General features: G+C 49.8%; 7 protein-coding genes and 11 non-coding genes across 21 annotated transcripts; 6 read left to right on the forward strand and 12 right to left on the reverse strand.

The window, feature by feature from the left end:
• Positions 1-7,443: 7,443 nt before the first annotated feature.
• Positions 7,444-29,868, reverse strand: VAMP2 (vesicle associated membrane protein 2). The gene is made up of 5 exons (XM_048517285.1): positions 29,747-29,868; positions 17,537-17,657; positions 13,836-13,994; positions 12,042-12,093; positions 7,444-10,172 (listed from the first exon to the last, which is right to left on the reverse strand). Coding segments are annotated over exons 1-5 (351 nt in total). The 5' UTR covers positions 29,749-29,868; the 3' UTR covers positions 7,444-10,155.
• Positions 29,869-32,282: 2,414 nt separating this feature from the next.
• Positions 32,283-44,115, reverse strand: AURKB (aurora kinase B). Its single transcript, XM_048518346.1, has 9 exons — positions 43,563-44,115; positions 43,144-43,315; positions 40,649-40,784; positions 40,229-40,292; positions 39,587-39,778; positions 38,162-38,300; positions 35,651-35,799; positions 33,483-33,657; positions 32,283-32,891 (listed from the first exon to the last, which is right to left on the reverse strand). The coding sequence occupies exons 2-9, from the start codon at positions 43,189-43,191 to the stop codon at positions 32,709-32,711; spliced, it is 1,086 nt and encodes a 361-aa protein (XP_048374303.1). The 5' UTR covers positions 43,192-43,315; positions 43,563-44,115; the 3' UTR covers positions 32,283-32,708.
• A 966-nt stretch (positions 44,116-45,081) lies between these two features.
• LOC125445370 lies at positions 45,082-45,211 on the reverse strand. The gene has a single exon (XR_007246292.1). It is a non-coding gene; the product is annotated as a U8 small nucleolar RNA (small nucleolar RNA).
• Positions 45,212-46,920: 1,709 nt separating this feature from the next.
• TMEM107 (transmembrane protein 107) lies at positions 46,921-51,059 on the reverse strand. Of its 3 annotated transcripts, none has more exons than XM_048516413.1 (6): positions 50,999-51,059; positions 50,236-50,351; positions 49,940-50,007; positions 48,604-48,704; positions 47,716-47,812; positions 46,921-47,419 (listed from the first exon to the last, which is right to left on the reverse strand). In XM_048516413.1, the coding sequence occupies exons 2-6, from the start codon at positions 50,320-50,322 to the stop codon at positions 47,350-47,352; spliced, it is 423 nt and encodes a 140-aa protein (XP_048372370.1). In that variant the 5' UTR covers positions 50,323-50,351; positions 50,999-51,059; the 3' UTR covers positions 46,921-47,349. The 3 variants fall into 3 exon arrangements, with proteins under 3 accessions (XP_048372370.1, XP_048372369.1, XP_048372368.1); XM_048516412.1 differs by lacking the exons at positions 47,716-47,812; positions 50,999-51,059 and adding exons at positions 47,556-47,652; positions 50,881-50,994; XM_048516411.1 differs by lacking the exon at positions 50,999-51,059 and adding an exon at positions 50,881-50,994.
• A 419-nt stretch (positions 51,060-51,478) lies between these two features.
• Positions 51,479-51,560, forward strand: TRNAS-UGA. The gene has a single exon. It is a non-coding gene; the product is annotated as a tRNA-Ser (tRNA).
• A 519-nt stretch (positions 51,561-52,079) lies between these two features.
• TRNAA-CGC lies at positions 52,080-52,151 on the reverse strand. Its single transcript has one exon. It is a non-coding gene; the product is annotated as a tRNA-Ala (tRNA).
• Positions 52,152-52,988: 837 nt separating this feature from the next.
• Positions 52,989-53,062, forward strand: TRNAT-AGU. Its single transcript has one exon. It is a non-coding gene; the product is annotated as a tRNA-Thr (tRNA).
• Positions 53,063-53,694: 632 nt separating this feature from the next.
• Positions 53,695-53,765, reverse strand: TRNAG-GCC. Its single transcript has one exon. It is a non-coding gene; the product is annotated as a tRNA-Gly (tRNA).
• Positions 53,766-53,851: 86 nt separating this feature from the next.
• LOC125445072 (transcription factor HES-7.1-B-like) lies at positions 53,852-58,056 on the reverse strand. The gene is made up of 4 exons (XM_048517902.1): positions 57,922-58,056; positions 57,230-57,325; positions 57,010-57,088; positions 53,852-55,734 (listed from the first exon to the last, which is right to left on the reverse strand). The coding sequence occupies exons 1-4, from the start codon at positions 57,964-57,966 to the stop codon at positions 55,283-55,285; spliced, it is 672 nt and encodes a 223-aa protein (XP_048373859.1). The 5' UTR covers positions 57,967-58,056; the 3' UTR covers positions 53,852-55,282.
• A 9,610-nt stretch (positions 58,057-67,666) lies between these two features.
• TRNAS-CGA lies at positions 67,667-67,748 on the forward strand. The gene has a single exon. It is a non-coding gene; the product is annotated as a tRNA-Ser (tRNA).
• Positions 67,749-77,213: 9,465 nt separating this feature from the next.
• Positions 77,214-77,284, reverse strand: TRNAG-GCC. Its single transcript has one exon. It is a non-coding gene; the product is annotated as a tRNA-Gly (tRNA).
• Positions 77,285-77,872: 588 nt separating this feature from the next.
• TRNAG-GCC lies at positions 77,873-77,943 on the reverse strand. Its single transcript has one exon. It is a non-coding gene; the product is annotated as a tRNA-Gly (tRNA).
• A 2,305-nt stretch (positions 77,944-80,248) lies between these two features.
• On the reverse strand, positions 80,249-80,319 carry TRNAG-GCC. Its single transcript has one exon. It is a non-coding gene; the product is annotated as a tRNA-Gly (tRNA).
• A 2,872-nt stretch (positions 80,320-83,191) lies between these two features.
• Positions 83,192-83,262, reverse strand: TRNAG-GCC. Its single transcript has one exon. It is a non-coding gene; the product is annotated as a tRNA-Gly (tRNA).
• A 1,150-nt stretch (positions 83,263-84,412) lies between these two features.
• On the forward strand, positions 84,413-91,813 carry HES7 (hes family bHLH transcription factor 7). The gene is made up of 4 exons (XM_048516862.1): positions 84,413-84,525; positions 87,251-87,346; positions 88,844-88,931; positions 90,150-91,813. Exons 1-4 carry the CDS (start codon positions 84,484-84,486, stop codon positions 90,548-90,550), a joined length of 627 nt encoding a protein of 208 aa, XP_048372819.1. The 5' UTR covers positions 84,413-84,483; the 3' UTR covers positions 90,551-91,813.
• A 2,301-nt stretch (positions 91,814-94,114) lies between these two features.
• Positions 94,115-97,207, reverse strand: LOC125444457 (protein ANTAGONIST OF LIKE HETEROCHROMATIN PROTEIN 1-like). Of its 2 annotated transcripts, none has more exons than XM_048516865.1 (2): positions 96,932-97,207; positions 94,115-95,642 (listed from the first exon to the last, which is right to left on the reverse strand). In XM_048516865.1, the coding sequence occupies exon 2, from the start codon at positions 95,639-95,641 to the stop codon at positions 94,295-94,297; it is 1,347 nt and encodes a 448-aa protein (XP_048372822.1). In that variant the 5' UTR covers position 95,642; positions 96,932-97,207; the 3' UTR covers positions 94,115-94,294. The 2 variants fall into 2 exon arrangements, with proteins under 2 accessions (XP_048372822.1, XP_048372821.1); XM_048516864.1 differs by having other exon boundaries at positions 94,115-95,647.
• A 138-nt stretch (positions 97,208-97,345) lies between these two features.
• Positions 97,346-97,417, forward strand: TRNAQ-CUG. The gene has a single exon. It is a non-coding gene; the product is annotated as a tRNA-Gln (tRNA).
• A 14,521-nt stretch (positions 97,418-111,938) lies between these two features.
• Positions 111,939-138,179, forward strand: LOC125444782 (polyunsaturated fatty acid lipoxygenase ALOX15B-like). The gene is made up of 14 exons (XM_048517443.1): positions 111,939-112,350; positions 117,695-117,899; positions 118,862-118,943; positions 120,945-121,067; positions 121,184-121,287; positions 122,111-122,283; positions 123,420-123,563; positions 124,516-124,719; positions 130,036-130,122; positions 131,746-131,915; positions 133,272-133,393; positions 134,188-134,288; positions 135,345-135,515; positions 137,386-138,179. The coding sequence occupies exons 1-14, from the start codon at positions 112,057-112,059 to the stop codon at positions 137,563-137,565; spliced, it is 2,160 nt and encodes a 719-aa protein (XP_048373400.1). The 5' UTR covers positions 111,939-112,056; the 3' UTR covers positions 137,566-138,179.
• Positions 138,180-138,203: the final 24 nt, after the last annotated feature.

The raw sequence follows: 138,203 nt of genomic DNA on the forward strand, positions 1-138,203 counted from the left end.
GGCCTTCAGAAAAAAATACAACCTTATTGCAATAAGATTTATGGTTCCACCTACACCCCACCCCATACTAGTTTGAAGATGGAGTGGGGAGTTGGTGCAGTTTTAAAGGAAATATCTTGGGCAGCTGTTGAGATAGGAGAGATTAGGTCAGCTGAGAGGAGAAAGCGTGCCCTCAGTCTCCTAAACATTCATTCATAATATGAAGTGGTTGGAGTCTTGCGAGACCCTGGTTCGAAAACCCATGCTCCCATAGAGGCGCACTGTGCGGGACCTTGGGTCAGTATTGCACATTCAGCCTCACCTACCTCGCTGGGTCGTTGTGTAAGGATAAAGCAGAGGAGAATGAAGCAACTCACTCTGGGCCCCACCACTGAGAAAGGCAAGGTACAAATTACATGCAGACATACTGAGCATAGGAGCAGCAGTGGCGTAGTGGCTAAGAGCAGTGGCTAAGAGCAGGTGCACTCTGATCTGGAGGAACCGGGTTTGATTCCCAGCTCTGCCGCTTGAGTTGTGGAGGCTTATCACAAAATTCAGATGGCCTGGGCACTCCACACATGCCAGCTGGGTGACCTGGGAGGGCTAGTCACAGCACAGACTCTCTCCAGCTCCACCCACCTCACAGGGTGTTTGTTGGGAGGAAGGGCAAGGAGATTGTAAGCCCCTTTGAGTCTCCTACAGGAGAGAAAGGAGGGATATAAATCCAAACTCTTCTTCTTGGCTGTTGATGCTTTGGGCCAGTCACACACTCTCAGCCTAGCCTACCTCGCAGGGTAGATGGGAAGAAAAAGTAGAAGAGGGGGAAACGATGTATGCCACTTTGGGCTCCCATTGGACAGGTGGGGTCTGCAGGAAACAAATAAATTATAAAGAATATGTATAGAAAATGCCACCAGACCAGAAAAAAGGCAGCTCATGGATTTGAAAAGAATAGGCAATATCAAAACGAGCCAGTATCTAGTAGCGTAAAGGGGCCTTCCTAAAATAGGCTAGAAGCAAACCATTAAAAGCAGCTTTAAAAAGAGAGAAGATCATCCCTCATTTCAAAGCCCGGGTAAAAATAAACTGTTTGGCTAGTTGCCTGGAGGACGGTAAGGAGGATGAGCCTGGAACTTATTTTCATGGACTTCACAAACACACCGTAAGCTCCGGAGGACTTCCTTCTGAGGAGACCTGCAGAGGACTGGAGTATTCCAAGTGATATTGTTGGGGAAAAAAATTCCCAACAATATCAGCCTGCCAAATCTTCTTCCCAGATTCTTTTACTTTTAGCAGCTGCGTGTCAGGCAAAAACGCAGCAGGTAGAGCTTTGCCCTGTGTTTGAAATAACTCTTGATGGGACGGCATAGCCTGCTCTATGTCTGGTCTGATCGATGCTTTCTCCTTTTTCCCCTTTGATGTTTAACGCCTTGATAACAAATGTAGATAACTAGGCAAGACGCTGTAAAATATTCTGGCTTTGGGCAACAGGATATGTCCCTTGCACCACAGCGGGAAGGTTTCACAGCTGGCATAACTTTCTCCCTTCTGCGTCCTTGGCTGTGAATCCTAAACAATTATTTTTCACACTTTTGCTGGGAGAAAGGGAGGGAATAAAAAAAGGCCTAGGAAAAGCCAGGTCTCCAGAATTGGCTTTCTCAAGCTAGGGACTACTGTCTACCTTTAAAAAAACCGCTTCTGATCAAGGGTTTGTTTATTGACTTAAGGGCTGAGACCTAACATTAAGTCAGTTTACGACTGGGAAATAAACAATCTCCGCAAAGTTTGTTCTGTTGCACATGTGAAAAGCAGTGTGACCTGGGAGTAAACAGGCATCCGGAAGAATTCTTAGGGAAACATCAAATAGATTTTGGGTAGCTCAGGTGGGAATTGCTCAAGATCAAAATCTGCCACTGTTATAATGCAGGAGGAGGGGATTTTTTTGAGATATTATGAAGTATTTTTCTTTGTTTTACCCAGGGGGAGGGGGCACATAATTTTGTGAAACACTTCTTCACACAACTTCTTCACAACACTTCTTCACACACAAGGAAACACTTCTTCACACAACGAATTATTGGTGTTTGGAATATGCTGCCACAGGAGGTGGTGATGGCCACTAACCTGGATAGCTTTAAAAGGGGCTTGGACAGATTTATGGAGGAAGAGAGGTTACGATCTATGGCTACCAATCGCCCAGTCCTCCTTGATCTCAAATTGCAAATGCCTTAGCAGACCAGTTAACTTTCGGGGCAGCAGCCGCTTGAAGAGCCTTGCTTTCACCTCCTGCATGTGAGCTCCCAAAGGCACCTGGTGGGCCACTGCGAGTAGCAGAGTGCTGGACTAGATGGACTCTGGTCTGATCCAGCAGGCTAGTTCTTATGTTCTTATGTGCATGTGTGTGTTTCCCCCAAGCTTTCTGTTTGCAAATATAAAGTTTGACTTCAGTAGGGAACCTGCGGCTCTCCAGATGTTCAGGAACTACAATTCCCATCAGCCTCTGTCAGCATGGCCAATTGGCCATGCTGGTAGGGGCTGATGGGAATTGTAGTTCCTGAACATCTGGAGAGCCGCAGGTTCCCTACCCCTGAGAGACCAATCGTTTGTCTGGAGATCTTGGTTTCCAACAAGAGTGGCAGCAGCCGTCCAGAGTCACAAGGCGCGCTCTTTCACCTCCCCTTCTGCTGGGTCCTTTTAACTGAGGATGCCCGGGTCTGAACTTGGGAAGTTCTGCATGCAAAGTAGGAACTCTGCCACTGAGCTGCAGCTAATCCCTAAAACCTTGGGCCCGCCTTCCGAGACACCTTCTTCCGGCAGAGCTGATCACCTCCCTCTCTCAGCCCCACAGTCCGCCCCACGGCTTCCCAAGGCACGTTTGACTCCTCCCACTCCCCCATGGCTCACATCCTTGCTGTGTACAGGCTATTTCCAATTCAGGGACAGGAACCCGCCTGCCAGAGGCAATGCCCTTCCTGCTCCAGCTTGCACCAAATCACAGCCTAGAAAGCTGGGTCAGGAGGTGAGGACATTTTGTTCCTGTCTGACTGGAATTATTAATAGACAAGCTCCAGGGCCTGGCTGTTCTCTCTTCCTCCCACACCGACTGGAAAAGCAGTTCTCCAGACCCTGCGATTGGCTGAAGCCACAACTACGCTTCCTTGTGCTTCTGCCACACTTCGCACCTAGATTTTAGGGAGCCGAAAGAAAGAAAGAAGGAAGGAAGAAAGGAAGGAAGGAAGGAAGGAAGAGAGGAAGGAAGGAAGGAAGGAAGGAAGAGAGGAAGGGAGGAAGAGAGGAAGAGAGAAAGGAAGGAAGGAAGGAAGGAAGGAAGGAAGGAAGGAAGGAAGGAAGGAAGGAAGGAAGGAAGAGAAAAAAGAAAGAAAGAAAGAAAGAAAGAAAGAAGAAAGGAAGGAAGGAAGGAAGAAAGGAAGGAAAGAAGAAAAAAGGAAGGAAGGGAGGAAGAAAGAAAGAAAGAAAGAAAGAAAGAAAGAAAGAAAGAAAGAAAGAAAGAAAGAAAGAAAGAAAGAAAGAAAGAAAGAAAGAAAGAAAAGGCTCTCTAGATCCTTCCATGAAAAAGAATGGGCTGATTGCACCCACTGGCCTGATGCTCCCTTCCAAGCCACATCCCTTGCGACCTTCACCCCACACACCACGAGCCGGGAAACACCTCTGGAATTCTGACAGGGGGTCACGGGCACCACCAGCGGTGGGATTCAGCCAGTTCGCACCACTTCGGCAGAACCGGTTGTTAAAATGGTGCTTGTAAACAACCGGTTGTTAAATTATTTGAATCCCACCACTGGGCACAACTGATACCCGCAATAAAAATCAAAGAAGCACACTTTCATTTTATTAATCTTATATTTACTTTTACTACTATTATTATTCTTGATACAAAAACAGTAATACACAGCAAACAAGATCAATATGCTGGATTTTGTATTACATCACACGTCGGACACTTCCCAAGCATCTAGGACTGTGTGATGTATCGGCGAATAATGCGTGCAGAGCCGAGTAGGGTGGCCTTTTGCAGCTGACATATGGTGATTTTGTCAGCGCCGATTGTTTTTAAGTGCCCTCCAAGGTCTTTAGGCACTGCACCCCGTGGGCCGATCACCACTGGGACCACCTTTACTATTATTATTATTAAGCCATATTTGCTTAGGTAGTGTACTTAGGGTTTTTTTTTTAATTCCTTAAGGCCCCCATTGTGTACGTGACTATGGAGGCATCCAAGCTTGGCTCATGGAGCTACACCCTCTGCTTCAATGGCCCCGCAGTTTGAACACAAAAGACTCATGAAACATCACAAAAGGGGGCAGGGCTTGTGACTGCTTTTACCAACCGCACCCAGGAAGAACACCTTTAGCAGCGGCTATCACCTTTTGTCTCCTGATGGAACCAAACCGATGAGGTCCAAAGCAGGAGACTTGGGCCACCTATGAGATCACCCACAGCAGAGAAGACCCTGCTCCGCCCCTTGGACTTGCCTTCCACCAATGAGAAAATAGGACCTTTTATTATTTACCCTCCTCCAGCAGTGGCGTCGGAGGTTAAGAGCTCGTGTATCTAATCTGGAGGAACTGGGTTTGATTCCCAGCTCTGCCGCCTGAGCTGTGGAGGCTTATCTGGGGAATTCAGATTAGCCTGGGCACTCCCACACATGCCAGCTGGGTGACCTTGGGCTAGTCCAGGGGTAGGGAACCTGCGGCTCGAGAGCCGCATGCGGCTCTTCTGCCCTTGCACTGTGGCTCCACGAGCCGAGCCACTGGCCCCATCCTTGCCCGCCCTGCAGGCAGCAGGGGGGGCGCACCAACTGCCTATGGTCGGCTGGGCCACACTGCGGGGTTCCCCTCTCGCCCGCCCCGTTGGAGCGGGGCGGGTGCTTTCCCGGCGGCCGGCAAGGCCGAGCCACCAGCTTCATCCTTGCCCACCAGGCAGGCAGCAGGGCAGGCACATCCATGCGCTTCTCAGAATGAGCGGAGTAAAAGGTTTTTAAAAAAACCCTATATATATATAGTGTTATCTTTATTTTAAATGTCAAAATTTTTTTGCGGCTCCAAGTGTTTTCTTTTCCCTGTGGAAAACGGGTCCAAATGGCTCTTTGAGTGTTAAAGATTCCCTACCCCTGGGCTAGTCACAGCTTCTCGGAGCTCTCTCAGCCCCACCTACCACACAGGGTGTTTGTTGTGAGGGGGGAAGGGCAAGGAGATTGTCAGCCCCTTTGAGTCTCCTGCAGGAGAGAAAGGGGGGATATAAATCCAAACTCTTCTTCTTCTTCTTTGTGTTTGAATTTCCCCCCTATAAATTGTGTTGCAAGCCCCTTGTTGGGCGCGTTGGTTTTTAATAAAGTGTTCCTGCTTCAAGATTCTTGTATCTGCCCTTACTTCCATTGGGAATCCCTCTCACCTTGCCGGGCCGGGTTTCGCGGCTGCCTGGTTGGTACTGCTTCAGCTCAGCAGCATTAATTGTTAGTCTGGCAGCCAATAGTAACACAGCCACAAACTCCCCACCACAGAAGGCGAAGCCAACTACCAAATGTCAGGGAGTCAGGTTAGATTTAACTCTGATAGGGTCTTTTCTGCCCAAAACATGGGAACTTTATTTAATAGGATGCATTTTCATCTGCACGGCCAATGTGAAACCCTGCTGAGCAAAAGCCCCACCTAGCTGTGTTCGAAGCCCTTGGGGGGCTCCCGGAAATGCATCGGCAGGAGCCAGGACATCTCGCTGGGAACCTCTGCCATAAGCAGACAACTGCGTTTTTATATTCCTCTTTTCTCCCCCCTTGGAATTTAAAGCAGCTTAGAGCATCATTCTTGCTTCCTACAGTTTCTCATAATTCTGGGGAATAAACCAGGCGGAGACGGGCCCAAAATCACTGGGCCAGCTTCCATGATAGGATTTGAGTAGGGATCACTCAGGGTTCTAGTCCATCACTACGCCAGAGGTGGGATCCAGCAGATTCTCACAGGTTCCCAAGAGTAGGTTACTAATTATTTGTGTGTGCCGAGAGGGGGTTACTCATTGGTGATTTTGCCACGTGATTTTGGCCTTAGTTACGCCCCTCCTCTCAGCAGTAGTGCCCAGAACTTGAAGCAGTCTAGCAGGAGGTGCCGCAGCGTGCGAGGCAGCCTGCGCCTGCGTGCATTCGTTTCCCACCCAAGGACCGGTGCAGCGGCTGCGTCCTTGCCACAGCCCCGCCCAGGAATGCCCCGCCCCCAGAATGCCCGGCCATGCCCCGCCCAGCCCCATTGGCGCTATGCCACAGTTTGAATCCCACCACCATGGGAACCTGTTACTAACATTTTTGGATCCCACCACTGACTACGACCATTACACCCCACTCATTGAAGGGGCATACAGACTGGTTATAATCAGGTCCACCAAGTGACTTGGAAGCCAGAAACCCCCTCCTCTTCATCCAAACTGAGCATTTTTATCAGAGGCTGTAGAATATAGAACAAAGGCAAATTGCACTTTGACGAAGGGAGTTTTGACTCTCAAAAATTTATACCCTGGAAATCTTGTTGGTCCTTAAAGTGTGAGCGGATTCAAATTTGTGCAGGCTTGGACACTGAGTAGCCATAACATTAGAGCTCCCAGATTTTATCATAATCTATGAATGAAGAGAAGAAGAGTTTGGATTTATATCCCCCCTTTCTCTCCTGTAGGAGACTCATCTCCTTGCCCTTCCCCCCTCACAACAAACACCCTGTGAGGCGGGTGGGGCTGAGAGAGCTCTGAAGAACTGTGACTAGCCCAAGGTCACCCAGCTGGCGTGTGTGGGGGTGCACAAGCTAATCTGAATTCCCCAGATAAGCCTCCACAGCTCAAGCGGCAGAGCGGGGAATCAAACCCGGTTCCTCCAGATAAGAGTGCACCTGCTCTTAGCCACTACGCCACTGCTGCTCCAGTTATAGTTTTGGAGCGGGTGGGGTGGGGGGGAGGGGACAAAACTTCTGAGATGTTTGCAGGGCAGACTTCCTCTCAAGTTCTGTGAACGACCCAAGCAAAACAGGGAACGTGAACCCTACCAATTTCAGCGAACTCAACGTAGGGTTAACTATCCCACTGGTTGCAAGCGGATGCAATCCTGGCTCCAACATGGATGCAGAGCACTCAAATTCCTCTGTGCGGGTTTTGCGGACTCCTCACAGGGAGACGCTATCAAGCCTGGTGTACAAAGAATTCTGCCTTGGAGTAAGAAGATGGGAGAAGGCAGGACGGCCTCCAGCGCAGGACAGTTTTAAAAAGCATGCACTGTGTGGTTATATACTTTTAATAAAACATCCTTATGTTGGGCAGTCGGTTAATTGTACCAACAGCTTACGTTTGCAAGCCGTACCTGAGTGCCTGCACACGATCCACTCACCCATTTGCCCCAGCGGCTGTCCCATTATTGGGGGGGGCGGGGGCTGAAACCACTTAAAATGCAAAGCAAAGACAAGTGACACAAAGTTTGGCGTTCTCCACAGGACATTTATTGTACTTTTTTTAAAATTTAATTTTTTTTTCACAGCATAGTCACCCCCGGTTCTGCCCACACTGGATCCAACCCCTTCCTGAATAAACCCAGGCCTGCTGAGGAAGAGAGAGGAGGAGGAAGGGCGAGCAGCAGAACAACAGAGCCTTACGCCTCAGCCGTAAACCTAGTGTACCTGCTTGCTGGGAACTCGGCACATGAATTAATTCTGCCCCTTCTTGGGTCTCTTATGTCTTGCCAGAGACTCTCTTTGGGGAGCTGGAGAGTAGCAGTGACACCTACTGTCCAGCTAAAGAATTGCAGCTCCTTCTCTCTTCCCTTCCCCATTAAATAAATGCATACACCTGTTTGACCTGAACAGGTACACTTTCCCTTCTGGACTGCGTATACAGGTGGGGACAAGCCAAGTGGTCTTAGCTACTGGATGCCCAAAGGAGTTTCCCTCTCCCATCGCTGCACCCCCCCTCCCACACATACCTTGAACTGTCCCCCCAGGCAGTCCGCAAAGCTAAACACTCACCCAAGAACACGCCAGCTCTACTCTGGACAAGAGGACAGAGAAGGAAAGGATGTTGGTCATGTAACCTCCTGGCTCCCATGTCCCTCCACAGTGGCAGCTAGGACATTAACAGACATATTCTTCCTCCTCTCTCTTCCCGCTCATACTCACACCCCTCCGGGGTGGGACACCCCGTGCCAATACTTCCCTCCAGTTTGGCCAGGGTGCCCCACCGCCATCACGCGATATCATGCCATGAAATAGCGAAGCCTGTCTTCTCGTTCCTCCTGCGATTCCTTGGCATCGGAGAGCGATCGGTACACAGAGAGAGTCGAAAGGGGAGAATTCTGTTTCTTCTCAGGGGGAAAGGGGGGGAGGTTGGGGGGGGGGAGGCGAGAAGGGAAAAAGGGAAAGATGTACCAAAAAATTAAAAAAGTCACAAGTCACCAACGCTATAAACGGGCCAAGAAAGATGGCAGTTTGTGCTCAACAGAGAATTGGAGAGAGTCACTCGCCACGATAATCACAATTATAACATTTGCAGGGCAGAATTGGCTGATCTGGGACAGGGGCGGAAAATGGGGAGGGGGTATTTCCCAACAAGCCAGTCGTCAGACTGACTCATCTCCCCCAGACTCGGGTCTCGCCCGCCCCACACACTCACATGCACGCATAACTAACCCCTTGGCTGCCAGTTCCAATCAGAAGTCAAAAGCGGAGACCCTAAGTGGAAACTTGGCTTTGGGGCAGAGGCAGGATCGGAGACACAAGGGGCATTTGGAGCCTACTTAAAATCGAAACAGGACTAGACAGAAAAGATATTTTCCCACTGGCCCGTGGATTACGTAGCCTTACTGTCCTCAGTTTCCGAAATCCCCATATTACTTGGTACCAAAACGGCTTTGTTGACGCCGCTTTCAAGAAACCTTCCCCAGCGCTTCCTGGAAGGAACTAAATCCCCCTTGTGCCCCCACCCCCACCCCACACATTCATGCTCACACACATATCAATTCCCTACTAATAGGCAGTGACAGCTAAACAGAAGGAATCATAGTTATTCTGGGAACAATAAGTCAAGATCCCTCCACATTTTCTTAAAATATCTCACCTCCTTTTCAGGAGAAGTGTGGAATGTACATTTTCTGTTTCTTTAAAGAAAACGAGGCAGTTTCCAGACAGGATAATTATGGCAGGAAAAGACACCAGCATCATTCTATTTCAGCAGGGAAGACTCCGGCAGGGTTCCCATACTCGCCCCCCCCCCCCTTGCTGAACGAGAGGGAGCTTTAAAGTGTAGTGTTGATTACTTGTCAAGACACAGCACACGGCACAACTCCAGGAATGTTACAGAAGATCACAAAAGGGGGTAAATATTTTGTTCTGCAGGGAAGGGGGCGGGCAGAGAAATTCACAACGAACCACCAGCACAGTCTGATCCGAGCCACTCGGAGCACAGAAATCCCAGGCAGGCAGTGACACGGCATGGGAAATCGCTGTGCTCCGGTTGCAGCCGTCGGTGAAGAATTTAGACATTTCTGAGGTGAAACGAAAAGGGGGGAAAAAAGCACAGAGGAGCCGCATTCAAAGGAACTCGAGTCGCCATTTGGGGGCGGGGGGATTTTATGTTGCAGCCCGCCCCGAAACCTTTGGGGACAGGACAGGGTTAAAAAAAAAGAAAACCCACAGAAATAAATAAATAGCAGCTAGAGGCGTCGAGGAATTTCTGAGCCCAACTAAGAAGGGAAAGGAAGGGAAATCCTTGGTCCTCCAAGATTGTAATTAAAAATCAAGACATTGAAAAAACACCGTCTGAGAGAGAGAGAAGTTGTGTGTGTGGGGGGGGGGGGGGGGGGGGGGGGTCGGCAGAAGAAGGAAAGGAGGAGGGAGATTCCATGACACATGGAAAGTCTAGTAATAAATCTACAAACAGACAAAATATAATTATTATTAATATTATATATATATATATGTATAAATAACAAATCAGGCTATTTACAGGACACCCACACGCAATGCAAACCCACACACACACACACACAGGGGGGACAGGGAGGGGCGGGGAGTATGTCAGGGGTTGGGGGGGCGGGGCTGGAAGATATGGCTGAGATCTAGAGGAGGGGGGATGTGTCGCCCCCTCGCGCCTCTCCCGGCCGCTGCTCCTGGGTGGGAAATGGCTCCGTAGATTCCACTAGGTGCTGAAGTAAACTGCGGAAGGAAGGAAAAGGGGCTGTTAATATGCTGCCACAGGAGGTGGCGACGGCCGCTAACCTGGATAGCTTTAAAAAGGGGCTTGGACAGATTTATGGAGGAGAAGTCGCTCTTTGGCTACCCATCTTGATCCTCCTTGATCTGAGATTGCAAATGCCTGAGGAGACCAGGTGCTCGGGAGCAGCAGCAGCAGAAGGCCATTGCTTTCACATCCTGCATGTCAGCTCTCAAAGGCACCTGGTGGGCCACTGCGAGTAGCAGAGTGCTGGACTAGATGGACTCTGGTCTGATCCAGCAGGCTCTTTCTTATGTTCTTAAGGCCATTGCTTTCACATCCTGCAGGTGAGCTCCCAAAGGCACCTGGTGGGCCACTGCGAGTAGCAGAGAGCTGGACTAGATGGACTCTGGTCTGATCCAGCAGGCTAGTTCTTATGTTCTTAAGGCCCTTGCTTTCTCCTCCTGAATGTGAGCTCCCAAAGCCACCTGCTGGGCCACTGCGAGTAGCAGAGTGCTGGACTAGATGGACTCTGGTCTGATCCAGCAGGCTCTTTCTTATGTTCTTAAGGCCATTGCTTTCACATCCTGCATGTGAGCTCCCAAAGGCACCTGGTGGGCCACTGCGAGTAGCAGAGAGCTGGACTAGATGGACTCTGGTCTGTTCCAGCAGGCTCGTTCCTATGTTCTTAATAGAAGGGGTCTAGAATTAAAACTAAGCTTTGCGATCTGGGGATTTCCACTTGACGACTTGACAACGCTATCAGAAAGATCCTTGGTGCCATCAAGAAAAGACTTTTCCATATGTGGATGTTGGATGCAGCTAGCAAATTTTGCTCCCCCGTCTTTTTGAATATTTCCTTTGATAGACTGGCTGTGGCCAGATACTTCTATTTACTGACTGAGGCTCAATGGCATAGAGCTCTTACACTTTCCAGATGCAATATCCTACCTTCTTCCCTTCCACAAAGACAGAAAATGTTTATGTGATCTGGATTGTGTAGAATCTGTATCCCATATGATGCTATACTGCCCCTTTTACGTGTTATCTAGGGAAAATATATGTAGTCCTGTGGTGGCGAACCTTTGGCACTCCAGATGTTATGGACTACAATTCCCATCAGCCCCTGCCAGCATGGCCAATTAGGGGCTGATGGGAATTGTAGTCCATAACATCTGGAGTGCCAAAGGTTCACCACCACAGGTCCCTCTTTTGTGGGAGCCATTTTCTGGCTCACGTTGGTAACTATTTTGTGGCATAACAAACGCCTCACAGGGCTTCAACTATTAAATGTAAGATAAAACGCAGAAAAACAAACCTGCATGTAATACATTGCACTGAAGATGAATTTCAACTTAGAAGAAGAGTTTGGATTTATACCCTTCCTTTATCTCCTGTAAGGAGACTCAAAGGGGCTGACAATCTCCTTTCCCTTCCCCTGCCCCACAACAAACACCCTGTGAGATGGTGGGGCTGAGAGAGCTCCAAAGAACTGTGACTAGTCTGAGTTCACCCAGCTGGCATGTGCTGGAGTGCACAGGCTTATCTGGTTCCCCAGATAAGCCTCCACAGCTCAAGTGGCAGAGCGAGGAATCAAACCCGGTTCTCCAGATTAGAGTGCACCTGCTCTTAACCACTACGCCGCTGCTGCTCTCTTATGAGAACTCCGTACAGCATTAGGAGGAAAGCAAGACCTTAACTAGAAGTGTATACAATATCTTAGTTGGGGGAACACCTTCCCTGCAATGTACTTGTGGCATTTAGAGATGAAACCTCTCACAGTTTTAAAGTACCATTTACAATGGGGATAACACCCCCGTGCAATATAGAAGTACAAACAGGGCAGACAGTCCCGCCCCTCCCCAACTCACCGATGATAATGATCAAGATAATGGTGCATATCACCCCCAGAATTATCATCATCTGCAAGAGGAAGAAAAAGAGAGAAGGTGAAAATAAGGACCATTATCTGGGGAGAGGAGATGAGGTGGGCCATTCCGTGGACACGCAGCGAAGATGAGCCCTTCCTGCGTAACGCAATACAGAAGAACTCTGAGCATGCAATATAGAAGCACCTTCACGGATAATATAGAACAGTGATGGCGAACCTTTTTGAGACTGAGTGCCCAAATTGCAACCCAAAACCCACTTATTTATCGCAAAGTGCCAACACGGCAATTTAACCTGAATACTGAGGTTTTAGTTTAGAAAAAACCAGTTGGCTCCGAGGTGTGCATTACTCGGGAGTAAGCTTCGTGGTAGTCAGTGGCTCTGTTTTGAAGCAACCATGCAACTCTTCAAACAGGTGAATCATGACCCTAGGAGGGTTTACTCAGAAGCAAGCCCCATTGCCAGCAACCGAGCTTGTTCCCAGGTAAAGGATCATGCTTTAGTTCTTTGCATGAAAATCAGTGGGGTTTAACAGTGCTTATCAGGGTCACCTACACTGCTTCCCCAAAACTAGGTCTTAGGTTTAATGCTAATAATCGACCCCAGCGGCCCAGGTTAGCCTAGATGTGGGGAGGGGGGAATCTCTTTGCACGTGCCCACAGAGACGGCTTTGAGTGCCACCTCTGGCACCAGTGCCATAGGTTCGCCACCACTGATATCGAAGCACCCTGTGTCATGAAATACAGAAGCACTCTGAGCATGCTCCCCACATCCACTACTCCCCACATCCACTACTCCATTTAGGTTTCCCAGGTTCAAGGCTGGATGGCTTTAAAAGGGGCTCAGACAGAGTCACATAGGATAGGTCTATCAATGGCTACTAGCTGTGGCAACTAAAGGGAACAATCGACTGGATATCAGAGGCAGGAGGCAACACCAGGGGAAGACTTCAGCTTCTACGCCCTGCTGTTGGACCTCTAAGAACTAGTGGGAGACAGGATGCCGGACCAGATGGATCCCTGGTCTAACCCAGCACGGCTCTCCCTATGGACTTAAAAACAGATTCTGGTGATGAGTTTTTGTCAGAGAACCCGCTGTCGAAATTATCCCTTGCAGAAGTGAACCACTGGCGGGACGGACTCAGAGGTGGGATCCAGCAGGTTCTCACCAGTTCCCGAGAGTGGGCTACTAATTATTTGTGTGTGCCGAGAGGGGGCTACTAATTGGGTCCGCTTTTCCGTTAGAAATTCCCTTAGGTCCAAAAATCATAAAGTCCTGTTGTTTCCTATGTGGCTGGTTAGCGAAGGTAGAAAACGGGATAATTCTCCCCGTTGGGCTGTTTTAAAAACATGTTTTAGAAATATGGTAAAGTTCCTTGTTTCAGGAAAGTATCCTTCTTTTGATTTCTAGAAACAAAATTAAGTATTTGAAAGTATTAAGTATTTGACAGGCAGTCAATTAGGGGAGAAGTAGTTGTTTCTGTTGGCAGCAGACGATAGGACTTGCTATAATGAGTTTGAATTATGGACAGAAAGATACCAGCTGGAAATTAGGAACTTTTTTTTTACAGTAAGTTTTTTACAGTAACAGAGAAATTATTAATGCCCCGCCCCCAGCATGCCCGGCCATGCCCCCGTCGTGCCCCGCCCAGCCCCATTGGTGCTACGCAGGGAACCTGTTACTAAAATTTTTGGATCCCACCACTGGACGGACTCCATCCCCGTAAACGAAAGGCAGCCTTTTATCAATGGTTTGGGGACTGCCCTTCACGTTACCTTTAGATTCTTCCACCAGTACTTGCGCTTGAGCTTTGCGGCACTGGTTTCGAACTGGGAGGCTCCAGCCTGCAGGGCGTCTGCGCGGTCATCCAATTCCGAAAGTTTCTGATCCCTCTCAAGTACCTTGTCCACATTCACCCGCATGATGTCCACCACCTGGAATGAGGAAAGGGGGGGGGGGAGGAGAGGGTGAAACACTCTGCTGCCACACAAGTACGGTCAAGGAAGATGCCTTGAAATCAATGTGTTGTCGAAGGCTTTGAAGGCCGGATTCAACTGGTTGTGGCGGGTTTTCCGGGACTGTGTGGCCGTGGTCTGGTGGATCTTGTTCCTAACGTTTCAGGTGAAACGTTAGGGACAAGACCTCCCAGACCACGGCCACACAGCCCGGAAAACCCACCACAGCCTTGAAATCAAGTTCCCACGACGACCCCTCCGCCTCGCTCAATGCGAAAGACTGCTGACTCTTCAAAGACTGCTGACTCTTCAAATATTGCAAGGGAACTTGAGAAAGAATGAACTTTATATTTGATTGTACTGGGAGAGAAACATCAACCCTACCCCTCTCTGTGGCAGAATATCTGTTTGACGTGCAGAGGGTCTCAAGTTAAATTCCTGGCCTCTTCAGTTAAATACAGATACCCTTACTGGCATATTATATAGATATAATATAGAGCCAGATATAATGAGAGCCGGTGTGGCGTAATGGTTAAGAGCAGGTGGATTCTAATCTGGAGAACTGGGTTTGATTCCCCATTCCTCCCCCTGAGTGGCAGAGGCTTATCTGGTGAACCAGATGTGTTTCCGCACTCCTGCATTCCTGCTGGGTGACCTTGGGCTAGTCTCTCGGAAAGGGACAGAAGTAATGTAGAGCCTGAAAGGTAATCAGTGTTTTCGGCGGCATTGTCTGTGCTCACTCGACAACAGCATCCAAGAACGTGCTTTTTCAACAGGGCATTTCGAGCCAAGTAGTACAAGCCGAGTTCCTTTCTCTGCCAGCATTCATGCACGGAGCTGGGTCAACCTTTCAGGGAGTGGGATATCTGAAATTCCTTGGGATAATTTAAGAACAAATGTTAGGCGCTGGTCCAACACAGAGACTGGCAGGAATCCCAAATTCAATTGCTGGCATCTCCAATTATGAAGATTTACAGCAGTTGGGCAGGGAAATACTGGCCTCGGCCAACCGACAGTGAGACCTCATACAGGGCAGCTATTATTATTATTATTTATTATTATGTATTTAATTTATTATACCGCCCTATCCCCGAAGGGCTCAGGGCGGTGAACAATATAACACCATATATAAAACATACAGTTGAATTAAAATAAGCATATTCTAAAAACAGTATCCCACAAAAACCCGCATACAACCCGCCCAGAAAGCACAGTGGGTCCCAAAGATGTTAGGGGCCCCTATATGGCAGGGGGGGAGGGGGGCCGTCTCAGCGGCTGGTCTCTCCAAAGGCCCGGTGGAACAATTCCAGTCTTACGGAGCCCTGCAGGAACTCTCCAAGGTCCCGCTTGGGGACCCGGACAACACAATGGTGAGTAAAGTGTTCCACCAAGGCTGGGGAGCAGAGAAACACCGTAAAGGCCCTGTGTAGCCTGAGTGGAGGCCAGCCACGTCATCTGGAGGGGCCAGGGATCTCCAGTAGGTTTGCCTCTGCAGGGCGCTTGAGAGGAGTGCGAATTTGGAAGGACATATGGGGTAATGCGGTCCCGAAGGTATGAGGGTCCCAGGCCGCGTAAGGCCTTAAAGGTCAATACCCACACCTTGAAGATGATTCGGAATTCTACCGGTAACCAGTGCAGGGGGCGCAACACAGGGTAGATATGTTCTTGGAAGGCGCCCCCTGTGAGCAAACGAACCGCCGCATGATGGACCAGCTTCAATTTCCGGATCAAACGCAAGCTAGAGTTACTTCAGAGGGCCACCTGCAGTGGCGGAGCTACAAGGGGACAGGGGGTGCCGTGCACCGGGCGCACGCCTGGGGGTGTGCTGAAAATCACTCCCAGGCCCCTCCGCGGCACCCCCACCCCCTTCCCACATTTACCTTAGTTCCTTCCCTTTTCCTAGAACTTTTTCAGGCTGGAAAAAAAGGCCTGTTCACAGCACAGGCTAAAAACGGCCTGAGGAACTACAGTTCCCAGGAGACCTTGGGGCGAAGATCTCCAAATACAGTAACCCTAAGAGGCTGGGACTGAGCAGGATGCATTTTCATGCCTTGTTTCCCTCTTCACCCCCACCCCCCCTCCCCACATTTACCTTAGTTCCTTCCCTTTTCCTAGAACTTTTTCAGGCTGGAAAAAAAGGCCACAGCACAGGCTAAAAACGGCCTGAGGAACTACAGTTCCCAGGAGACCTTGGGGCGAAGACCTCCAAATACAGTAACCCTAAGAGGCTGGGACTGAGCAGGATGCATTTTCATGCCTTGTTTCCCTCTTCACCCCCACCCCCCTCCCCACATTTACCTTAGTTCCTTCCCTTTTCCTAGAACTTTTTCAGGCTGGAAAAAAAAGGCCTGTTCACAGCACAGGCTAAAAACGGCCTGAGGAACTACAGTTCCCAGGAGACCTTGGGGCGAAGACCTCCAAATACAGTAACCCTAAGAGGCTGGGACTGAGCAGGATGCATTTTCATGCCTGCGTTTCACCCTTCACCCCCCCTCCCACATTTACCTTAGTTCCTTCCTAGAACTTTTTCAGGCTGGAAAAAAAAGGCCTGTTCACAGCACAGGCTAAAAACGGCCTGAGGAACTACAGTTCCCAGGAGACCTTGGGGCGAAGACCTCCAAATACAGTAACCCTAAGAGGCTGGGACTGAGCAGGATGCATTTTCATGCCTTGTTTCCCTCTTTTCCTCTCTCCTTGTGTTGAACTGTGAGCTCCTCAGGGCAGGGGCCTATCACTTGATGAAGGGCAACAGGGAAGAGGGGGGCCACAGAACTGCAATGCAAAGGGCTCCCAGCAGGTGGTGCAAGCGAGCCAGGTGCAAAACCCAGGGCTCAGGAGCAGAGGCATACCGTGTTTCCCCGAATATAAGACAGTGTCTTATATTAAATTTTGCTCCCAAAGATGCGCTATGTCTTATTTTCAGGGGATGTCTTATTTTTCTGTGTTCTGTTTGTCGGGCATGCTTCCAAACAAAAACTTTGCTATGTCTTACTTTCGGGGGATGCCTTATATTTTGCACTTCAGCAAAACCTCTACTATGTCTTATTTTGGGGGGATGTCTTAATTTCGGGGAAACAGGGTAGCGCCAACGGGGCGGGGCATGACGCCCTGGGTGGAGCTGTGGCGGAGACGTGGCCAGGCCACGGAGGGGGTGTTCAGGGGGCGTTCCGCACTGCGGCAGGGGTGTAGCGCGTGCGCCCCGGGCAGAGTTTGCCCTTGCTCCGCCTCTGCTCAGGAGCAAATCGGAACTGGGGGGGGGGGGCAGAGCAAAATGCACCAATCCAGGCCTTCTCTGAACACTTTTCCAGGACCGTAACTCCCTGCCACTGCAACACAGACCCAGATAACATAAGGTGGAGAAAGGAGCATGTTCTAATCCGGGAAGGGACTAGATCCAGGCGCTCATTTGCGCAGGGCGTGTCACGAACGCGCTTCCCCACCGCAGCACGGAGCCACCCCGAAGTTGCCCTTCGACTCTCCAAATTCCTCCCTGGAGCACAGCAGGAGCATTTGCTTCTCACCTCATCGACCTGTGCCTGCGTTTGCTGGAGTCTTCTGTTGCTGGTGAGGTTGGGGGGTGGGGGAGGAGGGCCACCCCCCTCTCCTCCAGCGGCAGGGGGGGCACCGGCAGCAGGAGCTGACCTGGGGGTGGTGGAAAAAAAAGGAGAATAAATTAATTCCTGCAACATTATTGCACAGCTTTCATTCAGAAAACCGAAAATACTTCCTCAAGAACTCAACACATCCGGAGGCCCTTTGGGACGACTGCCAATGTAATCTATCCATATTCATGAGATCAATCAGTCAAGACCGAGTCCAACCGGCACGGCAAGAGGTCAATAAATAATGCTGAACGTTCAAACCAACCTTGCAAACTTTCTCCAAAGTGACTGGCACGCACGTACACAACATTATTTATTTACTCCGGAGGAACCGGGTTAGATTCTCCGCTCTGCCACCTGAGCTGTGGAGGCTTCTCTGGGGAATTCAGATTAGCCTGGGCACTCCCACACACACCAGCTGGGTGACCTTGGGCTAGTCACGGCTTCTCGGAGCTCTCTCAGCCCCACCTACCCCACAGGGTGTTTGTTGTGAGGGGGGAAAGGCAAGGAGATTGTCAGCCCCTTTGAGTCTCCTGCAGGAGAGAAAGGGGGGATATAAATCCAAACTCTTCTTCTTCTTCTTCATTTATAACCCGCCTTTCTCCTCCGCGAGAACGCAGGGCGGCTTACTTTGTTCTCCTATCCTCCATTTTGCACCCACGACAACCCTACGAGGTAGGCTGTTGCGAGCGCGTGACCAGTCCAAGATCACCCTCTCCGTGGCAGTGAGGGGATTTGAACCGGGCGTTCCTAGATCCTACTTCAACACCTTCACATCAAAAAAAACATTCTTTCCATATAGAAAAGCAGTTCTGGCCTCGCCTGTTCCGTGAAACGAGAACCTCGGAGTCCTTTTTTGTGTCTGCTCCCACCTGCAGTTTGAAGCAGGCCTGCCTACGCACGAACTGACTCACCTCGGTGAGAGCCAGAACCTAAGAATCTAGGCTTCCGGTGGGCATGAAATGGAGGCTCTGCAAAATAATTTGCCCTCTGTCTGCCCAAAACAAGTTACCCCAAGTGCCCCCTAAATGGAACAGCCTCCACGATGCCTTTATCTCCCCGTTCCAAGGACAAGATGCTGAATTCACTAAACCTTAGAAAGAACTTGATAAACTCTGCAGCCAAAAAGACAGAACAGCCCAAAGGAGAAAATGAAGAAGATTTTGGAGTGGAGTGTGGTGGAGTTTTCGGACTGCGTGGCCGTGTTCTTGTAATATTTTCTCCTGATGTTTTGCCTGCATCTGTGGCTGGCATCTTCAGAGGATCAGCCACAAATTCAGCCACAGAGTATCAGCCACAGATGCAGGCAAAACGTCAGGAGAAGATGCTACCGGAACATGACCGTACAGCCCGGAAACCCCACAACACTCCAGTGATTCCGGCCGTGAAAGCCTTCGACAAGATTTTGGAGCCTTTGACATCCTGCGGTCCGCAGCTGTTTGTCCCTCGACAAAACCTCAACACAGTGGTTAGAAGTGGGTATGAAAGAGAGCCCTAGGGGAAACTCCAGGAAAAGAACAAGGCCACCAAATTGCCAACAGGAGATGCTGAGAGACTCAGAAGGCAGATCTCAAGTTCGGGGAGTTCTGGAAGGGCAAAATGATCGACGGGGAAGGATGGCAGCCCTACGATTTGGCCAGAACCGTGCAAGATTGGGCAGGGTGCTCCTGCAGCTGTCAGCCAATCGTCCCAGAAGCAGATTTTTCTGGGTACTGGGAACATCTCCTTGGCAACCACATGTGTCGACCACTGACAAGCGCAGAACACCCTACGTGGCCCTCAAAACCCAGTCACCGTAACAGCTCTTGCTCAACTCCTAAAGACTAACAGCACAATGCACCACCACTCAAGCAAAGCCCACCCTATACTGGGACCAGGGTATCTGAAGGACTGTCTTCTTCGATACATTCCTGCCCTGGGAATTAAGACCAGAGGAAGAGCCCCCCACCCCCCCATAGCTATCAAAGAAGCCTGCATGAAGAGCATGCCAAGAGAGGGACTTTTCGGTGGAGGCCCCTCAATTATGGGACAATCTCTTCAAATCAGAGCGGGTGCAAATGCAGATGAGTATGGCTTCCTTTCCCGAGCGCCGATATTTGTTCTGCAGCTGTTCTAAGACACTCTGCTTTCTTTCTGACTCTGTAGTCCTCATTATCATGTAGAAATTTCAAAGAGCTGATGTCTGTGAGATCAGTACAAACCACACCTACCCTGTCAAGAGCAGCGTAAACTGTTGGCAAAAGAAGCTACTGAATTATTTTTCTTTTTCTCTTTACCGGAAGTGAATGGGGAGTCAAACTGAAGGTGGTTCCCGGCTGCCTATTAAAAACTCCGCAGCCAAAATGAGCTTCAAGTCACCCCCGCCAACTCATACATATAGATAGTGGTTCTCAACCTGTGGGTCACGACCCCTTTGGGGGTCGAACGGCCCTTTCACAGGGGTCGCCTAAGACTCTCTGCATCAGTGTTCTACATCTGTAAAATGGATTAAATGTTAGGGTTGGGGGCAGTGGTGGGATCCAAAAATTTTAATAACAGGTTCTGATGGTGGTGGGATTCAAACAGTGGCACCGCCGCACACACGCACCTCCAGTCCCTATTGGGCAGGGAGGTTGCTTTAGTAACCCCTTCTCGGAACTCAGAAAAAATTAGTAACCACTTCTAGAGAAGTGGTGAGAACTGGTTGGATCCCACCTCTGGTTGGGGGTCACCACAACATGAGGAACTGTATTAAAGGGTCACGGCATTAGGAAGGTTGAGAACCACTGCTGTAGAGATGCCTCTCAAAAGATTAGGTTTTGTGCAGAGGATGCCAAAGTGAGGTGACCCCACAAATCCCACTAGATCGCTTTGAGGGGGAGAGCAAGGAATTTAAGAAGAAGAGTTTGGATTTATATCCCCCCTTTCTCTCCTGTAAGGAGACTCAAAGGGGCTGACAATCTCCTTTCCCTTCCCCTGCCCCCCACAACAAACACCCTGTGAGGTGGGTGGGGCTGAGAGAGTTCTGAGAGAACTGTGACTAGCCCAGGGTCACCCAGCTGGCATGTGTTGGAGTGCACAGGCTAATCTGGTTCATTAGATAAGCCTCCACAGCACAAGTGGCAGAGCGGGGAGTCAAACCCGGTTCACCAGATTATAGTGCACCTGCTTTGGATTTATATTTGTTATATAGTTTGGATTTATATCCCCCCTTTCTCTCCTGTAAGGAGACTCAAAGGGGCTGACAACCTCCTTTCCCTTCCCCTGCCTCCCACAACAAACACCCTGTGAGGTAGGTGGGGCTGAGAGAATTCCCAAGAACTGTGACTAGCCCAGGTTCACCCAGCTGGCATGGGTTGGAATGCACAGGCTAATCTGAATTCCCCAGATAAGCCTCCACAGCTCAAGCGGCAGAGCAGGGAATCAAACCGTTCACCAGATTACAGTGCACCTGTTCTTAATTACTACGTCACACTGGTTCTCCAGAATTGAGGGGCTGAACCCCAAAATCATCCAGGATTATCATGCAGAGGCAGGCAACGGAAGGCCATTTCTCTTGGCTGGAAAACCCTAAGAGGCCGGCATGGGTCACCTTGTGACTGGACGACACTCTCCACCACGCAAACGACTTCTTACTGTTTAATGTTTCATGCCATTTAATCATGTACGGTTTAATGTTTTACATGGCCCTAAGGCCCCCGCCTCCTGCTCATGTCTGGCTTTCCCCATTCATTATTCCCCAGCACGTAAGAGGCACAGCCACTGTCCTTGTGTCCACTACACCAGAGTAGACAAGACTGACCTTCAGGCTCCCAGGGAATCTGACTCAAGACAAGGCGGCTTCGTGAGCTCCCTACCGAGCAAAGCGCTCCTCGTCTCCAAAGTAGCGTAAGGAAATTTCTCATAGCAAGGCGAAGGGGGAGCATTGAAAACAGGGGCCGGGGAGGGGAAATCTTCAGGTCCAGTTTGCAAAGGGCCGTTCCCCTGGCCTATGATGATGATGAAGAAGAAGAGGAGGAGGAGGAGGAGGAGGAGGAGTAATTTGGATTTATACCCCACCTTTCTCTCCTGGAAGGAGGTTCAAGGTGGCTTGCAATCTCCTTTCCCTTCCCCCCAGCAAGCACCCTGAGGAGGAGGGAGCAGGGAGGGAGAGGAAACTCAAGAACTGTGACCTAGGAGAAAGGTCTACTTAGCTGGCATGTGTTGGAGGGAGGGAGGCTAAGGGAGTTCCCCAGATAAGCCTCCCACAGCTCAAAGCCCGGCCAGAAGGCCCGGGGGGGAATCAAAGCCTACCTACTTAGGGATGAAAGTCTTGAGGTGCAAGGGAATGGAGGATAGGAGGAGAGAGGAAAGAAGGAGGAGGAGGTTCTCTGGGATTCTCATGGGAGGAAAGTGGGTTAAGAAGGGAGGAGGGAGGAGAAGAGTTTGGATTTATATCCCCCTACTCCCCTGCAAAGGAGACTCAAAGGGGCGGCTGACAATGACTCACTTGTCCCAACAAACACCAGCTGTGCAGGTGGGTGGGGAGCTTGAAGAGGAGCTCTGAGAAGAAGCTGTGACTAGCCCAAGGTCACCCAGCTGGCGTGTGTGGGAGTGTACAGGCTAATCTGAATTCCCCAGATAAGCCTCCACAGCTCAGGCGGCAGAGCAGGGAATCAAACCCGGTTCCTCCAGATTAGAGTGCACCCGCTCTTACCCATTACACCACGCTGGCTCTCTAACAAACCTCATCCCAAGGCGACCAGGCAGGGAAGCCTGTACACAAATGGGTCCTCATTCCCCTCCATTGTCTGGGTGTATGTGTGTGTGTGTGGGGGGGGGTTAACCCACCCTTCCTCAGAGTCCTCTAGCAGAGTGAAGTGACCAGCCCCTGGAAAAGTGACTTCACACCAAATGAATGAGTGATGAATCATCTCCTGACTGGGCCTTTGTTTTAAACACAGCAAGGTCACACAAAGCAGGCTTCTGTTGTTTACCAGTCGCCTGGAACAATGGGATCTATCGGGGATCTCACATTAGGCCCCTTTTGAACAGATAAGATCAAGGATTCTGGAGAGGTTATGTGCGGGGGCTCCAAGCATACCTCACGCCCTGGGAGCAGAAACTGGCCTCCGGCAAATGAAGGGCTCGTTGCCTTTGCAAATGAAGCAGGCTTAGGGCACCTCCAACAAAGAGTGGGGGGGCCCTCCCCTCACTTCCGGGGAGGGGTGGGGCTCGCTTCCTCAAGTGAGATCTCCTACAGCAGTGATAGCGAACCTTTTCGAGACCCGAGTGCCCCAACTGCAACCCCAAACCCACTTGTTTATCGCAAAGTGCCAACGCGGCAATTTTGCCCGAATACTGAGGTTTCAGTTTACTCAGGAGTAAGCTTGGTGGTAGTCGGTGCCTTTGCTTTGAAGCAACTGTGCAACTCTTCCAATGGGCGAATCACGGACCCCAGGAGGGTTTACTCAAAAACAAACCCCATTGCCAGCAACCAAGCTTACTCCCAGGTAAAGGATCGCACTTTAGTTCTTCGCATGAAAATCAGTGGGGTTTAACAGGGTTACTGCTTCCCCAAAACTAGGTCTTAGGCTTAATTCTAATAATCGAGCCCAGTGGCCCAGACCAGCCTAGAAGGGGGTGGGGGGGGGCGCTCTATTTGCACGTGCCCGCATAGAGGGCTCTGAGTGCCACCTCTGACACCCGTGCCATAGGTTCGCCACCACTGTCCTATAGAAACGGAGCGGGCCACAGCGGGCCCCCAACGGGCACTAGTGGATGGGCGGGGGGAGCTGTCAAGAGGGGGTTCCCAGATAAGTATAACTGGGTAATGGGGGCATAGGGGGAGAGATCAGGCCTTAGCGATGTTTTGTGAAATTATGAAGCCCTGGTTGAATGCCACTGGACATAAATGTAATCTGATCCCACATTCTATATTTGCTGCAAGAACTGAATGGGAATGAAACCTGAAGGCGAGCAGGTTGTTCTAATACTGAGGTTAATGTGAAAACATGCTATACTTTAAAATTTACTAACCCCAACCTCAATCCTATACCCCAGTGGTGGCGAACCTTTGGCACTCCAGATGTTATGGACTACAATTCCCATCAGCCTCTGCCAGCATGGCCAATTGGCCATGCTAGCAAGGGCTGATGGGAATTGTAGTGCATAACATCTGGAGTGCCAAAGGTTCGCCACCACGGCTATACCCTAACCCACAGGTGTCACACTCGCACCCCTCCAGATGTTATGGACTACAGTTCCCATCATCCCCTGCCAGCATGATGCTGGCAGGGGATGATGGGAGATGTAGTTCATAACATCTGGAGGGCCGTGAGTTTGACACCTATGCCTAATCCACTCACCCCGGGGGGAAGGGGAGGGGGAAGAGGGCCCGGCATCGGGTCTTGGCCCACCCACCCTGGGGGAATGTAGAGAGATAACTAGACACACAGACTGTGAGGGGGGGGGGGCAGGATCGGTAAAGCTGAAAGAATCCAGAATGCAGCAGTCAAGTCTTGTTGAAACACAGAGATAGCTGCCCCCCACCACACCCCGAGGCCTTCACCCAAAATGCCCCCTCTTCCAAAATACCCGGCCACAGAGAAATGGTCCATTTCGAGCAGTGGCCATTCCCAGTGATTTAACGTAGAAATCCCAGCAAGAAATTTCTACATTAGAAGAAGAGTTTGGATTTATATCCCCCCTTTCTCTCCTGTAAAGAGACTCAAAGGGGCTTACAATTTCCTGTCCTTCCCCCCCCACCCCCGCAACAACAAACACCCTGAGAGGTGGGTGGGGCTGAGGGAGCTCCGAAGAACTGTGACTAGCCCAAAATCTAGTTTAAAGGATCAGACTTAAGGGGAGATGAAAGACCTGAGGGCAGCTGGAGGGCAGCTTCCAGTCTGAGTAGACAATACTAATTTTGATGGACCAAGAGTCTGGTTCAAGAGAAGGCAACTTTGTGTGCCTGAGCCTTTACAGAAAATATCTGGGTTGCTTTGTGCCAAAGGCTATGTAGAAGAAGAGTTTGGATTTATATCCCCCCTTTCTCTCCTGTAAGAAGACTCAAAGGGGTTTACACTTTCCGCCCCACACACACACACAACAAACACCCTGTGAGGTGGGTGGGGCTGAGGGAGCTCCGAAGAACTGTGACTAGCCCAAGGTCACCCAGCTGGCATGTGTGGGAGTGCACAGGCTAATCTCGTTCACCAGATAAGCCTCCACGGCTCAAGTGGCAGAGCGGGGAATCAGACCTGGTTCTCCAGATTAGAGTTCTTAACCACTACACCACAATGGCTCATTATGAAAGGAGTTTGGCCAAGACACACTGGGAAATGGCTGTCTAAATTCTTTGTTCAGGCCACCAGAGTCCGGGCAGCCTGTGACAAGACCTCTTGTTTGGTGTGGGCTAGCCTGCCCTCCCCCCACCCCCGTCTTGAATTCTTCCTTTATTCCTAGTTTGGATTTACAGATACTATTCAAGACCCAGCGCATTCTATGCTGCAGACAACACAGTGAAGAGCTACTGGAGGAAGGAAAAGAGGTAAATCACAAGGGAAGGTATTTGGATACAAGGTGTGGCAGGAAGAAATCTTAAATTGCATTATCTGGAGCAGGTAGCAAAAACAGGCCAGAGCGGGTGTGGACAAGTGACCCAAACATTCTGGAGCAGAGACTCAATATGTACCCCCTAATCCAGTGATGGCGAACCTTTTCGAGACCCAGTGCCCAAATTGCAACCCCAAACCCACTTATGTATTGCAACGTGCCAACATGGCAATTTAACCTGAATACTGAGGTTTTAGTTTAGAAAAACCGGTTGGCTCCGAGGCGCACGTTATTCAGGAGTAAGTTTGGTGGTAATCGGTGGCTTTGCTTCGAAGCAACCGTGCAGCTCTTCCAATGGGTGAATCACGACCCTAGGAGGGTTTACTCAGAAGCAAGCCCCATTGCCAGCAACCGAGCTTACTCCCAGGTAAAGGATCGCACTTTAGTTCTTGGCAAGAAAATCAGTAGGGTTTAACAGTGCTTAACAGGGTTACCTACACTGCTCCCCAAAACTAGGTCTTAGGTTTATTGCTAATAATCGACCCCAGCAGCCCAGGCCAGCCTAGATGTGTGTGGGGGGGGGGGGGCACTCTGTTTGCACGTGCCCACAGAGAGGGCTCTGAGTGCCACCTCTGGCACCTGTGCCATAGGTTCGCTACCACTGCCCTAATCTAATCCAAGTAGTTTAAACCAGTGGTGGCGAACCTATGGCACGCGTGCCAGAGGTGGCACTCAGAGCCCTCTCAGTGGGCACACGCGCACAGAGTTCGTCATGTGGGGGGAGCGGAAAATCCCCCCCCCCACACACACACCTAGGCTGGCCTTGCTTCTGAGTAAACCCCCCTAGGGTCATGATTCGAAGCGTTGCATGGTTGCTTCACCAAGCTTACTCCCAAGTAACGCGCGCCTCAGAGCAAACCATTTTTTCTAAACTAAAACCTCCGTATTGAGGTTAAATTGCCGTGTTGGCACTTTGCGATAAATAAGTGGGCTTTGGGTTGCAATTTGGGCACTCGGTCTTGAAAAGGTTCGCCATCACCGGTTTAAACAGTACCGAATCTGCCCACTTTCATCCAGCGCGTGGCGATCAGTGTCGAACTAGAACCTGGGAGAGCCAAATTCGAATCCCTGCCTGCTACGAAAGCTCGCAGGGTGACATAGGGCCAATCACACACTCTCAGTCTAAACCAGGGGTAGGGAACCTGCGGCTCTCCAGATGTTCAGGAACTACAATTCCCATCAGCCCCTTCCTGCATGGCCAATTGATGGGAATTGTAGTTCCCGAACATCTGGAGAGCCGCAGGTTCCCTACCCCTGGTCTAAACCTACCTCCGCAGGGTTGTTGTGAGGGGTAAAATGGTGGAGAGGAAAACATTGTAAGCCACACTGGGTCCCGATTGAGGAGAAAAAATGGGTTATAAATGAAGTAAATTTAAGAAAAAATAAAATTTAGGGAGGCATGTCAGATCAACAGGATTCCACTGTAAAACACCGATCATTCATGCTTGAAGATGTCAGGATTCGGAGCAATTTAAATGGATAAAATGTAACTGTACCGCTTTTGGTACATGAAGATGCCTTGCTACTGAATCGGATCCTTGGTCAGTCACAGTCAGTGTATTGTCGAAGGTTTTCACGAGCAGACTCAACTGGTTCTGGTGGGTTTTCCGGGCTGTGTGGCCGTGGTGTGAAAGAGTCTGCAGCTGCCAGCCTGGGTAGGCAATACTGACAGTGACAGGTTGTGGTGGGTTGTCCGGGCTATGTGGCCGTGGTCTGGTGGATCTCGTTCCTAACGTTTCGCCTGCATCTGTGGCCGGCATCTTCAGAGGTGTATCACAGACAGAAGTGTGTTACACATGGAGTATGCTATCACAGTGTGGACACAATGTGTAGCACACTTCCCTCTGTGATACACCTCTGAAGGTGCCAGCCACAGATGCAGGCGAAACGTTAGAAACAAGATCCACCAGACCACGGCCACATAGCCCGGACAACCCACCACAACCTGTCACTGTCAGTATTGCCTACCCAGGCTGGCAGCTGCAGACTCTTTCACACCACCTTCTCTCTGGCTCTTTGCCTTCCCCGTACAAAATTTTTTTTATCCCTAATCAAAACCCTTGAACATGGGGACGGCAGCACAATTACCAAACCACACTATTCTTCCCTAGAGTGAACAGCCTTAACTCTTTCTTTAAAAATAAAATGTTTGCTCAAAATAAACTGGGAATTTCACCACTGCAGCAATTGCTTGCAAGGAACTAAGGCAGAGGTCTTCAAACTATGGCCCTCCAGATGTTCATGGACTACAATTCCCATCAGCCTCTGCCAGCATGGCCAAGTGGCAGGGCTGATGGGAATTGTAGTTCCTGAACATCTGGAGGGCCATAGTTTGAAGACCCCTGAACTAAGGTCTTCCTAGCACAGTGGTGGCGAACCTTTGGCACTCCAGATGTTATGGACTACAATTCCCATCACCCCCTGCCAGCATGGCCAATGTAGCAGGATCGTTTGATAACAGTTGCTGGCCTCAGTGCCTTTGGTCGCCATTACACCCCTCCAGTCTTTCCCACCCAAAATCAGAGGGAACACTTCTGGCCGACGGGGACTTCTGAAAAGGGGCCGGGCACCCCCTCCCACCATTAAAACAAGAAAGAAAATGGAACCCCCAACAGGTCCCTGATGTGTCCTCTGCTACATCCCAGGTGACCTTTCATTTTTCTCTCCATCCACATAGAAAAAGCACGCCGTTTCCCAATGCTCTGAGCGTGCCCCATACCCACGCAATTTCAGGCGGTATGTGCCACACTACCGTTCCACGCACGCAAATCAAAAACATCCACGTCCGAGCTCTCAAACTTCTTTTGTTTGTTTGTTTGTTCCGCTACCCAACAAAAGTCACAATCCATCCACAAAGCAACACAAACGCACCCCGCCTCCAAACTCTCCTGCGGCTTTGACCTTTCTCTCTCCTCCAGAATGTATTTTTCTTTCCAGAATTAAACAGGAAAGGCCAACAGGCCCCTGATAAAACAGAAAACGGGCAACCCCCCCCCCCTCCAAATCTGATCAGGTTTTGCACCAAGATGCCAACAACCTCCGGAGGTTTGCTCATGAGAAAATGAGAACACCTTTCTCACCCTCCCCAAGGGAGCAAGCAAGAAACCATTAGGTGGCGAGGCAGGCAGTGGGACCGCCTTGTGCCAAAAGGGTATTTTTAGCTTCACCCATCTGCATTGCTTGCGTTGGCAAAACCTAAAAATATTCAAGGGGGGTGGGGGGGTGGAGCGAAGGAGCACCAGGTTTAAACCCCCTATTGCCCTCCCCCTTTCCAGTCCCTGTACTTCAGATGTGATCAGGATGGGAATCGTTTTGAGCAAGGAGAAAAACCTGATGCAAGAGGCGTGCAGATGCAGCCAGCAAACATCTGGTTGGGGGGGCGGGGAGTGCCTGGAAAGCCACGTCGCCCCCCCGGGCTCATCTCAATCACCAGGCAAATTTGACATTCATGAGCCAGGAAGGGAGCAGCAGATCCTTCCAGCCCCTCCCCCCCCCCTTTAAATCCAGACTCAAACCCGCACAAAGACCCAACACAGGAGCAAGATACAAATCCAGATCGAACGTGTCTCTTTTAGAGAACCCGTTTGATCGCTTGCAGGTATTTTTGGACGACGGTGGAAAAAGAGGGAAAGGAGGGAGGAGGCGAAAGAGAAGGAGGCGCAGGTGATGTTTTGGAAAAAACGACATCTTCCGACTGGACGCGGGTCTGATAGGTGTTCCGTTCCTTCGTGCAAACAGGCATTTAAGAAGCCTGCAAGGTGGGGAAGGCCGAGAGGGACTGTTGATGACTCCCCACCCCCGGAAAAAAAAAATTATCCCCAGACACAAATTGGTTAGATTTGCACATTTCCATCCAGGAATGGGGGACGATGGCATCACCGCTCCTTGCATTTAGGGGAAATCCAGCATTGCCTGCCAATGGCTGTCCCTTCCTCCGCTGGGAAAGCGGCGGTGCTTTGCACAGAAGGATGCGGGGCCCCGATCTCCCCCGATCCTTCAGGGGAGGAGGTGCCGCCGAGGAGGGTGACATTGCAACCAGTTGATCCCTCCTGGCTCCCACGCTCACCTGCCTGCACAGGGGTGAGGTCTAAAGGAATGCCCCCCCCGCTCCGCCTCGCTTCCACCACCTGCTGATCCTTGCCCTGATTCTCCGCGTCCAAATGGGGGGAGGGGGGTTCGGAGGGCGGACCCCCCTCCCCTGTAAGACTCGCAGCCGGGCGGCGTTGATTTCGTGCTTCACCTCCCACGCCCCGAAGCTCCTTTCGCAAAAGCCAAGCCTCGAGAAAAGGCTGGGGAGGGGGAGAGCCCTTTGCACGGCACGGAGCTCATGCAAACCCGGGCGCGGGGGCGGGGGGAGATTAACTGCAAGCCCTCGATTTCCGGGCAACGAAGCTCCCTTTTTTTTTTTTTCTCCCGACGGAGAGCGTGGGCGGGGGGAGCCCTCCCCGGCGAGGAGAGGCGCGGAGAAGGCTCGCGATCGGGCGTGCACCCGGCCCTCTGCACCCCCGGGAGCATTGCACGCCACCCCGCGCCTTGCAATGGCTCGAGACTTACATCTCCGCGGAGTGCAGACGAAGCGGCGGCAGCGGCGGCGGGGGACGGCTGGGCTCGCGCTCTCCGAACGGTGCGGGTCTTTCTGCCGAGGCTGCAAGATGGCGGCCGGGCTGTCACATCCGGGCACTCGGGGAGGGAGGGAGGGAGGTGGAGGAGGAGGCGCGGGGAGGCGGACGGCGCCCGCGGCCGCCATGTTGGGTGCCTTTCCTCGCCCTCCAGAGGGCCTCGAGCGCAGACCAGCCTTTGTGGGGGTCGTTTAAATCGTTTAAAAAGCACCAAATCGTTCAAAAAGCACCAAAGCACCCCAAAAACCCACCGATACGAATCCCAGCCCCGCTGTGAACCAGGGCTGAGGAGCTTCCATATAGGGGGCTAATTGGCCACCCTGGGAAACATGGAACTGTAGTCTGACCCAGCAGGGTCCATGCCAACTTACCCATCAATAAAGCTCCCCAAAGCAACCCCAGCAAGGGGACTCCTTGCAGGCAAAGGGGCATGTCAGAATGGTTGGCTGAAGGGGCAGACAGAGGAGGACACCCAGGCTAGGATGCATCCACCAGTTCCCTTCATTCGCTCCCCAAAAGGCGCCCCCAAGTCGCTTGAACGTTGCTATCTAATCTTCCCGTTTTATTTGCACAGCCACCCTGCGAGGTAGGCTAGGCTGAGAGTATCACAAGGCTGGCGTCACCCAGCGAGCTTCTTTGGGAGAGGGGGGGATTCGAATTTGGGCTGCTCCGATCCTAAATCCAGGGCCCGCCAACATGGTGCCATAAATCACCTGAGAACGGGGGTACTTTTCTCCCCCGCCTCCTCCACAACCCCTGTTCTGTTAGGGATAACTCAATTCATGGCCATCCTATCCTATACAGCACAGGTGTCAAACTCGCGGCCCTCCAGATGTTATGGACTACAGTTCCCATCACCCCCTGCCAGAATCATGCTGGCAGGGGATGATGGGAACTGTAGTCCATAACATCTGGAGGGCCGCGAGTTTGACACCTATGCTATACAGGGTTCTGGTCCCTTCCAAACCTCCCCCAGACCGCAATCCCAGAGAGGGAGACGGATTCCTTTGTCTATAACACCCAGCTCTTGTGAACACGTTGGCCTGTCTTTGCTGCACAGTTGGAAAAGTATTATTTTAAGCTGCCAGGCCAGTTAAAAATAAACCACGTGAACACCCTTCTAAAGAAACACAATGCAGAAAACATGAATGTTTTACCTAAACAATTTATCTTTTGTAGGCTCAACAGCTCTAACTGCATATGGGTAACAAAATACCTTGGACAGCAACCCGTGTTGTGAATGCTGAGACGATGGAGGCTCTTTCCACTTTTTGCTGGCAAAATACAGGAGGATGGGATGCACAATGGAGTTGAAGCAGACATGCAAAAGAATCTGGAGTGAAAATATAAACAAGCTGGAAGGGGAAAGGAAAGAGGCTAAACTATCCAAAAGCTGCGGCTGCAACGGCCCCAGCTTACGAGAAGCCCCTGCCCACCTGTTTACTTGGACTGTAGGTTCTCGTGAGATCCATTGGTTTAGCAACCAAACACAAATTCTAACTTGATCCATTATTAAAGCACTGCAAGCCGGGAGAGGGGTGTGCATGCACACCTTTTCTGTTTACAAGGACAAAGCCTGTATGGTTGTGCTATTTTAAAGGACGGGGGTGGGTGGGTGGGTGGGCTTCACATAGGTGGATGTTCCTCCATACAAAAGTAATTGAGAACTAGACTCTCAAGCAGAAAATGTAAACAGGAAACCAGATAGCTATGATTTCCCCACCTAGAGTGCTCAGTTTTTTGGTGAAGGGAATTTTTTTAATGTGTACCATGCAAGAAGTTTCACCCTTCACTGTAAAGCAGCGAATCTCAGAGGCCCCTTCCACACATGCAGAATAATGCACTTTCAATTCACTTTCACAATTGTTGGCTTGTGGATTTTGCCATTCCGCACAGCTGCAAAGTGCATTGAAAGTGGATTCAAAGAAGAAGAAGAGTTTGGATTTCTATCCCCCCTTTCTCTCCTGCAGGAGACTCAAAGGGGCTGACAATCTCCACAGAAGGCCATTGCCCTTCACATCCTGCGTGAGCTCACAACAAACACCCTGTGAAGTCAAGGTGGGGCTGAGAGTAGCTCAAGAAGCTGTGACTAGCAAGGTCACCCAGCTGGCTTGTTCTTGGGAGTGTACATGCTAATCTGAATTCCCCAGATAAGCCTCTACAGCTCATGCGGCTGAGCTGGGAATCAAACCCGGTTCCTCCAGATTAGATACACGAGCTCCTAACCTCCTACGCCACTGCTGCGTAGATACACAAGCTCTTAACCTCCTACTCCAGTGCGTAATTCTGCATGTGCGGAAGGGGCCAGAGAGAACTGGGAAACCCCAAGGTCTTTCACACGCTGGCTCTGCTCTCCTTTCTCGTTTCAGCCAATCCCACTGATCCATTTCATAGAGTACAGAGAGAGGATGCCAATATTTGCAAGCCCCCCCTCCCCCTACCTGGTATTAAGAAACACCCATCTGCAATTCTTTGAAAAACAATCATTAACATTTATTGGGAGAGAGACATGCGGAACAGGGATTAAAAAAAAATAAAACCAGAGGATAAATACTTCTCTCTCAGGAAAACACAACAGGATAACCAACGGTACTTTTTAAAGTGAAACATTTATCAATGTTTCAGTTATGAGCCCAGGTAAAAGCCGCTTTTAAAAGGAGAACCGAAGGGTCCACAGTCCATTAAGGCCAAGGAGGTGAATTTCATCATGAATTTCATCACTGTGAAGGCCAAGGAGGCAGACACAGCCAGCAGAAGATAGCCCCTGGAAAGTAAAAAAAACCCGTGTGTTACGCTCCCCTTCAGCTTTTCCAACAAGGGTTGTAGAGAGTAGAAGAGGTTTTGTGTGGCAACTCTTTTTCTCTCAGGTGGTGCCAGGGTCTCATTCATAAGTCCATTCACTGCTGGCTCAAGTGTGCAGAACTGAAGGCTGGCGGCAGCACCCGTCGAGAGTTGGCCTTCACCCAGGGGTGTTCCTTCACTCCCTGCAGCGAAAGCCGCTGATTAGGGACCCGGCGCAACAGCTTGGAGATCAGGTCCCGGGCCCCTTCTGACACAAATGAGGGGAACTTGAAATCCACCTGGGAGGAGAGGAAATCGTCGAAGTTAGCGCCTGCCCACATTCTGAGACTCGAGAGAGAAGCAATTACACAAGGAGCTTACACACTCCTTTCCCTTCCCCTCTCACAACAAACACCCTGTGAGGTAAGTGGGGGTGAGAGAACTCAAGAAAAAAAACTTCCTTGACTAAGAGCCAAGGTCCACTCAGCTGGCATATGTTGGAGTGCGCAGGCTAAGCCTCCACAGCTCAAGTGGCAGAGCAGGGAATTAAACCCGGTCCTCCAGCTAATCTGATTCTCCAGATAAGCCTCCGTGCTCAAGTGGCAGAGCAGGGAATCCAACCCGGTTCTCCAGATTAGATTGCACCTGCTCTTAGCCACTACACCACGCTGGCTCAAGCAGCCTTGAAGCCCACAAAACAGAAGAACGGAAGCCCCACTGCCCCTACCCATTCCTTCCACCTTGACGCTTCTTTTGTGGCGCCTGGCTGACCCCCTGAAGGGCAGAACTGGTCAAGCCACGAACCCGGACCAAGAGAGCCACGAATGGGCCTTGCACACAGAAATGCCGGCCGAGGGATTCAATACACAACCAGGAACGTGCCGGCTCACCGCTAAAATGCGACGGTATGTCTCGGGGTGAGTCTCGCTCTCGAAAGGCGGGGTCCCCACCAGGAATTCGTAGCAGAGTATCCCGATGCACCAGAGGTCGACCTTCTCGTCGTGCGGTCTGCCTTCGACCATCTCGGGAGGCAGGTAGTCCAGCGTTCCACACATGGTTTTCCTCCTGAAGCAGGGAGTGAGAATTAAACCTCAGGGAACCTAACACGCCAGCTGTCGGGAGCTTAGACCAGACAGTCAGAATCCCCATAGAACCGTGGTGGCGAACCTTTGGCACACCAGATGTTACGGACTACAATTCCCATCAGCCCCTGCCAGCATGGCCAATTGGCCATGCTGGCAGGGGCTGATGGGAATTGTAGTCCGTAACATCTGGAGTGCCAAAGGTTCGCCACCACTGCCATAGAAGAACGAAATCTTCACTGAAAGGCTTTATCCAAAGGCTTGCAAGCAATGAGATAAAATGTATCGTCGATGGCTTTCAGGGCTGGAATCTCTGGGGTGTTGCAGGGTTTCCAGGCTGTATGGCCGTGTTCTAGCAGCATTCTCTCCTGACGTGTCGCCTGCATCTGTGGCTGGCATCTTCAGAGGATCCTGGGTTTTCCCAAGCCGTAGTCTCACCACTTCCACAAGCATACAAACATAAGAACATAAGAACAAGCCAGCTGGATCAGACCAGAGTCCATCTAGTCCAGCACTCTGCTACTCGCAGTGGCCCACCAGATGCCTTTGGGAGCTCACCTGCAGGATGTGAAAGCAATGGCCTTCTGCGGCTGTTGCTCCCGAGCACTTGGACTGCTAAGGCCTTTGCAACCTCAGATCAAGGAGGATCAAGATTGGTAGCCATAGATCGACTTCTCCTCCATAAATCTGTCCAAGCCCTTTTTAAAGCTATCCAGGTTAGTGGCCATCACCACCTCCTGTGGCAGCATATTCCAAACACCAATCACATGTTGCGTGAAGAAGTGTTTCCTTTTATTAGTCCTAATTCTTCCCCCAAGTATTTTCAATGGATGCCCCCTGGTTCTAGTATTGTGGGAAAGAGAGAAAAATTTCTCTCTGTCAAAATTTTCTACCCCATGCATAATTTTATGGACTTCAATCATATCCCCTCTTCTATAATGAATCAGACCCTGGATCCATCAAAGCCAGTATTGTCTACTCAGACAGGCAGCCGCTCTTTGGGGTCCCAGCCAGAGGTCTTCTACATTTCCTAATGCCTGGTGCTTTTAACTGGAGATGCCGGGTATCGAACCTAGGACCTTTTGACTGCCATGCAAATGTTCTGCCACTCAGCCACAGCTTCTTCCAGCGGCAGCTACCGTGACAACCTATTTTGGACCTGTTTAGCCTGCTCTCCCCCACAAGGTCAGAACAGCTAACTTAGCATTACAATCACAGAATAAGGACTCAGATGAAAAACAGCCTCACCTGGTAAAAATATTAACACAACCAAACGCTTGTATTACACAGGTAACAGCATCCAGGAAGGTGTCGGGAAAAGGCCCTCAGATAAAGATCGAGGGATGTAATTGTACCTCTCTACTCTGCTTTGGTTAGACCTCGCCTGGAATACTGTGTACAGTTCTGGGCACCGCAATTCAAGAAGACTATTGACAAGATGGAACGGGTCCAGAGGAGGGCGACCAAAAGGGTCAAAGGTCTGGAATCCATGCCCTACGAACAGAGGCTTAGGGAGCAGGGGTTATTTAGCCTGGAGAAGCGAAGGTTAAGAGGTGACACGATAGCCCTGTTTAGATATTTAAAGGGATGTCGTGTTGGGGAGGGAGCAAGCTTGTTTTCTGCGGCTCCAGAGACTAGAACCAGGAGTCATGGGTTCAAGGTGAAGGAAAAGGGATTCCACCTAAACATCAGGAAAAACTTTCTGACTGTCAGGGCTGTTTGACAATGGAATGCACTGCCTTGGAGTGTGGTGGAGTCTCCTTTGAAGGTTTTTAAAAAGAGGCTGGATATGTCAGGATTGCTTTTATTGTGTGTTCCTGCATTGCAGGGGGTTGGACTTGGAGGCCTTTCTGGTCTCCTCCAACTCTATGATTCTGAAGCGGGAAGCCCAAAAGGGTTGTGATTTGGCAGATCTTCCCAGACAGAGAACACCTGCCAGGATTGGCACACAGCCCAGCGCGAGGGGCGCCACTCACCGGAGCGAGGGGGCATGTACCGACCAGCCGAAGTCTGCAATCTTGAGCTCCCCCTTCAGCCCCATCAGGAGATTCTCTGGCTTGATGTCGCGGTGGATGACCTTCTTCCCATGGCAGTAGAGGAGCGCGTCAGCCATCTCTTCCATATACTGAGGGGGTAAAGGCAAAGAGGCACTAATTGAGGACCAGGCAAGAGAGTTTCCTTGAGGCAGGGGTCTGCAATTGGCCATGCTGGCAGGGCCTGATGGGAATTGTAGTCCATGAACATAAGAACATAAGAACAAGCCAGCTGGATCAGACCAGAGTCCATCTAGTCCAGCACTCTGCTGCTCGCAGTGGCCCACCAGCCTTTGGGAGCTTACATGCAGGAGGTGGAAGCAATGGCCTTCTGCTGCTGCTCCCGAGCACCTGGTCTGCTCAGACATTTGCAATCTCAGATCAAGGTTGGTAGACAGAGATTGACTTCTCCTCCATAAATCTGTCCAAGCCCCTTTTAAAGCTATCCATGTTAGTGGCCATCACCACCTCCTGTGGCAGCATATTCCAAACACCAATCACACGTTGCGTGAAGAAGTGTTTCCTTTTATTAGTCCTAATTCTTCCCCCCAGCATTTTCAATTTATGCCCCCTGGTTCTAGTATTGTGAAAGCATCTGGAGTGCCGCAGGTTGCAGACCCCTGCCTTGAGGTATGGAGGAAAGAGAGATTAACAGAGCAAGCCTGGATTTGAGCCACTTGAAATCAGGAGCGCGGCTGTGGTTTAACAAATTTTCAGCAGGTTGATTTCACTATTCATTGAAGGTTTCAGTCCTGCTCACTGTATTGGCCTTAACATTATGCAATTCACCTTGGTCCCAGTGAGAAAGACACTTCCAATTAGCACAGTCAAACAAAAACTGGCAGCAAGCTGAAGCCAAGAGGCGGGCTACAGCTGAGGGAGCGGCAGCGGGGTGTAGTGGTTTAGAGCAGATGGACTCTAATCTGGAGAACTGAGTGACGGACTCTTATCTGGTGAACTGGATTTGGTTCCCCGCTCCTGCACATGAAGCCTGCTGGGTGATCGTGGGCTAGTCCCAGTTCTTCGGAACTCTCTGAACCCCACCTACCTCACAAAGTGTCTGTTGGGGGACAGGAAGGGAAAGGAGTTGGTAAGCCACTTTGAGACTCCTTGCAGGAGAGGGAAGCAGGGTTTAAATCCAAACTCTTATATTCTTCTTTTGAGTGGCAAAGCCTTTGCTGACACCTAACTTCAGTTCCAACATTTCTGGTTTAAAGGACCAGGCTTGAGGGGAGATGAAAGACCTGAGCGCAGCTGGAGGGCAGCTTCCAGTCTGAGTAGACAATACCAATTTTGATGGACCAAGAGTCTGGTTCAAGAGAAGGCAACTTTGTGTGCCTGAGCCTTTATAGAAAATATCTGGGTTGTTCTGTGTGTATGTAGAAGAAGAATTTGGATTTATATCCCCCCTTTCTCTCCTGTAAGGAGACTCAAAGGGGTTTACACTCTCCTCCCCCCATACACACAACAAACACCCTGTGAGGTGGATGGGGCTGAGAGAGCTCCAAAGAACAGTGACTAGCCCAAGGTCACCCAGCTGGTGTGTGTGGGAGTGCCCAGGCTAATCTGAATCCCCCAGATAAGCCTCCACAGCTCAAGTGGCAGAGCGAGGAATCAAACCCGGTTCTCCAGATTAGAGTGCACCTGCTCTTAACCACTACGCCGCTGCTGCTCTCTTATGAGAACTCCGTACAGCATTAGGAGGAAAACAAGACATTAACTAGAAGTGTATACAATATCTTAGTTGGGGGAACACCTTCCCTGCCATGTACTTGTGACATTTCGCAGTTTTAAAGTACCATTTACAATGGGGATAATACCCAGGGCAATATAGAAGAAGAAGATGAGTTTGGATTTATATCCCCCCTTTCTCTCCTGCAGGAGACTCAAAGGGGCTGACAATCTCCTTTCCCTCCCCCCCTCCCCACAACGAACACCCCGTGAGGTGGGTGGGGCTGAGAGAGCTCCGAAGAACTGTGACTAGCCCAAGGTCACCCAGCAGGCATGTGTTGGAGTGCACAGGCTAATCTAGTTCACCAGATAAGCCTCCACAGCTCAAGTGACAGAGTGGGGACTCAAACCCGTTTCCTCCAGATTAGAGTGCACCTGCTCTTAACCACTACACCACGCTGGCTCTGTGGGAGAAGAGGTGCTTGAAGCCACTCCTGTGCCCTGTCTGAGCACCTTCCCCATCCTGCAGGCAGCCTAGCCCAGGGGTAGGGAACCTGCGGCTCTCCAGATGTTCAGGAACTACAATTCCCATCAGCCCCTACCAGCATGGCCAATTGGCCATGCTGACAGAGGCTGATGGAAGTGCTGGATTCCTGAGCTATCTAAGGCACTAGAGTTCCCTAACTAACCCAGAGACTCCCTGCCTCATGCTCCAGACTCCTCCTTACAGAAGGACCCTCGGACCCCATTCTGGCCCTCCACCGCCCCGCCCCTCCATCTCACCGTGGCACTTGTGACCTCATCAAACCGCTGGCATTTCTGCAGCTCCTTGTAGACTTCCCCGCGAGGGGCGTACTCCAGGATCAGGTACACCCGCTTCTTGTCATCAAAGTAGTTGTACAGGCGCAGGATATTGGGGTGTCTGCAGAGAGGAAAGAAAGGACGGGATGGGATCCCCCAGCAGGGAGCAGCAGACACACACAAAACTAACCCCTAGGACAGTGGCGGCAAACCTATGGCACAGGTGCCAGAGATGGCACTCAGAGCCCTTTCTGTGGGCACACGTGCACAGAGTTCATCATGTGTGTCGGGGGTGGAAAATCACCCCCCCACACACACACACCTAGGCTGGCCTGGCCACAATCCTTTACCTGGGAGTAAGCTTGGTTGCTGGCAATGGGGCTTGCATCTGAGTAAACCCTCCTAGGGTCATGATTCACCCATTCAAATCACTGCACGGTTGCTTCGCCAAGCTTACTCCAGAGTAATGCGTGCCTCAGAGGCAACTGTGTTTTCTAAACTAAAACCTAAGTATTCAGGTTAAATTGCCATGTTGGCACTTTGCGATAAATAAGTGGGTTTGGGGTTGCAATTTGGACACTCAGTCTCGAAAAGGTTTGCTATCACTGCCCTAGGACTGTGGTCCCCAAACTGTGGGCTGAAACACAGTGGCAAATTTGGGTTTGGCCAACACAGAAGTGCAGATTGGCCATGCAAACAGCCTGTCGTTCTCTCAGTGCTCTGTGAGCAACATCGTGGCTCTGATTCTGCGGCATGGGCTCCCTGAGGAGGTGAAAGGGCCCCCACTCCTTGGAGATGTTCCGGGGACGCTGTAAGGGCTGCCTGTCTCCCAGAGCTTTTGATTTGAACAGCAGCAGGCAGCTTGTGAAAGGGGAGGGCAAAAGGGAGGACAGATTTGGAGTTTGTTCAATGTTTTAAACTATTATTGTCAGCCACCTTGGCTTGCAAGGGAAAGCAAGGTATAAATATATAAATTAATTCCAAATATGAAAAAAAAAACAGTAGGCTCGCTTGGTATTAAGGAGATGCTAAGTTGCTGCATTTCAGATTGGGGAGTAAGAAAGCAGTCTGGAATTTCCTTCCCAGCGAGTTGCAAAAACCTACAGCAGCTTTTGGTGCGAGACCCACTCCCGACCACCCAATATAGGAAACACTGCCAATGGTGTATAAAATTGATAAATATAAAAATGCCGGCCAAAAAGTCAGACCTGGACATCTAAAAAGCACAATCATGTTAGCCCAGTGGCTTGAACAGGAAACCAGGGCTAAACTCCCGTCACCTTCAGTCTTGCTTGAGCTCCAAGATGAATTCCCTTGCCCGAGAACTGTTTGTGAGCTGTTGAATGGAGAGCTCGCCCAGCCCCACTTAAAACCTTCTACAGGCCCAGCCCACCAAGCCCACCACACCTGAGGTGAGACTGGATCTCGATCTCCCGCCGGAGTTGATGCTCCAAGCTGTCCTTCTCCAGACTCGACTTGAACAGCACCTTGAGAGCCACAATAAACCTAGTTTCCTTGACTCGGGCCAGGTAGACGTTGCCAAACTTCCCTTTGCCGAGCGGCCGCCCGATCTCAAAATCATCGATGGTGAATATCCGACTGGAAGGATAAGGAGACCGACAGGAGCATCAGTCAAGGTAAGAACAAACCCAGTTGCCAGAGGGAGTGTGGAAGGACAACAGTGTGGCTGGTGACACTCCTCCACCCCCCTGTTCCAGAAGAAAGAAGAGTAGTAGGAGTAGTTTGGATTTATACCCTCCCCCCCCCATTCTCTCCTGTAAGGAGACTCAAAGGGGCTTACAATCTCCTTTCCCTCCCCACCCCACAACAAACACCCTGTGAGGTGGGTGGGGCTGAGAGAGCTCCAAAGAACTGTGACTAGCCCAAGGTCAGCCAGCTGGCATGTGTGGGAGTGCACAAGCTAATCTGGTTCACCAGATAAGCCTCCACAGCTCAGGCGGCAGAGCGGGGAATCAAACTGGGTTCTCCAGATTAGAGAATCCCTTCCCCCCCCCACTCTTTTCTGAAGTCCCCAAAACGAGAGCTCACCTGGCCGCTGTCTGTGCTGCTGGGGCAGAGGAGTTCGACTCAACCGGCACTCTGCCCGGGACACCTGTGGAGACAAATTGCAGAAGCGCCTGTCAGGTGCATCTCCAGAAAAAAAGGACCAGGTTGTATCTGGACGTGAAAACGCCTTCGAGCCTGAGACCCTGGAGAGCCATGCTGGACTGACGGCGGCTCTCCATGGTCTAAGACAGAGAAAGGTCTTTTGCGTCACTGACTGCCTAATGCTTTTAACAGGAGATGTCAGGAATCGAACCTGGGACTTTCAGAAAGCCAGCAGATTATCCTCCGCTGAGCCACAGCACCCCCCCCTTCCCAAAAGGTTTGGGACGTCTGGATACGTTTGGAAAAGTCCCACCCCCTCTCTCAGCAAAAGCCCCCAACTCCACCCAGACGCATTCCTACCCGACGGTTTCCGGCTGCTGTTCGCACTGTTGCTAATGGCTCTGTGCATCAAGAGAGATCCGGAGGGAGTGCTGGCCGAAGTGTAGCTGCTCTTGCTGAGAGCCCACTGGGAACCTGTCGTGCTGGCGACCCGGTACTGCAAGAAAGGGGCAGCAGAAAGGAAACGGGAGGTGCTTTCGGGCAAGAACGGGCTCTTTTAATAGGTCTTTGAAACACTTAGAGCCTCCCCCCCTTAAATTTTATTTTTTATTTATTTATCATTGAACTTATATACCGCCCTCCCCCAGAGCGCTCAGGGCGGTTTACCACAAAAATAAAAGCACACATCATACAATGGCGATAGTGTACATTAAAATACAGCGTCCAATCATAAAACATATCAAACAGCAACAGAACAGTAGATGGCGTCCAATAATTAAACTTCCCTAAGAGGGAACAGTAGGGCCCCAGTTGTTAAATAGAAAGGGGGGAGAGGAGAGGAAGGGGCATCAGCGGCTGGTCTCCCCAAAAGCCCGGCGGAATAGCTCGGTCTTACAGGCCCTGCGAAACTCATTAAGGTCCCGCAGGGCCTGGACAGCTGGAGGGAGAGCATTCCACCAGGCAGGGGCCAGGGCTGTAAAAGCCCTGGCCCGGGTGGAGTAAATAGGAAACGTGGGGCTACAGTCTTTTCAAGCAAGCTGCGGCAGCGGAAAGCACCATCAAGTCACAGCCAATTTATGGTGACTCTGTAGGGTTTTCAAAGGAAGAGGCAATCAGAGGTGGTTTGCCGTTGCCTGCCCCTGCGTAGCGACCCTGGGCTTTCATGGGGGTCTCCCATCCGAGCTCTACCCGGGGCTGATCCTGCTCAGCTTGAGACCTCACAAGATCAGTCCAAGTCAGGGGTCAAGAAAACTAGGAAGACCTAAAGCAGTGGTTCTCAACCTGTGGGTCGCGATCCCTTTGGGGGTCGAGTGACCCTTTCACAGGGGTCGCCTAAGACTCTCTGCATCAGTGTTCTCCATCTGTAAAATGGACAAATGTTAGGGTTGGGGGTCACCACAACATGAGGAACTGTATTAAAGGGTCGCGGCGTTAGGAAGGTTGAGAACCACTGATCTAAAGCAACACAGACCAGCGGCCGGGACCATGCAGAATGTCCAGGTGTTAAGAGTCGTGAGCGCCAGTGAGCACATCTGCACAGCCCATTCAGACCACAGAATTTCTGTTCTAGGCAGCTGGAACGTGCTTCTTGTCAAGCGCTGTTAACACCAGAACCTTTGACCAGGAATGGACAGGCCTCAGTTCTCCGGCACTAGAGCGCCCAGAGGGAACGATGAGCAAGGCTGTACGAACCACTCAGTGCCAAGTTTTGTCAAGACTGGTCATGATTAGTCTCCTACACACGAACAACTGGTTCTCCAGTTGCACAGTGGCAGATAGGAAGGCGCTCCAAAGGGTGATCACTACTGCACAAAGGATTATCGGCTGCCCTCTCCCCTCCTTGGAAGAACTCTATAATTCCCAAAGCCTAAAAAAAGCCCAAAATATTCTGAGAGACCCGTCTCATCCAGCACACTCTCTTTTTGAACTGTTACCATCTGGTAGACGATACAGGTCTATCAAAACTAGGACAAAGAGGCTTAGAGACAGCTTCTACTCTAGAGCTGTGGCTATGCTAAACTCCGCGGCTTCGTGTTGATGTGTTTGGGGCTGTGTAGGGATGGGTGGAGGAAGGGGAAAGTGAGGATGGGGTATGAGTCTGAAATTGTATGAGTATGATGTATTGTATGAAATTGTATGAGTATGATGTATGAGTCTGAATTTGTGTGCATTGAGGAATGCTGCTGTAAATTTCGTTGTGCGTGCACAATGACAATAAAAATGCTTATATGTTGCCTATTTTTGGCAGAGACCCCACTGATAGTCAGCGCACAAGAGCTACTGGTCCATTCCCAAGCCTAAATCAAGGCACTGGTTTTGACCTTTGAAGCCATAGATGACTTGGGACCAGGTTATCTGACAAGCCATCTTCTTCCAGACGTTCCTGCCTAGGAATTAAGATCGCAGAGAGAGGCCCCTCCCAAGTTCCCATCGAAGAAGCTCATCTGATGGGCACACGAGAGAGAGACTTTTCAGGGGGCAGCCTCACAAGAGTGGAACAACCCTTCAAAAGGCAGCTGAAGGATTACATTTCGGTTCAGTTTAGTAGCAGCCCTGGGTAGTAATTTTACATGCTTTTAATATACATTTAGTCTGCGTGTAATCTAAATTTGGAAGCCACCTTGAACTCAATGAAGGAGAAATGTGGTTAATAAACAACTCATTTATTTAAGTAAATTTAAATAAATGGCAAGACACAGCAAAACTCACCTAAGAGAGTGCAGCTGCCTCGCGAGGGCCCTTAGCCACTGGCATGCTTACTTTTCAGCTCCCACTTGTCACCCACCAATGGGGACACCACCCCCACCCCCCACACACCTGTTGCTGGCAAGTGTCAAACAAAGAGCTTGGCTTACTTTGGAAAGGCTGCTGAAGGTACTGGGTGTATTTTCCTTATTTGCCATCCTGAGTAACAGAGGATCTTTCCCTTTCTTCCCCAGGTGTGCCAGAGGACTTTGGAGGGGAGAGCCCTTTGGAGGGGAGAGCCCTTTGCTGATTTCAAACGTGATGCTGGGTGCAAGTCGAGACCTGGAAGATAAGACAACATGAATTGGGGCCATTTGGGCCAAAACTGGGGCCACTTGGGCCAATTTCCGAGTTGTAAGATTAAAAGCAGCAAGAATGACAGCAGCTTTGCTGGGGAGCTTCCTGCATTTCCGGGGAATCTGCCCCCCAGGAGCCTGCAATTGCAGCACGTGGGGTTCAAGCCAGGGGGGCCACTCAGGGCGACTTAAGAGAGCCCCCCTCCCCGCTATGGGATCCCCCTTCCGCTTACCCGGACAACGATCCACCCTGGCCGGCACCGCCGCTCCGACTGCTCGCCGCCGCCTTTCAAATCTGCCACCACGAACCCCATTGGCTGCCGCAACGTTCGGACAGAGCGCCTTTCCCGATTGGTGGCAAATCGGTGCCAATCCCAGCCCTCCCCGGGAGGCGGGGCGTAGCTTTGCTCTCTCATTGGCTCCTCCCTAGCGGGGCTGTTTCGCGCTCTCCTATTGGCCAGCGCGTTTCACGGTTCAAAATGTTTAAATTCCTTTTATCCTTTTAAGGGAGGCCGGGCACCGTCTGGGGAACAAAGGGACGGAGCGGGCCGTGGCGGAAAGAGCTCCGATTGAGGAAACCTCTCACCGGGATAAAACGTCATGATGTCATGGAGGCACCGGCGGGCTTCGATGTTATGTTGCAAGGGATTGGCCGGGTTCTCGGACGCTACACCGAGCTTTTGCGTGATTGGCTTGATCCACTGGGCCACGCGCGAGCTTTTTTTTTTTAAAGGGGTCCTGTGCGCCTGCGCAGATGAAGGCACTCGAAGGGCAAAGCGCTTAGCAGCCATTTTGTGAGCTGCTTAATAGAGGCATTATGGTGCATGTGGACTGTATGCATGAAAACGCTTTGAACATATCAGTCATTTAACATATATCTGTGCATATAAACACTCCCAATGGGTGCAATTAAAATAAATGCAAAATGAGGCAGGGAGGGTAATTTTGACAATCCAGGGCACGTTTAAATGTCTTAAGCATCATTGCTTACAGAATTGGACAGATATTACAGTTATTAATAATAATCTTCAAAACATTTAAATATCCCCTTAATTTAATTACTGGATTTATATCCCACTCTATCCCCGCAGGGTTCAAGGCGGATCACAACATAACATCAAGTATGCACCCATTAAAACTATTAAAATATAAGTATCTACAATGTTAAACCAACTAAAACAATAACACTTTCAGGCTGTCAATAGATGTCAAAAACCGACGGCAATGACTAATAATAATTGTTTTTATTAATAAGAACATAAGAACAAGCCAGCTGGATCAGACCGGAGTCCATCTAGTCCAGCTCTCTGCTACTCGCAGTGGCCCACCAGGTGCCTTTGGGAGATCACATAATAACAACTGTAATAATAACAGTGTTGTGATATTAAACAAAAACAGCCAGGAAAGGCCCCCCCAGGCTGATTCTGGCCAATGGGGAAAGGGCAGGTTGCGCAGGTATCGAAAGTCTCGAGGGTTCCAGCGCAACTACTGGAGACTGGATTGACAGCAGGGAACTTCAAAGAGGGAAACTTCAAAGGGAAGCCCCTCCCTGCTGCTGGGGAAACTGGTTTTTCTGTCTTTATGACCAATGTAAGAAGCCCACCGAGCCCAGCAAGGTAAGGGCAACACACCAAACCGACTAATTAAACAAATTTAAATAGATTTTTGTGAGAAGGGGGTACAAATATCTATTTAATAACGAACAGAACTGCAAACGCAGACATTAATTCCCCAAAAGGATCGCCAGTGGAAATCAGAAAGGAGCCGGCTGAGGTGTTGCTTGTCCTCAACCGGGAAGACCTTAATCATGTCTCATTCATCTCCATTCATCATCTTCTGTTCTCCCGGAGGAGGAACAGGTAAGGATATACCTCACTGACGATGCTGCGCTGAAGGCGGCGCCGGAAGTGGCCTTTAAGGAACCATCCTGCAAGTCACGGTGTGCCCGTGGGAACCCCGTGACGTGCACCCGAAGCCTCTGCCCTACTGAGATGCTTCCCCTCTACGGCTTCATTCCCGCACTAAAAAGCACCCGGGGATTTTCTGAGGCTCCGCACCTTAAGAAAGGCAACTGATTACCCAGAGAGCTTTGCGGCGAGTTATTTGCATAGAACATCTGCGTTGGTCGGAGAAGAAGCAAGAGGCGGGGAGAAGAGAAAACCTTACCGTATTTCGCAGGGAAAAGGGGCAGGAGAATGGACCACCGGTTGTTCAAAGGGAGACAGAGGCATAAACAATGATGCTTAAGAATGTTTTATTCCAGGAGAGGGAGTCCACGTTTTCAAAGGCTGTTGCTGGATCCTTGAAATGCATGAAGCCCCAAGTGAAATATCACAATGCTACCATTCAAATCTAATCAGAAATTAAAAGAACACAAAGATTGCTCATGTCTGCAGTAGTTGGGGGAGTCTTTGGTTTTGATGGGGGCAGGCTTTTGTGTCCCCCTTGATTTTTTTTTAAAGGATAGAATTTTCTGGTGTTCATTAGGGATTGGCAGACAGGTCACCAGGACAGTTTAATTGGTTGCCACAACATGGTACAAGATGAGGAGTTTGGATTTACATCCCTTATCTCCTGTAAGGAGACCCTAAGGGGCTGACAAACTCCTTTCCCTCCTCCCCCCCCCCCCACAACAAACACCCTGTGAAGTGGGTGGGGCTGAGAGAACTCCGAAGTACTGTGACTAGCCAAAGATCACCCAGCTGGCATGTGTTGGGAGTGCACAAGCTAATCTAGTTCACCAGATAAGCCTCCACAGCTCAAGTGGAAAAGCGGGGAATCAAACCTGGTTCTCTAGATTAGAGTGCACCTGCTCTTAGCCACTGCACCACACTGGCTCTCTGTGGCACCGCTCAGGGCATGGCTCTGTGGCAGAGCATCCACTTGGCATGCAGAGAAATCCCAGTCCACAGTCTCCAGTGATAGGAACGGGTAGCAGGGGACGCGAAAGACCTTTGAATTAGACTCTGAAGAGATGCCGACAGTCCAAGTAGGCAATACTGATTGTGATGAGGGTCTAATTCAGTACCAGACAGTCTCATCTGATGTCAGAGGCTACTTTTAACAATCAGAGCCTTCTCCTACCACCATCAGGCACCTGGTAATGGCTCTGAACCATAACAAATACCTGGTCTGGTCTGAACCAGAGTAGGATAGACCTGAATACCTTTATTGTAATGTAATCTGGGTCTCAGATGCTCTAGGTGGCACCCCTCAGCCTTAGCAAGCTTCAGGATTTCTCTCACAGGGCTATCCCCCCTTTATCCTCAAGCCTTTGGGGTAGCATACTTTGAAATATGACTAGGGTGCAGGGATTTGGGCCCAAATATCTGTGGTCACACCCCAAACCTTATAGCACAAACTCTCTCTTTACTAGCCACAGGTGAGCAAGCAGGAAGGGGCAAATGATGCAGACAGGAGCCAGACAGAACGAAGAGACAACATTGGAAGCTTGTGGTTCTTGGATGACACTGGAGTTTAACATATTATTAGTTTCAACTACAGATCTTTGACAGATGGCCTCCAGGTCAGGTAAATCCCACTCAATAGTGGTCCACAGAGACAACACAAACAGGAAGAGACCAGGCCTACTTATAAGAAATGTAGTGTTTTAATAAAGTTTTAAAAGTGTAGTTTTCTACACACAACCTGCCAAGAATATACACATTCATAGCAAGGCAATTTGTTGGTTCTATATGAAGAGTATACATGGGTCTGCCAGGGTGACTCATCCCAATGGGAGATTTTGGCCCTGCAGATACAAAAGTTAGACACTGCACAGGAATGTCTTGTTGGCGTGCAACAGGATGCAATACCAGGAGGCTGCCGCTCGAGGGGGCCAGCAGAACACACCAGATTTACAGAACTGGTCCCAGGGACATACAGCAAAGCCGGGGTGGGTCAGAAGTCATCCAACTGAGCCCAACAGGGCACACTCCTCACACTCTCTGATTGCAACTGGAATGCTTCTGTGCTTCCCTTTCTTCTGGGGGGCATGCCCCCTTTCAGAGCCACAATTCCTCACAAGGGCTTCTTCTTCAGCCCGAAGACCAAGATGAAAAGGAGGACCTCAATAGCAGCAGGTAAGGCACTGGAGAAGGAAAGAGAAGGGAATTAGTCCTGGGGACAGGCGTGGTCTCCAGTGCTTTCTCCTTTCCTTGAGAGAAAACAAGCCCCTTCTCTCTTGCATAGTTTGTGTGCTCACACACACACTCATGTGAATCTACCTGCAGAAGGCCATGATGTACCAGTAAGTGCCGGCCTCCCAGCGCTCAAAGACAAAAAAGGAGAGACAGATGGAGGCGCTGCAGTGAGCCGCCAAAGCTAGTAGGGAGCAAGTTAGGGAAACAGCCGCTGCCTCCAAAGGTCCCCATCCTCTCAACCAACCTGCAGAAAGCAAAGATCCACCAGTACTGGCTGCCATCCCACTGTTCAAAGAGGAAGAAGAGCAACGCGATGGCGGCAGACGCGTGCAATCCGGTTGCTGAAGCGGAGGTGGCACCCCGTCAGGGAGGAACAACAGTCAAAGGGCACCTGCCCACAAGAACCTGACGGGAGACAGCTGCTTGTTTTCAGAGCCTGCCTATATAGTCCAAATGTTTATGTCAACCTACCTGATGTCTGCAGTGACCTAGACAGCACAGCACAGCCTAGCCCAGTGGTGGCGAACCTATGGCACTCCAGATGTTCATGGACTACAATTCCCATCAGCCCCTGCCAACATGGCCAATTGGCCATGCTGGCAGGGGCTGAGGGGAATTATAGTCCATGAACATCTGGAGTGCCATAGGTTCGCCACCACTGGCCTAGCCTGATCTCATCAGATCTCAGTAGCTAAGCTGGGTTAGCCAATGGCAAACCACCTCTGAATGTCTCTTGAAAAGTCTAGAATCGCCACCGATCGGCTGCAACCTGGTGGCGCCCTCCATTCCCAGCATCTGATGTTAAAAGTGCCACTATCTTACAGAAGAAGGACCAGAACAGTAAAGGATGTTTCCACAGTTAACTGGAAAGCATATCCAGGTGCATGGCAATGCCACAGAGCTTCACTCCCTAGTATGTCTGCCTGCACAAGTGGCAAATAAAAACTAAACTGATCACAGGTACACCTATATACCTGCTCATAAGTACCTGCGTGTGGAAATTCACACAGCCAGAACTAGGCATCAGTGTTTACTCTTTCCTCCTGGTCACAGCTCTCTTAACTCACAAGCAAATAAATTACGATCCCCCACCCGCACTCCGTCTCACTTAGCCACTGCTTATGAAGGATACAGAGGAGGCTTTGAACGTTATTGAACATGGACACGCCAGAAAGGAAGCCGACCAGCTCCACAGCAAAGAGCCCCAGGGTCACGGATAAGGCCACCACCATCCTGGAAAGATGGAAACATAGAGAGGAGTCAAGACCCAACTCCCCCACCTGATGCTTAGGGAGGCAAATGCCTTCTTGACCACAATTACAGTGATCAGTCGTATTCACACAAACACTCTGCATCGTTTCAGTCGGTAACCGTGTTGGTCAGCAAAAGAACAACTAGGCTCGGGTCCAGCAGCATCTTAGAGGTTTTTGAGGTTTAAGCTTTTGAAGTGAGCTTTGACTTTGGAAAGCTCATACCCCTCCTCCCCCCAACAAATTGTTGGTTCCTAAGGTGTTCCTGGACTCAAATCTAACACACGGGTGTTTGAGGATTCTGCCTTTGTGTACTTGAAACAGAAATAATGGCTAGCAGAATCAATGTCCTGTGTCCAGCAGCATCTGATCCAATATAATTTTAAATTCACTCAAGACTCCTATTTCTATCCTAGTGACAGGCTGCCTCTTCAATCTATCAAACCACCAGTTTTTTTAAGCTATCAACGCAAGCATGGATCATAGCAGGACACTTTGGTGATTTCACTGTCTGGAATTCCCCACTGCCAAAAGAGAGACAGTCGGTTCCCTGCCTCGAGCTTCACAAAGAAAATTCTTGCAACTGTGTCCTTAATGAAAGGACCAGAGTCATAGTGACCTGCTGTCCAGAAGTACATACTTGTCATTTAATTAGCAGATGACAGAGGCCACATGAAAAGCTGGGCCCAGTCTCAAGGTCCCTCGTAAGGTGACTTAAGTTGGTGGGAGGCCAAATATGGTTTGGCACGTTTAGTCCTCCTCCCCTCCCTTCTTAAAGTCTGCCTGGGTTTATAACCAGTGTCTGCCAGGCTGAGACAAATGGTGGACAATGGGGCCCATCTGCTGGAAAAGAAGCACTTCCAATCACTCTTAGCAATGCAGAGGTGCCACCATTTAAGGTTAATTGTGCTAGATCATCCGAACAAAACAGAGGAGGAAAGAGAATAAGCTTTCCAATTAGATAGGGCTGCCATAACAGCAGCATCGCACAGCCCAATGGGAGACAGACACCTTTTATTTTTCTGTTTTACAGCTAGGAACATATGTTCATAAACAGACACTTTAAAAGGAGCTTAGGGGGAAAACCTAAAGATGAGAAAGATGGTATGGCAACACCCTCAAACATTTCTGTCTTCATCTATACTTTTTAAAGCAAAGAAGTCAGAGAAGGGCTGAACAGGTCACTGAAGCAGGCAGAGCCCCCAGAGTAAGACTCACTCGGTATCCTGTTTTTCATACTCTTGCTGGGTGCACTGCAAAGGTAGGGAAGCTCGGACGTTGTTTTCCTGCAACACAGAAGGCAGAGAGAGAGAGAGAGAGATTGGTCCTCTGGCCAGAAAGCAACAACCCCACTTTTCCTTTCCAACTACTTCATTCCAATTGGGGAGAAGTATTCCCTGCGCGCCACACCAAGGTTTCCTTTCAACGCACTGGAAGGACAATTGGAAGCAAGTCAGAAGGACTCCGGAAATCAGAAGGACTCTGCATTTTGTAGCCAGGAGAATGTTTCTCACCCTGGACCAGAAGAGTGTGATCACAATGACAAGGTGGGCTGTCAGGGTCAGGAATCGGGAAGGCACTAATCCACTGACCAAAGGCATTCTTCCAGCGCTCCACAGGCGATAAAATCCTAGAAGCAACAGAAAAAAAATCAGTGAAAAAGCACAACAGAAACACTGGTGGTAACTATTTCCTACTTCCATGGGATTCATGAATGCCAGCTGGCAAATACTGGGTGTTCACAACTGCAAACAACCAGTGCATGAAATATACTTGGCAAGGAGGTGGGGAAAAGGGGGAGGGGGGTGCCTTAATAAAATATGTCTGATTACTTTACACTATGGCACAAAGCGGGATTTCTCACAAAAGATGATCCACCACAACCCCTTGGTTATTTAGGGTTGCATCTTATTTAAACTATGAGCAATTGGGGAGGGAGGAGTAAATAATTTCCAGCTTGGGAAAACTAAGGGTTTTTTTTCGAGCAACGATCTAAAATTCCTTGAGGGCGACTGAGGATCAAATAATCCACAGACAACCACGTCAAAAACCCCTCCCGCCTCCCCCCCGCCATGCCGCCTCCCCAAGGGATCCACACGCATTATCCCTCCGCATTAACACATCTTGCAACCCTTCCAGTGACCCCTATTTCTTCCTACCCCAGCCGTCCTTTTCTCCAACAATAATTACTAATGGGGGCAGACCCTCCCCTCCCTTTTTGGGGACCCGGCCCCCATGTCCCAACTTTAGGCTTAAGGCCTCGTCGCTAGGCCTCACCGTTGCCCCTAGCAACCTCTCTGGCCCCGCGGCGGCCTCTTTTGTCCAACAGGACGCCAACTCGCGCGGTATCGCGAGATGGTGAGAAACGAAAGGGCAACCTCTTGGCCGCCATCTTGCTCGTGGGCAAGCTACCTTCTTCTTAACCCCTTCGCTACCGTGGTAGTGCTCGGCGCGAAGTCGCAAACTTTCCACGCACACCTGTCCTGAACACCTTTGTGGCATTCAAATTCTCACCGATTTTTTAAAAACATATGTTGTTCCCCTTTGCAATAAAGTAACGCAATGGCCAAGCAAAATGAGCAAATAAATTGTGACGACTGTGATGATTCCAGCTATTACGATGTCTCTTGAGGATGATTGTTATGGTCGTCGTTGGCCTACCTTACAGGGCTATGGTTATAATTCCCAAGGTTATTGGGAAGAGAAAACGCAGAGCAATGCACTTTTGAAAATGGTACGGAGATTGTTGGGTATCCAGCTGTGATGGCCGAGTGGTTAAGGCGTTGGACTTGAAATCCAATGGGGGCTCCCTGCGTAGGTTCGAATCCTGCTCACAGCGCATCTTTTGGCCGCGACGCATCTAATCTCATGGTTTCCAGATGTGAAGACCTCTGGGAGGCGGTGAATTTGCGGCAGCGCCGTGTGCATTGATCCCCTAGCGGCGCCCTTGATGGCGCGCATTTGCTCGTATACTTTAGATTTCGCAAAAATGGGAAAGACTGATGTTTGCGCATGCGCACTTCCCCAAAGAGGGGGTACAAAACGGGTTGCCAGAAAGTGCCCACCAGGCGACCTTTTGCTTTCCTGACTAGCCAGACTCTTATCTTTGGTTGCAAAAATCTCTTCCGGTTGATGGGTGTGCCTCGGATTAAGTGGATTAACTGCGGGGCTGGTTTCTTGAGGCCACATCACCCCCCTCCCCCCTGTCCCTCCCTCTCTCACTCACTCTCCGCGGAGAGCCTGCAAAATAACAACACGGAGGAGCTTTTTCCCCCTCCTGTGTTCGCTTTCCTCCTCTGCAAAAGGCCACGTGGAGCAGCAAGAGAGCAGAGCGGGAAGGGGCGACCAGCAAAATAGGTGGAGATGCCGGGGATTGAACCCGGGACCTCATACATGCGAAGCATGCGCTCTACCACTGAGCTACATCCCCCTGTGCGCTTTCAAACAGCTCAGGTGTCGCCCTTATACTTCACCTCCCACTTCCGTTCAATTTGCGAGGTTTGCACTTTCTTTTGTCTTCGCTTCTCAGTCGCAACCACAGGCGGAAAGAGCAGCGGTTGTAGGTCCAGGCAGAAAAGACCCCCTCCTCCCAGAGCGCCATGGCGAGGGCGGAAGGAGGCTGCGGGCCGTTTAAAAAAACTACCAAGTTTATTACGGCAGAAGTTCTCGGACTCCCTCGGCCTGATTGCATTGAGTCCCAGAGATTTGTGCCCTGAACGGCAAAAAACAAAAGGGGCGAGGGGGTCACTGTCAAATTCCAGGTTAGGAACATTCCCTGGAGATTCCTGCCGGCAAAACAAGAGGAACTGGGCATCGTCTGTGGCCTGGGGAACAGTTACACTTTGGGGATATCTCCAGTCCCCACCTGGAGGTTGGTAACGCAAATTGCAGAGGGGGGCACCCTATGAACCATTAAATTGCAGAACACAGATGGCAACAAGATCCGGTTCCCAAACAAAGGACCCTCTCCGTGGGGGCGTGACGGGCCACCCCAACTGCAAATACAGCAAATACACATGCCTCCCCCAATAAACATCCTGATTGCAATTCCAGCAACCCGGCAAAGGCAACGGGAATTGCAATCGGCAAGCCGGGGTGGGGGTGGGGGTGAGGGGGGGGACACACGTTTTCTTGCTCCCCCCTTTGCAGTTTGGGCACCGGCCAAACGTTTCCGCCTCCCCATCATGGAAAAAAAAGCTGCAACAAAGGGCGCGTTTCTGCCTGTATACATAGTGAGATGAAAATAGGTCTAACCAGGTTGCCAAGTGGCGCCGTGGCTTAGTTGGTTAAAGCGCCTGTCTAGTAAACAGGAGATCCTGGGTTCGAATCCCAGCGGTGCCTTCTTTTTATTCTCATTTTAATCCTCGAGCGTCGACCTTCGTTCTTTTGCTCTCCCCGTTTTAAATCGGTAGGACCTCAAGAAGCGTATTTGTTTTCTAGATAGAACCGCCCACCCCCTTCTGACTTCACTGCAAAGGGTAGCGGGGGGGGGGGGGGGGGGTTAAATCTCCGCGCGCCTTGTGATTAGGATTTGTGCCTTTATCAGGTTTTGTTTGCCTTTTTGCAAAACTGCACCTGGCCTTCACCACCAAGCCTGGGCTTCGAGAATCAGCTGCTTGGGAAGAGCAGAAAGTAGTAGATTTTTTTAAAATTTAAAAGACCCTGCCGTTTGCTCAGATGCACCGCGGGCAAACTCTGGCCAGAATGCATGCCCTTTCCCAGGCCCCGCAACTTTATGGGGGAGGGGGTAGCAAGTACCCTGAAGTCACCCTTCGCAACCCCTTGTAGGGTGTTCAAAGGAAAGAGCAATCACATCCGATCCTGGATTGCAAAATCGGAAGGAGAAAGTAGCGATTCCTGGGTATTAATGCATCAGTAAAAGGCTCTTTGGCAGGGGCTAGTCAGCAGCGATATGAAAAGACGAAAGAAAAAAGTAACATTTTAAGGGGGAAAGCAGAAATAAAAAACTGAGTTGCATTGGCCGGGAATCGAACCCGGGCCTCCCGCGTGGCAGGCGAGAATTCTACCACTGAACCACCAATGCCTTCACGTAGAGAAATGTTTTTTAGAAGAGTATGTAAGACTATCAAAGGTCTGGTCATGTTTCAAAATAAAGAGAACTACTCCACATTCTTTTTTTTTTAATTCCTGTTTATTACTGCAAATTTTTTTTGACAAACATAATTATTATTGGTCGAAGGCTTTATTTATTATTATTTTCCATCACTGGCTATCTGAGGCTATCAATTGCTTTCTACCTGATCTTCTGGGCATGTCTCTCTTTTTCTCTCTCTGGCACCTTAGGAGTCTCAGCTGTGGTTTTCTTACAAGGGACTAACCCCCACCCCCTGCAAAGGAAGATCAGATTGCAGTCCTTTTAGGACTGTAAATTATAAAGTTACCTAGCTTTTGCAAGTGGTCTGGAATGATGTCCACCCATGCAAACCCTCAGTACTGTAACTGCACAGATTGGCACATGGGGCAAGCCATAAGATGGCAGAGAAGGCTCACAGTTAGTTGCCATCCATGCACACGTTAGCAAAATGCACACTCCCTTGCAATGGTAGGATTATTCATCCCATGTGAGCAGAAACTATCATCACCCACAGGACCAAACTATGAAAGGATCCTGTTTAGCAACCCCTTATGTCCACCCAGTTCCCACACCATTCGGTTTCCTTCTACTTGAGAAGCATGAACAGAAAGTTACATACTGCACTTGCTTTGGACAGTATGTAAGGGCCATTCACACATGCACTTGATGTTTGCCGCCATCTAGCACCCATGTCTGAACAAACGCAGGACTGAGTCGGGTGTCAGCCACTCCTACAATGCATATTTTTTTTCAAAAAGTCTTTTTATAGTCTCTTTTTCAACCTATCCATCGCTTATTTCAAAGCGAGCCAGGATCCACGGCATGTTGCTTTTCCAAAACAGCCCCCACTCTAGAAAATATACACAAATTTGGAAGGAAAAAAAGATATCACAAGGAAAACAAACAAACCCCCTCGCTTATTTCTTACTATACATTATCAGGGCTGCCAATTTCAGGCTGCAAGATCCCTGGAGATTTGGGAGCCGGGAGTGGGTGGGGTTTGGGGGGAGACTTTAGCAGGATATAATGCCATACAATTGACCCTCCAAAGTTTCCATTTCTTCTGTCTGAAAATCTGTTGTAATTCCGGGAGTTCCCCAGGCTCCCTGTGAAAGATGGCAACCCTAACACACACATTCTCACGCACGCACGCACACACAAACACACACATATATACACACACATACACATTGTCGGTTCTCCTTGCTTCAGGGTTCTGTGTTTAAAGTCTAGGTTCATTTGACTGGCCCGCACTGCAAGATGTCAAGGGGAGATTTTTTTAAAAAATCAACTCTTTGGCTAATATGTACAAGAAAAAAACCAGGAACTTCCTCCACTTCTACCACCGCCTTCAAAAAAAATAACAAACAGGCCAACGCTTTGGCTTGATTTAAAAAACCCATAATATACAATATATAGAGAATCTCAATATACTATTTTAAAGGGGATTGCAAGGAAGGGTTCCTTCAAGGCCACGGTCTCCACACGTTCAGCGCCTGCGGAGTCTGTACCGTGGAGTTTCGCGCTTCCGAGAGTTTGTTCTGTTGCGATCGGCCGCAGCCGTCTTGCTGGGCCGGGCCAGAGCCCCGGGCTTGGTGTCCTTGATTGGCAGAGTAACTGGCAGGGGTTGGGTGCAGGACATACGCAGCACCCCCAAGGGGCGGGCTGCACCCAGCAAACACATCTGGGCTGTACCGCTCGTATCTGGGGTTGGCAGCTGCGGGCGGAGGCTGGTGCATCTCTCTCCGGGGGCTGGCAGTGATCTTTTCCATGCAGTGACAAATGTGCTCCATCAGGTAGGCCTTTTTGCCCGTGCAGACGCCCGGGCTGGCTCGGAGGAAGTGGCTCGCCTGGGTGAGGCACTCCCGGTAGCCACTGTGGTACTTCTGGAACAGGGCATCCTCTTTGAGCTTTGTCTCTGTGGTATATTCAACGACAATAAAGAAAGACAGCAACATTTTAGTTGGACCCTTGTCAACAAACCCCTCTCTCGGAAAGTCTCTGATCAGACGGACCGCCAAACACTCAAAACGGTTCTATGGCTGACTTCTTCCCCAATTTTGGGCCCTGTTTTTTTTACTGACTGGGATCCCCACTTGCCGTGGAAGCTGGCGGGTGATCTCGGGCCAGTCACAGGCTCTCACCCTAACCTACCTCACAACAGCCCTGTGAGGATAAAATGGAGGAGAGGAGAAGTATGTTAGTTCCTTTTCAGAGGCCCTCTGGGGGAGAAAGGTGGGGTATAAATAAAGTTAACAACAACACATTTCCCAGCATCGGCTCACATCCCACCCCACACAGCTGCACGAGAAGCAGAAATACAAGAAAGTCACCAGGTGCGATTCCGGGCTAGGCAAAGGTCTCCTGCTGAGTTTGGGGTCATTTAAGGCAACCCCCCATAGGATTGTCGAGGAGGCAAGAGACCGACCAAGGTGGACCAATCAAGGTGCCTCTGCATAGCAGCCCTGGACTTTGTTGATGCCTCCCACGAGCTACACCTCGGCCCTTCACAGCTGCAGGGAGATAAATTCAACAGGTGAAGTTTCACCGGCAGATTTCTGACCGCCCAGAAGGACGCTCTGCCAGGTTCAAGTGGGAATATGTATGCTCTCAGGATGAAAAGGGAGCTTCGGATAGGCCTCAGACTCCCCTCTGCCTACACGGGAACATTGGCTCAAAGCACTAGGAAATACTCCAGAAAATTGGGTGGGGAGGCCACCTCGCCCACCATGCGGCCATCCAGATGTTTTCAAGAAGCTCTCCTGCAGGGCGGGCAGGATTTCTCCAACCCTGCTGATTCCCAGGGGTTGACTGCCACTGAGCATGGAGGTTCCATTCAGACACTTCTTGACAGACTCCTCCATGAATTTGACTTAGCCAGTTGAAAACATCCTCTAAGCCTGTGACCATCACTACACCCTGGGGTTGCAAGAGTTCAACCAGTCTCCCTTAGGCTGCTTATGGTCACGGAGGTCCCCCAAACCTCACCCTCTCTGTGCCCCACCCCCCATGTCCAGGAACGTCCCAACCCAAAGTTGGCAACCAACAGCATATAGCAAACTCATGTACAAGGGAGTTAGTCTGTATTCTGTATTTCGGCTTCTTCACGTTCCCTGAAGGGCCTATGAATCTCCTTGATTATTATTTTATTATTATTATTAAAGAAAGAAAAAGGATACCAGAAACATTATACCTGATAGAGGCTGGGTCTTCAAAAACTGGACTGTCTTTTGCAAAATTTCTGCTTTCTCGACTTTGGGGTTCTTCAGTCTCTGCGAAGAAAAAAACAAAGACACAAGAAGAGGGAGGAGAGAAAAGAGAAGGGGAAGAGGAGGAATGAAAATAAAATCTTCTTTGTATGATTTGCTTTGCGGGGAGAAGTTCAGGGCAGGAGGGACGGGAGCGTCTCTTACCTCGTCCTGCGTGGCCTCAAAGAGCAGGACTCGCAGCCGGTCCAGGCTCTGGTTCATGCGGTCCCTCCGCCTTTTCTCCATCAAGGGCTTCAGCAGCTAGAGAAAGAGGGAGATGGCAGACAGGAAAGGCAAGAGCCGGGAGAAGCCACAGAGAAAGAGAGGGAGGTAGAGGCTTTGAAACAGAAAAACCCACAGTCCCCCCACCAAACCAAGCCTGGATTCTGCTCTTAGCTCCAATTGAGGGCGAAAGCCCAGCTCTCTCCCTCCAGTTGCCAACTGCCAGCTGGGGACTGGAGAACTCCTGGCGGCACGGTTGATGCCAGGTACGTTCCCCTGGGAAAAATGCACTCTACACTTCTGAGGGCCTTCCCCTCCCCAAAACTCTGTGTTCCTCAGGTTTTACCTCCAAATCTCCAAGAATTTTCCAACCTGGAATTGGCAACTTTACCTCCCACCCAAAAAAAGAAAAAAAGCAGAAGAAGAAAAAGAGTTTTGGATTTATCTCCCACCTTTCTCTCCTGCAAGGAGACTCAAGGTGGCTCACCAGCTCCTTTCCCTTCCTCTCCCCACCACAGACACCTGGGGAGGCAGGTGGGGGGCTGAGAGAGTTCAGAGAGAACTGTGACCGACCCCAAAAAGGAACTAAGAGCAGAATCCTCAGAGACCCTCAGCCAAACCAGCCAAACTGTTACCTTCTTGTCCTCTTTGCCTCCCCATTTCGGGCTTTTCATCTTCATAACTTTTGGACCCAGAGGACGGATGGACTGACGGACGGACGGATGGAAGGAAGGATGCGTGGACCCTCTCTGGCTTGCTCTGCCTGCAGACACAACTTGCCCCGTTCTCTCCCTTCAAAGGCACAAGGGGGCCTTTTTATAGGTTTTCCCCCTCCAATTCCTGCTCTCCCAGCGCCAACCGTCCCTACCCGCCCCCTCCCCTTCAACCACCTTAAGGAAATTTCTCACCTCCCTCCCCCTTGCTTTGATCTTCTTCCTCCATCCCGGGGACAGAGTGTGTCGCACACGCTTGTACTACAAAGGAGGAGGGCTGGATTTCCCACTCTAAAGCATCCCCCTCTTCTATGTCAGCTACAGCACATGCCAAAGGGGAAAGGGGGCATGATTTCATGTCTAGATCTTGCAACTTGTTGAATAGTTCCCAGCACAAATCTATCGCAGGGATCAGACAGGGCCCCTGGCAGGGAAAGTCTGTCCTTCCTGCCAACGTTTGCCAGGAAATCCACAAGGGAAAACAAGAGGTCCAGTGGGTTCTTTTTGGCACGTTTATTTTGAGCTTCCAGAGCGAGGGCTCACCTCTTCAGAAGGAAGCATCACTGGAAAGAAGCCACCATGGAATCAAATGTGGTTGGCCTTCAAAATGACACTGAATGTTTGCTTGATTTGGCTACACACAGAGGTGGGATCCAGCAGGTTCTCACCAGTTCCCGAGAGTGGGTTGCTAATTATTTGTGTGTGCCGAGAGGGGGTTATTCATTGGGTCTGCTTTTCCGTTAGAAATCCCATTAGGTCCAAAAACCATAAAGTCCTGTTGTTTCCTATGTGGCTGGTTAGCGAAGGTAGAAAACGGGATAATTCTCCCTGTTGGGCTGTTTTACAAACATGTTTTAGAAATATGGTAAAGTTCCTTGTTTAAGGAAAGTCTCCTTCTTTTGATTTCTAGAAACAAAAGTAAGTATTTGAAAGTATTAAGTATTTGACAGGCAGTCAACTAGAGGAGAAGTAGTTGTTTCTGTTGGCAGTAGACGATAGGACTTGCTATAATGAGTTTAAATGATGGACAGAAAGATACCAGCTGGAAATTAGGAACTTTTTTTTTACAGTAAGAGTTTTTTACAGTAACAGAGAAATTATTAATGCCCCGCCCCCAGAATGCCCGGCCACGCCCCCATCTTGCCCCGCCCAGCCCCATTGGCTGTGTTTGAATCCCACCACCATGGGAACCTGTTACTAAAATTTTTGGATCCCACCACTGGCTACACAGCTAACTCTTTGCAATGGCCAACCAAGGAAGACGAGAGGCAAACCACCTATGAAGCCCCTTCCGCACATGCAGAATAATGCACTTTCAATCCACTGTCACAATTGTTTGCAAGCGGATTCTGCTATTCCGCACATCTGCAAAGTGCACTGAAAATGGATTGAAAGTGCATTATTCTGCCTCTGGTCTCTTGAAAACCCTACAGGTTGCTGTGCGACAACTGTGACAGCATTTCCCCACAAAATCAGGTGCAGCTGATAGATCTTAGAAGGTGCTTTTGGAAGAGGAGGAATTTGAACTCGAGCCTCCCAGATCCCTAGGCCAAACAGCACCAAAATTGACTCTTTTACAATTCTTTTTGAATGGCAGCGGGGCCTGGCTGCAATCCAGTGGGATAGGTGGCAGGATTTGCTTCCAAGGGAATGAAAAAGGTAGATGATAAATAAAGACAAAAATCCTTTGTGGTGAAGGAGTTCAAGCATCAGACCAAGTTAAAATCCCTATCCTGCCATGGGAACACACTGGGTGACCGTGGGTCAGACACTCACTCTCAGTCTAACCTACTTCACAAGGTTGTTGTGAGAGGAAAATGGAGGAGTTATGTAAACCACCTTGTATCCTCATTGGTGGGAAAGGGGGAGTATAAATGAAGATGGAAAACGCCTAAGACTCCAACTGTGGAAGATTGGCTGAATAAAATATGGGCGTACATGGGATTAGACAAACTAACTAAAATGTTGAAAGGACGCCCATTAGAAAAATGTGAAAGAATGTGGTTAGAATTGATGAACGAACAATATGGCACGGATTTATTCTCAGCTGAGTTTAAGCTTTAGAATGGCATGCATCTATTAAGTTTCCTCTGTCTTTGGTTGACACTGTATTAGGGGTTTTTTCTCTCTTTGATTTTTATAATCTTCCCTGTTATACGAATTGGAGAAGCATGTGATATGTCATTTCTCAGATGGTTGTGAAGGTAGTAGTCAAATTGTCTGTACAATGCTAATGAAGTGTGATTTTTTTTAAAAGCCTATATGTATTCTTTTTTGAAAAAAAATCAATAAAGATGTATTGTTGAAAGCTTTTCATGCCGGAATCACTAGGGTGTTGTGGGTTTTCTGAGTTGCATGGCTGTGTTCCAGTGGCATTTTCTCCAGTAGCATCTTATGCCAGCCACAGATGCAGGCGAAACATCAGGAGAAAATGCTGCTGGCCATACACCCTGGAAAACCCACAACACCTTAATTTAATAAAGACTTTATATATTAAAAATTTACATGATGGATGGATGGATGGATGGATGGATGGATGGATGGATGGATGGATGGATGGATGGATGGATGGATGGATGGATGGATGGATGGATGGATGGATGGATGATGGATGGATGGATGGATGGATGGATGGATGGATGGATGGATGGATGGATGGATGGATGGATGGATGGATGGATGGATGGATGGGTGGGTGGGTGGGTGGGTGGATGGATGGATGGATGGATGGATGGATGGATGGATGGATGGATGGATGGATGGATGGATGGATGGATGGATGGATGGATGGATGGATGGATGGATGGATAACCAGGCTGATGCCCAGTTGGTTCAGTGCTGCCCAGTTGGTTCAGTGCAGCTAATAGCAGCTAATAATGCATCTCAACTTGCTGTGAAAAGCTTCATTTGGGTGACTGGTGTGGGAATTGCACTCTTCTGAGCTGTGAATCCTGGTGAGCCCCTGGACACCTCAGAGAACAACAAGATGTTCAGGGTCTACACTGTCGAGAGTCAAAGAGCCCTTTGTCAGATACGTCACAAGCCTCGTCAGGATGTGAAGGTTTCCTTTAGTCACCACAGGTAGTAGCCACCAATAGATCTCGAGGACGGGGGCGGGGCGGCAGAGAGTGCCCAGTTCAGTTTCCTGTTCAGGACCATCAGATAACACATATTAAGGAAGATCTTTACTAGCCAGAGACCTCATAGAGTGGCCGCAAATGAAATCATAGTTAACATAGGAGAGATCATAGGATGGATTTGGGCTCTGTTGGCAATCACTCAGTAGGACAGAAATGAGGGAAGGGTCGGTGTGGGCCAATGTTTTCAGCCGATAAAAGATGATTTTGCAGGGATCGGCTGGGATCAAAGTACCCTGAGCTGAGACCAAGCTCTCCCCTACCCCCATTTAATTTAGCTAACCTCCCAGGGAAATCCATTCACTTCCTAATGTGTCGGCCTCAATTACTGAAGAGGATTATGCACACCTCCCTCGGGCCTGCTCTCTGGGAGCTCCCCTCCTCCTCCTTTGGAGGACAATGGTTCCATCAAAGGCCCACACTCTTGCATATTTTATTCCCACCCACCCCCATCAACCCACAGAGAATCACTCATAGCTAAGTGCCACCATCAGAGCACAGCTGGGTTTAGGGAGAGAGCCATGTTCCTCTGTTCCAGAATCATAGAGCTGGAAAGGGCCAGAGAGGCCAACTAGTCCCCCCCCCCCCCCCCCCGCCACTGACGGATCAGCCTAGAGCAGTGATGGCGAACCTTTTTGAGACCGAGTGCCCAAATTGCAACCCAAAACCCACTTATTAAACACAAAGTGCCAACATGGCAATTTAACCTGAATACTGAGGTTTTAGTTTATTTATTTTATTTATTTATTTAGAGTTTTTTATACCGCCCTACCCCCAAAGGGCTCTGGGCGGTGAACAACAGTTTAAAACATACAATCAAGTCGATTTAAAATAGATACAGCGTTTAAACATATAAAACATATAAAACAGCGTCAGCAACAAAATCCAATTTTAAAAACCTCCGCAAAGGAGGGGGGAGGGGTCCCATAGATGGTGGAGGGACCCTAGAACAAGAACTAGAGTAGAAGGGGGGAGGGAGGGGGGCAAAACAGTTTAGGAAAAACAGTTGGCTCCGAGGCTTGCTTTACTCAGGAGTAAGCTTGGTGGTAGTAGGTGGCTTTGCTTTGAAGCAACCGTGCAACTCTTCCAACGGGTGAATTACGACCCTAGGAGGGTTTACTCAGAAGCAAATCCCATTGCCAGCAACCGAGCTTACTCCCAGGTAAGGGATTGAGCTTTAGTTCTTTGCAAGAAAATCAGTGGGGTTTAACAGCACTTAACAGGGTTACCTACACTGCTTCCCCAAAACTAGGTATTAGGTTTAATGCTAATAATCGAGCCCAGCGGCCAGCCTAGATGTTGGGGGGGCACTCTGTTTGCGCGTGCCCACAGAGAGGGCTGTGAGTGCCACCTCTGGCACCCGTGCCATAGGTTCGCCACCACTGGCCTAGAGCATCCCAAACAAGTGTTTGTCCAGCTGCTGCTTGAAGGCTGCAGGAGGGGGGGGGTTACCACCTCCCTGAGCAGCCGATCCCACTGTTGCACAGCCTTTAGGCCCCTTCCGCACATGCAGAATAATGCACTTTCAATCCACTTCCACAATTGTTTGCAAGTGGATTTTGCTAGTCCGCACAGTAAAATCCAGCTGCAAAGTGCATTGGAAGTGGATTAAAAGTACATTATTCTGCACGTGGGGAAGGGACCTAATTACTGTAAAAAAATTGTTCCCAATATCCATCCAAAACCATAATTTAAACCCATTATTTCAAGCCCTAGCCTCTGCTGCCAACAGGGAGCTCCCAAGAAGTGCACTGTGGCACCTAGAGGACAACCACATTATCTTGCCTGCTGAATTGACCAGTTGTTCTCCTCGTCTTCTGCTGGGTTTGAGTCTAGTAGCCCCTGAGAGACAAATGAGATTTTTTTTTGGGGGGGGGTATAAACTCTTGGGAGTCAAAGCTTCATATCTGAAGGAGGGATCTTCAACTCTCAAAATCTCATACTCAGAAATCTCACTGGTTTGTAAAAGGTTACTGGGCACGAACCTTGCTCTTTGCCTGCAAACCCTACAAAAACACGTTCCTCTGTTGAACATTGACTTGTAATCTCCTTGCGGGCAGGGACTCCTCTTATGCTATGCAAGTTCTGGTCGCCACATCTCAAAAAGGATATCGAAGAGATAGAAAAAGTGCAGAGAAGGGCAACGAGGATGATTGACGGATTGGAGCACCTTCCTTATGAGGAGAGGCTGTAGCGTTTGGAGAGGAGACGTCTGAGGGGGGATATGATTGAAGTCTATAAAATTATGCACAGGGTAGAAAATGTTGACAGAGAGAATTTTTTTCTCTCTTTCTCACAGTACTAGAACCAGGGGGCATCCATTGAAAATGCTGGGGGGAAGAATTAGGACTAATAAAAGGAAACACTTCTTCACGCAACGTGTGATTGGTGTTTGGAATATGCTGCCACAGGAGGTGGTGATGGCCACTAACCTGGATGGCTTTAAAAAGGGCTTGGACAGATTTATGGAGGAGAAGTCGATCTATGGCTACCAATCTTGATCCTCCTTGATCTCAGATTGCAAATGCCTTAGCAGACCAGGTGCTCAGGAGCAGCAGCAGCAGCAGCAGAAGGCCATTGCTTTCACCTCCTGCGTGTGAGCTCCCAAAGGCACCTGGTGGGCCACTGCGAGTAGCAGAGTGCTGGACTAGATGGACTCTGGTCTGATCCAGCAGGCCAGTTCTTATGTTCTTATAAGGGCCATGCGTATTAATTGCAAAAGACAGTGCGTGTTAATTTGAACAAAGCTGTCTGGTCTTTAAGAATGCCTCCTCCCTTGGTCTATGGGATCTCTCCCACTTGATTGCCCTTTCCTGCTTCCTGGGAGACAGCAGGCCTTTTATGGTCTTTTATTGGGGGCCGGGGTTTAGGAGGAATGGCCAACAGCTTGTGGGAACCTGCCGCCAGCAGAGATTCTCACTGCCATAAAAACCAAAGGTGTTAGAACTGACTGATAAGCCAGAAGGCAGGCGAAAAACTGAGAGTTTAAAAAAAAAAGTTTGAAAAGTTGCGAAATTTCCCAGAAGGAAGAAGACCAGGACCAAATCTCCCCCTCCCCCCCCCCAATACCTTCGAGAGTTTGATAGCTATGAACTGAGTCAAGAACGAAACCTTTTCGTCCAGCCTTTTATCATGCTGGAATTGGGGTTCCTCCAGTGAAACCTATTGGTGGGAGAAGTCTTTCTTTGCACAGGACAGGTTTCTCTTAGGGAATTCACAGCCGGAAGAAGACTCTTCGGGTCTTAGCGGTTTCAACGGAAGACTAAGAACATAAGAACATAAGAACTAGCCTGCTGGATCAGACCAGAGTCCATCTAGTCCAGCACTCTGCTACTCGCAGTGGCCCACCAGGTGCCTTTGGGAGCTCACATGCAGGAGGTGAAAGCAAGGGCCTTAAGAACATAAGAACTAGCCTGCTGGATCAGACCAGAGTCCATCTAGTCCAGCACTCTGCTACTGAGTAGCTGGCCACCAGGTGCGCTGGAGCTTCCATTGCAGGATGTGAAAACAAAGGGCCTTAAGAACATAAGAAAAGTGCAGGATGGGCCAGTCCATCCTAGTCCCAGCACTCCTTTCTTGCAGTGGCTCCAAATTCAGGGTGCCTTTGGGAGCTCACGTACAGGATGTGAAAGCAAGGGCCTTAAGAACATAAGAAAGAGCCTGCTGGATCAGACCAGAGTCCATCTAGTCCAGCACTCTGCTACTTGCAGTGGCCCACCGGGTGCCTTTGGGAGCTCACGTGCAGGATGTGAAAGCAATGGCCTTAAGAACATAAGAAAGAGCCTGCTGGATCAGACCAGAGTCCATCTAGTCCAGCACTCTGCTACTTGCAGTGGCCCACCGGGTGTCTTTGGGAGCTCACGTGCAGGATGTGAAAGCAATGGCCTTAAGAGACATAAGAAAGAGCCTGCTGGATCAGACCAGAGTCCATCTAGTCCAGCATTCTGCTACTCGCAGTGGCCCACCAGGTGCCTTTGGGAGCTCACATGCAGGATGTGAAAGCAATGGCCTTAAGAACATAAGAGAAAGAGCCTGCTGATCAGACCAGAGTCCATCTAGGTCCAGCATTCTGTTACCTCAAGTAGGGCTCACCAGGTGCCTTTTAAGCTCACAGGGAGGTGAAAGCAATGGCTCAAGAACATCATAAGAACTAGTCTGCTTGGATCAGTAACCAGAGTCCATCTAGTCCAGCATTCTGCTACTCGCAGTGGCCCACCAGGTGCCTTTGGGAGCTCACGTGCAGGATGTGAAAGCAAGGGCCTTCTGCTGCTGCTGCTCCGGAGCACTTGGTCTGCTAAGGCATTTGCAATCTGAGATCAAGGAGGATCAAGATTGGTAGCCATAGATCGACTTCTCCTCCATAAATCTGTCCAAGCCCTTTTTAAGGCTATCCAGGTTAGTGGCCATCACCACCTCCTATGGCAGCATATTCCAAACACCAATCACACGTTGCGTGAAGAAGTGTTTCCTTTTATTAGTCCTAATTCTTCCCCCCAGCATTTTCAATGGATGCCCCCTGGACTAGAAGACTCTTGAGGGGAAAGAGTCTGTCAGTGGCTATTTGACCCGGCCACAGCGTTGCCAACCTCAAGGCACTGCCTGGACATCTCCCAGAAATATAGCTCATGTCTTCACATTACAGAGTTCAGTTCCTCTGGAGAAAATCATAGAGTTGGAGGAGACCCCAAGGGCCATCAAGTCCAACCCCCTGCCATGCAGGAACACGCAATCAAAGCACTCCTGACAGATTGCCATCCAGCCTCTCTTTACAAACCTCCAAAGAAGGAGACTCCACCACCCTCCGAGGTAGTGCGTTCCGTGGACAGCCCTGACTGTCAGGAAGTTTTTCCTGATGTTTAGGTGGAATCTCTTTTCCTTCACTTTGAGCCCATTCCTCGTGGTCCTAGTCTCTGGAGCCGCAGAAAACAGGCTTGCTCCCTCCCCAACATGGCATCTCTTCAAATATCTAAACATGGCTATCATGTCACCTCTTAACTTTCACTTCTGCAGACAACCCCAGCTCCCTAAGTCTCTCCTTGTAGGGCATGGATTCCAGACCTTTTCCCATTTTAGTTGCCCTCCTATGGACCTGTTCCAGCTTGTCAGTATCTGTCAGGAGTGCTTTGATTGTGTGCTCCCATATGGCAGGGGGTTGGACTTGATGGCCCTTGGGGGTCTCTTCCAACTCTGAGTGCCTGATTCCACGATCTGTCTAGTGCAGTGTGCTAACCAGTGGCCAACCAGTTCCACAAAAGGGCACATAGGCCTTCCCCTGATGTTGCCTCCACGAATCCAATTCCCATTAAAAACCATCCATGCCGTCACCACATCCTCTGGCAGCAGATTCCACACATACACCCCCCCCACACACACACACTGTGTCATTTTATAAACCTCTTTCATGTTCACTCTTAAGACTTTTCAGTTGTAAAAAGAGAGGTTCAGTATTATGTGCCTTCCTATCCAAACACCTCTTAAGGAGTTCGGAACTCCATACTGGAAGGAACTCTATTTGATCATGGAAAGGGGATGGGTATAAACTTTAAGTCACTTCCTTTATGCATGTTTGATTCAACATCAGTTGGAGACAAAAGTAAGTTTTAAAATAAGTTTTAGTTGGTGGCAAATACCGAGATATGCCCCCGGCCCCGGGGGCAAAATGTTCTGCCTCTTGAAACTCTTGTCTTACTCTGTATGATCTGCCTTTAGTCCCAGTGACAATAGAGGACTAAAAAGTGAATGAATGAATGAATGAATGAATGAATGAATGAATGAATGAATGAACGAACGAACAAAGGAATGTCACCAACACTAAGCATTTTAAGTTTTTAAAAATGCTTTCTCCCCCCGCCCCCCCCCCAAATATATTTGGAATTAGGGAGTTAGGCTTTCTAGGCAGGTGCCAAACATCTGAACGGTTTGGAGAATTTGAAAACGTTTATTACTTTAACTACGTGGTGTCATAAGCAATTTTGTGTATTGTAATTCTAGGCGATATTGAATTGAGTAAATCAGAAACGTTTGGGGCAGGAAGAAAGGATAAACAACCAAGGGGTTAACCAACTATTCGTTGGATTGGTTCTGGTGGGTTTTTCAATCATTAGTTGGATGATTTTGGCAACATGGAACTTCCATGTTCTGAAGAAGTATACCTCTGGATGCCAGTAGCTTCCAGGCAGCAACTTGGGGCGGGGGTTCTTTGTGACCCTCCCTGCTTTGGGGGTTTCCTGGGGGCATGTGTTAGTGGCTGAAACAATATTAGATGCCCCCTTGATAGGATCCAGCAGGGCTCTTATGATCTGAGCTATTTTGTTCTTCGGTCTAATCCACCACAGTTTGCCTCTCTGTGCATAGAAATGCGGGTACCAAGGGAAAGGACTCTGGCCTGAATTTCTGCCTGACCTCCTAGCTTTCTGCCTTAGGGGATTTCTGCCTGAGTGATGCCACAGTCTGCCAAACCAGCCTCTGCCTGCAGCCCCCAAGCGTAGGTAGAGGGCTTGAGTGACGTGTTCAAATTCTACCAGCGGGTGGCTGTGGTGGCCGAGTGGTTAAGGCGTTGGACTCGAAATCCAATAGGGTTTCCCTGCGCAGGTTCGAATCCTGCTCACAGCGAGGAGCCGACCGTTTTTATGGCTCTTCGCGCAGCGCAAAAAACTCGCTGGGTGACCGCTGCGATCTCGCGGGGAAAAGACGCTCGGATGTGGCAGGGCTTTTTGTGGCTCACTTGCTAAGCCTAGGTCAGTTTCATTCCCTGCAAAGTCCCCGCCACGCGGGCGTTTCAAAGCGTGCCTCTGGGCACGAATTCCAGTCCTCCCGCAATTGCATCCTTGCGCATCGGATCCGTCTTTTGCAAATAATTCAAGAAGGGAATAATTGCAGGCGACATTGTATATATTTTACGCTGCCACCCATTGGGCTGTTTCCAACAGGGCAATATATGCACAATTGTATAATAAATATAATAAAACTATATATTCATCATGGGAGAAGGATTTATTATTTATCTATCTATCTATCTATCTATCTATCTATCTATCTACCTACCTACCTACCTACCTACCTACCTACCTACCTACCTACCTACCTACCTACCTACCTACCTATCTATCTATCTATCTATCTATCTATCTATCTATCTATCTATCTATCTATCTATCTATCTATCTATCTATCTATCTATCTATCTATCTATCTATCTATCTATCTATCTATCTATCTATCTATCTTGCAGTGCTCGGTTTCGAACATGAGAAAACGGTGAAAGGACAGACATCCCCTTCGGGGCCCAGCGCCAAGAAAGGATCGGGTCCAGCAAAGGAATCTAGCCACCATGCTGGGCTTGGGGGTGTTCAGGCAGGTGTGGGCCCCAGCATCCGTCCGCCCCCCCCCCGCCCTTTCCTCATTGAAGTCCCCAACCGACCCAGCTCCCAAGTAACACGAGAATCTGTTGCAGGCACTCTGCGCATGCTCTGCCTCTCTTTGCCTTGGCCTTCCCAGGGCCTGGGGCTAGGAGCGTGGATCGGGGCTTCTACCTGTAAGCCTCGTGGGACCGTTGACACTGGCAAATGTAGCTTTGATAAAAGGGAACAGGGGAGAGCAGCAATTTCACCCCCTCCTCCCAATCCAGCTGTTCCAGAGGCGTGGGGGGTTTTTTTGTTCCCTTGGGAAAATGCATCCTTTCCGACCCCGCCACGCCCCCACCCGATGGCAGAATTGCAAAACAGCCCTTTGATCCCGGACGGTTGGCACTTTGCAGGGTGTTTACAAATTCACCCCCCCCCTCCCCCTCCGCCTTCTGCTGTCCACGCGCCCGGGGTACCTGTCAGCGTGTGTGGGGAATCTGGTGAATTTCAAAGCAATCCCTGCCCCACCCCCAAAGGCAGGCTTGGCCAAAGTCATCCAGGCATCCAAAGCAAATCAGAAAATGGAAAGATTTTCGATCCCCCCCCCTTTCAGCCCGTTTTAGCAGACAGTCATTCGACAGGTGGAGCTTCCCCTGCCAGGGAAAGCCTTCCCTAGTGAATTTCCGTCTGCTCTGGGAAGCACTGAGGAAAAGAGACCATCTGAACCATCTGAAAAGAGACCATCAAAAAGGATATCGAAGAGATAGAAAAAGTGCAGAGAAGGGCAACGAGGATGATTGAAGGATTGGAGCACCTTCCTTATGAGGAGAGGCTGCAGCGTTTGGGGCTCTTTTGTTTGGAGAGGAGACGTCTGAGGGGGGATATGATTGAAGTCTATAAAATTATAGAAATCCCATAAATAAATAAATAAATAAATAAATAAATGAATGAATGAATGAATGAATGAATGAATGAATGAATGAATGAATGAATGAATGAATGAATAAATAAATAAATAAATAAATAAATAAAAATTATGCACAGGGTAGAAAATGTGGACAGAGAGAAATTTTTCTCTCTTTCTCACAATACTAGAACCAGGAGGTATTCATTGAAAATGCTGGGGGGAAGAATTTGGACTAATAAAAGGAAACACTTCTTCGCGCAACGTGTGATTGGTGTTTGGAATATGCTGCCACAGGAGGTGGTGATGGCCACTAACCTGGATAGCTTTAAAAGGGGCTTGGACAGATTTATGGAGGAGAAGTCATCTCTGGCTACCAATCTTGATCCTCCTTGATCTCAGATTGCAAATGCCTTAGCAGACCAGGTGCTCAGGAGCAACAGCAGCAGAAGGCCATTGCTTTCACCTCCTGCATGTGAGCTCCCAAAGGCACCTGGTGGGCCACTGCGAGTAGCAGAGAGCTGGACTAGATGGAATCCAGTCTGATCCAGCAGGCTAGTTCTTATGTTCTTTTGAAACCCCCCCCCCCTTATCCCTCCCTGTCCAAACAGACCTGTTTTGAGACCACATCTGGAGTCCAGCGGTTTCCCACTGGACAGGGTTGGGAGATCAGGGAGAGGGGGTTAGACAGGCGGTTGAATAGAAGGGGGGGGAGCTTTGTGAAGTGGATTAGGGCATTTGGAAAGGCAAATCCGTTGAGTAGGATTCTTTTTTGTGTGTGTCTCCCACAGATGCGGCCCTTCTGGTGGGGATTATCCAATTTGTGCTAAATTAAACACTCCGTCCCAACGCTTCCTTTATCCAGGGCTTGTTCAGCCAAGAGGCACAAGTTGCCCTTTCAAGTCACTTCTAGGGGTAGTAGGAAAGGGGGGTGGGGGGAATTCTATGATGGCTCCCAGATCTATTTTTTTTTAATTGAAGTTTATTACTTCAATTTAATTATCTAAATTGAAGTTTACCTAAGTTTATTACCTAAGTTGAAGTTTATTACAGATCTATTTTTTTAAAATTGAAGTTTATTACCTTAAAACAGTGGTGGCGAAACTTTTCGAAACCGAGTGCCCAAACTGCAACCCAAAACCCACTTATTTATCGCCAAGTGCCAACACAGCAATTTAACCTGAAGGCTGAGGTTTTAGTTTAGAAAAAAAGCGATTGGCTCCGAGGCGTGCGTTACTCGGGAGTAAGCTTGGTGGTAGTCGGTGGCTTTGCTTTGAAGCAACCGTGCAACTCTTCCAATGGGTGAATCACGACCCTAGGAGGGTTTACTCAGAAGCAAGCCTCATTGCCCACAATCAAGCTTACTCCCAGGGAAAGGATGGTGCTTTAGTTCTTCACATGAAAATCAGTGGGGTTTAACAGCGTCTAACAGGGTTACCTACACTGCTTCCCCAAAACTAGGTCTTAGGTTTAATGCTAACAATTGAGCCCAGCTACCCAAGCCAGCCTAGATGTGTTGGGGGTGGGACTCTGTTTGGCGTGCCCACAAAGAGAGCTCTGAGTGCCACCTCTGTGGCACATAGGTTCGCCATCACTGCCTTAAAAGCATATCAAACAATCATTGTTACATATGTCAAAATTTAAAAAATTCTTGTTACTAAACATTAAATCCACATTCAACATTGGAAGTAAATTTAACATACATCAATAATATTGAATTAGCTTTTCCCCCTCTTCCTACTGACTTTCACTTTAGAGGGAAAAGAAATACCACTCTATCTTCTGTATCCTAGTTCCTAGTATTTCTGTTTCTTATTTTTCTTTTTTATTGGACTTTTCAGCAAGTGAATATCTACACACATTCTACACAATATCTACACATATCTACACATATTCTCAAAGTTTACAGCAATATAACCATTTGTCAAAAATTGCCTTTTCTTTCATATAGTTCAATAATGGGGACAATTTTTTTGAAAAAAAAATTCCATTTCTGTATTCTTCATCAAAGATGTAAGTTTTTCGTTTCCTGCATATTCTATTAAGTTACTCAGCCAATCTTCTATATCTGGAGCATTCTTCCCATCACACGGATCTAGTCAACTGCCTGGAAATTCACAATTTCCAAAAAGTTGCAACCACCCTCCCCAATATGTCAAATTAAGTGTATTTTCAAATCTCTGGCCTGACAATTCCATCTCTGCTTCCAGGATTGGGGTCGCTGGCCAAGACTGTATGGGCTGAATCGTAGAGAAAGTCTGAAAGCTTGGCTCTCTCAGAATTTGGAAGACTGCTGAGATATATAAGCACTGTTTATGGAATCATAGAGGGCCCCTTCCGCACAGGCAAAATAATGCGTTTTCAAACCACTTTCACAACTGTTTGCAAGTGGATGTTGCCATTCCGCACAGCTTCAAAGAGCACTGAAAGCAGTTTGAAAGTGCATTATTCTGCATGTGCGGAATGAGGAGTTGGAAGAGACCCCAAGGGCCATCAAGTCTCCCTAAACCTCTCTTCGTAGGGGATGGATTCCAGACCTTTTACCAGTTTGGTTGCCCTCCTCTGGACCCGTTCCAGCTTGTCAATATCCTTCTGGAATTGCGGTGCCCAGAACTGTACACAATATTCCATGCGAGGTCTAGCCAATGCAGAATAGAGAGATACAATTTACATCCCTCAATGTAGACACTAGACTCCTACCGTGTTTCCCCGAATATAAGACAGTGTCTTATATTAATTTTTGCTCCCAAAGATGCGCTATGTCTTATTTTCAGGGGATGTCTTATTTTTCCACTCCACAGCTGCATGCTCTGGTGTTCTGTTCGACAGACATGCTTCCAAACAAAAACTTTGCTACGTCTTACTTTCAGGGGATGTTCTATATTTAGCACTTCAGCAAAACCTTTACTACGTCTTATTCTCAGGGGAGAATACTACGTCTTATTTTCGGGGAAACAAGGTATTACTACGTCTTATTTTTGGGGAAACAAGGTATTGATACAGCCCAGAATCGCATTGGCTTTCTTGGCCGCCGCATCACACTGCTCTGCTCACTGCTCTGACCTTCTTACATTCTTGGGCTCTTAAGCAGTGGGGATAGAAACTGGCTCTGGACATCTTGTGTTTCTCTTCTGCCAGAGGTGCAAATGGACGCTCATATCCCAGTGAGAAACCCAGGCATGGAGACTCTGCAAACGCAGGTGTGGCTATACCTGCTGCACAGTTCTTGTACAGCATGATGGGGTGTCTCTTCCCCTATAGTGTGCTTCGAGATTAGGAGACTGTGGTGGGGGGGCAGCCTTTTCAAAATGATGCCCCCCTCCCCGCGTTGCTTCCGTCCGCCAACAAAGGCCCCAGATGAGGAGATCGGCCAAGGGTGGCGAGTCACGGACACTGGGACAATTAGTGCTTGGTTTCCACCCCCCACTAAGGCCCCTGGGGAGGGGGACTTCATAGGTCTGCTCTCCCCCTTTAATTAAACCCCGCTCACGAAGTTCCTTGTACAAGGCCAGGCTTCGCTGCCAGCCCCCAGGAGCTTCAAGGGTTCGGGCAGGACGGTTCTTTGTTCAAGACCCTGGCAATATCGGAGGCAGCGGAGGCCGTCCACGGGGGCCTTTGTCCTGGGCGATTGCCCCTCCCCAGGATGTGCCACCCCCCTCCCCACCGTCTCCTCATTCTCATTAGCCACGTCTAGCTGCTTTGCTAATCCACCTCTGGACACTCCTGAAAAGCCACAGTGTTCGTTCTTTCTTGCTAGCAAGGAAAAATTTGCACTAGAGAATAGCACACGTGCGTGCATGCGTGCGTGCGTGCGTGCGTGCGTGCGTGCGTGCGTGCGTGCGTGAAAATGGCCCCTGGAGAGCGGAGGCAGACAAGTAGTATCCGTTCTGGATCATAGAATCATAGAGTTGGAAGAGACCCCCAAGGGCCATCGAGTCCAACCCCCGGCCATGCAGGAACACACCCAGTGGTGGGATCCAAAAAATTTAGTAACAGGTTCCCATGGGGGTGGGATTCAAACAGTGGCGTAGCGCCAATGGGGCTGGGCGGGGCATGACGCGGGTGTGACCGGGCATTCCAGGGGCGGGGCATTGCTGGGCGGGGCTGTGGCAAGGACGCAGCCGCTGCGCCGGTCCTTGGGTGGGAAACGAATGCACGCAGGCGCAGGCTGCCACGCACGCCGGTGCACCTCCCGCTGGACTGCTTCAAGTTCTGCGCGCTACTGCTGAGAGGAGGGGCGTAACTAAGGCAAGAATCACGTGGCAAAATCACCCATTAGTCACCCCCTCTCGGCACACACAAATGATTAGTAACCTACTCTCGGGAACCTGTGAGAACCGGCTGGATCCCATCTCTGAACACACCATCAAAGCACTCCTGACAGCTGGATATCCCAACAGTTCTTATTTATCAGGTAAAATGTCTGGCTTCTCTCCCGGCGGCGTGCTTGCCCGAACATGAGAAAGACCTGTTGGATCGATTGCCGCTCTAGGCCAGCATCTTGTCTCCCAGAGTGGCCAACCAATCCCTCTGGAGAGCCAACGTCAGGGCATAGAGGCTGAGACCTTCCCTGGATGAGAACATCAGAAGAGGCCTGCTGGATCAGACCAGCGAGGGTCCATCTAATCCAGCCTCCTGTCTCACACAGTGGCCAACCAAGTCCAGTAACAGGGCCCAGATCGGCGGACCACAGAGACCCGTGTCTCCCCTAGAGAAAACTGCAGCTTCAGAGGGGAAACTGTATGGGTCCCCCTAGGCTTTTGTGCCCCCACCCCAAACTCCACAGGCACTGCCCCCAAACATCCTGGACTTTCCCAGACAGAAGTTGGTGGCCCCTGATGAGACCTCGAAGAAAATGGGTAGGTGTCAGCACCCAAGACATCAATGAACATGATGTGGTTAATGTATTGTCGAAGGCTTTCACAGCCGGATTCAACTGGTTCTGGTGGGTTTTCCAGGCTGTGTGGCCGTGGTCTGGTGGATCTTGTTCCTAACGTTTCGCCTGCATCTGCGGCTGGCATCTTCAGAGGTGTATCACAGAGGGAAGTCTGTTACACACTGTGATACACCCAGAGGTGGGATCCAGCAGGTTCTCACCAGTTCCCGAGAGTGGGTGACTAATTATTTGTGTGTGCTGAGAGTGGGGTTACTAATTGGGTCTGCTTTTCCGTTAGAAATTCCATTAGGTCCAACAATCATAAAGTCCTGTTGTTAGCGAAGGTAGAAAACGGGATAATTCTCCCTGTTGGGCTGTTTTAAAAACATGTTTTAGAAATATGGTAAAGTTCCTTGTTTAAGGAAAGTATCCTTCTTTTGATTTGTAGAAACAAAATTAAGTATTTGAAAGTGTTAAGAATTTGACAGGCAGTCAATTAGTGGAGAAGTAGTTGTTTCTGTTGGCAGTAGACGATAGGACTTGCTAGAATGAGTTTAAATTATGGACAGAAAGATACCAGCTGGAAATTAGGAACTTTTTTTTTACAGTAAGAGTTTTTTACAGTAACAGAGAAATTATTAATGCCCCGCCCCCAGAATGCCCGGCCACGCCCCCATCTTGCCCCGCCCAGCCCCATTGGCGCTACGCCACTGTTTGAATCCCACCACCATGGGAACCTGTTACTAAAATTTTTGGATCCCACCACTGGATACACCTCTGAAGATGCCAGCCGCAGATGCAGGCGAAACGTTAGCAACAAGATCCACCAGACCACGGCCACGCAGCCCGGAAAACCCACCAGAACCATGATGTGGTCAAATGGCCAGTAAGATGACCTCTGGTTAGCAGAAGTCTCCTCCCAAGATGGGACTTGTTCCCCTTTCCCAGCAAGCACCGTTAAGTCAGGCCAGAGAGACTCACAGCGCCGTCTAGCTGACATCCCGCGCACCGCACGCCTCCCGGCACACCCAGTTTGCTTAACAGTGTGAACCAGTTTGGTGCACTTGTGCATTCGTGATGAGCTGCGAAATCTGCAGCCTTTGAAGCTGTATCTTTCCCTCACGGTTTGGCAGGGGAGGAGTCCATGGGAGGCGGCAGAAGGTGTGGAATGCGAATCCTACCGTCCCAGCCTCACTATTGCCTGAAAGTGGGAACCTAACCCCAATCCACCCACCCACCCACACACACACACTCACTGATTTTCTACATATTTATTTTGTACGATAGCCATGTTTAGATATTTGAAGGGGTGTCATGTTTGGTGAGGGAGCAAGCTTGTTTCCTGATGCTTCTGAGTCTAGGACAGTGATGGCACTCAGAGCCCTCTCTGTGGGCACACACAGAGTCCCCTCCCCCATCTAGGTTGGCCTGGGCCCCTGGGCTCGATTATTAGCATTAAACCTAAGACCTAGTTTTGGTGAGGCAGCGTAGGTAACCCTGTTAAGTGCTGTTAAACCCCACTGATTTTCATGCAAAGAACTAAAGCACAATCCTTTACCTGGGAGTAATCTCGGTTGCTGGCAATGGGGCTTGCTTCTGAGTAAACCCTCCTAGGGTCATGATTCGCCTGTTGGAAGAGTTGGACGGTTGCTTCAAAGCAAAGTCAGCCGCCTGGGAGCCAACCGTTTTTTCTAAACGAAAACCTCAGTATTCGGGTTAAATTGCTGTGTTGGCGCTTTGCGATACATAAGTGGGTTTTGGGTTGCAATTTGGGCACTCGGTCTTGAAAAGGTTCGCCATCAGTGGTCTAGGACCAAGAGTCATGGGTTCAAGGGGAAGGGAAAGAGATTCCACCTAAACATCAGAAAAAACTTCCTGACAATAAGGGCTGTTCAGCAGTGGAAGGCACTACCTCGGAGTGTGGTGGAGTCTCCTTCTTTGGAGGTTCTTAAAGAGAGGCTAGATGGCCATTTGTCGGGAGTACTTTGACTGTGTGTTCCTGCATGGCAGGGGGTTGGACTGGATGGCCCTTGGGGGTCTCTTCCAACTCTATGATTCTAGGATTCTATTAAATATTTAGAAATTGCAGACATTTCCCAGCATAAGAAATCTATGGATTTTTTTTTTTAAAAAAGAAGGTAAGTTCCAGAAATCTTTAAAATCCATTCTTGATTGAAATAACGAATGCAATGTTCTGCTTGTTCTCAGGGAACTAACGCAAAGAGATGTTTGTTGAATTTATTGGCCAGGCCGGAAATGGAACGGGTGACCCCCGCCTGGCAGGCTTGAGGCTTCTGCCACTGGACAACCCAGGCCAGGCCCAGGCAGAAAGGGGGCTAGTTCTCTTGAGCTCTGTCCCGAAACCGGGGGTCGCACTGGGCCACCTCGGAAGGGGCAGAGGCGTTTGCGGAGGGGGCTCGCCTGCCATCTGCTCCTGACAAATGTGGCCCATTCCAGACCCCCAGGGTGCCCCCTGCCCTGAATTGCTGGATGCCCAGCTCAACAGAAGGCCTCCTCCCCCCCTCGGCGGGGGTCTCAGGCAGGTGCCGGAGAGTGTGAAGGCTCGTGGGCTGCCGGGCCGGCAGGAGGTGCCAAGTTGACACCTCGGGGGCGGATCAAAGGGCAGGCGAGGCGCGGCAGGCAATTGACACCTGGGCGTGTGGACGGCTTTCCCAGGGCTGTAAACCCAGGGGGGAGGAGTCGGGCCGGGGGACCCCCGTGGTGGGAGCAGAAGGCAGATCAAGGGGGAGGGGTGCACAGAGCAGGCAGACCTGCCCATCCCTGATCAATTCCTGGTTTCCCTGATTTCAGTTGGAGGGGCTCTCCAAAAAGGAGTCACCCTGCCTGAACCGCAAATTGCCAAATGGGCAAAAGATTATATTTTATATTAATAAAGATGATATTTTTATAATATTTCGTATTACAGGATCTGTGTAGGGGAGGGAAAATGTAATTGCATTGGCCGGGAATCGAACCCGGGCCTCCCGCGTGGCAGGCGAGAATTCTACCACTGAACCACCAATGCATCTGTTCAAACTCTTTTCCACATACATATTTTCCCATCCTCCACAGCTGTTTCGAGTACCTCTTGAATTTTGTCAGCTTATATCATTTCCCCCTTCTTCCATTTTTCTCCTGACAACGACCCTGTGAGGTAGGTTCGGCGGCGAGCACTTGATTAGATGCATGTCTATGAAGATCTCTTCCGATGCAAATGCATTTGGGGCCTGAATGCTCTCGCCAGTCCTGCCATTGCCCTACTACTGCAGGGAGGTATCTTTTTAATTTTTTTTAATTTTGCATGATGCACATGTGCAACTACCCAGGTGTAGCTGATCGTACTGTGGGACAATCAGCATGGCAGCGGGATTCATTTCTGTGTGCCGGCGCAGTGTTGCTTGTGTTGCAGGACAAGAAGAGACTCTATGCTCTTCCCTAACCAATCCCTGGTTGGCAAATCAGACCCCTGGCTTCACTTGGAGGGGCTCTCCAAAAAGGAGTCATCCTTCCTATGTCCCAAATTGCCAAATGGGCAAAAGATTACTGCCCTCATATTGTAGGATCTGTGTGTGTCTGTGTGTGTGTGTGTAAGAGGGAGGAGGAAAATTGTAATTGCATTGGCCGGGAATCGAACCCGGGCCTCCCGCGTGGCAGGCGAGAATTCTACCACTGAACCACCAATGCATCTGTTTGCACTCTTTTCCATAAGCATATTTTCACATCTCCCACAGCTGTTCAGAGCACCTCTTGTGTATACTCAGGTTTATGTCATTCCGCCTTCTTCCAAGAATCATCTCGGATGCAAGGCTTTCCGGGACAAAAGGCTCTTGCAAGTCTAAAAGCAAGGGGCCCCAGCTGGAAGACAGCGTCTCTGAGACTGCGCAGAGTGCAAAGCAATCTGGGACAATTGGGGCAAGCCTCCGTTCTTGCAAAAGAAAGGAACAGGAGAGTCGCTGGAAGAGAGTGTCTCTGAGACTATGCAGAGCGTGCGCTCTGCTGCACCTGGCCCTTTCTTTTGCAAGCACAGACCGTCCCAGATTCCGGCGACCCTTCCTTGGAATCAGCCTCCCGCCATCCCTGTCAACGCCCCCCCCCCTTTTAATGGGCCTGTCATCCTCTGCAAAAGACCCCCCCCCCCAGCTGCTTCCCCCTCCCAAAGCAGCCCTGGGAAAGCCTTCCACACGCCCAGGCGTCAGCGCCCCCCCCCAACCGCCCCTCGCCTGCCCTTTGATCCGCCCCCTAACGTGCCAAATTAGCACCTCCGGGTGGGGGGTGGGGGTGCGGGGAGGGGGGGTCAGGTGTCAACAGCCCCTTTGGCCAAGCCCACGAGCCTTCACACCCCCCGGCGCCTGCCACCACTTCCTGCAGAGAGCCGCCACCCGGGTGGCTGGCGAGACAGAGAGAGCCCTTTGCAGGAATGTGCCCCACCCCCACCCCCCTCGGTGCAGCGAGCCTACCCGGGTTCAGGGTTCCCACGATCGAGGAGAAACCCTGGCATTTCCAGGAGAAGCGGCTCAAGCCAGCCTTACATGTTCAGAATTGGTAAAGCCGCTTTGGAAAGACGGGGGGGGGGGGGGGGGGGGCAGAATAATGCTTAAACCAACAGACTTGCACGTGGCTTGTCAGTTTCATCAATGGACCGTCAGCCAGCTGTTTTCCAGGAAGCGTTGGTAGTTTAGCGGTAGAATTCTCGCCTGCCACGCGGGAGGCACAAGTTCGATTACCGGTCAATGCAACTGTAGTTTTGCTCATTTTGCTTTTCTGCATGTCCATTTTCTTTGTATCCCCCCCCTTTTTTTGGGGGGGAGGAGTACTAGGTCCTTAGGATGGTCAATAATAATAATAATTTAACCACTGTTTTAAAAAGGGATTGGTAATTTATTTGTATGGATGTTTAATTGTTTAATCTTCGGGGATAGGGCGGTATATAAGATTAAACAATGAATAAATAAGATCCTCTGAAGATGCCAGCCACAGATGCAGGCGAAACGTCAGGAGAGAATGCTGCTAGAACACGGCCAGACAGCCCGGAAACCACACAGCACCCAAGTGATTCCGGCCGTGAAAGCCTTCGACAATACAATAAATAAGTAAGTAATAATAGTAATAGTAATAGTAATAGTAATAGTAATGGGTGCAGCGGCTAAAGACCTTGGACAGCACTTAAAAACAATCGGCGCTGACAAAATCACCATATGTCAGCTGCAAAAGGCCACCCTACTCGGCTCTGCACGCATTATTCGTCAATCACACAGTCCTAGACGCTTGGGAAGTGTCCGACGTGTGATGTAATACAAAATCCAGCATATTGATCTTGTTTCCTGTGTATTACTGTTTTTGTATCAATAATAATAATAATAATAAATCTTCGAACTGACAAAATTAACATCGGTCAAATTCAGAAGGCAGCCCTGCTGGGATCCCCATGAATACTACGCCGATACATCACAACTTCCTAGGCCTCTGGGTGAGGCTCGAATTGTAATGAAGGCCAACAACCAGCTAAAGATCTGGCAGCTGTGAAATCTACTACTACTACTACTACTACTACTACTACTACTACTACTACTACTACAAGAACAACAACAACAACAACAAGAACAACAATAATAATAATATCCAGAAACAAAACTCCAGATACATTTTATGAAAACCAAAATAGACAGCACAATCAAAATAGACAGCACAATCTATAAGCTTTCCCTATGTCCAGCGGTCTTCGTCAGTTTTGATAGTCAAAGGCTGGGACACTGTATTGTGTTATTTGGGACTGAACTTAATACAAAACATCATGTGAGAGTTTGCTTTGGCTTCTTTGTCTACTGCCCAGTTTATTCCCTGTTCCCCGTGCCTACGTTTGATGGAGAAAGGAAAGTGAACCAACCAAATTACAGCTGAAACAACCTGGAAGAATCGCGTTGTTCTCTGATGACGTGAAGTATTTTTCTTCTTCTTAGAGTTTATGATAGAAGAAGGAAAAAAATGTGACTGCATTGGCCGGGAATCGAACCCGGGCCTCCCGCGTGGCAGGCGAGAATTCTACCACTGAACCACCAATGCGCTCTTGAGAACCTCTGGCTGCCCATCGCCAGTTAAAATCGTTCCTCGCGATACTCTGCTGTTACCTTTATTGTCCGTGTCTTTGTTAAAATACTTTCCCCATTCATTTTTTAGTCTCGAATTCTGTTCTGCAAACATGGATTGCGAGAGGGGGGCTGCATTTATGGATCACGAGAGGGGGGCTGCATTTATTATTGTCTAAAGCATTAAATATTTGTAAATTATAATTAATAATAATGGCTATTTATTATTTGCCAAGTGCTGAAATTACAGCGTTCCCCTTTCCTTAGCCTGCAAAATGTAAACAGGTGAGAGAGGGGAACCTGGTCTGGAAGGCCCCCAGGTGCAGCCCAATTTGGACAAGGACCAATTTGTTTCCTGACCCCCAGAGCCTCCCATTTCTGGCGCGCCAGTTTCCCAAGGGGGTTTCTCCGGCCAATTGACCTGGGCCCCAAATGGCCCCTTTCACCACCAGGTGAGAATTCTGCTATTCCCCTCCCACGGCTGTGATGGCCCCCATAAACCCATGAAGCAGCCCCAGGGGGGAGGGCAGAGGGGATGAAAGGGAGACGGCAGGGCTGGCCTTTCATGGGATCTGCTCTGCTTACCCTTTGAGGGCTGCAAGAAGTCAGGCCTGCATGCCACGGGAGAGGCCCTCTTCAGACTGCTGGCACCTTAAGGAGTGTATTAAACAGATCAGCAAATATATACAGTCAAACCAATACTAAAAAATCTTTAGGCCAGCCAAGCCTAAGAAACATGGACTGTATATATAGTGATACAAGGCAATGAGCTAATTGGTATATGCTTATGACATCCTATACCAGTGGTGGCGAACCTATGGCACTGGTGCCAGAGATGGCACTCAGAGCTCTCTCTGTGGGCACGTATGCACAGAATTCATCATGTGGGGGAATGGAAAATCACCCCCCACACACACCCACACCCCTAAGCTAGCCTGGGCATGATCCTTTACCTGGGAGTAAGCTCAGTTGCTGGCAATGGGGCTTGCTTCTGAGTAAACCCTCCTAGGGTCGTGATTCACCCATTTGAAGCATTGCAAGGTTGCTTCACCAAGCTTACTCCCGAGTAACATACGCCTCAGAGCCAACTGTTTTTTTCTAAACTAAAACCTCAGTATTCAGGTTAAATTGCCGTGTTGGCACTTTGCGATAAATAAGTGGGTTTTGGGTTGCAATTTGGGCACTCGGTCTCGAAAAGGTTTGCCATCACTGTCCTATACAATGCCTTTGAGAATTTATTACTAAGTACAGTCCCATTGCGTTTCTTAAGTTGCCTGTGTGCCCTCATTATGTGTTTTGTTATTACCTTTATATCCAGTTGAATGTTACTTATCATATAAGCACAATATATCTTTATGAATAATCTTTATGAACGGTTTATGAATTATCTATTGAAGTTATACTCAAACTATGTGCATATACCAATTAGCTCATTGCCTTGCATCACTATATACACAGTCCATGTTTCTTAGGCTTGGCTGGCCTAAAAAATTTTAAGTATTACCTTGAGGAGTGTCCCAGGCAGTGGTGGGATTCAATTAATTTAACAACTGGTTGTTTACAAGCACCATTTTAACAAACGGTTCCTGCCGAAGTGGTGCGAACCGGCTGAATCCCACCACTGGTCCCAGGGGTCACTTTGGCGGACTGTAATGCCCCCCCTCCATTTTTGATGGTAGACCTCTACCCCCCCCCCCACACACACACACAGTTGCCCTGTTGAAGATGACCGCCAGAACCCTCCACGCAGGGCCATCTTAGCTGCATGATAGCCCCCCCAGGCAAAGCCATGCACTGGTACCCCCACTTGCACAACCGCTCACAGGAACAAAAATGTAAATGGCCAATAACATTCAACATATATTTATTGGTACTTCCAACAAAATCAGTGTTTAAACATTTTTTTTAAAAAAATATCATGGTGTACAGGAAAGATTAATCAACATAAACAGGAGTAGTGTCTAGATCGAGGGACGCGTGAAGCAAAAAAGGTAGATTGTAGCTTATCAGCTACATATCACTTTTACTGCCAGAATGGGGGCGTAATATGGCAAACTTCGGAGCCAGCGTGGTATAGTGGTTAAGAGCAGGTGGGTTCTAATCTGGAGAACCGGGTTTGGTTCCCCACTATTCCACCTGAGTGGCGGAGGCTTTTCTGGTGAACCAGATGTGTTTCAGCACTCCTACATTGGGCTAGTCCCAGTTCTTTGGAATTCTTTTAGCGCCACCTGCCTCACAAGGTGTCTGTTGTGGGGGGAGGGAGGGAAAGAAGAAGAAGAAGAGTTTGGATTTATATCCCCCCTTTCTCTCCTGCAGGAGACTCAAAGGGGCTTACAATCTCCTTTCCCTTCCCCCCTCACAACAAACACCCTGTGAGGTAGGTGGGGCTGAGAGAGCTTCGAGAAGCTGTGACTAGCCCAAGGTCACCCAGCTGGCGTGTGTGGGAGTGCCCAGGCTAATCTGAATTCCCCAGATAAGCCTCCACAGCTCAGGCGGCAGAGCTGGGAATCAAACCCGGTTCCTCCAGATTAGATACATGAGCTCTTAACCTCCTACGCCACTGCTGCTCCTTGTAAGCCACCTTGAGTCTCCTTACAGGAGAGAAAGGTGGGATATAAATCTGTGTGCCGGCGCAGCTATGCGTGTGTTGCAGGACAAGAAGAGACTTCATGCTCTTCCCTAACCAATCCCTGGTTGGCAGATCAGACCCCTGGCTTCACTTGGAGGGGCTCTCCAAAAAGAAGTCATCCTTCCTATGTCCCAAATTGCCTAATGGGCAAAAGATTACTGCCCTCATATTGAAGGATCTGTATGTGTTTGTGTGTAAGGGGGAGGAGGAAAATTGTAATTGCATTGGCCGGGAATCGAACCCGGGCCTCCCGCGTGGCAGGCGAGAATTCTACCACTGAACCACCAATGCATCTGTTCACACTCTTTTCCATGAGCATATTTTCACATCTTCCACAGCTGTTCAGAGTACCTCTTGTGTATACTCAGTTTTATGTCATTCCACCTTCTTCCAAGAATGATCTCGGATGCAATGCTTTCCGGGCCAAAAGGCTCTTGCAAGTCTAAAAGCAAGGGGCCCCAGCTGCAAGAGAGCGTCTCTGAGACTGTGCAGAGTGCAAGGCACTCTGGGACGGTTTGGGCAAGCCTCCGCTCTTGCAAAAGAAAGGACCAGGGAGAGTTGTTGGAAGAGTGTGCCCTGCCAATCGGCGGGCTTTCTCCCCTCAAAAAACTTTCAATCTATCTTATCTACGACCTCTTTTAAAATCTTAATTTCTCATATATAACACTGGAAAGGGGAAACAGCGAACACAAAAAGCAGAGAACTGCCTCGAGTCCCATCTTAAGGGCCCTTCCGCACATGCCGAATAATGCACTTTCAATCCACTTTGCAGCTGTGCGGAATAGGTAGCAAAATCCACTCGCAAACAGTTGTGAAGGTGGATTAAAAGTGCATTATTTTGCATGTGTGGAAGGGGTTTTGCCATTAGTTTTGTAGCTCGTAATAATAATAATAATAATAATAATAATAATAATAATAATAATAATAATAATAATAATAAGAAGAAGAAGAAGAAGAAGAAGAAGAAGAAGAAGAAGAAGGCTTGATAGACCGCCCAACCCCCGAAGAGCTTCCCCGGAACACGGGTTTGATTCCCCACTATTCCACCTGAGTGGTGGAGTGGATACAGCCCCCCCCCCCCCCCAATCCTCTTCTCAGGAATTGAGCCTTGCAAATGTACCACTTTCCCCCGCTCTGGCACCGAAGACGAACAGGGGCATCTTGCAAACCGAGCCAGGCTGCAAAATGCACACTTTTTTGAGCTGAGCTGTGCAATTTCCCCTTGCCAGGCGACGGCTCAACAAAGTCCGAGCTGGGGCCGATTTGCAACCCCTGACCCACTTTACAAAATCCAGCCACCCCACCCCCCCACCCCCCCTCGCAGTTGTGTGAGGTGGGGGGGCTGCCCCCGTACAAAGTCGTGCCGAGCCTGCTCTTCACACCTCTGGCAGGGGGGCAGCAAATGCAGAGCCGGAAGGGTCGTGAAAGGAGGGGGCGGGGCAGGGGGGGCTGGCCGCCCCTCCCCCCGGGGGCAAGGCATGGCCCGGCCAGGCGCTCGGGGCGGCAGAGGCGATGGTGACCACGGAGAGCGCGGAGCCCGGAGGGCTGAGAAAGGTAGATGGGTGCCCGCGGGGCAGCAGCCGTGCCTGGCCCCCAGCGAGCGCCGGCCGGGGGGAGTGGGAGTCCGGGGGGGGGGGGCTTGCAAGGAGCTTTCGGGAGAGATCGCAGGAGCTCGTGTTGGAACAAACACTGAAAGGGTCGCGGGACCTCGCATTGCTTAAATGTTGGGGGATCGCGGGATCTCGTGCAGCAGCGAGATAATGCTGGGGGGGGGGTCGCGGGTGCCACAAAAGCGGGGAGGGCGCGGGACTGTTGCAACGAATGCTGCTTGGGGGGTCTTTGAGGCGCCGCCAGACCCCGGGTTCTCTTTTGCAAGGGGGGGGAGCGGGGGAAGCGCCTTCAGGTGGCGACCCTGTAGGCGACCCTATAGTGGCACTGGTTTACCGCCGTCGCTTGTCTCTGAGTAGCTACTCTGGACTCTTTGGGGAGAGCCAAACCGGGGGGGGGGGGGGGGCAGTCCTAGATCGACACTAGTCTGGGTCAGGGCACAAGACTTGCGGGGGGGGGGGGGCCCGGGCATTACCTGCTTCATAGCCGAGATCTGAAGATGCTAACTACCTGCCCCCTTTGTAGAGGGATGCTAACCACCTGTTCCCCCCCCACCCCGTCCCCCCTCCCCCCCCCACCCCACATAGCCAGAGGAGAGGCGTTTTCCTTGCTATGCCTGGAGTTCAAATTGGGGGGGGGCGGACGCGCCAGGTTAAGGGGTGCAGACCTGGGGTCTCCCACCTGTGGCCTTCCAGATGTTCACGGGCTGCGATTCCCATCAGCGCTGCCAATGGGCCATGCTGGCAGGGGCTGATGGGGATCGTAGTCCACGAACATCTGGAGGGCCACAGGTGAGAGACTCCTGGCGTAGAGCACAGGTGTCAAACTCGCGGCCCTCCCGATGTTATGGACTACAGTTCCCATCATCCCCTGCCAGAACCATGATGGCAGGGGATGATGGGAACTGTAGTCCATAACATCTGGAGGGCCGCGAGTTTGACACCTACGGCGCAGAGGATTGGGAGAACATGGATCGCTCAGTGTTTTGGACCCCTGGCAATACCAGAGTCGCGCTCGGGTGCAGAGGAAACTCGAGAGATGTGGGGGGGTGGGGGAGTTTGGCTTCAGGAAACAGTTGAGCAGCTTTCCAGCCATTCTGTAATAACGCTGTTTGTTCTGTTTTCTTTTGATCAGGGGAAAAATATATATATATTTGCCTGCTGTCAGGTCAGCCCCTTCTCAAGCTAGAGGCTGCCCCCCACTGGGAGGGGGAGGGGTCTCCAAGATGAACTGGGCCGTCGCTCAAAGGGGTGGGAACAATTGGAGACAGCTGAAACCATTGGGAGGGACAAAGGGGACAAGTCTGGTTACCACCCTCCAGGTGGGGCCTTGAAGATCTTCTGGGACTACTAGGGATTTCTGGGCACCAGAGATCAGTCCCCTAGGTCAAAATGGAGTGGGGGGGGGGGCTGTAGGGGATACTATAGGCCAGTGATGGCGAACCTGTAGCACGCGTGCCAGAGGTGGCACTCAGAGCCCTCTCTGTGGGCACACGCAAACAGAGTGCCCCCGCCCCCATCTAGGACTCAATTATTAGCATCAAACCTAAGACCTAGTTTTGGGGAAGCAGTGTAGGTAACCCTATTAAGTGCTGTTAAACCCCACTGATTTTCATGTGAAGAACTAAAGCACGATCCTTTACCTGGGAGTAAGCTCAGTTGCTGGCAATGGGGTTTGCTTCTGAGTAAACCCTCCTAGGGTCATGAGTCACCCATTGGAAGAGTTGCACGGTTGCTTCAAAGCAAAGCCATTGACTACCACCAAGCTTACTCCTGAGTAACGCACGCCTCGGAGCCAACCTTTTTTTCTAAACGAAAACCTCAGTATGCAGGTTAAATTACCGTGTTGGCACTTTGCGATAAATCAGTGGGTTTTGGGTTGCAATTTGGGCACTCGGTCTTGAAAAGGTTCGCCATCGCTGCTATAGGCTGCTTCTAGTTATAATTTGGAGGGTGTCGAGCAGATTTCTCAGGTGTATGTGTTGCTAATTTCCCAAATGCAAAATGCTGGGTCCGGAACCCTTTGGGGAAGCCACAAAACCCCCGTCAGAAGCCCCCGGACGTCACACTTTTCAGATGGTGGTTCTGGAGTTTAGCAAGAGCAGCTGCCCAGTTTAGCTCCACGTTGTCACAAATGAATGAATTTCTTGACGGGGCTCCGAACAACCAATTCTTTGCCAACCTCCAGGTAGGGGCTGGGGGCCTCCTAGAATTTCAGCTGACCTCCAGACAGACATCCATTGCCCTGGGTTTTAAGCTGCAATTTTGATAGGTTTTAAGGGGTCTGTCATGGGAAAGACAGCTTAGAAATGCCATGAAATAAATAGTCAAATTGGCTGCTTGGGGGAGTGGGGTCTATGGCATTCTACCCTGCTGAAATCTCTCCCCATGGCCTCACCCAAATCTCCAGGAATGTCCCAACCTGGAGTTGGCAACCTGTTCCCAGTGCTAAATTTATTGCTGGACTTTTAAAACAAAAAAAACTGTTCTAAGAAATAAAATTGGTCGCATTTCCTGTGTTGCATTTTTAAAGAAATACCGTCCCGTCCCCCCGCCCCCCCAGGAGAAGATCCGCTCCCTGCTTTATAAGGCAGAACATTATTCTGCCCGTGTTTGTGCCAGGTTAGCCCCCCCATGCAGGGGTCAAACCCCCCCATTGTTTCTCTGTTCAGATGCTGAAGCCCTTAGTGGAGAAACGGCGGAGGGACCGTATCAATAGGAGCCTGGAAGAACTTCGCCTCCTCCTACTGCAGAGAACTCAGTGCCAGGTCAGTGAGGGGGGGCCCCCTGCAGCTTCCTTTAACCTTCCTGTCCCTCGCGAGCCCCACAGATACGACAAACAGGCACGCGGAACAGAGAACATATGCGCACACTGTCCTGGATTGCTTCCTAGAAGGGTTTAGAGTTGATTGAACCGCCTTGAAGGGCATTGAAGTGCGTTGTGCATTTGTTTCTTCAACGACCAGCAGGTGGCACTGTTGCTCTGCTTCGCTGTACCTTTAAAGACATGATGGCTGGGGTTCTTTAAAAGTCAGAGAAACGGGTGGCTCTGGGCACGGGATCTCATTTGTCCTCTCGTGGTTACACCAGGCCTGTCGCAGAATTGTTATCAAAAATAATATTTTGTACCGTTAAGGCTCAAGTACTGTGAAATACAGTTTCCTTAAATAATGCTTAACAAACACATAGGTATTACTCCCTTCACAATTATGTTTTTACTAGAGCAATAATTTTTATGCCCTTGCAATGATGTAACTCAAACAAAAAAGTCTCTTTCCATGGATATAATATAAGCGTACAATATTCAGGAAATTACATTTACGGGAACCAGCCGATCTTGTCCCCGCAGTACACACGTTTCCAAGTTATGCAGAACTCTCACGTTAAATAAATGCAAAAGAGGAGGGTGAAAAGACATCCGATGACTGCTTTGCTCAAATCGCACAATGACTTCATTTCCAAACACCGCAGCTGCCAGCGCACCGATTGACCTTCTCTCTGGGAGTTCTGGGTTCTAATCTCAGATATTTTGGGATTCCATGTTGGCAGCAAAGATTAAGTTCTAGCTGACGTGTGCCAAGGTTTGGTTGGGCCTGTTGGTTACGTGGTGGCGTAGAGTACTGTCAAGCCACAACAGACTTTGACAGCTATGTAGAGTTTAGGGTGTTGTGGGTTTTCCGGGTTGTATGGCCGTGTTCCAGTAGCATTTTCTCCTTAAGTTTCACCTGCATCTGTGGCTGGCATGTTCAGAGGATGATGCCAGCCACGTAGGCAGGTGAAATGTCTGGAGAAAAATGCTACTGGAACACAGCCATACAACCCGGAAAACCCACAACACCCTAGTGATTCTGGCCGTGAAAACCTTTGACAATACATATGTAGAGTTTTCCAGACCAGAGACATTCAGCCGTGATTGGCCATTTCCTGGCTTTGTGTAGCAGCCCTGGACTTCCTTGGTGGTTTCCCTAACCAGGGCCGACTCTATCTGAAACCGGCTGCATGCATGATTCAGTTTAGCGATGCACGTTTTCATCTAAACCCCCCAGGCCTTGCATCCAGATTCACACCTGACCCAACCAGATGCCCTGGGAGGCCCATAACAAGGGCACAAAGATTCCCTCCTCCAGCAACTGGCATTTAGAGGTATATTGCCACTGCAAATGGAGGCTCTCTACCTTACCCAGTGCTGACCGCTTGCATGCGCTCTCATCCCTTCCCAGCAAATTTTTCCCTTCAGCCACCCTCTCGGACATCTTTCTTTACAGACTCTGAAGAACCCTAAAGTGGAGAAAGCGGAGATCCTGGATGTCGCCGTAGGATACCTACGAGAGATGAACTCTGCTAAACCCCAGGGTACAACTGACCGGCATGGCGAGGGTGGGGGAAACGTATTTGAGTGGCAGGATGTAGGCCGGCGGGGCGGTGAGTTGGGGGTGAATCTTTGCACCAAGGTAAAGAAAACGAGAGGGGATCGAAGTCCATTCCGTAGCTTTCCTGCCTCACTGCAAGAGCGGCAGCGGCGTAGTGCTTCAGAGCAGGTACACTCTAATCTGAAGGAACCGGGTTTGATTCCCCGCTCTGCCACTTGACCTGCGAAGGCTTATCTGGTGAACCAGATTAACTTGTGCACTCTTAACACATGCCAGCTGGGTGACCTTGGGCTAGTCACAGTTCTTTGGAGCTCTCTCAGTCCCACCCACCTCACAGGGTGTTTGTTGTGGGGGTGGGGTGGGGGCAGGAAGGGAAGGGAGATTGTAAGCCCCTTTGAGTCTCCTTACAGGAGATTAAGGGGGGGGAGGTATAAATCCAAACTCTTCTTTTCCAGTGGGTGGAGGGGGAGAATTGAGCACCAATCTGTTTCTTTGTAAACACACTGGAGAACAGTAGCCCCAGTTCATCTGGAATCCCTCCTGATCAGGCAAACCCTTTATTCAAGCTCTGCTCTGACGTGATGACTTCTCTAGAGCCAGCACCCAAAGGTGCCCTGTTCATGAGAAGGCCCCTTACAGGAGGCCCAAAGCTGAATGTGTGGATTGCGCTGGGCCAGAGGCGTAGCTGGGCCAAACTGCACCCGGTGCGCAGTGTGTTTTTTTGCCCCCATCCCCGCCGTGGCGCCCCCACCCCCTTTCCACACTTACCTTAGTACCTTTTCTTTTTCTAGTACTTTTTCAGCCTGAAAAAGTACTAGAAAAAGAAAAGGAACTAAAGGAAGTGTGGAAAGGGGGGCGGGCGGCGCTGCGGAGGGGGGGCACCACGAGGGGTCGCAAGGAAAAAAGGGAGGGGCGATTTTCCGCCCCCAGGCCCGGTGCACAACACACACCCTTGTCCCCTTGCTGCTACGCCACTGTCCTGGGCTTGAGCTGGCAAAGGGAAACACAGGCTCCAGCGATCTGCAGTGGGCCTCCTGCAGCCACAAGTACCTATTTGTCCCCCTTTTTAAAAAAACGCACCCAGCCCCCCCAAAAAAGGGTCCAATCTGCAGCCGTGGCTCTCTAGAAGTAGGCAGGTCTGGCTTCGGCCCTGTCTGCCCCATCGGCTCTCTTCCCCGCTCTCTATTTTCTTCCTTTTCAGGCGCTGACCTCCCGGAGGACGGGACCCTGCAGACCTGCTACATGATGGGGTTCCGGGAATGCCTCCTCGGCCTGGCGGCTTTCATCCAGCAAGCCCACCCTTCCGTGCAGAGCCACCTGCTCGACACCTTGCACCTGTACCTTGCGTCCAAGCCGGAGCCCCGCAGCCACGACTGGAGCTGCGGGCCTCTCTCCCCGAGCTCTTCCTTGGGGGAAACGCCTCCGAGGACTCCGGAGGCCTTTTGCTCCCCTCTGAAGCAGACCGACGAACCGTTGCGCAGCCCGGACCCACCTCGATCCGGCGGGGGACAACTCGCGAGTCAGCAGAGACACACCCACCAGGGCAGCGCCTCTCCCAAAAGGATGCCTCCGCCACAGGCTTATTGGAGACCTTGGCCCTAGACCCGAGTGTATAAACACTCCCCACCCTCGAGACCCAACCAGGGGGGCATTTTTTTTTTGTACATACCTGTAAAAATCTGCGAGTGCTGGGATTGCGGCAGGTGTCTTTGGAATTTATAATACCGTGGGGTATTTAGCATTCTCCCTCCTGAGAAAGGTAGATAGTTTCTGAGCCGCTAGTAGAGGGGTCCCCATATTGCTCCAGGGCGCCACTTACCTGCTGACACCTTTCCAGGTACCTGCCAAGTGTGTTTAAAAAGTGGGCAGGGGTTCGGCCCAAGGGAGTTTCTGACCAGTCGCCGGAGAGTTGGCTGGCTGTTTTAAAAACGTTGCTTTGGGCAACAGCTGCAACCACCCACAGCTGTGTGACCGAAGGTAAGCTACGGCAGCATTGTTGTGACTGCGCCCATCACCCCATAACAAAGTTCAGGGAGATTGGGACGGGAACCCTGACCCAGTGGCTTGGAACCAGGTGGGAGTCTTTCCCCCCACCCCAAAGCTTAGCAGGCCTTGAAAACAAAACGAAAGGATCCATAATTGGAGGCTGACGCTCCCAGGTAAGTAACGGATGGGGTGGTCGCGAGCAGCGCAGCCTGCTCTTTCCCCGAGCCTGCCTTCGAGGCCTGCCCAGGAGGCAGAAATCCAGAGAGCGCAGCTTTTCCTAGCAGCACAAATTGGCAGCGGGGAAAGCTGTATTCCTGGAACATCCCCCACAGCTTGTGTAGGGCCTCAACTCATTTTTTGGTACTCTGGTAAGCTGTACCCAAATGGCATCCTGTTAGAGATGCTAAATTTAGTCCCTTTTCCATGCAACCACATGTTATTGCGTAAGCTGCAGTGTTACCAAGAGGTTGAGACTAGGGCCCATTAGAAACTCTGGAGCGGAACGTGCTGTCTCAGCGCACAACACACAAGCAACTGGATTCCCACACACCTTAAATATCTCATATCCGATATAGAAGTTTGGGTGCGCGAGTGTATGATGGCGTGCTTGAATTTCCGTATTTGTGGGCATGCAGATGTATATAAATACGTTGTTGAAATCACGGCATTTTTTTTCCTTTCAGCTCGAAAAAAAAAGTTTAACTCTAACTCGCCCCTTTTCTTTGATTTGTGTTCAAAATTTCTTATATATTAATTTTCTTCTAGCTATGACTTGTATTTGGGTTCTCCTCTTTTAAAAAAAAGAAATAGTTCTTGCAGAGGGGTTACTTTCTGTGAAACCTATATGTGTATTGTAATAAAATATGTATCCATTTTAAATCCTGTGTTTATATTTATTGCAAACGCAATATATTTATTGAAAACAAATTTCTTACGCTTTGGACATTCCCTCCAAATGAGGTTATCGATACTGTCACAGAGATCCACTGACAGGATTGAACGATGTTCCTCTTACAATTTAGGCTTGTGACCAATTACTGGGCCACATTTTTTAATATAGAATCACAGAGTTGGAAGAGACTCCCAAGGGCCATCCAGTCCAACCCCCTGCCATGCAGGAACACGCAATCAAAGCACTCCCGACAGATGTTCATCCAGCCTCTGTTGAAAAACCTCCAAAGAAGGAGATTTTTGAACAGAGGTTGGATACCAGGAGCCCTGTTGTGCGGCATCAGGAGTAAAAACCCACCTTGCTTGAACTAACAAGGAGCTATCGCACAACGGTCAGTCCCTTGTGGCGAAAAAAGATGGCTGCCCCGGCACCCACCCTGTCTTCGAAGAAGAAGAAGAAGAAGAGTTTGGATTTATATCCCCCCTTTCTCTCCTGTAGGAGACTCAAAGGGGCTGACAATCTCCTTTCCCTTCCCCCCTCACAACAAACACCCTGTGAGGCAGGTGGGGCTGAGAGAGCTCCGAGAAGCTGTGACTAGCCCAAGGTCACCCAGCTGGCGTGTGTGGGAGTGCACAGGCTAATCCGAATTCCCCAGAAAAGCCTCCACAGCTCAGGCGTCAGAGCTGGGAATCAAACCCGGTTCCTCCAGATTAGATACACGAGCTCTTAACCTCCTACGCCACTGCTGCTCCTAAGAGTAAGAAGCAACCACAAAGGAAGCGGCAAAGGCATCACAATTACACACAAACACATTCTTGAAAGCTGGATCCTGAGGGCCTAAGTCAGTGGTTCTCAACCTTCCTAATGCCGTGACCCTTTAATACAGTTCCTCATGTTTTCTTTTCATTTCATTTTAACCTTTAATGGCATATAGAGTTCCTCATGCTGTGGTGACCTCCAGCCCTAACATTTATCCATTTTACAGATGGAGAGCACTGATACAGAGAGTCTTAGGCAACCCCTGTGAAAGGGCCGTTCGACCCCCAAAGGGGTCGTGACCCACAGGTTGAGAACCGCTAGCCGAAGTCCGCACAACCACTTTGATGGGGTGTGAGTGACGCGCACACAAAAATGGTACTGCCAGTCAGGTTTTACAAAATGGGCCCATTCAGTTCACTGTTTCTCTTCTACCCCAACAAGGCCCAGTAAGGGCCAATTCCCACCCTAATTTCTGAGGGGGAAGATCTGTCCTGAAGCATTTTCCTTCCTCGCAACCCTCAACAAAATTATTTTCGCCCAGCCTGTGGGGAAATTAGCTCTCTTGGCCGCTGCAGAATCAGGAAACCAATTAATTTTCTGGGAGATGGCAAAGCATGGATTTTCTGCTGACTGCAATTCACAAGAAAATGGAGGGAAAATGCCCCTGTTTTCATCCTCCCTGTCCCTATGGGTTGTGAGTCCACCACAGTAATCAAGGCAGGTGTACAACAGGTAAAGAATAATCCAAATAAAAACCACATCCAGAGGTTTTATAGCTAAATAGTTGCATTGGCAACTGATATCTACTACAGAGCCCAATTCAAGGTGTAGGTTTTGTCCTTTAAAGCTCTACACGGCTTGGGAGTGGAGTATCTGAAGGAACATCTTCTCCCCAGCATAGTGTAGTGGTTAAGAGCAGATGCACTCTAATCTGGAGAACTGGGTTTGATTCCCTGCTCTAGCACTTGAGCTGTGGAGGCTTATCTGGTGAACCAGATTAGCTTGTGCACTCCAGCACATGCCAGCTGGGTGACCTTGGACTAGATCTATCCAAGCCCCTTTTAAAGCTATCATGGCCACAAATCTGGATGGCTTTAAAAGGGGCTTGGATAGATTTATGGAGAAGTCGATTTATGGCTCCCAATCTTGATCCTCCTTGATCTCAGATTGCAAATGCCTTAGCAGACCAGGTGCTCGGGAGCAACAGCTGCAGAAGGCCCTCGCTTTCACATCCTGCAGGTGAGCTCCCAAAGGCACCTGGTGGGCCACTGCGAGTAGCATAGTGCTGGACTAGATGGACTCTGGTCTGATCCAGCAGGCTAGTTCTTATGTTCTTAAGGCCATTGCTTTCACCTCCTGCATGGGAGCTCCCAAAGGTACCTGGTGGGCCACTGCGAGTAGCAGAGTGCTGGACTAGATGGACTCTGGTCTGATCCAGCTGGCTTGTTCTTATGTTTTTAAATAGCCTACATGCTTACCTGTTGAACTAAATTAATAATATTTTTGAGTTGTTACTGAGAAAGCAAAGACAGAATTGCATTCCAATTTATTATTGGTTTAAATATTACTCATTTTGTGAGTATAAGTACTCACTGGTGTAATTACTGTGGTCTTTACGTATGGGTTGTTGTGAGACCAGGGCCCTCCGGGTGCCTCAGATATGAATGGTCAGCAAGGCCACCCAGCTCCACCAAACCACCCTTTCCATTTCACGCCACACTGGCCAGGTAGGCACAGAGGGTATCCCGGACTCTCTCGGACCGGGCCGCCGGCTTGATCCGAGAGTCCGGCCTCTGGAGGGGCTGTTCAAAGGTGCCGGACAACTGCCTGGCCTCGGCCTCCCACACCTCTTCGTACGCCTCCCCTTTCTCCTCACAGATGTTGTGCAAGACGCAGCAGGCAGAGATGAGGCGGGGAAGATTCTCCACGGCGCAATCGTTGCGGCCCGTCAGGCAACGCCACCGGCCCTTCAACCTGCCGAAGGCCTCCTCCAGTGGCCCCTGGCACCTCTTCAAGGTGGCGTTGAAGAGTTCCTTGGCGTCATCCAGATCTACCGTGTAAGGAACCATTAGCCACGGGAGAAGGGGGTAAGCCGGACCTCCCAGGATGACCCTGGGGACAGACACCCCGTTGACGTCCACCGCGCCCGGGGGGAAGAGAGTCCCTTCCTGTCCTTTGGTGAACAAGGTGGACTTATTGAAGATCTTCGCTTCGTGCGTCTTGCCTGGCCAGCCGGCGCTCAGGTGGGTAAACTTGCCCCGATGGTCCACCAAGGCTTGCAGGGCCATGGAATAATAGCCCTTGGAGTTGACATACTCCGCTGCCTGATGTGGCGGGCACAGAATCGGCATGTGCGTGGTGCCCACCACGCCGGCACAGTTGGGGAAGCCCATCTGGCGGAACCCGTCCACGATGTCCGCCAGGCTGTTGCCCAGGGTGACCGTGAGACGCATCAACACCCGCTGGATGGCTCGGCACACCTCCAGCACCACCGAGCCGGCCGTGGACCTGCCGACCCCGAACTGGTTGCCCACGTCGCGGTAGCACACAGAGGTGGCCAGCTTCCACAGAGCGATGGCCACGCGCTTCTCCACACTCAGCGGGATCCTCATCCGGGTCTTCTGGCGCTGCAGAGCCGGAGAGAGCCGGGCGCACAGCTCCAGGAAGGTGGCCTTGCGCATCCGAAAGTTCTGGAGCCACTGGGAATCGTCCCACGTCTCCAAGACCGTGTGGTCCCACCACTCGGTGCTGCGGGGCCGTGCCCAGAAGCGCCTCTCCACCATCCGGAGACGGCTGCCACGCCGAACGCCAGGAGTGGAAGCCTGCCTGGGGAGCAAGACCTCTTCTTCCTCCTCCTCCTCCTCTTCCTCCTCCTCCTTGGATTCTTCCTCCCTTTCTTCCTTGCATCTCCGCTGCTCCAAGGTGTGTAAGAAGGCCCACTGCCGCCGGGAAGCCGCTGCCGCCGCCGCCTCACTGCTAGCTCGCAGGTACTCCATCATCAATGTCCCAGTCTGCACCACGCACAAGATGGCGGCTTCTTTCTGGGCAGGATCCATTCTGTGCTAACAATGGAGAGAGTAAGACAGGAAGAAATAGGTCAGTGATGGCGAACCTTTTCGAGACCGAGTGTCCAAACTGCAACCCAAGACCCACTTATTTATCGCAAAGTGCCAACACGGCAATTTAACCTGAGTACTGAGGTTTTAGTTTAGAAAAGACGGTTGGCTCCCAGGCACGCGTTACTCAGGAGTAAGCTTGGTGAAGCAACCGTGCAACGCTTCAAATGGGTGAATCACGATCCTAGGAGGGTTTACTCAGAAGCAAGCCCCATTGCCAGCAACCGAGCTTACTCCCAGGTAAAGGATCATGCCCAGGCCAGCCTAGATGTGTGTGTGTGTAGGGGGGGGTGTGATTTTCCACCCCCCTCCCACATGATGAACTCTGTGCGCGAGTGCCCACAGAGAGGGCTCTGAGTGCCACCTCTGGCACCCGTGATTCTTGACAAATGTATTTTCTTTTATGTACACTGAGAGCATATGCCCCGGAGACAAATTCCTTGTGTGTCCAATCACACTTGGCCAATAAAGATTCTATTCTATTCTATTCTATTCTGAAATAGGTAGACTTGGATCTGACAGGTTCCCAAGCAGTAAATACAGAGAAGTTGGGGGGCAAGAAAGCCTTCCCTGACCTATCTGGGGTATCCCACATTCCTCAGCTTCCAAATGTGTCTACTAAACAGCACCCCCACCCCCCACCCCATGGGAGGGGGGACCAAAAGTCCCTGTGGCAACCTTGAATGATCTTACTGCGCCCTCCTGTGGCCAGTAGCTGGAAAGACAATGGGAAATAATGCCTCTGGATTGTGCAGCGGAGGGATTTTTGTGAGGCTGATGTTTGTAGATAGGAATTTGTATTCATTCATCCAGGGTGGCATTTGATTAGTCAGACTTCCTTATTGTCTGTAAATTCTGAATTTTTAAAAAAACCGTATGTTTTTAATTCTGTTTATATTGTAAGTTGCCTGGAGTGTCAACAAAAGGGGCCAACAAATGTCTTAAATAAATCTGCAATCTCTGCCCCTTTCAACCCTTCCCATTAAGGCCGAGCGCAGATTTTCCCTTTGCAAGAGACAAGCTGCCCCAGTGAAAATGCTTCCTACCCTAAGAACAGAACAGAACAGAACAGAACAGAGGAAAGCTGGATCAGACCCATTACCCGGCACTGGATCAGACCCATTACCCCTGCAGTCAGACTGGCTCTCGCCCCACACACTGGAATTTCCGCCCCAGGAAGACTGTGACTCACCCAGGCTGCATCTGCAGCATGCAGATAATTATACCAACCTTGCAGGAGCGTTGTGAAGGAGTGGGAACGCTTAGGTTATACCATTCCGCTGCCTTCCTGGAGCGTTGCAACTGGGGAAGGGGACAATGAGGGGGGCGTTTGGGAGGGTCCCCAGAAAGGAAATCGTGGGTGGGGAGGGGAAAGGGTGATCATTATGTAGGCGTGAAAGGGTTAACCTGGATTAACCCCCCCCCCCCCCCGAATAAAGGAATCAGCTGTCAAAAGGCTGCAAGCGGCGCGCGCCGCCCGGTCCCTTTGTTCCCTGCTGCAGAGAATCCCGGGCAAAGGAACAGGAAATGCAAAATAGAAGCCTCAATCCCGGCCTTCTCATTGGCTGGCGCAACGCCCGCCCCCTTTTCAGCCCCCCCATTCACAAACTGAGAGGGACGGCGTTTAACCCTTTCCCCCATGGGGGTTCCATGGTGTAATGGTTAGCACTCTGGACTCTGAATCCAGCAATCCGAGTTCAAATCTCGGTGGGACCTGAATGCAACATTTTTCTTCCCTCCTGTCTCCTTGTAAGGAAAGGCAAAGAGTTTTCTCTTGGGCCAATCCGTCGCCGCCGATTGGGGTGTAGTTTAAAGCAGGTTTATTTACAGATACCAATATGAATAATCAGGACAGTTAGCAGAAGCTCTCAGTCTCAACTCTCTCAGGTCTCAGTTCCAACGGCTTTTCCCAGGCCTCTTAGCTCCGCCCATCCCATCAACTCAAAACACGTAAAATCGTTGGCCTTTCCATCTAGGCCACCACCTAATACGACTTGCCGCTCTCCTCCCCCCTTCTTTCCTGGGGAGAATTTTAAAGTGGGGTTGGTCGGACGCCTCTACTATTATTATCATTATGTTTGTATCGCTGTTTTAAAGATTTTAGTAGTTCATTTTATTTATGCTTGTTGCTGTACACCGCCCAGAGCCCCTTGGGGATGGGGCGGTATAAAAGCCGAAACAATAAATTAAATAAATAAATAAAATAAAAGGCACATCTCAGCACAGAGTGGGGACGGCCCTAATCCGTGTAGGAAGGGCCAGTCCATTTGGCCTTGAAGAGCTGGGTGACGTAGAATCCTATCATCAATGCCACTTGCAAACAGAAGAGGAGTCCCAGTCAGGTGTCACAACTGGTTGAGGCCGACAGTCATGATAACATCTGCTCCACAAGACTGGCGATCTGGCAAACGCCTTAATTTGATCGTAAGTACAGATGGTGCCCATCCACCAAATAGACCACGGACAGCTCCTGGAATGGCAGCGGCTCTCCAGACTACCAGGACCAGCTCCGGTGGAGAAAATGGTTGATTTGGAAGGTGGGGGGTCCCTGGTTTTATAGCCTGCTGAGGCCCCGCCCCTCTCCAAACCCCGCTCCCCCCAGGCGCCGCCCACAAATCTCCAGGAATATCTCAGCCTAGAGTTGGCAACTCCACCTTTCTGGATTCCTTAGAACAGGTAAACAAAGTCTGGCTGGATCAGACCAAATGTCCAGCTAGTTCAAAATGGAAAGGGAGTCTAGTGGCAATTTCATAGAATCCTAGAGTTGGAAGAGACCCCCAAGGGCCATCCAGTCCAACCCCCTGAAACACAGGAGCACACAATCAAAGCACTCCTGATAGATAGCCATCCAACCTCCAAAGAAGGAGACTCCACCACTCTCCGGGGTAGTTGAACAGCCCTGACTGTCAGGACATTTTTCCTGATGTTTAGGTGGAATCTCTTTTCTTTCCCCTTGAACCCGTGACTCCTGGCCCTAGTCTCTGGAGCAGCAGAAAACAAGCTTGCTCCCTCCCCAACACGACATCCCTTCAAATATCTAAACATGGCCATCATGTCGCCCCTTAACCTTCTCTTCACCAATCTAACACAACATAATTTAAACACCAACAGAATTTATTCCACCTTAACTTCTTCTGAGCCAGAGCACACTTGATCAGATGTATGAAGTCAACCTCCACTAGGCAGGTAATTTACACTAAAAGTTGTAAACAGCTGAAGAGCGGGAAGGGGAAAGATATTACAAAATGAGGCCTGTTTCCAAGAAGTCCCATTCATAAGAATGGATCTGTCCATTCAGAGTGGATGAGAACCTCACCCCGGAAGTAATGATTCAGAGTGGGGGCCGTGTTGCAAGCAGATTAGCAGAACCAAAAAGAACTGGAATTATGTTGAAACAGAGCACTATCTTGAGAGCCACTATAATGCTCAGATTGCAAATGCCTTAGAGGTGCTCAGGAGCAGCAGCAGCAGCAGAAGGCCATTGCTTTCACATTCTGCACGTGAGCTCCCAAAGACACCTGGTGGGCCACTGCGAGCAGCAGAATGCTGGACTAGATGGACTCTGGTCTGATCCAGCAGGCTAGTTCTTATGTTCTTATGTTCTTAATGCTTAGTTGGCTCCCTACACAGCAGAATTCTGGAACTGGGTGGTGCTTAATCTGTTGACAACTGGGAAGGGGGCATGACAGGGGCAGAGGTGGGATCCAGCAGGTTCTCACAGGTTCCCGAGAGTAGGTTACTAATTGTTTGTGTGTGCCGAGAGGGGGTTACTAATTGGTGATTTTGCCACGTGATTTTGGCCTTAGTTACGCCCCTCCTCTCAGCAGTAGCGTGCAGAACTTGAAGCAGTCTAGCAAGAGGTGCACCGGCGTGCGTGGCAGCCTGCCCCTGCGTGCATTCGTTTCCTGCCCAAGGACCAGCGCAGCGGCTGCATCCTTGCCACAGCCCCGCCCAGGAATGCCCGTTCACGCCCCGTTGTGCCCCGCCCAGCCCCATTGGCGTTACGCCACAGTTTGAATCCCACCCCCATGGGAACCTGTTGCTGAAATTTTTGGATCCCACCACTGACTGCGGCCTATAAAATCCTGCATAGGATGGAGAAAGTGGAGAGGGCGAGTTTTTCCTCCCCCTCCCACACCCAATGAAGATTCAGACATGATAATAAGAAGTGTTTCTTTATTCAACTGTGGGGTATAAAGCCATAAAGCAGGGGTCCCCAAACTACGGCCCGGGGGCCAAATGTGGCCCCCTGAAGGCATTTATCCGGCCCGCCAGGCATGGCAGCGATGACTCCATTCATGTGCAGTGGGGGCTTGAGGGAGAGGAGGAACTGACCCCAACGGCCGTTGATTGCAGTTACATGATGGCACCCCCAAATCTCCATGAATTTTCTGACCCAGAGTTGGAAACCTTACATGTGGCAACGCCTGATCCGCCCTTCCCTCTCGGCTACCCCATGTGTTGCTCTCAGGCTTTCTGCTCCGCCCCACTCCCATTGGCATCAGCCAGGCTGGCGAATCGCTCGCTGGCTGCTAGGGAGGAAAGAACCCAGGAAGATACCTGATCCTGGGTTAGATGGAATGCTTCATTGGGAAAGTTCTGCTTTTTTTTTTTTACAGGGGAAGGTATTCCACAGCCTCCCCAACAATATTTGGAGCCCACCCTGTACTTGACATACTTTGGTCACTGTTCTAAAAATAGACCATGACAGAAAGGCTGAAAAGGTGAAATCAAACATTTTACAATCATTTGTGCATAGGAATTTGTTCATAGTTTTTCTTAGTCCGGCCCTCCAACAGTCTGAGGGACAGTGAACTGGCCCCCTGTTTAAAAAGTTTGGGGACCCCTGCCATAAAGTTTACCCTCCAGCACAGCCTTACTCTCTTATTGGGCCAACCACATCCCAAAACAGCATGAAGGGAAAGTTCACAAACAATCCAGAGCCCCTGCAATGCTCCTCTCCAACAAAAACCCGGGGGACCTACTCCAAACTGCTGAATCCCAGCTTAGAAATAATAGCCAGGAGATCTAAGTGTGGATCTCTGACAAAAACACGCCGCTTGTCCTGAAGGCACCATTCTTTCTCGTATCTAGCGATCTAATTGGACTTTTCCTTCAGAAGAACAGGTAATTATTTTTCTTTCTTTGAAAAAAAAAACCCGCAACAACCCAGAGAGGAGTAAGCAGAACAAGACAGCGGAAGATGGTGATGAGCGAGGCAGTTGGGTGAACAATGTTGTTCGGGTGTGGGATGAGAAGGAAGAATAGGGTGACCAACTCTGGTTTGGGAAATCATAGAATCCTAGAGTTGGAAGAGACCCCAAGGGCCATCGTCCAATGCACCTGCCATGCAGGAACACACAATCAAAGCACTCCCGACATATGTTCATCCAGCCTCTGCTTAAAAACCTCCAGAGAAGGAAACTCCACCACTCTCTGAGGCAGTGAATTCCACTACTGGGGGCTTTCCCCACTACAGAAGGGAGCTAAGGTCGACTCGGTTCCCTTCAGTGGAGGGCGATTCCAGGCTGTCCCCACAGCAACTGAGTTGGCCCCCTGGAACCGAGCTAAGTGGGCGGGATCATCTTGGTGCCTGTTTCGCTCCTCAATCGTGATTGGAGCTTGTGGTACGGCGGGAAACAGGAGCATTCTTTTTTTTTTACAGTTTACAGTTTACAGTTACATGTGCTTTCTGCCCGCCACGACTCTCCCGTTCTGTGCATGCCACAAAAGCGACTCGTGATTGGTTGAACGGATGTGGTGTCGTTTCAATGCTTCCCCACTTCGAAGCTTCGAAGCGGTATCGACCTTGTTCCAGCAGAAACGTGTAGTTCATAACTGTGACAAGGATGTCGCAGTTCTGAGAGGGGGCGGGGGAACTGAGACAAAACAATGTTGAGCTCGGTGGCAGTGGGGATTCACTGAGGCTAACCTAGGTAGAAACCAGTTCAACTCTGTCAGTGGGGAAAGCCCCCTGAACAGCCCTGACAGTCAGGAAGTTCTTCCTAATGTTTAGGTGGAATCTCTTTTCCTGCACCTTGAACCCATGACTCCGTGTCCTGGTCCCTGGTCCCTGAGGCCGCAGAAAACAAGCTTGCTCCCTCTTCGACGTGGCACCCCTTCAAATATCTAAACATTTGGCTGCCTTGTAAACAAATATCTAAACAACAAATATCTTAACCTTCTCTTCTCCCTGAGCAGCCCGGGGAGGGGAGGGTTTGGGGGAGGCACTTAAGCAGATATAATGCCATAGAGTTCATCCTCCACAGCAGCCATTTCCCCCAGAGGAACTGACCTCTGTAGTCCAGAAGTCAGCTGTGATTTCAGGAGATCTCCAGGACCCGGCAGGAGGTTGGCCACCCTAAAAGCAGCAGGTCCAACCCATGCCAACTCTTTCTGCATTCAAAGCAGCCGCCGGGACCTTTCACAGGGGAAAAGACGCACTGAGGCGAATTGCAACACTGATCTGCTAAGAATTACTTCTGCAGCTCCCTTCCCATCATTTGATCTACGGCTTGTTAATGAATCGAAACATTCACACCCCTCCTTCTACCCCACGAAGAAGCCAGATAGCTGGAGGCTGCTTTTGAAAGCCGATGTGTTGTTTATTCTTCGCTCAGGGCTACGCCGTGATTCCAAACCTGCTTGGAGCAGCAGCCTGTCCCACTTACTTATTTACTTTATTCCTCCCCCATGGAGACCCAACTTAAGTCAGCTGACGCTGGTCCCCTCTCCTCCATTTTATCCTCATAACAGCTCTGTGAGGTAGGCTAGAATGAGAGTGTGCCCCTGACCCAGAGGTGGGATCCAGCAGGTTCTCACCAGTTCCCGAGAGTGGGTTACTAATTATTTGTGTGTGCCGAGAGGGGGTTACTAATTGGGTCCGCTTTTCCACCTCCACGCCCTCGCCTCCCCGAGAGGCATCCTGCCTTTGAACGTGAAGGTTCCATATAGCAATGGCGACTAATAATGTCACTCCCTGAACTGGGTTAATCCCTTCCAGGTCCTGCAATTCATTGATTCTCAGCCTTTCGTACCTTTTATCTCACCAGTCTCTATCACAGAACCTGTGTGTTTCACCATTGCTGTGGTCAGATTTGTGAGTTGGGGCATTTTCTATAACGTGATGATGATTTATAAATGACCTGGTGCAAAAAAATTCTTGGGGGTCGTGGTGGGGTGGCTGCCCATGGGGGGGGGGGGGGGGCATCCAACTCAGGTTTTGCCCAGGGCTCAGGTTTGCCTAGGTACGCCTCTGCCCCCTTTGCTGAGGGGGGGCTGGCGAGGGAACCTGTTACTAAAATTTTTGGATCCCACCACTGCCCTGACCCAAAGTCACCCAGAGAGCTTCCATGACAAAGTGGAGATTCGGGCCAGGGTTTCGTCGTTCCTCGCCCAGCCATACACTAGGGCTAGGCTGTCTGTCTGCAAACAAAAGACATTGCAGGGTTTTGCAACTGCAGGCCCAGTTGCTGGATTCCAGTTTTCCCCACCAGGGCAACACTGCAAGTCCAGTTCACCAGATTAGAGTCTACCACTCATGTGGAGGAGCGGGGAATCAAACCCGGTTCTCCGGATTAGAGTCCACTCTTAACCAACATTTTCCACCCCATGCATAATTTTATAGACTTCAATCATATCCCCCCTTAGCTTTAAAAGGGGCTTGGACAGATTTATGGAGGAGAAGTCAATTTATGGCTACCAATCTTGATCCTCTTTGATCTGAGATTGCAAATGCCTTAACAGTCCAGGTGCTCAGGAGCAACAGCCGCAGAAGGCCATTGCTTTCACATCCTGCACGTGAGCTCCCAATGGCACCTGGTGGGCCACTGCGAGTAGCAGAGAGCTGGACTAGATGGACTCTGGTCTGATCCAGCAGGCTTGTTCTTATGTTCTTATGTTTTTATGTCTCCTCTCCAAACTAAAGGGTCCCAAACGCTGCAGCCTCTCCTCATAAGGAAGGTGCTCCAGTCCCTCAATCATCCTCGTTGCCCTTCTCTGCACTTTTTCTATCTCTTCGATGTCCTTTTTGAGATGTGGTGACCAGAACTGAACACAGTCCTGCAAGTGCGGTAGCACCACAGCTTTATATAAGGGCATGACAACCCTTGCAGTTTTATTATCAACTCCTTTCCTAATTATCCCCAGCATAGAGTTTGCCTTTTTTCACAGCTGCCATGCATTGAGTTGACATTCCCATGGAACTATCAACTATCAACACACCACCCTGGCTCTCTACTGCAGATAGGCATGGCTACCCCTCTGCAACTTTCTTTTTGGAGCAAATGCCAGCTTTGAAAGGAAAGATGGACTCGGTGGACTGGAGTCACATCTGAGAGGCTGCAGCGTTTGGGACTCTTTAGTTTGGAGAGGAGACGTCTGAGGGGGGATATGATTGAAGTCTATAAAATTGTGCATGGGGTAGAAAATGTTGACAGAGAGAAATTTTTCTCTCTTTCTCACAATACTAGAACCAGGGGACATCCATTGAAAATGCTGGGGGGAAGAATTAGGACTAATAAAAGGAAACACTTCTTCACGCAACGTGTGATTGGTGTTTGGAATATGCTGCCACAGGAGGTGGTGATGGCCACTAACCTGGATAGCTTTCAAAGGGGCTTGGACAGATTTATGGAGGAGAAGTCGATCTATGGCTACCAATCTTGATCCTCTTTGATCTGAGATTGCAAATGCCTTAGCAGACCAGGTGCTCAGGAGCAGCAGCCGCAGAAGGCCATTCCTTTCACATCCTGCATGTGAGCTCCCCAAGGCACCTGGTGGGCCACTGCGAGTAGCAGAGTGCTGGACTAGATGGACTCTGGTCTGATCCAACTGGCTCGTTCTTATGTTCTTATGTTCTTATGTTCTTATGTTCTTATCTGTGATGAGCTCTTTCCCTGCCCCGTGGTCCAAATCTCCAGGGGTTGCCATCTGAGAACTGGCAACTGAAGCTACTCTTGCCACTGTTGCTAAAACAAAAATCAGGTCAAAACCGGGATAGGAATTTGTCACGGGCAACTTCCCGAAAACGGGACTGTCCTTAGAGATGGTCATGAACTCTTCCACCCCTCCATGACACAAAGTGTGCAAAACCCCACCCTTGCCAATTCAGCATGTCTGGACAAGCGCTTGGAAGAGTGTCAGCTTTTCTGCCGAGTCACCCGTTTTCGAGCTGAGTCACCCAACTTCTTCACCAGTGGGCGGGCATCTCGGAGACGTGGGGGGAATGCCTGGAACGGCCGCCTGATTGTTTATTCACCCCTCATTCCATCCAGGTGGACGGCAAGGAAGTGACAGAGGCTCCCCAACATTTCACGTGGCGCGTGGGTGGCTCCCTGATCCTCCAGGGCGAGGAATGGATTTGGCAAGAGGCGTTCCTGGCTCCGGGCTGGGTATCATGGGAACCGGGCCAGCTTTCGTGCGTGTGCAGTTCTCAAAGATGCTGGCTCCTCTTCTGAAGTCAAATCGCCTCTACTGAACCCCAGGAGCTGGAGGGCGTCCTCCACACCTGGGCTCTCCTGTGCCCAATTTTCTTCCTTTCGAGAGGCTGATGAAAATAGGGGCCGTTCAGCGCAGGCAGGCAAAGGCAGAGAGGTCAAACGCAGCCCCTTCCCCAGTGGTGGGATTCAGCCGGTTCGCACCACTTCGGCAGAACCAGTTGTTAAAATGGTGCTTGTAAACAACCAGTTGTTAAATTATTTGAATCCCACCACTTCTCCTCCCGAACACCCTCCATCATATAAGCATAAGCATTTTTTAATTGTCATTGTGCACGCACAACGAAATTTACAGCAGCGTTCCTCGATGCACACAATTCCAGACTCATACCCCATCCTCACTTTCCCCTCCCTCCACCCATCCCTACACAGCCCCAAACACATCAACACGAAGCCACGGAGTTCAGCATAGCCACAGCTCTAGAGTAGAAGCTGTCTCTAAGCCTCTTTGTTCTAGTTTTGAGAGTCCTGTATCGTCTGCTGGATGGTAACAGTTCAAAAAGAGAGTGTGCCGGATGAGACGGGTCCCTCAGAATATTTTGGGCTTTTTTTAGGCTTCGGGAATTATAGAGTTCTTCCAAGGAGGGGAGAGGGCAGCCGATGATCCTTTGTGCAGTAGTGATCACCCTTTGGAGCACCTTCCTATCTGCCACTGTGCAACTGGAGAACCATACACAGATGAAGTAGGTTAAGACACTCTCTATAGCACAGCGGTAAAAGGACACCAGAAGTTTTCCATATCTGCGCTGCAAAACGAAATCAGGATTGATTGATTGATTAATTAATTAATTAATTAATTAATTAATTAATTAATTAATTAATTAATTAATTAATTAATTAATTCATTCATTCATTCATTCATTCATTCATTCATTCTTTGGATTTTTATACCGCCCTATCCCCGGGGGGGCTCCGGGCAGTGCACAACATATAAGCATAATACCATCATAAGATAGCTAAAAACCTTTAAAAGCAGCGATAGAAACAGTAAAAGCTAAATGATCTGTCCACCGGAAACTTACGTCAGCATCGAAACTGTAGATTGCAGGTTTTGCTTAGTGCGTTTTCTGTAAATCAACAGAATTGTTCTTTCAAAGGAGTGAACAAACGCCTCCCCCCCTGTTTTTCCAGCAAATGTGAAATGCTGTAATTAGTCGTACACAAATTAAGCTGTTTTTGAATGTCTTGTTGAAGGCTTTTCACAGCCCGAATTAACCGGCCGTTGTGGGCTTTCCAGGCTGGAAGGCCGCGGTCTGGTAGTTGCAGCAATGCCTGCAAATGTTAGGACTTTTTTTTTTTGCTGGAAATGTTTTGAAAACGTTTCCTGCTTGCTGTGCGGAGTTTCAGAAAATGGTTCATTTCCCCTGCCTTCCATTAGAAGCTCCTGCTTTCATTTCTGTTGTGCCTGCCATTTTCTGCCGCTTTTGAATCTCCATGCCGCCGGCCATTTTCTAAAATTCCCCACAGTTCATCCGCCAGCCGTTTACGGGTGAGAAGCACACGGATAAAATTATTTTTGCCTGCCGATTCTGCACCATTTTCACACAGAAGTGGCGGGTAGATGAGTTGCAAGCAGAGGGCACCTCTGGGTGAAGTGGCGGGTGGCATGAAGAATCCGGAAGCATGGTGGGCAAAGTAAGAGCTGTAAAACAAAAGTAAGAGCTGTAACAGTGGGCAGGGGAGGCAAGAAAAAACTGTTTTGACTGGAAACACTCCCCCCCACACACACACACTTCACAGACAAAAAAAAAAGCCAAAATAGTTCTTTTAAAAACATTTCCCGAGTGTTTTATTTGTGTTGTGCAAAATCGGCCAATGTGTGTGCAGATATAAAGACATTGTATCATATCTCAGGGAAAGTGTGAAAGATCTAAAAAAACTTGTATACTTTACAAAAGGTGAGATACCATCTAACCAGGACAAGATCAAAGACGAGGCATTCACGAGTTCCAAGTGGGAACTATCTGAAAAGCAATTAACTACAGCTATCACGGCTGACTGAACAAGTTGATACTGAACCCCATGCAAGAAGGAAAGGATGCTGGTTGGGAGGGATGGTGGCCTTGAAGGACATGGTGATAATGGCCTTGAAGGACATGGTGATGGTGGCCTTGAAGGACATGGTGATGGTGGCCTTGAAGGACATGGTGATGGTGGCCTTGAAGGACATGGTGATGGTGGCCTTGAAGGACATGGTGATGGTGGCCTTGAAGGACATGGTGATGATGGCCTTGAAGGACATGGTGATGATGGCCTTGAAGGACATGGTGATAATGGCCTTGAGGGACGTGGCGCTTCCTAATTTAGACAAGGCCCAACTGAGCCTTGCAGACTACGGGCGGATCACACCGGCCATAACGGCCCAGAGGATATTTTGCATTTTGAACGTGCCAAGGCAGCCAATTATGGCAAAACTGTGGCATTAAGGGTGGTTAAGATTCCTATTTGCTGAGAAAGCAACTAACCTCAGAATGCTAGCTGGGCCACTTGATGCAGCACAACTCCCGTTTAATTCCAGTGAGTTCAGTGAGTTGAGGATGGAGTAGGCCAGTATAGGATTGCAAGACGCCCACATTCAGGTGCAGTGATTGACTGGAGTTAATTGAAGACTTCTGTCTTTGGTCTTCGTGAGCCATGTAACACACGAGCAGCACATGAGCCAGGGTTGTGCCTGTCACACATAAGGTCCAGTTTTTGCCTAAGTGTTGAACCTTGTGGCTCCTTGAAGACCAACATACCTACCGGAGGATAAGTTGGAGGGTGAGGGTTCAGGTTACCAGCTCCAGACTGGGGAGCCTGAAGAATGACAATTTAGCACATCACAGGTCAACCCACATGGTCCAGGCCGGGGTACAGTAAAATGCTAAGCCTCTTCTAAAAGGAGGTTAGTTAATATTTTTTCAACTGGCAAGTCACAGTTGATTCACAGCAGTGGCGTAGTGGTTAAGAGCAGGTGTACCCTAATCTGGAGAACCGGGGTTGATTCCCTGCTCTGCCACTTGAGCTGTGGAGGCTTATCTGGTGAGCCAGATTAGCTTGTGCGCTCCAACACATGCCAGCTAGATGGCTTTGGGCTAGTCACAGTTCTTCGGAGCTCTCTCAGCCCCACCCACCTCACAGGGTGTTTGTTGGGGGGTGGGGAAAGAAAGGAGTTGTCCTTTTGAGTCTCCTTACAGAAGAGAAAGGGGGGGATATAAATCCAACTCTCCTCCTCCTCCTCCTCCTCCTCCTCCTCCTATATTCAAAGAGATACTTAATTAGCAGAGATGTAGAAACAGCCTCCAGGGGAAAAAAGATAGGCAGAGATAGGTTGAGTTGATTTTACATAAAAATAGTTTACTAGCTTGGAAGGGTTACATGGAGTAAAACAACAAAGTAAATGCTATACTTCTCTGTTCCATATTTACAGTATCAATCTTATATTTAAGACTACATCTTCTTCTGTCTATTTGTCTGACCATTGTGGTCTTCTGCTATCTGGCTAGATAGAACAAAGAAAACAGGTTAATGTATTGTCGAAGGTTTTCACGGCTAGAATCACTGGGGTGCTTAGTGGTATCCAGGCTGTATGGCCGTGTTCTAGCAGCATTCTCTCCTGACGTTTCGCCTGCATCTCTCTAAAGATCCTCTGAAGATGCCAGCCACAGATTCAGGAGAGAATGCTGCTAGAACACGGCCATACAGCCCGGAAACCCCACAGCACCCCAAAACAGGTTAACTTTACAACTTCTGGTCTATGTGCTTACCAGCATGTACATACTGGTGGCCAGACTGACCAATAGCTAATCAACAGGCTTCAGCATCTTGTTTACATACAGACAGTTAACCCTTTAGTAACTGAATTGTGACAGACACTTGCAAATACCAACAAAGGGGCATTCCGAGGTGATTTGCCGATTGCCTGGCTCTGTGACGTAACTCTGGATTCCCGTCCAAATAATGCTGCTCAGTTTCTGAGGTCTCACAAGATTGGGCTAGCCCACAGGTGTCAAACTCACGCCCTTCCAGATGTTATGGACTACAGTCCCATCATCCCCTACCAGCATGATGCTGGCAGGGGATGATGGGAACTGTAGTCCATAACATCTGGAGGGCCACAAGTTTGACACCGATGAGCAGCAGTGGCATAGGAGGTTAAGAGCTCGTGTATCTAATCTGGAGGAACCGGGTTTGATTCCCAGCTCTGCCGCCTGAGCTGTGGAGGCTGATCTGGGGAATTCAGATTAGCCTGTACACTCCCACACACGCCAGCTGGGTGACCTGGGGCTAGTCACAGCCTCTCAGAGCTCTCTCAGCCCCACCCCACCTCACAGGGTGTTTGTTGTGAGGGGGGAAGGGCAAGGAGATTGTCAGCCCCTTTGAGTCTCCTGCAGGAGAGAAAGGGGGGATATAAATCCAAACTCTTCTTCTTCTCTTCTTCTTCTTCTATGGGCTAGCCTGAGCTTGCTAGACTTGGGGCATGCAGCAAAAACCTTAAGAGGACTCACATGGGCCGGTGAAGTCGCAGGACATCAGCCAACCAACCACTGGCCAGTCTGGTGACATGAAGAGTAAATTCCTTCGCTCCACTAAACATGCCTGTCAGTTAAAACCTCTCCTGAATGAAGCCATTAAGTCATCTTGAGGTGAATTTAATTGGCTGCTCACCATCTCTCAGCTCCCATTTCCTGCCCGTGTCACGTCCCGAAGGAAGCCGCACGGAATAGAACTTCGAAGAATTTCTTGGGATATAGCACAGAAAATGACGGCTCATTAGTTGATTTTATCGCTGGATGGAAGGAGACAGGAATGAGGAAAGAAAGTACACGCAAAGCTGTACTGAGGGAGATTTAAGATTGCGGGAGTCGTGGAAGATGGGTCGGTTAACAGAGCACCGGAGAATCCAGATATGCACCGGTGGATTCTTTTTCTGCCAGATAATCTTCCCGCGCCCCACTCCAGTCAACATTTTCAGAGCGGTGAACAAATGCCACACTTTTCACAACTGCTGCCTTCTTTTTCTCATCGAATAAAAAAGCAGGTGCAGAACAATTCAAATCCACTTTCACGATGGTTTGCAAATGGATTTTACTATTCCACACAGTAAAATCCAGCTGCAAAGTGGATTGAAAGTGCATTATTCTGCACGCGCTTTTTTATTCGAAAAGAAAAAGGAGTCTGTCTGTCTGTCTGTCTGTCTGTCTGTCTGTCTGTCTGTCTGTCTGTCTGTCTGTCTGTCTGTCTGTCTGTCTGTCTGTCTGGTGTAGTGGTTAAGAGCAGGTGCACTCTAATCTGGAGAACCAGGTTTGATTCACCACTCTGCCACTTGAGCCGGGGAGGCTTATCTGGTGGACCAGATTAGTTTGTGCACTCCAGCACATGCCAGCTGGGTGACCTTGGGCTAGTCCCAGTTCTTCGGAGCTCTCTCAGCCCCACCCACCTCACAAGGGGAAGGGCAAGGAGATTGTGAGCCCCTTTGAGTCTCCTTCCAGGAGAGAAAGGGGAGATATGAAACCAAACTACTACTCTTCTTCTAAAGTGCTACTGCATTTGACTCTCGTTGTTCTACTGTCGATCAAAATGGCTACTACTCTCTGAAACATTCTTGCTTGCTGAATTAATATATAAACCGGGAAGACATTTCAGGAAAATTCCCTCCTCCCCTACTACCAATGCAGAATGCACCAATAGCTGCAAAATCATACAAAATGCTTGACCACTAAGAGCAAGGCAGGAAATGTGGCCGTGGCTTTGGTTTGCCTTTAAGGCAGTGATGGCGAACCTTTTCGAGGCCGAGTGTCCAAACTGCAACCCAAAACCCACTTATTTATCGCAAAGCGCCAACTCGGCAATTTAACCCGAATACTGAGGTTTTAGTTTAGAAAAAACGGTTGGCTCCCAGGCGGCTGACTTTGCTTTGAAGCAACCGTCCAACTCTTCCAACAGGTGAATCATGACCCTAGGAGGGTTTACTCAGAAGCAAGCCCCATTGCCAGCAACCGAGATTACTCCCAGGTAAAGGATCGTGCTTTAGTTCTTCGCATGAAAATCAGTGGGGTTTAACAGCACTTAACAGGGTTACCTACACTGCCTCACCAAAACTAGGTCTTCGGTTTAATGCTAATAATCGAGCCCAGCAGCCCAGGCCAACCTACATGGGGGGGGGGGGACACTTTGTCTGCATGTGCCCACAGAGAGGGCTCTGAGTGCCACCTCTGGCACCCGTGCCATAGGTTCGCCACCACTGCTTTAAGGTGTCATTACGTAACCAATCCGGCATGACCTCATCTTCCCACTGCTTCTGTGATCCATGACTAGCTAGCTGGGAAAGAAGCCTCATTTATTTTATTTTATTTTATTTTATTTTATTGCTTTTAAAACCAGTTGCAGATCGGGGAAAGATATAAGCAGCAGACAACAGATGCCGAACAGCCCGTTAAAAAGATGCACGCACGGAATGGGAGTTTCGCGAAACTTCGCTCGTACACAAACACCAAAACTCCCATTAACACATTCATGGGCAACGGTCCAGCATTTATCTCGCTCTCTGCTCATCTTTATTCATAACATTATCTCAGGGTGATCAGATCTGGGCATCTTTCCCCTAAGCTCTGCTAAGACCCATCCATCACGGTGTGAGGTTGCCACCCACAACGGAGAAGCCGGTAAGAGACGGGAGGTTATTTCCCCTCCCTGCAGCCTTTTCAACTTTTGGAAGAGCCAGGTGCCTCTATAAATGATGGACCGGGCTGTAGGAGTCACCAGGGAATTGGTGGCGAGAGAACGAGTAGGTGGAGCCTCGACTTGACGGCTTGTTCACCGCTCGAAGGCACCTGAGTGTAATTATTCCAAAGTGAGAAAAGCCAGTTCCCCACAGAGATGTTTGTCTCACCCGTGCATCACGCTAGGGCAGGATCTCCAGATCTTTCTCCAACCCTCTCCGGCCTTTATCTGCCCCGATCTCCCGAGAGTCCCTATTTGGGCAAGATGGAACCGACTGGGATCTTCTGCAGCAAACAGAACGAGCCAATCATCTACAAGGTCCGAGTGACTACCGGCCCAGGGCTCCTGACCGGGACCTTTGACGTGATCTCCATCACCTTGGTGGGGACCAACGGAGAGAGCCCCAAGCAGGTTCTGAACCGGGCCGGCACGAACTGTTCCCGGGGATCGGTGAGTCTCACGATCAATGGTTCAAAGAGAAGGGAAGGAAATTGGGGCAATGGTTTGTTTTCTTTTCAGAGCAGGGACAGTTACCTGTATCAAATGTTAATATCGCTAGTACTGAAATAATAAATAAAATAAATAATGATATATAATAAATAAATAAATATCACCAATCTTGATCCTCTTTGATCTGAGATTGCAAATGCCTTAGCAGACCAGGTGCTCGGGAGCAACAGCCGCAGAAGGCCCTTGCTTTCACATCCTGCACGTGAGCCCCCAAAGGCACCTGGTGGGCCACTGCGAGTAGCAGAGAGCTGGACTAGATGGACTCTGGTCTGATCCAGCTGGCTTGTTCTTATGTTCTTATCGCTAGTACTGAAATAATATTTATTGATGGTTAGATTTGAGTCTAGCACAGTGGTGGCGAACCTTTGGCACTCCAGATGTTATGGACTACAATTCCCATCAGCCCCTGCCAGCATGGTCAATGGGGGGGGGGGTCTAGCAGGACCTTAGAGACAAAAAAAGATTTGGGGGTGATAAGATTTCAAGAATCTAAGTTCGCTTCTTCAGATACCCAGCTTTGACTCTTGAAAGCTCATAACCCAAAATTGTAACAGACAGGGGGGGGTTGTCTCTAAGGTGCTGCTGAATTCAAATCTGGTTGCGCCGCTGCAAACAAACACGGCTAGTTCTGAAACTAATCACTTAACTCACTGGATTTAAGACTGTTCTCGTTAAAGAGAAACAGTCCATGATAGCTTTGGAGGGAAAATGACTTTGGATTCAGCTTCCTAACTGTGTGTTTCTTTCCCCCCGAGCTGTCATAATTTTTGAAGCTCAGTCCATTTTTTTATCCAAATGTCAGGACATGGAGGGGATAAGCAGGCCGGCCGAGGGGGGAAGGTTTGTAAAATGCTTGATTCTGCAATTCCAAAAACAAATAATCGTAATCGTAATCGTAATCGTAATCGTAATCGTAATCGTAGTAGTAGTAGTAGTAGTAGTAGTAGTAGTAGTAGTAGTAGTAGTAGTTGTAATAATAATAATAATAATAATAATAATAATAATAATAATAATAATAATAATAATAATAATAATAATAATACATCTGCTGAAATGTTCAATTTGGCCTAAATTTGTTCAACCTTGATTGTGGTCATTAAGTCTTGGTCCTGGACTCCTTTCAGACAGCCACACGCCTCATTTTAGGTGGAGTCTCTTTATAGAAAGCCACTGTGGTGTAGCGGTTAAGAGCAGGTGGACCCTGACCTGCAGAACCAGGCTGGATTCCCCACTCCTCCACACGTGGGGCAGATTCTTATCTGAATAACTGGATTTTCCTTGTTCCTATACATGAAGCCTTCACTCTCAGCCGCACCTACCTCACAAGGTGTCTGCTGTAGGGAGAACGGAAAAGGAGTTTGCCAGTCGCCTTGAGACTCCTCACAGGAAAGAAAGGCAAGGCATAAGTTCAAACTACTACTACTACTCCTCTTCTCCTTCTCCTTCTCCTTCTCCTCCTTCTCCTTCTCCTTCTCCTTCTCCTTCTCCTTCTCCTTCTCCTCCTTCTCCTTCTCCTCCTTCTCCTCCTCCTCCTCCTCCTCCTCCTCCTCCTCCTCCTCCTCCTCCTCCTCCTTCTTCTTCTTCTTCTTCTTCTTCTTCTTCTTCTTCTTCTTCTTCTTCTTCTTCTTCTTCTTCTTCTTCTTCTTCTTCTTCTTCTTCTTCTTCTCCTTCTTCTTGAGAGTCCCATTGCACAGGTCTGCATGAAACATGTTCTATCAAAAAGCAGAAGAAAAGGGCTTTGTGTTTAAATGGAACGTGTACTGTAGACCATGTAAGTCAGTCATATTCCAGAAAAGAGACAGACGCAACTGACTCTCCAGTGCTTTCCCACGGTTGGCGGGAAAATGGATGAAGGAGAGCCAGGTCTTCCCAGTTTATGAAATATAATTAATATTGTACCATCTCCTCCGTACATCTGACTCTGATGGGAACTAGAACAAGAGGAAACAGGGATCAGCTTAGGACGAGGCCAACCTGTTGGCTCATCTAGGTCAGTATAGCCGGGCCCTGTCCAAGGCAGCCATTTTCCCCCGGGGAAACCAATATTGGTGGTCTGAAGGTCAGCTGTAATTGCAGGAGCTCTCCAGGTGCGCCCTGGAGGTTGGCAACTCTCCCTACATGAATGAAACATGTTACCAGACCAGAAGCTTTGCAAGCAGACGGCATCACCGCTGGGAACCACAACCAGCTCCCTGGCAAGTAACTGGGGTGACTCGTCTCCCGTGGCAATTGACAACTGATTATAGGGCTGGGCTTTGTCAAGCGACTGAAGGCGACATCCTTTTATTGGGCCCTCCTCTGTGAGGTTTAGATGTGTCCCCAGACCAGACATACTCTTTCACTTTTACCTACTTCACAGGGTTGTTGTGATGATGACAGGACGGAGGAGGGGAGGATGTCGGTACTACATATGTGAAATACTGCCAATGACGCTGTGCTCTAGTGTAATGCTTGAATTCATGAAAAGTGACTTTGCTGAACATGCCTTGAAAAATTCACCACCAGCCAAACTGACTGATGAAAAATCAGCTCTCTGTTCACCCCTGGCAAACAGGATGTGATCTGAACTGGCCTCTGTTGGAGAATCCCTAGCTTTACCTTCCTTGGGCTGGGAACTCCTGGAGATTTGAGGGGCGGAGCTAGGGGAGGGCAATGGGAGGAGCCTCGGCAGGGTGCAGCGTCATAGAACCTATCCTCCTAAGCCACCCCTTTCTGCAGGGGTAAGTGATCTATGTCACACGGAGATCAGTTGCGATTCAATAGATTTGCAGGCCCCGCCTGGCGATTGGCAACCCTCACACTACTGCTTGTTTCTCTAACCCAGGGGTCTTCAAACTATGGCCCTCCAGATGTTCATAGACTACAATTCCCATGAGCCCTACCACTTGGCCATGCTGATAGGGGTTGATGGGGGTTGTAGTTCATGAATATCTGGAGGGCCATAGTTTGAAGAGCCCTGCTCTAACCTGATGGCGTTGGAAAAACAAAAGCCATCACACTAGAGTTGCCCTCTCTCCAGTGGTGGGATCCAAAAATTTTAGTAACAGGTTCCCATGGTGGTGGGATTCAAACAGTGGCGTAGCGCCAATGGGGCTGGACGGGGCACGACGGGGGCGTGGCTGGGCATTCCGTGGGCGGGGCATTCCTGGGCGGGGCTGTGGCAAGGACGCAGCCGCTGCGCCGGTCCTTGGGCGGGAAACGAATGCACGCAGGCGCAGGCTGCCAGCCACGCCGGTGCACCTCCTGCTAGACTGCTTCAAGTTCTGCGTGCTACTGCCGAGAGGAGGGGCGTAACTAAGGCAAAAATCACGTGGCAAAATCACCCATTAGTAACCCCCTCTCGGCACATGCAAATAATTAGTAACCTACTCTCAGGAACCTGTGAGAACCTGCTGGATCCCACCTCTGCCTCTCTCCCTTGCTCTCAGGTCAGCATAAAGTTATCATGCCATTCCAGTGACAGGTACAGCATTGTCTAAACTCTAAGGGAACGCAACAGGAAGAGAAGATAAGCCCTGCTTGCATGGAGGTGTGAAATGCCGTGGGTGGACATCCGAAGCTTCTGCTTACGGCTGGCTGACTCACGGTTGTGCCAAAATCCGTGTGCCTCCTTGCAGATGCCTGATGCATGCTGGGGAACGGCTAATGCCACATGTGCCAACGTCATGGGACCCAATTTGGAAATATCCGTACAATAATTTACAGCGTGCAGCAATGCAGCCTGCGTCATTTTGATCTCACGTGGGGCTGGCACGTGTCGCTCAGGCCCAGTTTGGATTGGACCCCTGTGCACCCTTTACTGCCCCTCCCCTCTACTGGAAGATTATCATCTACTCTGAGACCACTGGGAGGTATCAGGATGGGAAGACAAAATATGAGGAGACAAGCAATTCACAGTGTATCTGTAAGGCTCTACATACATTGAAAATGCTGGGGGGGAAGAATTAGGACTGATAGAAGGAAACATTTCTTCACGCAACGCGTGGTTGGTGTTTGGAATATGCAGCCACAGGAGGTGGTGATGGCCACTCACCTGGATAGTTTCAAAAGGGGATTGGACAGATTTATGGAGGAGAAGTCAATCTTGATCCTCCTTGATCTGAGATTGCAAAGGCCTTAGCAGACCAGGTGCTCGGGAGCAGCAGCAGCAGCAGCAGGCCATTGCTTTCACATCCTGCAGGTGAGCTCCCAAAGGCACCTGGTGGGCCACTGCGAGTAGCAGAGTGCTGGACTAGATGGACTCTGGTCTGATCCAGCAGGCTCTTTCTTATGTCCTTATGTCTGTTACTCAATAATTGAGACTCGGGAAAGGTTCGGGAGCTTTATTGAACTGTGTCAGGACCTTAGCTGCAGAAAGCCAGAGCTGGGGCCTTTGCAGCTAGCATAAATCTCCAGATTTTCCCGTTTTCATGGTCTCCCCACAACCCCGTTTTCACAATAGAAAGAATAAGAAAAGGACAGTATTTAGACCAGTATTGTTATGTGTTCCAAACTCAAGGACAGCAATAGACTCATTCCAGCCTTGGGGAGGTAAGGAACGAGGGAGGCCTACTTCACTAGGCTACAAGTACAGCAGTTGAAACAAAACAGGCTATTGACATACAGGTAACAGCAAGTGTAGGTATGACCTGGGCGTAATCTGAAGGTCTCGAGTTCAAAACTCATAAGGGGCTTGGCTCATTTGAGGGGGGGGGGCTGGGCCCCAATGGAAGAATTCCTACTTTGCATACAGGTTTCAATCCTGAAATCTCCAGTTTTTTAAAAAGGGGCTTGGACAGATTTATGGAGGAGAAGTCGATCTATGGCTACCAATCTTGATCCTCCTTGATCTGAGATTGCAAACGCCTTAGCAGACCAGGTGCTCAGGAGCAGCAGCAGCAGCAGAAGGCCATTGCTTTCACATCCTGCACGTTAGCTCCCAAAGGCACCTGGTGGGCCACTGCCAGTAGCAGAGCGCTGGACTAGATGGACTCTGATCCAGCAGGCTCTTTCGTATGTTCTTAAGGCCCTTGCTTTCACATCCTGCAGGTGAGCTCCCAAAGGCACCTGGTGGGCCACTGCGAGTAGCAGAGTGCTGGACTAGATGGACTCTGGTCTGATCCAGCAGGCTCTTTCTTATGTCCTTAAGGAGATGTGGAAGTCCCCAGTCTGTGTCCCTGGAGAGTCACTGTCATTCTGAACACACAAGATTGATCTCAAAGGGCCAAGGGGCTTTTTCAGCAAAAGGCCACTTCCTGTGTATTCGAACCCTGCGCAAATATTTTTTTCTCACTTCCCCCAATAGGTGGACGACCAGGACGTTCCCTGTGACCAAGACCTGGGCCCGATCCTCCTGGTCCGACTGCACAAGGACCCTTATTCCTTCTTCCCCGAGAGCAGCTGGTTCTGCAACAACATCCAGGTGACCTCCCCGTTCGGAGACAGCTACCAGTTCCCTTGCTACCAATGGATCGAGGGCTACTGCACCATCTCCTTGAGAGAAGGCTCAGGTGAGCTGAGAAGCCTGCCCTTGGGAGGCCAGCCCTGCTGTTAGGGTGACCAACCCCAGATCAGGAAACAAGGCAAGGGGAACTGAAAACATTTTGCAGACATTCTGCAAACGTGTTCACTGACTTGTGTGGAAAGAGCCCAAGTAGGAAATATCCCCACTTATCTAACTTCTCAAGACTGGTAGTACCCAGATGGGGGACCAACAAGGAGGTCCAAGATCACTACGCAGAGGCAGGAGTGTCTCTATGGAAATTCTATGATGCCAGCAACGTAAAAGTCTTATTTATATGCTTAATTTATGCCTATTTAGGAGGAGTTTAGGAGTTTAGATTTATATCCCCCCTTTCTCTCCTGCAGGAGACTCCAAGGGGCTGACAATCTCCTTGCCCTCCCCCCCTCACAACAAACACCCTGTGAGGTGGGTGGGGCTGAGAGAGCTCCGAGAAGCTGTGACTAGCCCAAGGTCACCCAGCTGGCGTGTGTGAGAGTGTACAGGCCAGGGGTCTGCAACCTGCGGCTCTCCAGATGTTCATGGACTACAATTCCCATCAGCCCCTACCAGCATGACCAATTGCCCATGCTGGCAGGGGCTGATGGGAATTGTAGTCCATGAACCTCTGGAGAGCCGCAGGTTGCAGACCCCTGGTATAGGCTAATCTGAATTCCCCAGATAAGCCTCCACAGCTCAGGCGGCAGAGCGGAGAATCAAACCCGGTTCCTCCAGATTAGATACACGAGCTCTTAACCTCCTACGCCACTGCTGCTCCTTTAATATTTAACATTTTGCTTAATCACCAATTAAACCCTATAACATTGAAGATTGCAACATTAATCAAGCGGCAGCCCCAGGGCATAGCTGGCAAAATTTGGTGGTTGGAAAGCAGAGAGGGAAAGCAGGGAAGATACAGAGCTTGTTGATACACTTTATTTCTCCCCCCCCCCCCCCCCCCGTCGTATAAAGCCAAGACTCCATCGGATGACACTCACTTCCTAGAGCGGAGGCATCGCCGAGAAGAGCTGGTGACCAGGCACAACAAATATGGGTGAGTAGGAAGGGAAGCCCCACCTCAGAAGCTTAGTGGGGTTTGTATTTTAGTGAATGACCACTTAGGAAGTCCTGGGTGGCCCTGCAAAGGCAGACAATGGCAAACCACCTCAGCCTGTCTCAGTCTGGATGGCCCAAGCTAGCCTGATCTTGTCAACTCTCAGAAGCTAAGTAGGGTCAGCCCTGGGCAGTACATGGATGGGAGACCACCCAGGAAGCCCAGCGTTGCTATGCAGAGGAAGCCAACGGCAAACCACCTTTGCTCAGGGCCACCATAGGTTGGCTACGACTTAACAGCCCTTTCCACTACCAAGCAAGAAGAAGAAGAAGAGTTTTTGATTTATCTCCCACCTTCCTCTCCTGTAAGGAGACTCAAGGTGGCTGACAAGCTCCTTTCCCTTCCTCTCCCCACAACAGACACCCTGTGAGGCAGGTGGGGCTGAGAGAGTTCTGAGAGAACTGTGACTGGCCCGAGGTCACCCAGCAGGAATGTAGGAGTGCGGAAACACATCTGGCTCACCAGATAAGCCTCCGCCATTCAGGTGGAGGAGTGGGGAATCAAACCCAGTTCTCCAGATTAGAATCCATCCAGCAGTGGCGTAGGAGGTTAAGAGCTCGTGTATCTAATCTGCAGGAACCGGGTTTGATTCCCAGCTCTGCCGCCTGAGCTGTGGAGGCTTGTCTGGGGAATTCAGATTAGCCTGGGCACTCCCACACACGCCAGCTGGGTGACCTTGGGCTAGTCACAGTTCTTCTGAGCTCTCTCAGCCCCACCCACCTCACAGGATGTTTGTTGTGAGGGGGGGGGAAGGGAAAGGAGATTGTCAGCCCCTTTGAGTCTCCTACAGGAGAGAAAGGGAGGATAGAAATCCAAAACTCTTCACTCTTCTCTTCTTCCTCTCCCCACAACAGACACCTTGTGAGGTAGTTGGGGCTGAGAGAGTCCTGAGAGAACTGTGACTGGCCCGAGGTCACCCAGCAGGAATGCAGGAGTGCGGAAACACATCTGGCTCACCAGATAAGCCTCCGCCACTCAGGTGGAGGAGTGGGGAATCAAACCCGGTTCTCCAGATTAGAATCCACCTGCTCTTAACCACGACACCACGCTGGAAGCCCAGGGTTGCTATGCAGAGGAAGCCAACGGCAAACTACCTTTGTTCAGGGCCGCCGTAGCTTGGCTACGACTTTACAGCCCTTTCCACTACCAAGCAAGACACGAAGGGGCATTTGCAGGGCTGACTATAAAGAGGTGACCTGCAATGGAAGGGGTTTTTTCGGGGGGGGGGGGGCACTAATCTCTGCCTTGTCTGCTGACCCACTCAGGATACCCCTTAATCTGCCAGGCCTCTTTGAAAAAGCTGTATTTTTAAAAGGTCCTGATTTGGACAAGGGGTTGGACGATGGCCCGTATGGCCCCTTCCTACTCTATGATTCTACGAAATCTCAGGCAAATCCCAGAAGGGCTCAATGTACCACCGCTGCTGCTGCTGCTGGAAATGAGACAGACCCCCTCTAACAGTGATGGCGAACCTTTTCGAGACCGAGTACCCAAACTGCAACCCAAAACCCACTTATTTATTGCAAAGTGCCAACGCGGCCATTTAACCTGAATAACCCCCTCGAGCAGGGGCCAGCCTGCTGTAGCCCCCAGCAAGTCCCACGTCTGCCACTCTGCGCCTCTCTAGCGTCTCTGCCGCCTCTGCGCCCCCCCCCCCGGTAGCAGCCACCTGGAGCACAGGTACCAGGCCCACCAGCCGAGTCCTCTCTGCTCGCTGAGGTGCATGCACATCAAGTCCAGCGGCCCAGGCCAGCCTAGATGTGTGTGTGTGGGGAGGGGGCGATTTCAAGACCAACTCTGTGTGCGCGTGCCCACAGAGAGGGCTCTGAGTGCCACCTCTGGCACCCGTGCCATAGGTTCGCCATCACAGTCCTATAACCACCCACTATGTCCTTTATCTGGCCAATGAATACCTTTCTTCTCCCCTTGTGTTCTGGGCAGGTGGAAGGAATACCTCCCGGGGGCTCCCTGCTGTGCTGACGTCGACACGGCCATGTCTCTGGAGTACAACCTCCAGTATTCGTTCCCTAAAGCCACCGCCTTTTTCGGGCGTGGGACGGTCGCGTAAGTATTGAGGGACGTAAAAAGGCATCTTCTCTGGAGGGGATAATATGCGCTCAAAGTCCCACCTCTCCTCCACCCTAATAACTGAAGGGTCCCCCCCCCCCCCCCCGCTTCAGGATGTTCGAGGCCAAAGTGAAGGGCTTCCTCGACAAGCCGTTTTCCTGGGGGAAGCTTGAGGACATCCGGAAGGTCTTCTGGTTCTACCACACTCCCGTGACAGGTCAGTGATGGTCAAGGGTGCAAAACCTTTTCCGTTACGTCTTTAAGGCCCCTTCCGCACGTGCAGAATAATGCACTTCAAATTCACTTTCAATGCACTCCGCAGCTGGATTTTACTGTGCGGAATAGCAAAATCCACTTGCAAACAATTGTGGAAATGGATCGAAAGTGCGTTATTCTTCATGTGCGGAAAGGGCCTGAGCTTGCCAACTTCCAGCCAGGACCTGGAGACCAGCCAGAATTACAGCTGATCGCCAGATCAAGCAAATGCCTGCGTTGGAGAGGGGCATTCATGGCCTTGCACCCAGCTTCATTTAAGAAACGCCTGCTCAAAACGTCCTCTCTCTGACACTGTAACCAGTGGTGGGATCCAAAATTTTTAGTAACAGGTTCCCATGGTGGTGGGATTCAAACAATGGTGTAGGGCCAATGGGGCTGGGCGGGGCACAACGGGGGCGTGGCTGGGCATTCTGGGGCGGGGCATTTATGGGCGGGGCTGTGGCAAGGACGCAGCCACTGCGCCGGTCCTTGGGCAGGAAACGAATGCACGCAGGCGCAGGCTGCCACGCACGCCGGTGCACCTCCTGCTAGACCGCTTCAAGTTCTGCGCGCTACTGCTGAGAGGAGGGGCATAACTAAGGCAAAAATCACGTGGCAAAATCACCAGTTAGGAACCTACTCTCAGGAACCTGTGAGAACCTGCTGGATCCCACCTCTGACTGTAACCTAAACTCTGCCCTCTTGTTGAAGTTCCTCTGATTTGATATAGTCCCAGAACACAAAGGACTCCCTTCCTTCCTTTCTTCTTCTCTCTCTGTCTCCAGAGTATGTGTTTAACCACTGGAAGGATGATGACTTCTTTGGCTTCCAGTTCTTAAATGGAATTAACCCGGGGATGATCCAGAAATGCAGCAATATCCCGGATAATTTCCCCGTCACCCAGCAAATGGTGGCCGGATCTCTGGGGAAATTCACCACCCTCCAAGAAGAGTTGAAGGTACCCTGCTACCCTCCTGGCCATTCACGCTTTTGAATCTCAAAGTCACTGAGAGGGGATCCTTATGCACAAAAAGATACAAACAGGTCGAAGTTTCGACATTCGAAGTGGCGATGAATGAAAAAAGCTCTTAATGGAAACTTAAGCAGTGGCGTAGGAGGTTAAGAGCTCGTCTATCTAATCTGGAGGAACCGGGTTAGATTCCCCGCTCTGCCGCCTGAGCTGTGGAGGCTTATCTGGGGAATTCAGATTAGCCTGGGCACTCCCACACACGCCAGCTGGGTGACCTTGGGCTAGTCACAGCTTCTCGGAGCTCTCTCAGCCCCACCTACCTCACAGGGTGTTTGTTGTGAAGGGGGAAGGGCAAGGAGATTGTCAGCCCCTTTGAGTCTCCTGCAGGAGAGAAAGGGGGAATATAAATCCAAAACTCTTCTTAAAACACGCAAGCAGAACATTCTGGGAACAAATTATTCTGCACGACATACTTCAAGAGACAGTGCAGTATAGTGGTTAGAGTGTCAGAGTAGGATCTGGAAGAACCAGGTTTGAACCCCCGCTCTGTCGTAGAAGTTTGCTGGGTGACTTTGGGCCAGTCACTCAGTTTCAGCTCAACCTACCTCACAGCGTTATTGTTGTGAGGCTAAGAAGCAGGCACAAAATGTAAGCCATGTTGGGTTGCTGTTGGGGAGAAAGGCGGGAGATCAATAAATAAGAGAGCCCAAGAGACTCCTTGCCACCCAGCTCAAAAACTGGCATGGTGAGACAGTATGGTGTAGTGGTTAAGAGCAGGTGCACTCTAATCTGCGGAACTGGGTTTAATTCCCTCTCTGCCACTTGAGCTGTGGAGGCTTATCTGGTGAACCAGATTAGCTTGTGCACTCAAACACTTGCCAGCTGGGTGACCTTGGGATAGACACAGTTCTTTGGAGCTCTCTCAACCCCACCCACCACATAGGGTGTTTGTTGTGCTGGGGGGGGGGAGGGAAAGGAGATTGTAAGGCCCTTTGAGTCTCCTTACAGGAGAGAAAGGGGGAATATAAATCCAAACTACTACTACTACTACTACTACTACTACTACTACTACTACTACTACTACTACTACTACTACTACTACTACTACTCTTCTTGACTTTCAGAAAGGGACCATTTTCCTTGTTGACTATAAGATCCTAGACGGCCTCCCCACTATCCAGATAAACGGCAAACGCCAGTACATCACGGCTCCGCTGTGCCTACTGCACCAGAAACCCACCGGAGAAGTCATCCCTCTAGCCATTCAGGTAAATCCAAAGAGCAAAACATGGAGGGAAGGTCTATTGATGGCTGCTAGCCGTGGTGCTTAAAAGGAGCTTCTGTGTTTAGAGGCAGTCAACCTCTGAATCTCAGTACCAGGAGGAAATGTCAGGCCTCTGTGCCCTGTCGTTGGACCTCAAGAGGAACTGATTGGCCACTGTGTAAGATGGAGGATGGACTACATGGACCACCGGTCTGGTCCAGCAGGGTTCTTCTTGGGTTCTTAATATCAGGGAAAGACCTCAGCCTCTCTGCCCTGTTGTTGGACCTCCAGAGGAACTGGTTGGTCACTGTGTGAGACAAGGTGTTAGACTAGATCAGTGGTGGCGAACCTTTGGCACTCCAGATGTTATGGACTACAATTCCCATCAGCCCTTGCCAGCATGGCCATAATTGTAGTCCATAACATCTGGAGTTCCAAAGGTACGCCACCACGGGACTAGATGGACCACAGGTCTGATCCAACTGGGATCTTCCCATGTTCTTATGAAGGCCTCGGCCCCTAGGCCCTGTTCTTGGCCTTCCAGAGGACCTGTTTGGCTACCAGGGTGCTGGACTAGATGGACCACAGGTCTGATCCAACTGGGGTCTTCTCACGTTCTTATGAAGGCTTCAGCCCCTAGGCCCTGTTTTTGGCCCTCAAGAGGACCTGTTTGGCTACCAGAGTGCTAGACTAGATGGACCACTGCTCTGATCTATCAGGGCTTGTCCGATGTTCTCATGAACATTTTATCAACATCTGAAGTGTGTGTATGTGTGTAGGTTCCTCCTCAGGTGAAACATCTGGAGATTTTCAAGACATGTAGCAACAGCTTGAACATGTCTTGGACATGCATCTCTACTCAATAGTCCAGGAGTGAGCAAGCCAAAAAATGGCTGTTTCTGCAGGAGGCAAAAGACGGCCGTACATTAATCCCTTTGTGTAATCCCCACACGCAGCTCAGTCAGCACCCGGGCCCCCAAAACCCCATTTTCCTGCCCACCGATGAAGAATGGATTTGGACACTAGCCAAGACCTGGGTGCGCAACTCTGAATTCCACACCCACGAGGTGATCGCCCACCTTCTCTGCAGCCATCTCATGTCCGAGGTCTTCTCCGTGGCAACCCTACGACAACTGCCAATGTGCCACCCACTCTATAAGGTAAGAGCTATGAAGACTGGGCGGCGGGCAGACGGGCTGGAGCACGAGGCAGAGGGCAGTGTTTTAATTCAGTCGGTGGCCCGGTTTCCATACCATGCAAACATGGATGGGAAGAAGAAGAAGAAGAAGAGTTTGGATTTATATCCCCCCTTTCTCTCCTGCAGGAGACTCAAAGGGGCTGACAATCTCCTTGCCCTTCCCCCCTCACAACAAACACCCTGTGAGGTGGGTGGGGCTGAGAGAGCTCTGAGAAGCTGTGACTAGCCCAAGGTCACCCAGCTGGCGAGTGTTCGAGTGCACAGGCTAATCTGACTTCCCCAGATAAGCCTCCACAGCTCAGGCGGCAGAGCCGGGAATCAAACCCGGTTCCTCCAGATTAGATACATGAGCTCTTAACCTCCTACGCCACAAGAGAGGTCTTGTTGAGTGGAGTTCTTACCTGACCAAGAGACTGTAACAAATACAAAACAATATGGGCCAGTAGATCCTTTCCCACTGCTAGATTCCTGTCCAGGAGCGCCTTGGAGACCAGCAAGATTTTGGGGGGTGGGTGGGTGAGCTTTTGAGAGATGATGAAGTGACCTTGTCTCTTGAAGGGTCACCACCCAACCATCTAGCTTCTGGACTTGAGTACATCTCTTCTACTGCCGACCAACATGGCTACCTTCTGAAATGTTCCCTCTGCTAGCGATCAAAAGTTCTGTTTTCGTGGTAGTCATATTTATCTCCAGGGCAGCGTAACATGACGATCCAACTCACCTGCCGGCAGGTGCGTCCGGTTTTGAGCATTCCTAACCGTTCTTTGACATGGGTGGCCGGCAGGTGGTCCCCATTCTGCGGGCGGTCGGCAGATGTTTCAGATTCCAGGGATGGGTGGGTGTACCCACCCTGTGAGCCTGCCCAGATGTGCAGGTGGCTGCTTAGATGCTTGCTGGAGTGATACCTGAGGCAGATGTCTGCAGCTGTGAGCAGGCCCAGATCCGCCCTGCGCAAGAAATGGCTTTCCCATCTGGTTTTATTCCACTTACTTCTTGAATGCCCTCTGCTGTTCCCTGAACTGAAGGGAAGGAAATCTTCATGCCACGCAACTCATAGGTTGTGTCTTCCTCAGCACTATTAAAAAGATGTGGGTTGTGGAAGGAAAGAACTATATGTAACAGTGGTGGCGAACCGATGGCACGGGTGCCAGAGGTGGCACTCAGAGCCCTCTCTGTGGGCATGTGCAAACAGAGTTGTTATTGTTGTTGTTGTTGTTGTTGTTGTTGTTGTTGTTATTATTATTTATAAACCGCCCTACCCCGAAGGGCTCAGGGCGGCAAACAAACAAATAGATAGAGCACAAATAAAATAAAAAATTTTAAATAGTTATTAAATATGGCTCTATATGTTAAAATCGACCCCCATTAAAATGCAGCATCTATCAAAATTACCGATGGCGTCCTACTCGTAGTCCCCTAAGAAAAGAGGGGGAGGAGGAAATAAGAGGGAGGGGGAGTTGAACCCCCCCCCCCCCACATCTAGGCTGACCTGGGTTCGATTATTAGCATTAAACCTAAGACCTAGTTTTGGGGAAGCAGTGTAGGTAACCCTGTTAAGCGGTGTTAAACCCCACTGATTTTCATGCGAAGAATTAAAGCACGATTCTTTACCTGGGAGTAAGCTCGGTTGCTGGCAATGGGGCTTGCTTCTGAGTAAATCCTCCTAGGGTCGCGATTCACCCATTAGAAGAGTTGCATGGTTGCTTCAAAGCAAAGCCACCAACTACCACCAAGCTTACTCCTGAGTAACGCACGCCTCGGAGCCAACCATTTTTTCTAAACTAAAACCTTTAGTTTAAATTGTTGTGTTGGCACTTTACATTGTTGTGTTGGCACTTTGCGATAAATAAGTGGGTTTTGGGTTGCAATTTGGGCACTCGGTCTCGAAAAGGTTCGCCATCACTGATATATAATTATGAGGAATGCATGGCTGTGAACATCAAGACCAGCAACAAATAGTTCTTCAAGTACATCAAAAGCAGGAAGCCAGCAAGGGAAGCGGTAGGCCCGTTAGATGACAAAGGAACAAAGGGTGTGCTAAAAGATGGCAGGGAGATCGCAGAGAAGCTGAATGAATTCTTTGCATCTGTCTTCACCCAAGAGGAGGTGTGGAGGGAAACATTCTGCACCCGGAACCAAGTTTTAGGAGGCTAATCCGAGAGAACTAGCTTAAGATAGTGGTAGACAAGGGAAGAAGTTCTGGCAGCCATTGATAAACTAAATGTTACCAAATCCTCTGGCCCAGATTGTATCTACCCAAGAGTTCTTAAAGAGCTCAAGCAATGAAATTGCTGATTTTCTTCACTTAATATGCAATTTATCCCCGGAAACTCAGGCTCCATCCCTGAAGACTGGAAGATGGGCTAATATCACACCAATCTTTTAAGAAAGGATCTAGGGGGGGACCAATCTGAAATTACAGGCCAGCCAGTTTGACATCTGTTCCTGGTAAATTAGTAGAATCTATCATTAAAGATAAAATTCATAAACATGGTAGAAAAGCAAGACCTGCTGAGAAAGAGTCAGCATGGCTTTTGCAGAGGCAAATCCTGTCTTACAAACTTACTAGAGTTCTTTGAGGGTATACACAGACATGTGGATAAGGGGGAACCAGTGGACATTGTCTACTTGGATTTCCAAAAGGCTTTTGACAAAGTTCCCTCACCAGGAGACTGTTGAGAAAAACTCTACAGCAAATCGGTAAGGGAATAAGAGGGGAAGTCCTCCTATGGATTAAAAACTGGTTGAGAAACAGGGAAACAAAGAGTGGGTGTAAATGTGGAAGTTCTCACTAATGGAGAGATGTCGGGAGTGGTGTCCCCTAAGGATCCGCTTTGAGACCAGTGCTCTTTAACCTATTCATAAAATGACCTGGAAGTAGGTGGGTAGCATGGTGGCTAAGTGCTTGCAGATGATACCAAATTATGTAGGGGTGGTGAGAACCATCAAAGGGATTGGGCGTAAGAGCTCAAAGTGGATCCTTGATAAATTAGGGTGAGTGGGCCCAGAAATGGCAAATGGCAGTTCGAAATCGTAGCAAAACGTAAAGCGCATGCACATAGGGCGCAAAAAATCCAAACTTCACATACATATCAGCTTACAGGGGTCAGTGCTATCAGTCACAGACCAGGAAAAGGGATTTCTAGGCATCTTTAGTTGATAGTTCCATGGGAATGTCAACTCAATGCAGCTGTGAAAAAAAGCAAACCTCTATGCTGGGGATCATTAGAAAAGGAATTGAGAATCAAAACTGCAAAGATTGCTTCATCATGCCCTTATATAAAGCAGTGGTGCGACCGCATCTTGGAGTACTGTGTTCAGTCTCTGGTCAGCCGTGCATCTCAAAAAGCGATATTGAGGAGATAGAAAAGTGCAGAGAAGGGCAATCCAGGGATGATTGAGGGACTGGAGCACCTTCCCTATGAGGAGAGGCTGCAGCGCTTTGGGGACTCCTTTAGTTTGGAGAGGAGGCTGCCTGAGGGGGGGGATATACTCGAAGTCTACAAAAAATATGCATGGGTAGAAAATGCTGACAATAGAGAGACATTTTTCTCTTTCTGACAATGTTAGGAACCAGGGGCATTCATTGAAAAATGCTGGGGAAGAATTAGGACTAATAAAAGTGAAACACTCTCTTCACTCATAACGCGGTGATTGGTGTTTGAATATGCTGCCACAGGAGTGTGGTGATGGCCACTAACCTGGGATAGCTTCTGTAAAAGGGGCTTCTGACAGATTTATGGAGGAGAAGTCGATTTATGGCTACCAATCTTGATCCTCCTTGATCTGAGATTGCAAATGCCTTAACAGACCAGGTGATCAGGAGCTAATGTTTCGAGAAGGCCATTGGCGCTCACATCCTACATGAGCCCCTCCTAAAGGCACCTGGTGGGCCACTGCGAGTAGCAGAGAGCTGGACTAGATGGACTTTGGTCTGATCCAGCTGGCTTGTTCTTATGTTCTTATGTTCTTATGTTCTTATAATCTTTTATTTACATTAGTAAATAACAACAAAAACAACCATGCTATGAATCAAGACTTTACACATTAAGATACCAAAAATTAGGGATAAATAACGATAGAAGATGTACTGTCAAAGGCTTTCACGGCCTTCGTGAAATTCAACTGGTTGTTGTGGGTTTTCCAGGCTTTGTGGCTGTGGTCTGGTAGATCCTAATGTTTCGCCTGCATCTGTGGCAGGCATCTTCAGAGGTGTATCACAATGTGTAACAGACTTCCCTCTGCGATACACCTCTGAAGATGCCAGCCACAGATGCAGGTGAAACGTGAGGAACAAGATCCACCAGACCACAGCCGCACAGCCCGGAAAACCCACCACAACCAACTATAGAAGAGTATTCAGACAGAGGTTGTAATGTAAGTTAACAGCTAGAGGCGACACTTCCAGAAAAATAAAAAATGCAGTCTTTTTTAGTTCCAGTACGATACAAATATAACCATTAATGTCTTCCTAACTACTAAATATTATCATACACTTGAACCAGTGGTGGGATCCAAAAATGTTAGTAACAGATTCCCATGGTGGTGGGATTCAAACAGTGGCTTAGTGCCAATGGGCCAAGGGCACAATGGGCGTACCGGGCATTCCAGGGCGTGGCCATTAATAATTTCTCTGTTACTGTAAAAAACAAAGTTCCTAATTTCCAGCTGGTATTTTTTCTGTCCATAATTTAAACTCATTATAGCAAGTCCTATCGTCTGCTGCCAACAGAAACAACTACTTCTCCTCTAATCGACTGCCTGTCAAATACTCTTTATAATTTCAAATACCCTAATTTTGTTTCCTAGAAATCAAAAAAGAAGGATACTTTCCTTAAACAGGGAACTTTACCCCATTTCTAAAAAAAACACATGTTTTTCAAAACAGCCCAACAGGGAGAGAATTATCCCCGCTTTCTACCTTCGCTAACCCCAGCCACGAGGGAAACAACAGGACTTTACTGTGGATTTGTGGGACCTAATGGGATTTCTATATCTTGGAAAGGGAGCAGACCCATTATTAGGGAACTCCCCTCTCGGCACACACAAATAATTAGTAATCTACTCTCGGGAACCGGTGAGAACCTGCTGGATCCCACCTCTGGTTAGGAGCAAAATCTACCAGACCACGGCCAGAAAGCCCACAACAACCAGTCAAGCCCTCTCAAATTGTGAAAAACCAGGAATGTTAAGAAAATGAAATCCTCCACAAAATCCTTGTGTCTGCACCCCTTTCTGTAACTAGCATACAATTATCAGGCGTTGTTCCCTGTTCCAGCTCCTGATTCCGCACCTCCGGTATTCAATCCACATCAACGTGTTGGCTAGAACATACCTGACCAACCAAGGAGGCACCTTTGACAGGGTAAGTGGATCTTTGGAGGATGGCTCAAAGTCATCCCGGCACGCTGTCCATACCGAGCCCCTTTTGGTTCACCCACACATGGTCATCACTTGACGTCTCAAGGATTCAAGATGATAAAGAAGGGCACACGAGGAGACACGTTACCTGCCTGCATTGTCTTTTCTTCACGCAACCTATCCAGTCTGTGCGCTATTCTGTACACTGCCGCTGCCAAGGGGCTGATGGGAATTGTAGTCCATGAACATCTGAAGCGCCAGAGTTGGACACCCCTGGTCTAGGGAGTGGGCAATTTGAAGGAGAACTGGCATGACTTAAAACTTCCCATTGTCTAGGGCAGAGGTGTCCAACTCTGAAGAAGAAGAGTTGGATTTATATCCCCCCTTTCTCTCCTATAGGAGACTCAAAGGGGCTCACAATCTCCTTTCCCTCCCACCCAACAAACAACCTGTGATGTGGGTGGGGCTGAAAGAGCTCCAAAGAACTGTGACTAGCCCAAGGTCACCCAGCTGGCGTGTGTGGGAGTGCACAGGCTAATCTGAATTCCCCAGATAAGCCTCCACAGCTCAGGCGGCAGAGCGGGGAATCAAACCCGGTTCCTCCAGATTAGAGTACACCTGCTCTTAACCAAGACGCCACTGCTGCTCCATGCCCACAGGGGCTGATGGGAATTGTAGTCCATGAACATCTGAAGCCCCAGAGTTGGACACCCCTGGTCTAGGGAGTGGGCAATTTGAAGGAGAACTGGTGGACTTAAACTGCCCATTGTCTAGGGCAGAGGTGTCCAACCTCTGAAGAAGAGTTGATTTATATCCCCCCTTTCTCTCCTATAGGAGACTCAAAGGCTCATCTCTTGCTCTCCCCAACAAACACCCTGTGAGGTGGGTGGGGCTGAGGAGAGTCTCAAGAACTATGACTAGCCCAAGGTCACCCAGCTGACGGGTATTGGAGGCTGTACAGGCTAATCTGAATTCCCCAGATAAGCCTCCACAGCTCAGGCGGCAGAGCTGGGAATCAAACCCGGTTCCTCCAGATTAGAGTACACCTGCTCTTAGCCAAGACGCCACTGCTGCTCCATGCCCACAGGGGCTGATGGGAATTGTAGTCCATGAACATCTGAAGCCCCAGAGTTGGACACCCCTGGTCTAGGGAGTGGGCAATTTGAAGGAGAACTGGTGTGACTTAAAACTGCCCATTGTCTAGGGCAGAGGTGTCCAACTCTGAAGAAGAGTTGGATTTATATCCCCCTTTTCTCTCCTATAGGAGACTCAAAGGGGCTCACAATCTCCTTGCTCTCCCCCCCCCCAACAAACACCCTGTGAGGTGGGTGGGGCTGAGAGAGCTTCAAAGAACTATGACTAGCCCAAGGTCACCCAGCTGACGTGTATTGGAGTGTACAGGCTAATCTGAATTCCCCAGATAAGCCTCCACAGCTCAGGCGGCAGAGCGGGGAATCAAACCCGGTTCCTCCAGATTAGAGTACACCTGCTCTTAACCAAGACGCCACTGCTGCTCCATGCCCACAGGGGCTGATGGGAATTGTAGTCCATGAACATCTGAAGCACCAGAGTTGGACACCCCTGGTCTAGGGAGCGGGCAATTTGAACTGGCGTTTTCGCTCCACAGGCCATCGCGATCGGGCGCCAGGGGTTAGCCGTCCTTCTCAAAAAGGCCCTGGAGAACTTGACCTACACAGATCTTTGCCTTCCTGACAACATCGAGGCCCGAGGGGTCAGCTTGCTTCAAAACTATTACTACCGAGATGATGGGCTGAAGATCTGGGATGCCATTGAAAGGTAAGGGAATAGACTCTGTGGAGAATCTTGAAGCCCTGAGTTGAACAGAGAAAGGTTCAAATTGGCTGCTTATGAACGGGGGCTGACGGCAATTGCTCACTCAGCTGATCGGTGGCGGAAACTGGAGCTGAGGGGGCTGTATGGCCCCGTGTAGAAAAATTAAAAATAGAGATAGATAGAGATTGAAGAGATAGAAAAAGTGCAGAGAAGGGCAACGAGGATGATTGAGGGACTGGAGCACCTTCCTTATGAGGAGAGGCTGCAGCGTTTGGGACTCTTGGAGAGGAGACGTCTGAGGGGGGATATGATTGAAGGCTATAAAATTATGCATGGGGTAGAAAATGTGGACAGAGAGAATTTTCTCTCTCTTTCTCACAATACTAGAACCAGGGGGCATCCATTGAAAATGCTGGGGGGAAGAATTAGGACTAATAAAAGGAAAGACTTCTTCACGCAACGTGTGATTGGTGTTTGGAATATGCTGCCGCAGGAGGTGGTGATGGCCACTAACCTGGATAGCTTTAAAAGGGGCTTGGACAGATTTATGGAGGAGAAGTCGATTTATGGCTACCAATCTTGATCCTCTTTGATCTGAGATTGCAAATGCCTTAACAGTCCAGGTGCTCAGGAGCAGCAGCCACAGAAGGCCATTGCTTTCACCTCCTGCACGTGAGCTCCCAAAGGCACCTGGTGGGCCACCGCGAGTAGCAGAGTGCTGGACTAGATGGACTCTGGTCTGATCCAGCTGGCTTGTTCTTATGTTCTTATGTTCTTACTTGTAGGAAGGTCTGACAATAGAGTTCCTGATCATTGCCTGTTGTGGGTTTTGAGGCCTCCGGGGCCCAGGTCTGATAGTTTTTGCTCCTAACATTTCATCCATATCGAGAGTCCAGCTGTAGGTATGGCCAAAATATTAGGAACAAAAACCACCAGACCACGGACACACAGCCTGGAAAATTTATGGCAGACAGTTGATTCCGGCCATGAAAGCCTTTGGCCCCTTCCGCACATGCAGAATAACACACTTTCAACCCACTTTCACAATTGTTTGCGAGCGGATTTTGCTAATCCGCACAGCTGCAAAGTGCATTGAAAGTGGATTGGAAGTGCATTATTCTGTGTGTGAGGAAGGGGCCTTCGACAATACGTTCCTGACCTTTCCTAGAGCTGCCTGGAAGTGACAAAGGTAGCCCTAGCAATGACCAGGAACTCTATGGTAATCTTACTGCAATGGCCAGGAACTCTATGGTAATCTTACTGCAATTACCAGGAACTCTATGGTAATCTTACTGGCCCTCATTCACGTTGTGATGGTCCCCTAAGGAATTGGCTAATCTGACTTCTCTCTTCCGGCAGCTTCGTGGCTGGCATCGTGGAACTCTACTATAAGAACAATTTAGCCGTCCAGAGGGATTACGAGTTACAGGCTTGGGTCTGCGACATCTTCTCCAAGGGTTTCCTGGCCAAGAGGTCCTCAGGTACTCCGCAGATGGTTGCATATGCCCTTGATGGGGTTGCTGACTCCCAGGTGGGAAATTCCTGCAGACTTGGGCAGGTGGAGCCTTGAGAGGGCGGGCTTTGAGTAGTAGAAGGCCCCCCCGTAGGGTATAACGCCATAGAGTCCTTGTGACTCCACATTCCACTTTCTCCATTCCATATCTCCATGTAGTGCACAGGTGTCAAACTCGCGGCCCTCCAGATGTTCATGGACTACAATTCCCATCAGCCCTTGCCAGTATAGCCAATGCTCACATTGGGAAGGACTGATGGGAATTGTAGTCCGTGAACATCTGGAAAGCCACGAGTTTGACACCCCTGATGTAGTGTCTTCCTTGCCCAACACTATTGTGGACCCTTCCTTTCTTCCCTTGTAGCAGAGGTGGGATCCAGCAGGTTCTCACAGGTTCCCGAGAGTAGGTTACTAATTGTTTGTGTGTGCTGAGAGGGGGTGACTAATTGGTGATTTTGCTACATGAGTTTTGCCTTAGTTACGACCCTCCTCTCAGCAGTAGCGCGCAGAACTTGAAGCAGTCTAGCAGGAGATGCACCAGCGTGCGTGTCAGCCTGCACCTGCGTGCATTCGTTTCCCGCCCAAGGACCGGCGCAGCGGCTGTGTCCTTGCCACAGCCCCGCCCAGGAATGCCCCGCCCCCTGAATGCCCAGCCACGCCTCCGTCATGCCCCGCCCAGCCCCATTGGCGATACACCAGTTTGAATCCCACCACCATGGGAACCTGTTACTAAAATTTTTGGATCCCACCACTGTCTTGTAGGTATCCCTTCCTCCCTCCGCTCGGTCCAGGAGCTCACCAAGTTTTTGACCATGGTCATCTTTACCTGCTCTGCCCAGCATGCGGCGGTCAACAGCGGACAGGTGGGTGCGAAGTCAGTACTATCTCCCGTGTCTTTCATCAAGTCATCTGGGTTGGTCTGGGGCGAGAGGACAGAACCGAAATAATTGGATTGAGATCTCTCTGCCTGCATTAAGGATTTAGAGCACTGGTGGCTGAAAACAAAATCTGTGTTTGAAGTTTTATTTTTCTTCCAGAAGTTTAATATTGCCAGATGTGCCTACACTCTAAGTGAAGGGAGGTGAAGCTCTACTCTCAAAAGGGCTGAAGGGGACCCCTTAGGACACAGGTGTCAAACTCGCGGCCCTCCAGATGTTATGGACTACAGTTTCCATCATCCCCTGCCAACACGATGCTGGCAGGGGATGATGGGAACTGTAGTCCACAACATCTGGAGGGCCGCGAGTTTGACACCTATGCCTTAGGACAGTGATGGCGAACCTGTGGCACAGGTGCCAGAGGTGGCACTCGGAGCCCTCTCTGTGGGCATGCACACACAGAGTTCATCATGTGGGGGGTGGAAAATCACCCCCCCACACACACACATCTAGGCTGGCCTGCGCCACTGAGCATGACGTGCGCGCACCGCGGTGAGCAGGGAGGACTTGGCTGGTGGGCCTGGTGCCTGTGCTCCGGGTGGCTGCTGCCCGAGGGGGGGGGGCACAGAGGAGGCAGAGATGCTAGAGAGGCATAGAGCGGTGCGTGCAGGACTTGCTGGAGGCTAGAGTAGGCTGGCCCCTGCTTGAGCGGGTGGGGCGGAGGAAGAGGGAGCCAACTGGTTTTTTCTAAACTAAAACCTCTGCATTCAGGTTAGATTGCCGGGTTGGCCCTTTGCGATAAATAAGTGGGGTTTGGGTTGCAATTTGGGCACTCGGTCTCAAAAAGGTTCGCCATCACTGCCTTAAGAAATGCTAAAATTGGTCTTGGAAAAGAGTTTTGAGCAGATTCTAAGCTAACGAGTCCTTGTCCTTTCCGTCCCCAGATTTCTATGCCGTATAATAGACAGGGGATAGTCTTACAAAGAGTTTATCTTGTTTTATGCCCTCTCTGTCTCTTCCCTCTCTTCTCGGGGGCTGCAGTTTGAACTGGGGGCCTTCATGCCCAACCTGCCATCTTCAATGAGGAAGCCCCCACCCCAAGTGAAAGCCCCAATAACACTGGAAGAGTTCCTGGATATCATCCCTGAGATGAACACCACCAGCCAGGTCCTCTCTGTCCTCTGGGTTTTGCGCAATGAGGACTTCGACATGGTGAGTGGGGGAGGGGGGGCGATGGTCTAGCACTGAGAGGGGTCAGATACCTGGTGGGAAATGGGGGGGGGGAGAAGGGACACTGCATGCAATGTGATGTCACTTCTAGGGAAAACAGCAAGTGACGTCATGTCACTCTAGGAATTGCCAGAAACTCTATGGTAAAACTATCAGAGTATGAGACCTGGCAGGAAGCAGTGGCGTATCTGCCTAGGGACAAGGGGTACCCCTTGTCCCTGGGCGCTACTCTTCTGGTCACGTGGGGGGGTGCAAAATCAGCCCCCCCACATGACCAGGAAGTCTTGCTGTCTTGTCATTCAAGCAGGCCTAATTCCCCATCCCAGGGGAGTCTGGGGGGGGAGGTGGGCAAGGGGAGTCTGCGGGGGAAGTGGGCATCCTAGACCTTGCCCATGTCCATGGGTGGGGTCGAGGGCAGTGGGGGGCAGAGCCTGGGGGCGGGGCAGGGCGGGGCGCAGAGCCTGGGGGGCATCCTATAGACTGGGCTTGCAACAGCTCTCTTGCCCTCAACTGTTCTGCCTACTTAAAATGGCTTGCTCCTTAAGCACTACTCTCCAAAACGTTAACCTCATAACACTGGCTTCACAGCAGCTGCATTTATCTATTGCCTCAGCAGCCAATCATGGTTAGAATGCTTGTAGACATTCCGTGACATCACAGCAACTCAGCCAGTGACAGACTGGTGGTTCATGAACGGGTAACAGATAACTTTTCAACATAAAGGTGGCAGATGGAAAAGGGAATATATCGCAGCCTGTGTAATGCCTCGCAAGCCAAATCTCCTGGCTCTGGTCTGCTTGCCAGAGCTTGGAAATGAAGCCAAGTTGGTACTTGGCTAGGAGATCACCAAGCAAGACTGAGGTTGCTTTATGGGGGGTGGCCATGGCTAATGCCCTCTTGCCTGGAGTGCCCCATGGATGGGGTTACTATGAGTCAGTTGCAACTCAATAACATGTTCCTCTTCATAGAATCAGAGGCCCCTTCCGCACACGCAAAATAATGCGTTTTCAAACCCCTTTCACAACTGTTTGCAAGTGGATTTTGCCATTCCGCACAGCTTCAAAGAGCACTGAAAGCAGTTTGAAAGTGCATTATTCTGCATGTGCGGAATGAGCCTAAGTTAGAGTTGGAAGAGACCCCAAGTGCCATCAAGTCCAGTGGAGGAACACACAATCATATATAAGGCCAAGACAGAAAGGGAAGAAATCTGTCCTCTGCTTTCTCCAGTGGTTAAGGAGCAGCAGTGGCGTAGGAGGTTAAGAACTCGTGTATCTAATCTGGAGGAACCGGGTTTGATTCCCAGCTCTGCCGCCTGAGCTGTGGAGGCTTATCTGGGGAATTCAGATTAGCCTGTGCACTCCCACCCACGCCAGCTGGGTGACCTTGGGCTAGTCACAGCTTCTCGGAGCTCTCTCAGCCCCACCCACCTCACAGGGTGTTTGTTGTGAGGGGGGAAGGGCAAGGAGATTGTCAGCCCCTTTGAGTCTCCTGCAGGAGAGAAAGGGGGGATATCAATCCAAACTCTTCTTCTAATACAGGGGTAGGGAACCTGCGGCTCTCCAGATGTTCAGGAACTACAATTCCCATCAGCCCCTGCCAGCATGGCCAATTGGCCATGCTGACAGGGGCTGATGGGAATTGTAGTTCCTGAACATCTGGAGAGCCGCAGGTTCCCTACCCCTGTTCTAATAATAATAATAATTTTTGAAAATGTCAGCACTGAGGTTATGCTCTGCACATGGGCAAAAACACACCCATCTTGACGCCTGCTCCACACGTCCCAGAGCGAAGTTCCGAAGAGTTCCCCTCTGAATTAAAACTGATTCGGGCTTTCTCGCTTCCCCTTTTCCAGAAACCGCTGGGACAATACCACGAGGAGCATTTCACCGAGGAAGAGCCGAAACAGCTCATCAAGGCTTTCCAGCAGCGCTTGGAGCACATTACGGAGGAAATTAAGATGAGGAACGAGTCGCTGAACTTGCCCTATACCTACCTCTACCCACCCAACATAGAGAACAGCACAGCTATCTAACCCTCGGATGGCTGAGGCAGGGGCTTGTTTCCAGACCCTGCCCGGATCTCCTCTCTCCCCCTTTTTTCCTTCTGAGATGGAGAACGCGAAGGTTAGACTCATCCTCCCAAATTCTCTTGGGAACACCACACGACACCCCCAGCCACAAAAGGCTCCAAAAAAGCAGAGCAAAGCCAATCCTGCAGCACTGTGATTGTTGTTGCCCCTTGCGATCCAGAGATATTCATGCTAGCTGTATGGTTAAAATCACCCAGCAAGGTGCAGATGGAGCAGCCGAGGGTTCCCTCCCACCTTCCCCTTCCTGCTCTTTCCACCCGTCCCTTCTCCCACAAGCTGTGAGGGCAGACGAGCACAGTGCCCTTTCCGCACGGGCCAATAAACCCGGGATAACAATGGTAAAAAAAACCCATTGTGGGCAGGAACTTTGCACAGTTCCCACCCCTAATGCGAATCTGTCCCATGTTATTTCCCCAAAAATGGGTTATTCAAGAATAGTGCTATCTTGGAGGTTCACTCGCTCATGCCTGCATAGCTACGCATCAGTGGGAGGTAAGGAGGAGAAGAAGAGTTTGGATTTATATCCCCCCTTTCTCTCCTGCAGGAGACTCAAAGGGGCTGACAATCTCCTTGCCCTTCCC

The sequence above is a fragment of the Sphaerodactylus townsendi genome, linkage group LG15, assembly GCF_021028975.2.
Source record: "Sphaerodactylus townsendi isolate TG3544 linkage group LG15, MPM_Stown_v2.3, whole genome shotgun sequence".
Lineage (NCBI taxonomy): Eukaryota > Metazoa > Chordata > Lepidosauria > Squamata > Sphaerodactylidae > Sphaerodactylus > Sphaerodactylus townsendi.

What these genes read in the sequence shown, in the direction of transcription:
- VAMP2 (XM_048517285.1), bottom strand. An exon ending in CGCAGGCACAGGTCGATGAG is followed by an intron (nt 13,995 to 17,536) that starts GTGAGAAGCAAA and finishes TCCTCATTCCAG; the next exon opens with GTGGTGGACATCATGCGGGT. An exon ending in ACTGGTGGAAGAATCTAAAG is followed by an intron (nt 12,094 to 13,835) that starts GTAACGTGAAGG and finishes TTCCTCTTGCAG; the next exon opens with ATGATGATAATTCTGGGGGT.
- AURKB (XM_048518346.1), bottom strand. Translation starts at nt 43,191, where the DNA reads ATGGCAAATAAGGAAAATACACCCAGTACCTTCAGCAGCCTTTCCAAA. An exon ending in ATGAGGTCACAAGTGCCACG is followed by an intron (nt 35,800 to 38,161) that starts GTGAGATGGAGG and finishes TTACCCCCTCAG; the next exon opens with TATATGGAAGAGATGGCTGA. An exon ending in GTACATGCCCCCTCGCTCCG is followed by an intron (nt 33,658 to 35,650) that starts GTGAGTGGCGCC and finishes TCCCTGCTTCAG; the next exon opens with GAGGAAAACCATGTGTGGAA.
- TMEM107 (XM_048516413.1), bottom strand. Translation starts at nt 50,322, where the DNA reads ATGCCTTTGGTCAGTGGATTAGTGCCTTCCCGATTCCTGACCCTGACA. An exon ending in TCACACTCTTCTGGTCCAGG is followed by an intron (nt 50,008 to 50,235) that starts GTGAGAAACATT and finishes TCTGTGTTGCAG; the next exon opens with GAAAACAACGTCCGAGCTTC. An exon ending in TAACGTTCAAAGCCTCCTCT is followed by an intron (nt 47,813 to 48,603) that starts GTATCCTTCATA and finishes CCTCCGCTTCAG; the next exon opens with CAACCGGATTGCACGCGTCT.
- LOC125445072 (XM_048517902.1), bottom strand. Translation starts at nt 57,966, where the DNA reads ATGAAGATGAAAAGCCCGAAATGGGGAGGCAAAGAGGACAAGAAG. An exon ending in GAGGCAAAGAGGACAAGAAG is followed by an intron (nt 57,326 to 57,921) that starts GTAACAGTTTGG and finishes CTCTTTCTCTAG; the next exon opens with CTGCTGAAGCCCTTGATGGA. An exon ending in GAAGACCCAGCCTCTATCAG is followed by an intron (nt 55,735 to 57,009) that starts GTATAATGTTTC and finishes AATATACCACAG; the next exon opens with AGACAAAGCTCAAAGAGGAT.
- HES7 (XM_048516862.1), top strand. Translation starts at nt 84,484, where the DNA reads ATGGTGACCACGGAGAGCGCGGAGCCCGGAGGGCTGAGAAAG. An exon ending in AGCCCGGAGGGCTGAGAAAG is followed by an intron (nt 84,526 to 87,250) that starts GTAGATGGGTGC and finishes TTCTCTGTTCAG; the next exon opens with ATGCTGAAGCCCTTAGTGGA. An exon ending in TGCAGAGAACTCAGTGCCAG is followed by an intron (nt 87,347 to 88,843) that starts GTCAGTGAGGGG and finishes CTTTCTTTACAG; the next exon opens with ACTCTGAAGAACCCTAAAGT.
- LOC125444457 (XM_048516865.1), bottom strand. Translation starts at nt 95,641, where the DNA reads ATGGATCCTGCCCAGAAAGAAGCCGCCATCTTGTGCGTGGTGCAGACT.
- LOC125444782 (XM_048517443.1), top strand. Translation starts at nt 112,057, where the DNA reads ATGTTTGTCTCACCCGTGCATCACGCTAGGGCAGGATCTCCAGATCTT. An exon ending in TGTGCCACCCACTCTATAAG is followed by an intron (nt 124,720 to 130,035) that starts GTAAGAGCTATG and finishes TCCCTGTTCCAG; the next exon opens with CTCCTGATTCCGCACCTCCG. An exon ending in AAGGAGGCACCTTTGACAGG is followed by an intron (nt 130,123 to 131,745) that starts GTAAGTGGATCT and finishes TTCGCTCCACAG; the next exon opens with GCCATCGCGATCGGGCGCCA.